Source organism: Sinohyriopsis cumingii, chromosome 6, assembly GCF_028554795.1.
Source record: "Sinohyriopsis cumingii isolate HCF-2022 chromosome 6, ASM2855479v2, whole genome shotgun sequence".
In the NCBI taxonomy this organism is placed as follows: domain Eukaryota; kingdom Metazoa; phylum Mollusca; class Bivalvia; order Unionida; family Unionidae; genus Sinohyriopsis; species Sinohyriopsis cumingii.
Genome location: NC_142966.1, coordinates 135,128,785 through 135,263,002, shown reverse-complemented (window position 1 = coordinate 135,263,002; position 134,218 = coordinate 135,128,785). Strand labels below are relative to the sequence as shown.

Below are 134,218 nucleotides of genomic sequence, written 5' to 3'. Positions count from 1 at the left end.
TTCAAAAATCTCTTTCAACCATGATGGGAGACAAATTGTGACTCTATTATTGTTTTCTGGAGTAACATCTCTCTCTTTTACCTCAAAGTCTCTAAATATGTCAATGTAATCTTCTTTGCTTTCGCTCTGGAAACGCTGAGAAACCAGGTTCCCAACAAGGCTAATGAGTCGCTTGTAGGCCTCATCAACTTTAGTCCCTCCCCAGGCCCCACAAATAGCTTTGTAAAGATCTTGAAGAATTATTTTTATAAGAACTGTCTTTGATTAAGAATCACACATGTATTTTCCAGCTGAAAAAGACTTAAACCTTTTTCAATCCAAGTAATTTGAAATAATTCTAAACAGCACAACATACAACATCTAATGTAACAGTCAATTTCTACTGAGAATAATTCTCCAAAACAAAGGTTATATCGTCTTCTAAAACGTGAACAGGGGTCTGGTGATCATGTTCTGGAAGCTCGTGTAAATTAGGTACTTGTTAAAGATCACGTCAACCCAGTGTGGCCCTGACAAAAACCAATCATTTTACTCTAAGAAATAAAAAGTTAAACAAAATTGTTTACATCTTGAAGCCTAAGTCCCATTATGACCGCGACAACAACCAATCATTTTAAAATGAAAATAGAAATTGTTTACGTGGTTGCTACATATTTTGAATCAAGGTCATGATTTTGATCAACACCTGGTATTTATAAAACAAACAGTCTCGGTCAAACTATTTTCTGAAAAAGTATCATCTCAAGAGAATAAATGTACATTACAATCAATTGCATGTAATATAAATTAAATATTTTTAAAACTGACAGACAATTAAATTGAAATAAATATATATTAATTCAGATATAAGTAAATCTAATATAAATACAAATGTGAAGTAATGTATGTCTCAAAATGCATATTTAAAATGCTGCCATTATGTAAAGATGATGCGATATTTTGGACCAATTTTCCTGTCAGATGTGTCAGTAGTAGTAGTATTGTTATCCTTGTTTAAGTTCACATTTCAAGATTAGATACAGATGATTGCGATCAGCATTCAAAAATTAAACGAATTGCAAACACATATTTTTTGGAGATAAGAAAACAAAACGTTGAATCGTATGACAATGCAACAATCAGGAGTGGTAAAGTAAATGAAACGACACAAAGTTCCAATACTCAGTGTGTGGCACTCTTTGAGGTACTTATATAAACTGTACATTTCGTTACTTACAGATGAATTCCAAAGATAATATCCTTTTCATATTTACTTGTACATTTTCTTTCATTTTGTATGACTGTACGTGAATCTGTATCATTTGGTAGAAGCTTTAATTTGCCACCAAATTTCGATTTCAATTCGTGGTACAAGAATGTGTACTCCAGCAATTTATTGAACTCAGTAAGGTGAAGTTTCCTGATATCGGTTTTACAAGTGTGATATTTTGTTTCATGTTCACAAATACCAATTTCCAAACCAAAACTTGTAAGCCTAATGTGGTATAATCTGGGAATAGTTTGATCCTTGGCTCGATGCGTAGTTTTGAGCACGGTTTCTGGTCGAACGGTTTAGTGGATTTTCTTTATATACATTGTGAATTATGTAGCGTTAATCAGTGTTGGACATACATTTAGGTATTTGTATATTTTATGTGTCGTTTATATAGGAAATGTGCATGATTGCTGTTGAAGGTGATAGCTTACTGTATCGAGAAGTTAACAATTAGGGATGTGTATGCATGCATCAGAATTCTTTCATAGTATTGTTATTGTTATGGCACAATTATTGTAGAACCAATCAAGTATGGAATATTTTGTTTTGAGTGCGTGAATTGATCTGATAATTTATTCGCCATTATTGTGATTAAAGGTCTGTGAGAGAGTGATTAATTCTCCTGATATCAGAGCAAGGAGATCGGATTATTCGTTCCTTCTATTTCCTCAGCAAGCTTTCCAGGTAGGAACGACAGGGGGCACTAGAGGATCGGAGAGAAGAAAGACACGTTGAGAACACGTAAAGTCTATTGTGACCTAAGCAATTTGGGTGGAGGCGTAGTGCCAGAAGGAAGCCTGGAAGAGCGTTTTGAAAGTACAAGGAGACCACGGAGTCGAGGGTACCGGAATTACCAAAAGAGAGAAACGAGAGGCGGACAGATGAGTAACATAATCAACACCGAAGGGAAACATACTCTTTAAAGACTGTAATTTCAGATGAGGATAGTTGCTGGCAACTGTGTACAGGTCATTCTTTACATTTGTCGATTGAAGTACGGTTGTGAAATTGTCGATGAAATAGTTGAATAAGTTGATATTTTATTAAAATGTTATACCTTTTCACTTTGAGTCTTTCATTCACTTAGACCGTAGTAATTTAGTGACTGGGGGCTCAGAGCTATTTGAATTTAATTTGTGCACCTTCTACGCCCGTGACAGTCCTACACTTTCCATTGTGTCCGAATCCTAATAAATTATATGTTAATATAAACTACTTTCAAAGATCAACTCACAGTGAGATTCTTGACATAACTTATCTAGTATTGTTTTGAGAGACTTAACTGTAAAAAAGCATTTTGTGATGGGTAATATATTTCACTTCCGGAGCAGCATCCATGCCTAATTTTTTTTTTGAACTGTCGCTGTACATACAGACAAATATACCATAATGTTAAAACTCTAAACAATAATCAATATGCCTAAATCTAACTCTTGCAACAAGAAAATGAGAGAGGAAAAATGATATAAAATTTGACTGGGACTACATTCGAGGGTACTGACCCGGATATAATAAGTCTTACCCGAGTCCATATGTTCTGTTTGTCTGAATGTAATATGGCGGTGTGCTACAGGGCTTTTGGGTAAATCATATCAAGGTGAATTGGTAAATTTTCCTATTGGGTGACACAGGTTGGCTGCATACCATTATTCATATGGCTGTCTTACTAAAATATGTAAACTGTTTGGCAAACATTTACGCAAAAGTTGAAAGGGCCGTGGGGTCGGGTGTTTGGGTCCATGAAAGTATAAACAGCCTATGTATAATCAACATGTAGGTCACATGCTCTAGCCGTCCAAGTGTCGCTAGAAGATTTAAATGATTACTGCACCCAACCGTAATTTTGCTCTACCAATAATTGTACAATGGACTCAGATAAAAAGCAACATAATCATATGAACATAGGTCACATGTACAAACTTGGGTATGTACACAAAAGTGACTCCTCGTTTTGAAAAGCACTATAAACCGACATTCACAACATGAACGTAACTCATAGGAATCATTCTTAAAATGTAAGATGGTAGCGGCTATTCATACCACCTCGGCTATATAGGAAACAAGGATTCATACAGACATTGGAAATGCATTAAAATATATTGCACTGGCAGCTTCTCGGTCAGTCCAATCAGATATCTAGCTGAGGTGGTCCGAATAAATTCCTTTTTTTCTTTATTTTTTGCGAAGATATTTTCTGAGAACAAAAGCTAAAGATGTTCCTTAAATTACTGTGCCAACGCAATATGAGTCCTTGTTGTTTTCTAGTTTTTTTTTTTTATCACAACCTATTCTCCACCCCCTTCTCAGATTTTGAAATTTCCTATAATACAAGTCAAAAGCGTCATGTATGCTCATTTGCACATGTTACATTAAATACAAATTGTTCTCTTAAAATTTAGCACTAATTTTGATTTAACAAAGTCTATTCCATCTTGATTATTGCATGATATGCACCTTAACTGTCATCAAGAAACTTCCTGACGAAACTGTATCGATCGCTATGGTGACGTCCATTACTGAAATAGACGGTTTTGAATGCCTACCTAACCTGTGTGACTTTTATTATAAATGTGATCAGTCCAGTTTGGACGATGGCATATGAGTTTGGTGATAAGGTAGTTAGTTCAGAATGTTAGGAGATACGAATAACACGTTCATAGTGTTAAATTGCAAAAAATATATTTGCGACTGAATTTAGCTTCAAAGATAAAGATTGTGTATATTATATAAATTAGGCCGATCAGCCCTTTACCCGTGATGATATTGATTTTCGGGTGGGGCTGCTATCACCTATTCATTAAAAGGTGCAATTATCTGCATTCAAATTTATCTGCACACATATTCACTTACCGGCATTTCTCGTGGTTGTGCAGCTACCGTCGGTTGAAGGGTTCTTTTGGTGTCAGGTAGATTATATTTCCTGAGTAAATCATCTGTTTGGTAACTTGGAATAGCACAGCCATCTGTCCTATGGCCATTTTGAATTTCGCGTTTGATATGGCTGTTACAGATTACCGGTATATAGCTAAAGTGTACGCGGTTTGTTCAGGAATGAGTTGCATGCAGCGAAATTGCACATTTTAATGAACAGGTGACATCTTACCTAAAACATCGTCCACTAGTATCAACACAGATTTGTGGGGTTGATTTATCTGACTAAATATAAATTTACGCGCTTTAGTTATAGCCATTAAGGACAAAATATCAAACCTAGCGAAAATCTAAAGTGGGAGCAGTTCGGCATTTTAAGTTTATGTGTTGAGGTAAAAATAAAATCAAGTGTTTGATAAACATGTTCGTATGTTTAATAGCAGAAAGTCATTGAAGATAATATTTCCCATGCTAAAGATGTCTCAGAAACGATAAGGAAAGAGGTAAATATATTGACTATTAATGCTTAGAACCTAGCGAGGCAGCTGTTAGTACCATTTATATAAGGCTTTGGTATGATTCGGCCGAGGATCGAATCCGCAATCTCCAGCATCAAAGGAGGACGCTGTAACCACTAGGCCACCCGAGCGGTTGATTGGCTCTCTGTAACATCAAGCTTATCCACAAAGAAAAGCGACAAGTCATATTCCTCCCAATGTGAAAATAGTTATTCACACTGTCACCAAATATTGGTAAAATATATCACAGCTGCTGACATAATTGATCATTTCATAATGTATGGCAATTTCTTAGCGAAAATGTTACCTTTTCTTCTTTTTGACTAACTAGAACATGTATCAAACTCTATACGAATAAATGTCATTTAATTTTTATTATGAATGATATAACGCATATCAAAGAGATATATCGAATGAGTAGCTGATCTACATACAATTGCAGAGGCGGCAGCGCTAAAAAGATTTGTTTCAATGTTCTATATGTAGGCTTATATATATATATATATATATATATATATATATATATATATATATATATATATATATATATATATATATATATATATATTCTATTTTAGGTACGTCAACGTCGACCTTCAGTCAAGTGTTGACTTGCCTGACAGCAAACAAGTAAATCTTGAAATTGTAATGACCTGTCCCCTTTCTTACAAAGGCGTTGTTGTACATGGATATATGAGCTAAGTTAATGCAGTTATATGCCACAACAATGAACAGGGATGTAAATTATGTTTTCAGAAACGAACGATATCTTATCCATGTTATACTGATATTTTTTAAATTTAAGTTTCCATTAGACCACATAATTTCAAGGCTCCTGGAAATATTGTTTTTGAATAAGAGATTGAAACAACACAACGACGATTGCGGCATTGCATAAAATCATAGAGGTAGTAAAACACTTTAGCACAGAGGCACACAGTATGGAGTGAAAGCTTTTCAATCATTATCTTTAAAAGAGATCTGAATCATACAGACCTCTTCCACCATAGTGCCATTCTGTCGACGGATAAACTGATTGGTCCAGGTATGGTAGTGATTCATAATTCTTACGAACAAGAGCACTATGGAAACCGTAATAGCGGAGTCCAACGCATGGAGCATACGATGTAAGGAACCAAATTATAGTCGGCCGGGAAGATTGGTGTGGGTGGTATATGACTTAAACTACGCACGTAATACAAATAAACACCCATGGCATTTCAACGAGGAAGTAGGCTACTGTACAAAATATTTGTGCTACACATTGATAATACCACTTTTGTTTCTCTAACTTACCATTTGAATCAAAATCTTGCATTAATATTCTCTTCTGTCCAAAGTTTCATTATAGTCGCAATCGTTTATAAACTCTTTTCTTTCCAAAAGAGCATGGTGGGAGCAGTGAATAGCGGAGTGCAACGCAGGGAGTATACGAAACAGGGAACCAGAATATGGCGAGAACGTGTGTGTGTGTGTGTGTGTGTGTGTGTGTGTGTGTATGTTTGTGTGTTTGTGTGTGTGTGTACTTAGTCTTTGTACGTAATGCAAATAAACATCCCTGACATTTCAAACAGGAAGTATAATAGACTAAACAAAATTGCACACTATCTCAATCTTGTTTGCGGTATACCGTGATACAATCTTTATCTTCAAACTTCCCATCGGAATCAAAATCTAGCAATACTATCCCATTCCATCTAGAGTTTCCTTACAGTTACAATCGTATATAAACTCGTATACTTACAATGTCCTCGTTTAATAGATGTTAACAACATAGCATATACGTCATATACCATGTGTCACTCGTGTGGTATTCGGATAAGGATATAAAAACTGGCATGCAAAAAGGAGCAACTTAAACGTCATTAGAAATTAATGTTTTAACGAGTTTCTGTAAACAGAGTCATACATGAGTCTGAAGTTTTAAAATATTTACCTTTCTGACCATGCAGAACGCTTTAACATGATAGCAGAACAAGTTGCCAGTAAACATGCAGTTCCTGGTATTGAATTTAAAAATACCCTTTCTAAGAAAAGCACGGGGGCTAGAGTGCAGGACTTACTGTATAGACCACTTTACCTTAAACAAGCAAAATGGTACATAACCACGAAACTAACGAAAGAAAACTGTTTGGTAAAAAGAGTGTAAAATGAAAAGATGAAATTAGCCTATTAATCATAATTGGGCATAATAAGCATGATTGTTCCTTTTTATGTGTTGCGAATTTCTTTTGTATCGCACATAAGAGTTAGTAAAGGTTTAGATGTTACAGTGTTGTTTAAGACATTTATAATGTTGCTTAATATTTTTAATATATTTGTGAAAGGAGATGGATGAGGCACATTAGACATTTTCTTGTCAGCTAAATGCTTTATTAGTAATGTATTATTATTATTATTATTATTATTAGTAGTAGTAGTAGTAGTAGCAGTATCACATGGCACTGTGCAAGGTATAATCTGGAAACAAGCAGTGTAAAGTTTTTAGCCTATGGACACACTACGGTAGCCGAAACGGGTCACTCTAGCGAGAATACAAACGCATCTTCCTAGTCACAAGCTCTAATTTGAATATTTATTATTTGAACCAAGATGCCTACATTCTCTTATATTGCATTGTGACCAAACATGAATGCTGTATGCTGTAAGAAATCCCCATTTCGTTTAGCTTTAAGTTGTATTTAGTAAATAAAGAAATAAACATTGATTTAAAACCAAACATCGTTTCACTCAAATGTGGCGCATACTAATTTCTATACATACCTGAATCGGAATATTCACCATTGGTTCATTCCAAGCATTTGCACGGAAGATACTGGCCATCCATTTTAACTCATCTATAAAATAGACGGCACATTTTTGCTGACTGATGAGCCGTCATCATCGATTAGTGGTGAAGATGTGCCACGATAACCTTGCTGCCTAGTGGTATTTTTGTCAAAAGATTTTTCATTTGTTTTTAAAGAATACATCTTTCAAATAGTGTATGTCAAACCACGTGCGGAACCGCGAACGTTACATCACCACCAACACAACCGGTTGCTATCGATTTCGTCTCGACAGCAGGCCTCATTGGTGTATCTAAGATTGCTGATGTTGTTGTAATTTCGACAACACCAAGACCTATAGTGTTCGCTGCGGCGATTCAGCTAATGTTATCTGTAATGTTATATATACGCTTGCAATTCATTCACAACGCAGATCTCGTCTAGCAGCTGTTCTGCTTCAGCTAACTTCTCACGACGATAACATTTCGGATCTATCTTTGTTCTCCAATTAATAATGTTATCGTGGCGACTAAATGGCCAACATAATGACCTTGGTGAGATACAAGACCTGTAATTACTTCAAGCCATACAAATTTCTTCACATAACCGTCATACAAACATACAAAATATCTTCAGTGACATCTTTAAGTTGTGGGTTTGGCACTACGTTCATATATCAACACACCGACTATCCATTGATACTTTGTTTGTACCGATTGCTTTCGTTTAAGAACTATTAAGTGAGTATATAGGTTCTTGGTAAATAACAGTTGGGACCGTTCTCTTCTTATTTGAATCAATACTGTTCAGCATATTTCCTGGGAAATTCAACTTATCGCTATAGAAACAATCTTTGGTTGATTTCACGTCTGGCTGTATAATAAGTGATATAGCGTTTGTTGTGCTAAAACGATCATCCCATGCTGGCATCGAGTTGACATTGATATATAAGGGTGGTCCCAACTGTCGATTGCTATTTGGCTCATCACAAGATTATATTTTAGTGGATGTGATGATTTCTTCAAACCAACTCTGGCACAGATATTAATGGAGAAGTGGAATAAAAGTATCATTAATGCTGGCATCTACAGTCAACCGGTCCAAACCCCGCTGGATGACTCCGTAACTGCATCATCGAGGTCACAATCCATCACTTACATGTAATGAAAGTCTAATCGTAAACCCAAACACCAAAGACGGTTAAGTAGCCATGTGGATAGATGTGGAATACTTCAACATGTATTGCAGCTATGGCAATTAATGGTTTTGAAGTTGTATATGTTATGTGAAAGATTCTGCATTTTCTTCGAGATTGTCATATATTATTATTATTATTCATGCGAGAGACTGATTGTTTATCAAGAGTGCTCAAAAGATTTCGAACATATGTTATTATTTTTTTCCTATCGTTCGTTGGTCAGCAGTTTTTGGTATGGTGTAAGTATAGTTACTTCACGTGGTGGCAGGGCCATCTTAACGATTTTTATATCCACTTACAGTGGGCCCTTGCAATAGTTTAATTCGTATTCCGTTCATGATCAGGTATCCGGTCATTCAACGCCACATTGTTTAACAATTCAATACCATTTTTATTTAACTTTGCTATTTGATTTTTGATAGACGCAACTGATGCACCAAAGCCTTTCTCTCTCCAGATTTCACTGATTTCCACGAGGTACTTTTTGATAGTGCCTCACAGCATCAAAACAATATCTTGAATGTCCACGTAAGAAGTTATTCATTTTCATCTTGGAAAATCACAAGATCACTCGGGTCAACGTCAGTAGACACAAGGCTGTTAAACCTAAGTCAAATCTGCCTTGGTTACATATCTGCTCTGGTCCGCTTCGGTGCTGCGCCAGGCGGTTGAGATTCAGCAAATGTTAACAGACATTTCGTATACAATGAAGTGTACGCACTAAATGAGAATGTACAATCAACAAGCGCTTGTGGCGTTTGTGAAACCTTAAGTACGCGCAACATTTTAGCAGCAAGATGTCCACACATTAACAGCTGCAGGTAAACGATGTCAGTATTGCACTCGTGGGTACTCGTTATTCCGCATTAAGACATCGGAAATGTTTAACTGTCTGACATCGCAAGTAAGTCAAAATTTAGCCAATGGGTGCGTGAGAAACTTTGCTTTCATAAACGGCGATACAACAATTGAAGACCACTTCCGCTCTGTAGCCTTTGGTTAAGACGGATGCATAATCAAAAATCTTTGCATAGTTTTTAAACCCTAGTTACAACGGAAGATGGACCTTAAAGGTCCACCTATCCTCGCTTTTTTTAGAACCATCCCGGATTGAGTTATGATACTCCTAACTAAGCAGCATTTGCAACCCCGGGATTCGGATCCGTTAACAGAGCCGGTCTGGCTGATAAGAATGAAAACATTCCACCTGTCCTTTTCATATGTGACAAATTTGACTTAGACAATTTTACTGCCAGTGATGTGTCTTTTTGTTTGGGCACCAGACACAGAGAATGTTGTGTTTGGGTCAACCACAGGTGAATAATTCCAGTTGACTTTGTCGGAGAAAGCCTCACTGTGACCAGCAATTATTTTGTTAAGGACAAACTTAACTTCGTAATATAATATTATAATTGCAAGCAGATGTAATTTCTATGGTATGACTCTACTCATTCTCTACAGGCGCCATGGTCTCTCATTTTACCACTCAGGCCCGGCAACATCAGAGTACGGCGGAGAGGATCAAAGAAATGCATCAATAGTATGGGCCAGCCAGGTTTCTACCTATACGTGATTTAAAATATATGTCCACCACGGACTCCTTAACCAGGTCTCGGTGCTCGAGGTTAAACTAACAAATCTGGTGGAACATACCAAAGTCGTGTTGGGAAATCAACATGCATCTGTCAACATTTTAGTCTTGGTCCAAGTATCTCACAATTTGATGATATACACGAGCGATTAGGTGGATGCCAAAGTGGAGTGAAATGTTTTCTGTGGGTTCTTGATGCCCGCGTATCCACGCCCAGACCTCTGCTCGGTCACTACCAGTTTTGTAATCATCTTTGGATTTCTTCCTGTGTTGTGTTACCGTGATACATATCGTTCCTAGTATAAGAACCTTGAAAGAAAATCTATGTCATTACATTTCAGGTCACCCTTGAACTGCTAATTTTTCCAAGGATGATCTGTATTATCGAGCGCGGGACATAACACGACCTTGAGCTGCCATTCAAGACACCGACTGTCATCATTTATACATGTTTACCACTGCTTACCACAGCAATCTTGCACCTGCGTCGCTCTATAATTTTTCGTATTTCTCACGATCGATAAATGGGTAATAATTATAATATCAAAGGTGTTTCTCTATATAACTTGATCATTAATGGTCTTCACTGTTGTCATCATATTCGCTAATTACATCATTGTCATCATCTAAGCAGTGTCAGCGACGTCAGTTTATCCTGCACAATACCATATAATGACTAATCTTGCTTTTATGAAATGTTTTGCCAAGTATCATTCATTTCTTTTGCAAAGTTAATTTATCAAGATCCCCCGGATATGATTTTGAACAATCATGCTATATATATATGCCTGTATAATGCATCAAAATGAAACAGTGATTTTAATCTTTGCTATACTATTCCATTCCAAATAAGACGGTTTTGATATAAAACCAGATAAGCCCTTAGCGCAGCAAACGATATTCCAGTAGGTTAGACGTTTTACATTCTCAAAGACTTTATATTGACATGGACCTTAGATCATCAAATTTGACTTTCATTTCTCATGTACAACCAATTTGACCTTAATTATTAGTTAAAATGTTATTTTTCCGCCTGTGTGACTCAAACTGGCGGTATTCTGATCAGCATCATGACACTAACTTATTAAACCAGACGATAAAGTAGCTCATATTTAACGTGAATGGGGTTGCTGAAGAACGTTTGTTAGTATCCATAAGTATTAAGCCGATGTGAGAAACTCCGCCATCTTGAATTATTGCTAGCTCTTTTATCAAAATTAGTCCGAGTAGTTTTCCATATTTGCACGAAATGTTTAATTCCGCTTTTGAGATAATGACTTGTCACGTCAGAATTATAGATTTTTTGATTAAGATCTATTTTTCTCAACAAAAACAAAATGACTCGCATGTAAAATCAGAAATGGTATATCCTTATAGAAGAATTGCTATCAGACGAAATGCAAATATTCATCAATTTGCTTGTACAGACATGTACTGGTAATCGCATGTGTTGATCGAATTGCTAGTATGTAATTAACTGATGCTAAATTTATGCACCGAAATACATGATTTCAATGATGCATACCTGCTTTCATGTATAATCGAGAAGATAGATAATAGAAGTTTTTGTTTTCGTTACTGGTCTGGGTTGAAGTTTTATATCACACGTGGATATCCTCTTGTACGAGCGCCTATCGTAATGTTCGCGGTTTGTCACGTAGGTTCGCACAGAGTTTCACGCGCATCATCGCGTGATAAAAGCATAAGCCACGTGGGGTAGAAGGCTGTTAAGATACCAAGTATAACGTTTTATTATAGACTATTTAAAATGTTAATGTCATTGACAGTTTAGTACCAAAACAGGGAATATGTGTTTTTGTCCCTTAAAAAATCCTGTCTAAAACATTTTTGAACATATTTAACGGCCATAGCGTTTGTATTTCATACTTTGTTTTTACATTAATAGTCTGATATAAGCGTGCCAAAATAAAGTTAATTCGTGGCAACTTTCGCCAATTTCTCAGCCAGCAATTGAGAACATTTTGACATTTTTGCAGATAAATTAGAACAGTAACCATGCTCAATAAATACATTATTTTGAGCAAATTAATACAAATTATCTAGTTTTAGTCTCTGCATTTTTCCTGATGGCTATATTATTTAGTTAGTTTTCTTCCATGTTAGCTGTCTGGGGAGCATATTTATTTGTTATAACTATGCCTATTTTTTTTTAGTAAATCCCAGGCAAGGCCACTGCCTTTAGCTGGTATAACGATGCTAATTGTTTTTCCTCATAGCCCTCAGTGCTAACGTTTATTAAAATAAACATACCTTCTTCACTACTTCAGCATGCGTGTCAAACACTCTCATTGTTAACAATCGTAGATTGACAATTTGAGGAGGACAGTACTATGCACCCCAACGCTGAATAAAGATAACTATGTTGGAACTAGATAGTGGTAAGAATTATCATGTCACCAGGGCTACACTTTTCACCGATGTGTATCACATTTCTTTAAAACAAAAATCATAAAAAGTAAAATACATGATCTAAATGTAAATGAACTTAATCTTACATAGCTTATTGAATTCTGAATCCTCTGTTCCCTCATCAAACACACACCATTGCTTGCGTAATTGGAACTGGTATTCATAATAATAGCGCTATATTTGTCAATTATCTTTAATATAGATCTGGACTGGATACATTTCAAGTGTGCTTGGTCTTATTTACTAATATCATTCAGCTGTTTCAACAGCTGTATCGAAACGCGTGCGTTACAACCAAACATCAACATTGTCCGTGAAGTAAATTGTTTAAACTATGACAGCAATTATTGAACTTCACTTTAGTGATATGGGATAAAACTTCATATTATGTAATTACCATGTCAAACGTCAATGTACTAATTTGTATTAACCTCTCTTTCCCTAAAATGATGACCTTTTTTCTTCTAAAAAATAAAGGATTTTAAATTGGCTGAATAGACACAAACATACTATTAGAAACAGGTGATCACGACCTGGTGGTATGGCGCAGTATATATTTTGAACACTTTTCACTGACAAGTGTTACATGAGTAACTAACCTCAGTACGTGTATACCCACCATCCTCACCTAATGTATCTGCACATGACTAAACTGCTTGTCTTTCTTGTGGAAGTAACTACCGTTCAGGAAATGAGTCAGTCGGTCAGCAAATAGAGTAGACAACAGTTTATAAGCAGTTATTTTGGATTCTGTGTAAACTGTTGGGAATAAAATTCAGAAAAATGACGAGGAAAAATATTAGAATAGAAAGTGAAAGGTGGTTAAAACAAGTGGAAACTGCGCTTCCAAAAGAGACACGTGGCTTCTTGTTGTAGTGAGAGTAACGCCATTTTTCAGAACGTGATAGATTAGACATGGCGGCTAATATAACTAGTGGAGGAAAAATCAAGGAAAATTCGGTTAAGAACTCCGACCCACGAGAAGCTACTGGCAAGCTTTATCACACAACTATATTTTCCGTGCCCGAGATTCGAACCCACGCAGTGTGATGGCAGTGATTAGTAAAGGCAAGTTTTTTACGTCACTCAGCCACCCGAGGTCCTGACAAGTAGCATGTAATAAAGGAATCAAATGAGGCAAAGGAAAGACGAAACAATTGAGAAGATAAAGTTTGATTACCTTACCTTAGACAAATATGTGGATGCAGGCCCCATGAGTTTGCCACCACTACCAAATGGAATATATAAATTGTCAGCCTTTACGAGAAACAGTCTGACAAAAGGTCGCAAAAGCGAATAAAGGGTTACACATGGACTTTCACAAATGCCCATGGGAAATACTCACTTATAGAAATTGCTCTTGCCTGACAGTATTCCTGCTTCCTCAGTTAAGTGGATACAAAAACACTCAACATTCTAAACTGTATGAATATATATATATATATATATATATATATATATATATATATATATATATATATATATATATATATATATAATGAATTGTAGTAGATAAAGGTGGAGCGTGGAACGCAGTGGAGCTGTACGCACACGGTATGGCCCCATTATCTGCCGACCTCGCATTTTTCTTTAGACGTTTTACAGGCTGTATTTTAAGCCACTGCTAATGGCAAATGCATGTGTTTGCGTATATAAGTTTCTAGTGACGGGCTGTATTTTCAGCCACTCGAAAGGCTCAGTCAATCACATGTTGATTACAATCCTAGCATTCAGATCCACTGTATTCAAAGACCTCACTTTTCATCTACAACCAGTCAGTGGACAACTATTTCGTGTTTTCAGATTGCGGTTGCTACTTGTTGCTGGTTTAATTCCAGTTTACATAAACATTAAGACTAATTAAAGGCAGACCAATTGTAAAAGCAACGTACCCGAAGGCTATTTTGGAACTATTTGTTAAATCGCAACGCATCAAACAGAAATCGCCGAATGATGAAAAACAAAAAACAAATGGTGGCTCAGAGTTTGATGCTGTCTTAGTGTCTTATGGAACACGTTCTTTCGTTACTGCTAACGACATTGCTCAAAGAAAGCTGCATAAGAAGTCGTCTATGGTGACTTCGCCATGCTTTTGGTGTGTGCTTAACGAGCATTTAGATAATAAAGTTCAGTCAGAGTTTTTCCAGACTCTCTTAAGTACTTAAACATGTTGTAATAAGCTTTAGATGTATGTTGTTCCATTTCTGCGTTATCTTACTGTGGCTGTTGCTTTAATAACAGGATAAAATAAAGCTTGGGTGTAGTAAGTAATATACGCGTTTTGTGTGAAATGTGTCGTGCTCTTCAAATCTTTCTAAACAGTGGTTTGCTTCTTTGTGAGAATCAGCAAAGTTGCCACTATGTAATTTTGTTTCTGGATTGTAACGTCATAATCATGTATTTTCTACCAATAAATCTTGCTTCAAGGTGAGTGATTTCAGCTGCGAGTTTATTACAGATGATGGTATCTAACAATAAAATAATGAACCGCAATTTTCTTTTGCACAGCATGCGCAAACTAGACATATAACTTGATTTTCGAATTCTAAAGAGACTTTCTGAATCTTGTTCAAGGTTTTTCTTAAGTGGTGTTAAGTAAAATAAATTCTATGAAAATATTACCCGTTTGATGTCTGCTGGTGGTGTTTCGTTAAAGGAGCTACCAGGTATTTGTCTGACCCACTCATGGAAAACAGCACATAGGCTAGCTTGTTTTCTTTTGTCGTCTTTCGAACACGTTTAAGAGCAGTTGGAAAAATGCTGTTTTTTTGTACACATTGTAATATGAATATCTCAGGATATGTCAGTACTGCTATTGTTTTACTGCTGTTGTTATCTCATCTTTCGGTGGAATTACAGCCTCACAATCAGCACCAAAATGACTGAAGTCTTTACCAACCCATCTCTGGAAAGCCATATTACGAAACTAACGTTATAGTAATGGGTCAGAAATTACCTGCTGTCGACAGATGCCTCTCACAAGAAGTCAACTTTGACACTATATGATCAACAACATAATTGTCAAAGTCAGCTCAAACATTGGAAAGCTAAATGCGAATGTGTGGGACATCAGAGTAATCAGACTTACCATCACGCTGAAAGTATACCATGCTGCAGTGTACACCATCCACCCATATGCGAGCGATACGTGGACTGTCTTATGCGGATAAGGTGGCAACACACAAATCTTGATAGCATTGCATCCCTCTTCACGTTGCTGCAGAGGGCCAAGTTAGATGGGCAGAACGCATCAGCCGCACGCCTGAGGAGCCGTTTCAAATCGGCTGCTCTATGGCGAACTCTGCGAGTAAACACGCTGTTGGAGGACTAAAGAAACGTTTCAAGGACTCTCTATGGTAGTCCTTGAGAAACATGCATATTAACAGTGCCTCGTGGGAGACCTTTGCCCAAGACCGTTCCTGCTTACATTCGAGCAGCACAACAGCTGAGAATTATTGTGCCACTCATAAGACCAAAACTGCCAACACCTTTACTTCCATACAACTCTTGTGTGTTCCACATGCAGGAGAGACTATTATTACCGGATTGACCATATAAGTGATCTCCCGACACATCGATCGACAACAGAGAATCGAAGCTGTATTCGTTATCGCCACCGCTGGAGAACTCATAGACATACACACAAAAAACTAGCTTTCCTTGATATTATCTGCTTCAGTAAGTCCTACATTGATCAGTCTTAAAAACCCGCCAAGACTCTTTTAGATGCTTGATACTATCATAGTATATTTGTATGCAGCACGTTTTGGTGGATTGTGATACGTTATGACAGACAGGCACTTGCAATGTTCCAGAGCGATACTGACAAGTTCATCGACATTATGTTAGTATTTTACCCAAGATCATCTAGCATAAATATCTGAAGGTAGTTCAGAGATGGTTGTCTGGTATAAAAAGGGGCTATATACAAATGAAGTAGAAACCACAGACTCTTTGGGAGCTTGACAGCAGCGGCGGAATGTGACCAATTTTTACTCGCTTCAAATCTACATATATCATTGCTTTCGGATCTGTGTTATCTGTAGGAACACCTACAATATATATTTGTGCATGGTTTACGTTGAATCTACCGACAGTCACCAAAATCAGCGATTTAATTCACATTGTTGGTGATTCTTAAACCTTCGGGCATTTGTATGTTTTATGGTGCATACGATGTTTTAGAGAACTCCTAAATAAGGATGAATCTCAATTGCGAACTAAAACTAAAAAATGCAAAGGCTTGCCAACAGGAATATCGCCCAATTAAATTGATAATCAAAATTACAACATAGTATTCTTTGAAGTGTGGCCCCACATTTATCTGCTAATATTACCAATGGAAATTTGAACAAATCTAGATATGTAACAATGCTAATTCTCATTAGATTGTACGTGCTGGGCACACCCATTTTCTTATATGATAAGCACTTCTTTATCAGACTGAGAAAGAAAGCCCAGAAAAGGAAGTTCTCCTTTACTTATGGAGATTTTTAAAAAGCTCCAAAATACCCGTATGTAAACGAATCCATCCATTTATAAAGCAGTTTAATACAGAGGACGATCTAGTGTCATATAAAGATTTCAACATATTTATTTGAATCAAGTCCAGCTAAAGGAGGTTCAATAATCGTTCACTTGGCTGTAGTTCACTTGCTTTAATTATTATGTAGCAAAATCGTTAAATATCAGTAGTTAATCTCTAATTTCACGAAAATAAGACAGCTTAACTCGGTGAGATACAGTACACGAAATGTTGATCAAACAACGTCGCTATTATTATGCCAGGTACTTGATTACGTGGTAGATGAGAAACTTTTAAGTATCCCATAATTCTTTAGTGTGTGTGAATATCATCAGAAAGAATATCTAACTGTTGAGCATTTAGATATTGAAATAGAAACACGGTTGTATTTGTTGGCGGCCAGCGACATGCAAATGATAATAAAGCATATGTTCCAGCTATTATTAATGACATGTGGTAAGGATATTGGGAAACTTCAAAATGCTCACTTATAACAAGTTGTTGCCATACAGCCTTTTCAGTTAGCCTACCTATGAAAAGTTGATTAATCAACGAGACAGTGTATAGATGATAAGAAACGTAGTACAGTGGATGATTAAATATTACATGCATTGGAAAGGGAGTGGGGTGATAAATGTCACATATCTAACAATATTCAAGCATGATAGCATGTCATCAAGCATTCTTACGTTGTATGCATTTTTAATACCGAGTCAGCAGCAAAACATTATATCGACGAATTGCAACGTATTGCAATGAATGATTGAAAATTCCTATCCTAAATATTTGTAGCCGCTTGTTGCAATATAAACCGTGGGAAATTAAGAAACATCTCATTATAATCAAGAATGTCATATGCTAATTTATATTATATCTTATGGAAACATTGGGTTGAGTGATAAAAAATAAAATATCTCAGTTTTCTCGAGCATCAGATACTCACAAATTGTGTGATCTTGTAATACAGAATCAGGACACAAAACAAAAACATTGTAACAAAGTCAATGTGTAATTATCTGAATGCAGCCTAAGTATATAGGGACCATACTTTGTATGCTGTGTACAATCATTGGTTGGAACACAAGGGACGAAGTTGAGACCAAGGGTGTAAGATTGTTAATCACTCCTGAGTCCTTACGCCAATGTTTTCACACATAAACTCGTAAGATAGTTATTATAGTATGACAAATATTCCTAATATTTAAATTTATACAGCAACAACCCCTTAAAGGCTTCACCCACTGCAGATTATTGAATTTCTACTACTGATAACATACTTCAGTCACTAGAGTCTAAAATATCCGCTGTTCGGTGACATGCTATGACACACAAGCGACTTGACCTTGTAAGCTTGCTTCCTGATACAGTTACAAAATCTTACATAAAGATTTGGACCAAAACGGAAGGAATTGGTAATGAGGCGAATTAGGGCCAATTAGGTGTGTAATATTAAATATTAATGGAGCAAACCTGCCAAGACATTGTTCCGTAATCCTGTCGCGTTCAAGCATCTGTACCAAAGATTATATAAAGAAAACAAATCCTAACAAGGCATGACTCATCTCGATCAATGTGTCGAAGATTCATCTTTATTTTGTTGCCGCTTGCTAACAGTCAGAAATAAAACCCCTCTTGAACGTTATTATTATCTGAGAAATTTGTGTACCAGGTTGGTGAAGTGCCTTCCTGCAGATCTTTAGGAACTAGAGCTTATTCCAGATTGACTTTTAGACGGATGATACCCCAATATCTCTGACGCTTAAGTGTGAAGATAAATCAATATTGAAATGACGATATCCACTATGAACACGATTATTGAAGGTATGAATAGTCATATAATTCTTCTCTTTTACAGCTTGATAATTTCATAGTGTCACAGGAGTGTATATGGTATGTAGAAGATATCATTTTAAAGAAATTTCGGTAAATGAGCATTACTTCGTACGTTGCAGCAATTGGAACATCAAGGTTTTTATTATGCTAACCGGACCTATTACTGCAAAAAAATGATGTTTCATTTATTGGAGAAATAACAGCGATATTGTGATAAGATATTATCAGTTTACCCTACAAGTACCCTGGTTGACAGTTGTTTTAGTTGAAAATCCTCTCATTGTTTGACATTTTGCTCGAGCTGCATTGGCTAGACCAAACAAAGCAATTAGAAACAGCGAAAGAAGAAAATACACGATAACAGAAAATAACAGCGATATTGTGATAAGATATTATCAGTTTACTCTACAAGTACCCTGGTTGACAGTTGTTTTAGTTGAAAATCCTCTCATTGTTTAACATTTTCTCGAGCTGCATTGGCTAAACCAAACTCAGCATTTTGAAACAGCGAAAGAAGAAAATACACGACTCTCGGATAACGCTGTCAGGGTAACCAAAAAGAGTACAATTTCGTTATATATATATATATATATATATATATATATATATATATATATATATATATATATATATATATATATGTGTGTGTGTATATATATATATATATATATATATATATATATATATATATATATATGTAAATATAAATAATGAACTGATATTAAGTATTCACAGTTCCGCGACATACTCGTGAAATAGGAGCGATGTGAATACACTATTGGCAGTTTGGATACTGCAGAAATAATTATGCATCTATATATATATATGTGTATGTATATATATATATATATATATATATATATATATATATATATATATATATATATATATATATATATATATATATATATCAGTATGAAGGACCATGAACACCCTCAGTTTTTGAATAGTAATGAGTTCCCAGAATGTGACGAGGTGAAAATAGTGCCTAAGAAAAGAAAGGGGTTAAAACATTCACATCATAAATAATTGTTATTGATCTCAACAACAGAGAAAAAGAAAGCATATCACAAAGCATATTAATCAAACATACAAACAGTAAACTTCAAAGAAAGAGCATAGCGAATTTTCGTCCCTGACATGCAACAATGTATTAATGACAGGGCCATTGGAATTTAATCTATGAAATAGCTGATTAATCCGGATATAGGAGAGTTCATTTGCTAGAACGCCCCCACCTCTCTCTCTCTCTCTCTCTCTCTCTCTCTCTCTCTCTTTTACTGTCTAAAATGTGTTTTGTTTCAAGATTACCAGATAGAGGTTATCTAGAACGTTATATTATATGACCGCGTGACTGATCTACTGAAACCAGGCACAAAATAGCGAACTGCTTGTTATAAACAATATACTTCCTTGTTGCATTATACACGGGAATTGTATGTAAATTATCTCCGTATACCTGATAAGACTCCACAAGGTTTTCTTGGAAGGGTATTAAGTAAATATCATACCTGGTGGTCTGTTTTAACATCAGCCGTGATCAGTCTTGGGTGGCACAGGACTTGCGCTGTTCTAACACAAAGGTAGTATTTTCTTGTGAATTTGTAATGGTCTGTCTCTTTATCTCTTGATCACCTTGAAAATGCAGTTTCTAGGTTTACAAACAAAACAAGTTTTCATTTTAACGGGTTTATCTATTATTGTTATAGTTTTGAAGCGTCGTCTGTACGGTCATAAGAAATACGGAATTGTATGGTTAGGTAATTCAAAATCCCTACTTATTCAAAGGGTTAATAGCACTTAGGTGAAACAATCCATGTAGTAGTGAAGGGTATGCGGTTACTGAACCAGTCAACCCAAATTAAACCAGGATATCTCTTTATGAAAATGTTTTAAAAGTACGTTTCTGGACCAATTTGGGTTTGATTACTGTGGTATACATTGATACATTGCTTCTGTCTTATAAATTGATATGAAGAACTACTCATATTTTAAAACATAAGAAACACAATACACCATCGTTTTGCATATAGCTAACAATTGGTGGATAGCACTATTTCATAGGAACACGTATCCATCTCAAACGAAAACAAAATTCAAGATCTATATTATTGTTGTCTTCTTTCTAAGTTTTAAAATTCCATCGAGAAATAAAAGGCTCCTAGGAGACTGCGCAATTAAAGAGCTAATTGAAAATTACTATGTTATTGTATAAGTAAATGCCGTGTTGTCTGGTAATGATATCCAGATGTGTAGTTGCATTAGATTTCTATTTCTGCCAGGACCAACATAAAATCTATTTTCATGAATGTCACCTATGAATGCCAAATTAATTGTCTGTGGTTGCAGCAAAAGTATTATAAAATAAATTATTACTTTACTCTGTAATCGGATCTATAAGGTTATCCAGTAAAATTGTTTATATTATAACGCAATGGCACATAAAGCGCAAAAAATCATTTTATTGTAGACTCTGATCTGACCTATTGGCAAGATTGTACAATTGCTATAGATTCTAATGTAGCTGCACACAGTACATATTTGCGTTTGGTATAAATGTTCTATCTCTACTTTTACAAAATATATTACATTGAGTAGTTAAGAAGCACAAATTATGATGTAATATAGTTACATTGTCTTGCTATAATGTGAGTGCGTACAGTATATTACTACAGCGATGCATACGTGTTGTTTTGCCCATTTGCACAGCTACATTAGAATCTATAGTAATTTTACAATCTTGCCAAAGGTACAGTTAAATCGTATATTGAGACGAAACAGTTCAATTTAGTCAGAGAAACACGATTTTTTTTTTTTTTTTTTAAAGGTGGCTGATAAAAAGCGATGACAGATTTTATTAAACTTTTCAGTGGCATGAACTTATGTATTTTAATCTGAACCCCTATTTGACAGTTGCTACTTAGGAATCTGCTACAACAGAAAGAAATGCTACGAAACAATTCCTTTAGCCAATTACGATATATAGCTACACTTATTACCTTTCAGTTGTTTGACGTGGTGTACACGGGCTGGAGCCGAAACCTTTATATAAAAAACCGCTTTAATCGGTACCGTCGACAGTGTGCCGGTCACGAGATTCGAACTCTGATCCCCAATATGAGAATCAACCGCGCCAAGTTCCAATTTTATAAATATACGTTTCAGAAAGTATTATAAAGTTACCTATGCTGCAGTACTGAGCAAAATTACAGCGTTAATTTTATTTTATATTTTCCAAAACTGTATAAAAAATGATATGTGTGTATATACACATATTTTTTGGATTGACAAAGTCAGGTTTGAAAATTATATATCCATGTGTAATAGATCTAAAAAGAACTTTGTTGTATTTATATGTACCGCGTGATTTATTTTGCAAGTTAGAGACCATAATTATCCATCCATTAATTTGACCTTTAAAACATTGTAGTTAGTTCACTGACATTAATTATCATAAAGATGGTTAATCAATTAACAAGACAAAATAAATTGCGATCTACGGACAATACTTATACCACAAAATTATTTCCCTTGCTTCATAAGGAAAAAGAGTAGTAGTATTTGAATGGGGATTTACACCGTTGGTCTCAGAGTAACAAGATATATGTTGTATCATAATTTACTGAATGATAACAAAAAATAAGTAGTTATTAAATATAATTGAGGTAACTACTTAATTACTCTATCGAAAATAGCTTAGCTTTACAGTGATCTCTCTCAAAAATAATGGAAAATCATTTTTGGTTATATTTCTTAGAGAGAGCAGATTTATATATTTTATCCGCATCACGTTGTACCGAATTCGCTACAATATCGAACTATTTGGCTGCTGCATTCATTGATTGAAATATTATTTCTTCGTCAGTCGCTGTATTTTTAGATTTAACCGATCTTGCAACTTTTTAATATTTGCCAGTGTTACCGAATTTACGGTTGTGGCTTTGTATAACAGCTCAAAAATTGGATAAAGAGTTATTTCGGGGATCTGATTCAACATTATCGATCACAAGACCGTCTTCGAGTACTATTTTTCATGTCCAGTAGTAAATCTTAGATAACCATTATTAGTGACATCGCCGACTGGTTCTTTTAGTCGACAGTGTCTGATTACACCATCACAAATGCGTCATAATTCGTTATAATAGAATGCTTTACAAAATCTTGTGTTGGGGTATTATCAATGTTTTAGCTCATGTATATACAATATCATTTAATTATTTTTTTGGTCCAAATCATTACTCTGAAAAACTAATCAGATAGTCTTCTACGCTTTTTATTACCCTGTCACTGTCATTATATTTTGTATCATAGTATCGTTACAGTTCTCTGTATATTTTACCACCACATTGCACACACAACTGCGTTGTTTCTCTCACTCCGACACCAAATCGTAAACACGGTTTTGGTCCTAAACTTCCATTACGAACGCTTTGCACATGATGTCCGCAGAATACGCTTAGGCAGGTTTTGTTACAAGGAGTCAAAGAACCTATCATTAACCACTTGCATTTGTCGTTTGTTGGAATATATATATATATATATATATATATATATATATATATATATATAGAGAGAGAGAGAGAGAGAGAGAGAGAGAGAGAGAGAGAGAGATAGTATTTCAATTTAAATATTTGTTTTAATTATAAATGGATGAATTAGAGAGATTATCTACGATTAATGCTTCTGATTATAAATTTATTCTTGACGGAATATTCCCTGACTTACCGGTGCGAGGTTTGGTTGATTCGGAGAATAAAAGTTTGATTAATAAAATTCATGTAGCTAAGAAGAATTTCGCAAAGATGGCGCGTCTCATGTATGGTCAACATTCAAAATCATACTCAGTGACAAAAGTGTCTATGCTACGATGAACGACAAACGAGAGGCAATGATCACTAATTATCTAGACAATCGAAAATATCTTTTTTTTAAAGTAAAATTTGTTGTATTAACAGAAACAGACAATTGGATTATCCGTGACAAATATGACCCTGTCGTTCATAATAAAAAAATTGCCATACCGAGTAAAAATTCCAAACCATTAATGTTGACTTGTATCGAGAAACCATATTTTGAAAGAGCGTATCCTATAACATCAGTTTTTTAATGACATTTATCCGATAAATGATAAACTCAGCGTTAATAATCTAAAAGCAACAAAATTTTCACAAATAAATTGTGTAGCCGAACGAGTAACGGAACATTTTACCATCTCGACTCGTGGAAACGGTCTAACAGATAAAACACGTAAAATAATAAACGAGTTGGGAGAAATAGTTAAAAATTACCGGAGCGTCTGTCAAAGATGTCGCTGAGCTAGGGAAGAAACTAAAATTATCAATAATATTAAAACGATAACCGGAGATAGATTTCATACGGATCAAAGTATAAATCAAAAGGAGCTTCGATCGAAATTATTGATCATAATGCGCATGCGTGGACAAATGCACTACAATATTTCCACGGAATCGAACTGTTAAATTTTAACACGGTGATATGTTTGATTTTATGAATGAAGTGAGTAAATTCGATCCTGTATCCGTGTGGTTGTATCAAATGTCCCATGATGAAATTATGATCAATTTGGAAGACAAAATGGCGTTATTTATCGCACATACTCTCTCCACGAAGAAATGAAAAGTCTTGCGTTAAAGTATACCGAACATGCTGAACAATTGATTGGCAATTGTTTTACTGTTTCGTCAGTTGTCGCTCATGTGATATCTTTGTTGATAACGGCTCTGCTTCCTTGAATATACTTGCAACGTCAACGACAGTTAGCGCGTATTTACATGTTGATCGACGTCTCCCAATTTTAAAAGTAACGTGTGGTAAAAATAATATATCCGCTTGATGAACTTTATTTGGCACGCTGACATCAAAATGTGGATACTCGATTCGTTTAGGCGGTGGGTGATAAATGTGCCATATTGCCTGTCGTGCTAACCATTTTACAGCAGCAACACGTGTAACATTTGCTGCCTCAGCGAGTTTACCCCTCCAGTGTCATCTTGGGCTTTAATAATTCGATTCCATCATTTTAATAATTAGCTGATTTATTATCAGCTGCTAATGCTAGCTTACGTTTCATCGCAGATCTCACCAACCAATTAGCTAATGATTTTTTGAAAGATTTATTTTGATGGAATTTAGCGCATGAATTAATTTTGCATCTGTAATATGTATATCTTGTAGGTTTTTACTTTTATAAGCTACATCATGAGAATGACACGCTCGATCAATCGCGTTTACTGGATACTCTCTGGGTTTTGGCTGATCTTGATTTTCAAGCCTGGAATCAAGTCTAGTACCAGGACCACAATAATTATATCCTGGGATACTTTCTTCTCCTGGGTATTTTCCCCATGGAGTTCCTGGTAACTTTGTTAAAGAAAGCGGCATTATCACCTTCTTTTATTTTTTAACTCTGCCTGTTGATTTACCCGTTGGTTTGTTAGTGGAAATAAACTTAATTGTTTTTGTACCACATCGTTCACACTTGCCCGTAAGTGCTTGTCGTTTGTTTGTCGTAGCTATAGTTGTTAATTCACTTGTGATGGTACGCGCCCTGCATTTTACACACTAAAGATTAATATTCATTTATCTTTTGTGTAATATGGATGTAATTGATTTTTCGGCAACAACAAAACGAGAACCGGTTAAACATCATCCAGCGCTACCAATTCTGCCCGAATGATTATAATAGGTCAATCTGGAACGGGTAAGACAGAACTGTTACTTAATCTGATAACGATGTGGTTGAAATGGGATAAACTGTATTTAGTTGCACCATCTGTAGATGACCAGCGATGTTATGAAGTGCTTAAAGATTTTAACGAAAATGTAAAATTGTTAAATGAAGACGTTATTGAATTTATTACTGATATCAGTGAAGCGCCTTCTGTAGACGACCTCGATGGGTTTATTAACAATTTAGTTATATACGATGATGTGATGCTGGAATAACAGTCAAATATAGCTAGAATATTCTCGCGTGGAGGACATACAAATACTGATGTGATTTATGTTACTCAGCGGTATACACAAATACCAAATGTGATCATAGACATCTATACTATTTAAGTTGTATTTAAGGGAGTTTATACGCATTTCGTTACGAAATATTCACCAGACTTGGTGTAACAGTGATGTGGATATAATTAAATTTAAAAAATTCTTTTCACGGGCACAGTCAATCCCGCATGGATTTATAAAAATAAATGTACATGTCCCGCGGTCGAGATATCGAATCGGACTTGATAAAATGTTTTGATAGCAGCAGCGGGTGCGACCTCAATGAGCAGAAAACGCGCGCGTATATTCACTTGAAAACGACAACGCGAAAAATAATAACCCCCGGAGCTTCACTCTGGAGAAACTGTCGAAAAGTTAGAAACTTTTGTTTCACGTTATTGACCTTATGTTTTCATTTTTGTAGGAAGCCTTAGTTTTCAAAATGGGACGTCCTACAAAAAGGGCTGCTCATCCTCTCTGCTGCTGTAATTTTATGTTATGTTATACATCATATAACAAACCTCTTTAGTGGTAAATTGGCGATATTGAAATAGACGAGACCATTTTTCCCCAATTCCCTTTCGTAAATAGGTTCTCCATTTTATTATTATTATTATTATTATTATTATTATTATTATTATTATCAGTAGTAGTAGTAGTAGTAGTAGTAGTAGAGGAAATGCGGGTTTATCATGGTTCTGTCTAAACTTGTAAAAGAAAAATCAAATTATTGCTCAAGTTTTCTAATAATAATAAAAAACAATTCAGAAATTCTGAGCGGGAGAGATCGCAGGTCGGATGGATAGATCTTTGGGTGAGCCACTTATCGTTTCGAGAGCAAGATACGACGAGTTTCAGTAATCTATTATTAGTAACACAGGGGAATTCAATGACTGAATATTCTATAGGATTAACGATATATGATCTACCAGTATATTTTATGCTTACACGACAGACAACTAAGTATTTTATGAGCTATGAAACCAGTGTATGTGGTGTGCTGTATTTAATGCTGAATTTTAAAGATAAAAAGTCGCTTACTGGCTGAAAAAAATACCAGGCACAAATCATGTATTTTTCAGAGGAAGCATGCATATGGGGAAATTGTAGGCATTGATAAATTTGAACCTAAAAAATGGCTGTATTGCTGAGCACCTACAAAGGAATTTATGTCAGCATCAAATAGCACAACATATCATTTTCTGTGATTTTAAAGTTTCCTCTTGAACAGAACATTCATATGATGTAAGCGTAATTTGCCGATCTTACTATTAATGATGAATAGTGTTCGAGTTTGTGTAATCCAGGACGATTATTCTTGTCTGCTATGTATTTTATTGTTATATGACATGCAAATTCCTTAAAAGTTCTCATAACGACCTTACTGAAAATGCTTTTCGTGTGAGGACGTAAGAGCTTTAATCAAATCGGTTATCATTGTAAGAAAATTTGCCAAGTCATGGCCATCTGGCACTTGAGGTAGGCTGTATGGTATTATTGCAAATGATACAACAAAGTGTGAACTGCTTATGCATTAGGAAGAAAAAGTTTCCAATTATTTGCTAACTCTTTGAATTGAAACAAATAGCGATTACTCTACTGTTTTCAGTCTTTTATTTTCGAATACCATCGATTTGTTTACATAAAATGACCATTTTAGCTTTTAAAATGATAGCATAAAGGAAATAATACATTTCTGATTCCATTGTACAGTAAAACACTAAAAAAAAAACAATCGTAGAAAATCTAGAAACGTAATTGTATAGCTAAAGTTAGCTCGTTTGACCCTGCACATACTAAGTGTTATTAACGATTTTTTGAAAAGTCTTTGAACAGAGTCAACACTTTATACTTACGTTCTGAATAGAATAGAGAGAAGGGAGAGAGTCTCGGATATTATTCGCCCTGGCCAAAAGTTGTCTTTCTTATGTATTCATTCGAAACAGATATTTTTGAAATAGACCCATAAATGAAGATTTCCTTTTTTTTTTTTACTGCCGTTTTCAATCTCACACAACACGCAAATTTCTGTCTTCCTCTCTCTTTTACGTCTGCCCGCTCTCTCTCTCTCTCTCTCTCTCTCTCTCTCCATTTAATCGAGACCAATGCGATATCGTGTTATTATTGTTCTTATTCTTTTTCTTCTTCTTCTTCTTCTTCTTCTTATTATTATTATTATTATTATTATTATTATTATTATTATTATTATTGATATGATGTTGCTGCTTGTGATGATAATGGTAATGGTGATGATGGGGATGATGATAACATCTATGATGATGAAGATAAATGGTGTTTCTTGTGTCGAATAACTTCCTGCAAATCATACACATCTCTACTATCCTTTGTTATACAAAATCAAAGCCCAAGAACAAACCAACATACCGCCTAAACGCAGTTGGCTGTCCGTACCCATCTAGCGTAAGCGGTGGTGTGTGACAAAGTTCATTAATCTCACATAGGTAATTGACCTATCGCCAGTTGTCAATCATTCTGCTCCATTGACCAATCAGCGAGCGCTGTTATACACACCTCCAGGCACTGTTTATGTCCGCCATTTTCCTCCGACAATCTGGTTCTGTCGAGATCGACTCGGCCATTGTATATCAATATTTTTTTAAGTTCTTCAGTTGAATGCTTCCAGATCATAAATATGTCATCTAAAAATCTGAACCAAAGAGATGGATTAAACTTTTCGTTTTGAATAAAATCCTTTTCTAATTCACCCATGAAAGGCAAGATTGAAGGAACCATATTATTACCCATTGCCGTACCCATTATTTGTATGTAATTCATATTATTAAATTGAAAATAATTATTTTCCAAGATAAGTTTTTATTATTTTACAAAATTTTCGCTAGATAGTGTGCTATTATTAGGATTGTTATCAATAAAATATTTGCACGCTTCAATATCATCTGCATGCGGAATGTTGGTATATAGTGATGTTACATCTAATGATACCAGGATTGAAATTATCAGATAGATATGGAATAGACATCGACTTTTTAATGAAAGTAGTTGTTTCTTTATGTATGAAGGAAGTGATTTTATTAAAGGTTGTAAAACACTATCAATAAATTTGGATAGGTTTTCAGTATATGAATTACAACCTGATATAATGGGTCGTCCTGGAAAATTTAAAGGTAAATTATGGTCAGGATTTGTATGAGTTTTGGGTAATATGTAGAATTGAGGTGTACGTATGTTAAGAGGAAAAGTATCAAATTCCTCATATACGGAATTATTTCTTTTGAGGTGTACGTATGTTTAGAGGGAAAGTATCAAATTCTTCACATACGGAATTATTATTTTTATTGATCTCATTAATGCATGTTGAAATTTTTTATTTAATTTCTAATTGACGTTCATCCTCTTTAACATAATGGTCTTGATTCACAATAATAATAATGTTTGACTTATAATCATTTTAATCACTATACTGTCGTCATGCATTAGATTATACACAGACTTAATTTCGTTTTTATACATATTACTATGATAGTGCTTTAATTTAAGTTAATATCTCTTTTGTCATCGCGTGTATATATATATATATATATATATATATATATATATATATATATATATATATATATATATATGAATCACGTAAAAGATAACGTAATTCTGTTATAAAAAGGTTATTTCACGTAAAAGATAACGTAATTCTGTTATAAAAAGGTTATTTGAGTGACAAGTTTTGGGATGACTTCTCCAACCAATTGGGGCGCCTTCTCCAGCCACTCTGGGGTGACCTCTCCAGATACGTTGGGGCGAGTTCTCCACATACCGACGTAACTTTGAGAAGTGCAAGCGATGGATAAATGCTCTCGCTTTCTGTCTCTGTCTCAATATTGTTTCATATGGCAAATATTGCTCACCAATATCGTCTGGTATATATTTTAATGTTATCACGCCCGCCATTTTCACATAATGTTTGTCAGAGGTTAAGAGGTTGTCAAGTCACGTGCTCGGTAGGCGGAGCGTAAGGTCAATTTCGGGATCAGTGTCGTATCAGTTACATATAATCGCACATGTCTGTTTATCAGTTGTTGTTGTTGTGGGGTTGAACGCCATTTTTCAGCACACGACAGGCTGTACAGGTGGCCAGTATTAATAGTGGAGGAAGAACCCGGGAAGACCCGGAAAGAACCACCGACCCACGAGAAGCTACTGGCAAGCTTTCTCACGAAAGTAAATCAGATCAGACTTTGTACTGGGTGTTTTTATGTATCAGGATATCATGACATGTCAGTTCTACACGATCGGGGCAAGTAGTTGCAGATGACAAACTGAACTACATTTTTCAGGAAAATAGTGTGGTGAGTAGTAGGTACATTTGTTTATTTATCTATTTATGTTTCTGTTTTGTATGCGCACAACGTAATCAACACGTAGTAGCTTGCTACCATTATTATGGTCATGTTCTTCGATCTATATCAAAATATTGTAGGTCGCACCTATTATTATATATCTGTCAGATAATACATTTAATCGCTCCATACGTTGCTTATTCATTAAAGACATAATACAGTTCATAATACAGTTGCCGCATGTGGCTAAGTAGCCTAAAGCGCTCGCCTTTATCAATCACTGCCATTTCCCTTCTGTCCGCTTGGGTTCGAGTCTGTTACTCGGCAACTGTTGCATTAGCGTCCATGGAACAGATATTCCAGACTCTTTCTCCACCATGTATACTGCAGACATGCATAACCTATCGTGTTTGCACTGAGAAATGACATTAAATCGATAACAACAATAACAACAACAGTAACAACCAGTCATAATAATCTCATGTGCAGAAAGTCTATCTACGTAATCTGCATGAACTTAAGCTCTTTAACTGTATAATTCTTAGTGTTAAAGCAGCAAAGGGGGTGGGTGGCGGGATGTTATCAACATCTACTGACAATTGCTGCTAGTTTCGTCATCAATACGTGCTGTTATTTAAGGACGGGCGAAGTCTGCCTGATTGTTTCTCGTGCATTTTATGATCGGAGTATAAATTTATCATAATTAATGATTGCAACTTTTTACGTCCACAATTGTATGTCACGAATAGATGCGTACATTAATCCGTCTTTATCAGTTATGATTCTCGTTTCCAGGTCTTAAACCGTGATAGTAATTTCCTTACGCCATTGGGGATATATATATATATATATATATATATATATATATATATATATATATATATATATATATAGATATATATATATATTACTGAAACCAATAATTCTTGATGTTTGACAGTACTTTTTATTCAGGTCAAACCGTAGGCTCTGAATTTTTGTCATGTAGATAAGAATCCATTGTCAAGAGTTTATTGCATGATCTTGATATAAAAACTGCACTTTTCGGTTCTAGCATTTGTCTAAAAATCCACACGTCATGCATGCCTTACCTTTCATGATTTTATGACGTAAAGTCAAGTGTTTCTTGCAGGCGCTCTTGATATGTTCTTCCGTCATTGTCAAGCTGGATGCTTTGATAAACTTCGTATATATATTCACCATTATTATTATTATTATTATTATTAGTAGTAGTAGTAGTAGTAGAGTAGGTGAGTGTTTCTCAAGGCTCTGCTTAAACTAGTATAAGTATATTCAAATTTCGCTCAAGGTTTCTAAGCCTAATAATAAAAAACGTTAGCGGTAGAGGTCGCACGCCAGATTGATAGATCTTTGGGTGAGCCACTTATAGTTTCGAGAGCAATATACGACGAGTTTCAGTAATCGATTATTAGTAACATAGGGGAATTCAATGACTGAACATTCTATAGGATTAACGATATGATATACCAGTATATTTTATGTTTACCCGACATACATCTAAGTATTTTATGAGCTATGAAACCAGCGTATGTGTTACAGTGTATTTAATGCTGAATTTTAAAGATAAAAAGTCGCTTATTAGCTGAAAATAAGTACCAAGCAAAAATCATGTATTTTTCAGAGGAAGCATGCTTATGGGTAAATTATAGGCATTGATAAATTTGAACCTAAAAATGGCAGTATTGCTTGGCACCTACAACCGAATTTATGACAACATCGAAGAGCACAGCATATCATTTTCGTTGATTTTAAAGTTTCCTCTTGAACAGAACATTCATATGATGTAAGCGTAATTTGCCGATCTTACGATAAATGATGAATAGTGTTCGAGTTTGTGTAATCCAGGACGATTATTCTTGTCTGCTAAGTATTTTGTTATTATATGTGAAGTGTGGAATTTTGAATTACAGTGAGCGTTAAAGTTGAATTCACTGAGCATTAACATTTTATCTCATTCTAGCCAGAAACGTCTTTGTGAAGAGTCACTTCGACATTTCTTCGTTCATCTCCCCACCCCCCGCCCCCCCCCCCCCCCCCATGGCAGTGTAAAATTTAAAGGGGCAGCATTTGAACTCATTGAAATTGACCGGGGTATCTTAACACGGTCTATAGAAAGTAAACATTTAAGCTACCAACCCTAACCGCTTGGTAGGAACCTATGTCAATGTGTCATATTTTCAAGGGGAATTGTTACGCACCGTCGTTCACAGATTCTGAGCTGTCTAAATCTGATGAAAGGAATTATTTCTTTGGGAAACATTAGGGACCGCTGCCTACGGATGGGAAGAATAAATTAAGGCGTGCACGTTAGAAACAATCAGAATTCAAAGTGTCGAACTTATCGAGATTCTTAAGTCTGAAATGTCCTGAAAGAAGAAGAGAGTCTTGATTCCGTGGAAGCCTAAAGAGAATAGTACTATCCTCGCTAAACAAGATGGGGACCAGGTAGCCGTCATGTAAAAAAGAAAGACAGGTTTCAGTGCTAGGACGCACAAGTTCTGAAAGAGAACAGCAATAAGGAACAGGTTCTTGGAGACAGACGGGACAGTCTGAAGACAGACGTACGATGAAAAGGGAGGACGAGGTCAGAATAAAAGGACCAGGAAGTCCATGAAGGAGGAAAGCATAGAGCTTAGGCAGACGATGAACTAGGAAGACGTTGATACACGGTCAAGAGCAGAAGGTGATGCAAACTGGTCGTGGACATTGCACTCTTTTCACCCCTCTCGTTATGACGATGAAATAAATCCAAACTGGACATTCCTGTTAAATTCTATTAACATAATCTAACTTGAATTGGAATTGTCGTTATTAATTTGTTCTGTTTAAAATTGTTATTTTCTTGTCAAAGGGGACTTGTATTGCTTTATTTCTTCCCAGTATTCTAGCTCAGTTCTCTGTTGAAATTATATTCTTCTTTCACTCCAGCCGAGGAAGGTCAACCTCTAGATAACGCCAGCCAAATCCAATTAATCACCCTTCTTAGATAGATGAAGACGTTACATTATATGCCATGCAGAATTCCTTAAAAGTTCTTCTAACGACCTTACTGAAAATGCTTTCAGTGTGATGACGCAAGCGCTATAATTAAATGGGTTATCATTGTAAGAAAATGTGCCAAGTCATAGCCATCTGGCACTTGAGGTAGGCTGTATGGTATGTTTGCAAAAAGTATAACAAAGTAAGAACTGCTTATGCATTAGGAAGAAAAAGTTTCCTATTATTTGCTAGCTCTTTAAATTGAAACAAATAGCGATTACTCTACTGTTTCAGTCTTTTATTTTCGAATACCATCATTTTGTTTACAGAAAATGACCATTTTAGCTTTTAAAATGATCGCATAAAGGAAACAATACATTTCAGACTCCATTGCTCGTTTGACAATGCACATACTAAGTGTTATTAAAGATTATTTTAAAAGTTTTGCAGGGTCAACTCTGTGTACTTACGTTCTGAATAGAGAGTAAAATAAGGGAAGTTAAAACCCTTGACAATGCGTGCAGCCATTCCCATTCCATTCCCAAGATGCATCACTCACATAAAATAACTATATAAGCATGTCTAGCATAACACATAGAAGTTTAACTGAATAATATATCAGCAGGCTCGATTCTAAATCTACGTCAATACACCATATTCCTTGACTGCGACCTTGACCCTAAGTGAAAGGGGTAAGCAGGTGTTTTGCAGAATAAATCTCTTTCCTTTGTAAATGACTCGTTTGTAGGAAAGAACCAGGACTGAAAGCACTTTGTATTTCAAACTGTAAAACTGTGAATTGCATCACTCATCTTGTTACACCCATTTATCACTTCAAAGACATGCCGGTTCGTCAAGACCATGAAACCAGATAAGATTGTATACCGCATGCGGTGATATTTCTCTTTTTGTTTCCTTCTTGTTATAGATTGTAGCAAATCTCTCTCTCTCTCTCTCTCTCTCTCTCTCTCTCTGTGCATACTTTGTTTCAACACACTCGTTAAGATCATTTAATCGCCCTGCTGTATTAACGTATTCTGAGGTTGTACACAACTTAAAAATACATAACAAAACTAAAAAGATGTACCGAATCATGAAATATTCACAACAGTTGAAGATGAATATCATTCCCACTGGCCGAGAGTTGTCATTCTAATGTATTCATTCCAAACACATATTTTTTAAATAGTCCCTAGTATCAAGTTTTTCTTTGTTTTTAACTGCCATGTTCAATCACACACACACACACACACACACACACACACACACATTTCTGTCTCTCTCTCTCTTTTACGTCCACCTTCTCTTCCTCTCTCTCTCTCTTCATTTAATCGAGACCAATGCGATATCGTGTCGCTGGATCGTGTAAATTGATAGCAATGATTCCATGTGGAGTTTTATTAGTATATGCAAAAACTTTTTATAAACTCAGTGTCGCCGGGACACCAAGGTTGATTAATTTTTCGCGTTTTATATATTGTGTATCAACCAAGATAACCAACAAATTACAATAATCTCAAATCATTTTGGGGATCTGAGAGTACCGATGTGTAGGAAAAATGACATCTGTATTTTTGTCTGCCTAGTGAACATAATCTGGCTCAATTTGTTAGTTTGTCAAGTATGACACAAACGTGAACCACATGATTATTAATAGTACCATCAAGATCTTCGACCGACAGTGCATCATTTATATCTGTGATAAATTCAGCAACACCTGTACCGGACGACAGGGAATCATTCTGAACTGTATTTAATTCCTTGACGATATTATAACATTGCTGGTTTGTAATATTTGTGCCACCTCATTATCTTGCTGAGGCGCTGGGGTTAATACCAGAAACTCCATGGGGTAAATACCTGGGTGAAAAACATCTTACGGGAGATAATTACTATGGTCCTGGAACTCTTCCGTCACTCTCTTCTAACGCACACAAAGCGCATACACTTAGGCTGCAATTATGGAAATGCACAAAATCAGTTAGTAACCCTTGGAATGGACACTACTCATAAGGTGATAATGCACAATATGGCGCTAATATATATGCTGTATGTTATATCGAAACACAGGTAGAGCCATGGGGACGACAGCTTTCTCACTCGACGGCTATGTCTAGCTCGTCCCCGACATACCATGAGATATTTCAAAAACGGACGAACAAACACTGAGATGGTATAGTGGTCTAGTTCCCTGCTTTCCTCAATCACTATCTCCCTTCATCGACATAACCTTCACTTTGCAGTAAAATGTCCTTAAGTTCCACTGATTTGATATTTTGCTCCTTGCAAAAATCATTACACCAACCATAAGCAAGGCTGACAGGGTCAAAGGCACCAAAAGTACGAATGCATCCGGGAAACATTTTACCTAATGGGCATCCTATTGTATCTCTGAATAAGCGCATGCAAACGAAAATGGATGCTCAAATATCAGAATCGAATTAGGCACAATGGCATATGCTAGTCCTTCTCTGTCGGCCAATAGCAAAGTCCTCCTATGAATAATTCACACAGACTCAGATATCTTGGAAAATTTAAGTTCAATGCCCGTTGGATTTCGCAGGGAGAAACGATTTGCTTTAAATCCCTCATGTTTCTTTATCTGAACATAAATGTTCCCCACTCAGAGTATTAAGTGCATGCAGTCACTTTCGATTCGTGGCTGTTATCACAAGCAACTTTCATACAAGAGAATGCATTAGCAAGAACTCAGATGTACCTCAGCTTAAATAAAAGAAGACTTCAATCAGGTTGTAGGCTCGACCTCAAAGTGTATATTGTTAGATTTACGATAAGCTACCATGGCAAACAAATCACTTAATATTAACGTGTATTATTTGTTGAGAAAAATTGATATGTCTATATCATTCGACAGGCCCATTGTTCAGCTATTCTAATGTTAAAATTAATGCTCTACATGCCAATGAAATGGCTAATTTTCTGTATATTATCTTTTCAATTAAATTTAGCCAGCTCTCTCTAAGCATTTCAGGATTTGACTAAAATGTATGTGAAACCACAGTCTTAAACCAACACAATCAAGAGGACGGTATAACTGTGGCGTTAAATACCTTATAAATTGATTATATTGCGCAGTTACGTTTACATAGATCAGCCGAAATGTATGAGCCAAGTGATTTCATAAAGGTTATTTAAATACTTCCAAGTTTGTTTAAATTTTGGCATATTTACACGTTTAAATATTTACTGAGGATCTTTTATTACATATTATACAATCCAATTTGTCCACTGTTGTAATAGTATATAATTGTGGACCGGCCTATATGTCTAATCACTGTGTCGCTATTTATGGTGAACCCGTTTGTCTTTACTAATCAATAGCGAGAGATATGATGGGATGAATGGTTCAGATAAACTTTTTAAATCCCAGTCATGGTGATTTATGCATCAGACAATGGGGGCATGGCTGTTATAAAACAACAGTATTTGGGACCACTAATTAAGGGCTGATTCTATTTGCTTTCTTATATACACATTGGGTGAGGACAATGTGCACGAAGCAAGATGTCCACTCTTCACAGTATGAAACACACACACAAACGCACACACACACACACACACACACACACACACACACACACACACATATATATATATATATATATATATATATATATATATATATATATGTGTGTGTGTGTGTGTGTGTGTGTGTGTGTGTGTGTGTGTGTGTGCGCACGCGTGTGTGTGTTTACAACAAATCCATTCACACATTTGTGTGTGAGTTTGTGTGAGTGGTTTCTTGACGGTGTCGAGCAGAGTTAACTTTGGATGCATGTACAGAACATAAAATGACCGTAGTGAGATCCGGAATATGTTACCAAGTTTAATAATTTGTACATCTCGTCATTTCAGGGAAACAATGGCTGCAGAGGAGGAAGCAACTTCATGTACAGTGTGTACGAATATTTACAATGATCCACGAGTTCTTTTTTGTGGCCATTCCTTCTGTTTGAAATGCATTAAAGGGGTAGCAGACAACAGGCAGCAGTTTTCTTGTCCAATTTGTAGAGGTAGTGTCGATCTCAGAAATGGAAATGTTGATCAACTACCAAAGAATTACGTCCTGTCTGAAGTCTTACTTGCTAAAGAAGTCACACAACGTTCAATGATATGTGTGGAACATAAAAAGTTACTTTCTTTATTTTGCGAGGGATGTGATTTGACAATATGTCCTGGATGTCTTTCAATGCAACACAAAGGTCACGTCATAGAAGATATAGACGTCATTTTAAGTCAACGAAAAGTAAGTACTTAAGTAGCCGTATTCGTTAAACGAATGTGCCTTTAAACTTACAAATGAAAGTATATCAATCAAGGAAGCAGCATATCCATTATCGGACAAATGCATAGAAATAATTTGAGAACTTTACTGCATTCAGACTCACGTACCAGCTTGAGCTTTAGATGGATCATTTTTTATGATTGCGATGATGATGATGATGATGATGATGATGATGATGATGATACGATGATGATGTAATGATAAAGAGAAGAAATGGTTCTGATGATCATATTTATCATCGACTAAAACAGTATCAGTAGCGATATCCTAACTTGTAATATTACCTGTGAAGTGTGCATGATATTAAATACTGGTTTTGACACGATGAAACCATGTCTTTAGGCTCTGATTTCTACTTGAGTCATTATCTTTATTATTTTTATGATTAGTTCTGTACATTACTCCAGCCATTCCAATCAATTTACCTTTCAATTTTTAATGCTGTAAAAAAAGGAGAGATCGATTTTCTTTACAATTGTTTTCATAAACTAGAGGCATGCATTTTCAGTTACATTCGTTTATGAACTTATATGATAAACTTCCACTTACAACGGTATTAAAATAAACAAATGTTAATTGGTACACAAGAGCAATACAACTGGTAAGTTAATGGAAACTGTAAAATCACTATACTGTTTTCCATTATAAACCTTCAAAAAATAAATTATATTTAGCAAGAGAAACACAATTGAACATGATATAATTCGTTGCTGCAATACTTAATGATTTCAATTCATTTTATGCAGGAAAAATTATCAGCTTTTCTAGTCACCACAACGCAGTGGGTGTCAATGCTTCAGGAAAAGAAAGAAGTCGTAGAACAGTCAAGACATTCCATGGAGGTAATCATTGTTGCATTATTTCTATAGAAAATTATTACCAAGCCATATGCATTCGATTACCAACGATTAAACTTTATGAGCAATGCTTCTTCAGACTGCGGTGCGCAACAGAGCGAGACAGAAATTGTTACAATTATATGCATATTAAACATATAAATTAAGCAACTATCTAATGCTTTAACAGCAAGAGGTATTCAGTGGCATACATGTATTCAACTTTGTCTTTCTTCTTAATACTGCCAATGACAAACATTGTAAATGAAATATTTCATCTTTTTAATTCATTTCAAAAGAAAATCTTCTTCGTTAATAGGTCCTCCATAGCTGATATTATATTTTATTTACGATACCATAACAAAGTTTCGTGATATTTCTTATGCAAAACATTTTCTCATCCGGCTCCCTCTTCTTCACTGCTAGTCAATTATAAAATCCGCTAGAGTTTAACTTCGTTTGCAAGCTTTCGGATATCCAACTAAATGCTTTCTGATGTAAAATGAAAGAAATTCATCATCGATGACAACACATCAATCATTTATAAATAAGGTCTGTTAAAAATATCAATTTTTGCAAAGAAAACCTTAAGTGTTACTTATTATTTAAATATCACGTCACGTTGTAATCGTATTTGTTTATACATATATGCAATATTTGTTAAAAGACGTTATCAAAGCGCCAGCTTGAAAAAGCTAGCCGTAATGCAGAACGTTGAATTCCAAAATGTATGCTATTTAAGATTTTCATTTCGACACTAGAATATTAATATATATTGCAGGCTAATACATACATCTTAAAGTGATCTTATCGACCTTTTCAGAAGAATGTTGATTCCATCAAAACAACAGTGGAGCACACTTTTAAGAAATGGCATGATCATCTGCATACGCAGCAAAATACAATTTTGAGTTATTTAAATCAGGAAAGAAATAAGAAGATGCAAGTTTATGATGAAGCTGAACGTTTTCTCAAGAGCTACATGGAAAACATGAAGGGACTGGAAACTGAAATAAACAAAATCTGTAGTAAGGACAAGGTATCTGTTGTACAGGTATGTTCCGTGGATAACAGTTGCAGTAATAAGTTACAGTCCAAAATCATGAAAATACCCATGCGTATTTGTAAAAATAGCCGATTTTATTTAAATTATTAAGGAACACATATGCTAGAAAAGTGCTAGTAATTGAGTATACTGTGTGCTACAGTAGGATTTAATATCATGTATGATAATATAATCCATCGATACTGAACGCCATGTTTGTAATGGATGAATGATATGCAAGAAATTGTCAGTATGTGTTTGTATTTGTTTATGTTTCAATCAACCAATTTCTCTATCATTGTAAGGATGATTTTGAATTTTTACAACATATGACCGCTTTAGATTTAGAACGGCAAGCAAAAACGACACGGTTAACAGTAACGGGAAACACAGTTTATATAGCTATATCCCTCTCTCACTCTCCTAAAACAATACAAATAAAATCAATTTTCCAATTACGTTTCAGCAATACGGCTCCATTAAGACAAGGTATGGAAATTTAAAGTGTACAGTTATTGATTTTCACCGATCTGACATAACTTACGTTAATTTTAATGCGTGTGAATATATATATATATATATATATATATATATATATATATATATATATATATATATATATATGTCCTATTGCTAATAAGTTAAAATTGTCTCTTTCAGAGAAAGCTACTTAAATGTACTATTTTATTCAGCCATGAGCATTTGCAATAATTAATCAATTTTTAAACTAATTCTCTATCTGAAAAATAGAATAGAAAGGAACTGAGGTTTAGAAGTTGCTTTCATTACAACTGTGGTTCGTAAGAAAAGGCAGTTATAATGCTTTTCAGTGTTTCTTATTTTCTGTATTCCATTTGTGTGGAAATGTTTCATAATTTTGATTTCAATCTTGAAGACAAGAAGAGGCTGGACGTAAAATCCTGCTGGACATTAAGACTTGCTTTACGCCGCCCGAAAATATAAAAATGGAAATGTGTGCACCATGGATTGACGAAGCTATTGACAACATTAAACTTATCGATATGGCGCAAGAAAAGGTAAATAAACTGAAACATGCTTTACAAATTCAATTAAACTAACCAAAATATCAGGACAGATTTGCGCTTATCAGAAAAGCATGCTTACGCTGTCATATTATTATGACAGGGTTATATTTCTCAGATATTTCGAAACTTGAAACACAAAAATAAATTATATGTACCAGGTTATTTTGGAGTATGATCCAAACACCGTTTATGTTATATATTATTTTTTATAGGCAAGACCGAGGCCGCAGAAGATTGCTGAGATCCTAAGCGAAAATGTCATTCTGAGCAGGTTGTAATGCATTATTCGTTACATTGCACCATATGAAATATTTAAAACTGTTTGCTTTATAATTACAATTCCACCAGCACATTCCCCCGCCCAATGAACAAATCTTCACAATTTTCTGCAATGACATATGTCTGACATAAGTCATGAAAAGTACTCACACCCTTTGATCACATATTTCGAATAGCACACATACACACTGCATAGATAGATAGATAGATAGATAGATAGATAGATAGATAGATAGATAGATAGATAGGTAGGTAGACAGATAGATAGGTAGGTAGGTAGGTAGACAGACAGATAGATAGATATATTGATTGATTGATATATATAAAGATAGACAGATATATAGATAGAGACAGATATATATAGATAGGTAGATAGATAGACAGATATATATATATATATATATATATATATATATATATATATATATATATATATATATATATATATATATAAATGATATATAGATATATAAATAAATAGATAGATATATTGATTGATTGATATATATAAAGATAGATAGATATATAGATAGATAGATAATGTCAAGGACAATATCATGGTGCACGTTGTCGTTGTATTAACTTCAAATTTAGTACGAATTTATAAGCCTTAAAATGATAAAATGTGTCACACGAATATTTTAAATCTAGAATAAAACAATCACACTGTTGCGTTGTAAATGTTCAGTCACGAATATATTTCGTGTTTTTTATGTTAAAAATTATTTGAAAATTAATGAGTTCCTTTACCACCGATATAATTTGCTCTTGAATGAAGCGAGAGAGAGAGAGAGAGAGAGAGAGAGAGAGAGAGAGAGATAGAGAGACAAGCAGACAGACACATATCGAGACTGAGGCTGAAATCACTGTACCGTGGAAATTATTGTTAATTCTTTTTACACTTTCCATCCAATGATTTAATAGTAAAGCTTGGATTTTTTTAGGACGACATTGTTTTCATTCGCATTATATTACTTTACTCCAACGTTATTTCCTTCTACGCGTGTGGCTGTTTCATAATTTAAAATGACCAGAAACTATGCTTTTCTGTCATTGTATATATTGGTATGGGTTTTAAAAAAATCTAACTATCGCTTTTTCCATATGTTTGTCTGTATTCCTAACGAACTATCTGCTCTTCTGTTTGTACATAAATTAATAACTATATACATGAACAGCTTTATATTGTTGAAAACGAGTTTGCCGAATATTATCATCATCAGCATCATCACTGCCATCCTCGTACGCATCACTATCGATGGTGCAACCACATACTTCATTTTTGTTTATTGCATCATGCTATTGCATGTCATAGCAGTTGGGTGTTTGTAATGTTTATCCAGTTTGTCAGCTTCTTAATTGGTCAGTACGTCCATTGTTATGTGGTCCATAGCCTAATATCAGAGTGATTGACTGTAATACGTTCCTTTGTTTTTCGATTATCTAGTAGACTGAACGTGTATTCACGACAGCACTCGAATATTGACCAATCTCGAATTATTGGACGAGCCTAAATGACGAGAAAGCAGTACATTTATAATTATTTCCTTTTTAAATTATTATAATTCATGCAAATGAAACAACTTAAATTCGTAAAGCATTCCTGCTTTGAGTGACTGTTTGATGGTTGGCCTATATTAATTTTTGTATATGTCATTTGCACATCATGTTCAGTTAGTGAATAACTGCATCAGTTTCATTTTCCCAGTGTTGTATTATTTGTTATTGTGCCTATGTTTAGAATTGAAATTGGTACTGTTATATTTTCTGGCAGAGAGAGAGTAAGAGAGAGAGAAAGGGTGGAATAGTTGAGGAAGGCGGCTCCCTCAATTTCATTGACAGCGATGGGCTAAAAAAAACCCACAGAACAATTAATAACACTGGAAACACATTTCCCATATTAAAAACAAAGGCAAAAGGCGATACTAATATGCCATGAACTTCACCATGCTGACTAACCTTTACGGTTAGTCAAACACAGATAGTTATGACTTGCTTCTTTTACAAGAAGAAAGAACGTAGATATCGGGATCTAAAGATCGTGTATGCAATTTTTCGGACTTTTGATCTACAAGCATGTTCTATACTTCATCACCAGTTATGAGCGTTGTGTTACTTGCATAGATGCAAATTATTTTTAGCCAGTTTTTGTGTTAAGAAGATAACACAAATTGAAGGTATTTGTGTCCCGGGTTAGGTCTAATGTACATGTAGTTTGGCGCGAGCAGCTGTGGTGGCTCATTGATTAGTTGGTGTGGGTTAGCTACCGTTATGTGTCACTGGGCATAGCACCAATTGCTTCGATCTATCTGTATCTCCCTTTTATTGCAATATAGATTACTTTGTTTACTTTATTGCACCACCCAGTTATGTAAAGTAAAGTACGATTCCTTACGACGGTTCGATTTCACACTCCTATTATCTACTGTATCTACTTTGGTCTTTACTATTTACTATCGTTATCCATATATTTATAAGTCTCGTGTTCCTTTGTTCTAAATCAAAATTTTTACTTGATCTCACAAAATGAATATTGATGGCGGTGTTCCCCCATGGATGACCACGTATATCCAGCGATTGTTCCCCGTAGGTTGATCCAAAATTTGGTGCTAGCTCATACATCATTTCACTGTACTATAACATGCTGATAAAGGCAACATTCATGCCTTCAGAATATTGTATAAGGAAGGTGCTGAAAGTAAATGAATAGCTCTATAAGTGTTGAATGGACAATGTCGCTTCACGGCTGTTCCACGTATAAATACAAACGCTTAACCTGTAAATCATGGGTATGCATATGAATCTGAAAAATGAGACAATCATCATTAGCGCATGAAACGTAAACCATGTTCTCATCTTCTTCACGTTAATAAGCAACCTTTCTAATTTAAAACCTTACACTGGGTCATTAATACCAACGATATTCTAGTCCTAAAATAATTTATTTGACCTATTCCTTCGGTCCCTGATAATGTTTACTATTATTTCTTTTTTAAATGTATTTATTTCATAACCGAACAATACATTAAATACAGCGGTGCAGCTATTTGGAAAGCTGTTGTTTCACAGCTTTAGGGAGTTTCATAACTCTCACTTCTATGACCAATTTTGTAGTACTCGGTGTTTTAGCCTATTACGGACCTCATATTGTCAGGTCTATGTGGTCCATTTTTGTCAAAGGTCGGGGATGGTATGTACTACATAATACGGACCAAATAAATCGGAAAGTGATATAGTTAGGCTCAACGTAGAATGGAAACCTCCTTTTATAATAAATAAACATGTAAATCTGAAATTTCGTTACTGATTTGATATTCGCTTGCTATTATGGCAGAATGCATATTCCTCTGTTCAATTTCTGATAGAAAATAACTATATTGATGGCTATTTGCCAATATCAAAGCCAAACATTCCTTCTCGATTGTTAAGTAAATTGTTTGATGCTTATTTAATTTCTTAGAAAAATAGCCCACTTTATGATCAGTACAATTTTTATCTTGAATCAAAACTGCTCCAATCGCAACATCACTTGCATCAACAGACAATTTAAATGACTGGCTGAAATTTGGAGCTGTTAGAACTGGCGCGCTTTTAAATATGGCTTTTAATTTGTCAAAAGCCTCCTGACATTGTTCAGTCCAAAGGAACTTGTTTTTCTTACTCAATACATTTGTCAGGGGTTCAGCAGTTATAGAAAAATTGAACAAAAATTTCCGATAGTGTCCAACCATGCCTAAAAATCACATCAGATGTTCTTTATTAACAGGGACGGGAAATCCAGAGATAGCATTGACCTTAACATATATAGGTTTAACTTATCCATGTCCCACAATATGTCCTAGAATAGTTACACTAGTACGGCAAAACTCACTTTGGGATAAATTAATTGTCAAACTTGCACCAGTGAGTCTGTCAAAGAATTTCCGAATTGTTGCTGAATGCTTTTTCCAAGTTTCCTTGTAGATGATGTCATCATCGATATAAGAATTACAATTGTCTAGACCAGAGGTGATAATATTCACGAGACTTTGGAATGTACTTGGCGACCCTTTCATCCCAAACGGCATTACTTTTTATTGGTAAAGTCCATTTGGAGTCACGAATGCCTAAATTCCCTCTGATCTTCCCTTTAGTTGGAAGATCGCAAAATCTTTTCACAAGGTCAAATTTGGTGACATACTTGGCATTTCCGATCTTATCAATACATTCATCAATTCTTGGTAATGGAAATGAATCTGTTTTTGTCACACTGTTCACGTTACTAAAATCAGTAACCATATGGAAACTTTTATCTGCTTTTGGAAGAAGTATGCATGTTGAACTCCAGTCACCTTTATTGGGCTCTATGAAATAATTCTCCAGCAAGTATTCAAGTTTGAGAGGGTTCATCCTGTACGGGTGACGGTTCACAGGAATTTCAACGTCATGGACAATTATGTATGTTCTTGTAGCAACATATGGAAATAAGTGCTCATATTCAATTAATAAATGTTTGAGTTCATTTCTATATTGCTCTTACAAATGTGAAAGTTGCTGGTCCAGATCTTTCATAATTTCTGAATTCCGAAAATTTGTCACTCCAATATCAGTAGAATCCAATGATATTCTTTCACTTAAATCTTCACTGAGTGAAACAGGTGCAACTAAATTAACTGCATGTTTAAACTGGCTATCTCTTTCAATACACTGGTACTCCTACAATGTATTTAGATCACAGGAGCACTAATAATATAATTAAACTCATTCATTTTCTTCTTAACTTTGTAAGGGCCGTAATATCTAATCTGGGGAAAATGTTGAAGAATGAGCAAGAATGGCAGAACTCTATTGCCAGACTCAAAAGTTCTCTCCATTGTAGTTCTGTCAAACCGTAATTTCATTTTTGACTAGAACTGCTGAATGTCAAATTCAAGCATAATAGGATGGGAAGTTCCAGACCTAACATTTGACCTTTGACCCGGTTGGACAGGTTTATGAAGGCCCAGTTGAGTAGAAAACTTTATAAAAGTTTTAATATTCCTCAAAGGAATTGCCTCTAGAAACCTTATTGACGCAACATAATGGTCAACAAGTATTGGTTACCTGACTTGGTCTTAGGTAAGGGACCAACACCGCCTACCATAATTCTTCTAAATGGTTCGTCAAATGCAGGAATAGGTTGGAGATGAGCCTTAGGTATTTTTTGATTGGTTTTCCTATCATTTGACAAGTATGACAACCTCTATATTATTTAGCAGTATCACTTTTGACTTTTGGCCAATAGAAGTGAGTCAAGATCTTGTGATAAGTCTTAATAATCCCTAACTGACCAGATAAATGAGTTTCATAAGCCAGACTAAATATTGCCTGTCTGTAAGATTTTGGAACTACTATTTGATAGTTAACTGACCACTCATCACCACACATCGGGAGGTGTCCATTTTCTCATAAGAGTTCCATTTTAAATGAAATAATAGACAAGAACTTCAGAGACTTCAGTTTCACTAAAACAAATATGAGATCTCAGCATATTTTTCCTGTTCGACGACAAGTGATTGTCGTTTATCACCCTGATTAGAATAAAGAGAAGGAGTTCTTAAAAGAGGATCACTGTGATCAATACCTTCTAATTGATCCGAACAAGGAGTAAATGTGACCTCATCCAAAAGTCTCATTAATACATGTGTCAGCTAAAGGAATACTTTCCTTATCATAATCATTCACAAGAGCTTTCTTTGAAATAGAGTTGTTAACTGCACAAATTGGGAATGAATCAGGAAATCCTTTCTCAATTGGATAGACGTTCTGATCCAAACAAGACTTGCGAGTTACAAGTGGCTTAACCACAACCTTGTCTCCAGCTAGGTCGTTGCGTAGGAAAACATGAATGTCTTCAACGGGTAAAACAGAGTCTGTTCCGACTGAGACTAAGTCTGATGACAAACTTTACATGGCACGAGCATCATTTTCCAAGGTTTCAATCTTATGCTCATCAAGGTAAATCCTAATGTCACTATGGACACAGCTTTTGAACTCTTCAAGTAATACAAGTTGTTTGAGACTTTCATAAGCTCGTTCAACTTTCTTGGCTAAACACCAACTATCAAATAACTGCTCTTTCTCACTAGCAAATTCGACATGAGTTTGTCTAGCTTCGTTTGTATAGTTTCTGAATTTTTGCCGAAAATATTCTGGGACTAGCTCATAACCCCTTAAGAGGCATTCCTTAACCGCATCATATTCACCACTTTGGTGAACTGACAGTGAATTGTAAATATCACTAGCCTTACCAATGAGTACACATTGCAATAATTTAGTCGAATACTTCCTTGGCCATTTCAAATATTCAGCAGCTTTTTCAAAACGAATCAAATATTTGTCTAATTCTCTCTCTCTCTCTCTCTCTCTCTCTCTGAAAGGTTGCACTAACCTATTGCTATTTGCAAGATCTAAACTTAAATTTGTATTTGAAGTATGAATGTGCGTTTCACTTGCCAGTTCCATTTATTTTATTCTACATTGATATTCCCTCTCTACCTTCTCTCTCTCCGATTGTAAATACATTTGCTCTTTCTGTAACTGTTTTTGTTCTTTTGTACTTTTATTTTCATTTGTTCTTTCTCTTTCTCCATTTTCCTTTGTTTTTTCTTCCTCAAATTGCATTTGTCTTTCTTTCTCTTTTTGCTGTCTCTGTCTCATCTTTCACAAATTGTAACTGCATTTGCTTTTCTTCTTTCCAAAGCTCCAGCTTCCTTAATTCCAATTCCATCTTGTATTGCAAGTCTAATTCCTTTACTTTAATGTCATAGTACGATGCAGACTTACTGAATCAAACCAAAGTACTTTTATCAAAAAATTCTCTTCTACCAAATACTGGACCAACATATTTTGTATGTCTTATTTCGTTAAAGAAGCTTTTGCCTCGGAAAGATCATATTTTCTGCCAAGTTGAATTAATTCATCTTTCTGAAAATATCTAATTGTTCCTGGGTAGGATTTGAAAGAACGATTTCCACTTTTGGTGCCATTTTAGAAAAAGGTTGCCGACTTCACTAAGGACTTCAAAACCTAGTGGAATTAAAATATAAAAAAGCAAAGTTTTCTGAAATATTTTAGCCAAACTTCAAATATCCCAGACGAGCCACCAATTTCATTTGTTACGTGTTTTGGCTGGAATAAACAGTAACAAAAGTAAGAGTGAAAACAACAAGCTTTGAAAAAAAAATAACAAATAATTTATTTCCCTGGAAAAACAATGTAAAAGTGAAAAAAATAAGAACATACGGTTTTAAGAATCAAATCCAAAAATAATCTAAGAATAATCCACGAATTAAATTTCAGAATTCGTAGTAATGAAATGTTCTAATTAATTCAAGTCTGAGTGCCGTTGAAAATCCAAGATGGAAGGCGATGACGTATAATGTATCCTGTATGGTAATGTTGCGTCTACCGTCCCTTGTAGAACCACAAGTAATAACACTCCGGTGATTGAAAAATTCAAATAAAATTTCACTAAATGTCTTTGTCTGAGAATTCTGTATGAGCACACAAATATTTCCAGAGAAACGAATTAGTCTTTTAGAATCCAAATAATCCGAAGATAATTTAAAATATAACTCGAAAACTCGGAAACTGGTCACATACACGTTCAAGTGTAACGTAAAAGCCCAAAACTGAGATTATTTCCCTAAAACAATGGTTATACAGTAGTTTTGAGACGCAGACTAGGTACTTGTGTGAGTGTCACGTGATCATGTTTACATCACATACTCTCAACATGGACCTGACAAAACCAATCAGTTTACTCTATGAATAAAATAAAAAAAGGTGTTTGCTTCACTAAAACTATTTACAAGTCTAGGTTCACGTATCCAATACAGCCTCGATCTCACTCTTATTAATCCCACAATAAAAATGTATAGAAGATCTTGTTTACGTGATTGTTACTAATTTTGAATTAAAGTCAGAAACTAGGTCAGCCTTAGATGTTTACAACTGAAGAGTCAAGGTCAAGCTATTTTCTGAAAAAATATCGAGCTCCTAGTAAACAAAACGACATGATTTTGACATGTAATGAAATTAAAAATAAAAGAAATTCTTTAAATTTGCAAACAATTAAATTAAATCAAATATACGTAACACTATTAAATAACTGTTTAACGTCACAACCAAAACTGTCTAAAATGTAAATATTCCACGCAAACTGTGAACAAAATTACCTGTAGTCCAGTTAACAATTTATCGCAAAGATCGAAAAAATGAATGTCTGACACACAACATACTAAGTCAATAACTCTCTGTAAAACAAAATAAATCAATTGGAAACAATTAAACCAAGAGAAAAAAAATAAGATGCGAAACAACTCTTTTGCTGTTAGCGTCTGATTTGTACATGTGAGAAAGTAGATATATCAAAATACGTTTCAAAAGGTAACATTTGATCAGATTAAATACTTCTTTGTGCCCTAGGTACAGAACTAGATTGCCGGCCAATTGGATTAAATACAACATAGCGCACTTATATATAATGTTTACTTTTTGCAGAACAAACACAGCGTAACACTTATATTTCTTAATAATCTGTCTGCCGGACCTGCAGCCAGTTTCCGACGCTGATGTAGATCAATTTGGTAAGAAGGTTAAGAAACCAGACAGACAATCAACCTGTCTGCAATGGTGCTGACTGACTATATCTGGCAATCTTGCAATACTTTGTGAAATCCATCCCATGCGCACATGCTTGTGTGTATGTATGCTTTTATGTATTTTGTGTATGTATATGTACTTACCTTCATTTATGAACAAGGTAATTTGATGGAACCATCTCTTCGTATAATCACACAAATAAAAGTTATGATATTATTTTTTTCATTTAAGAAGAAAATCTAACAAAGAAACTGATTTTGTTTTATATTGTTTGTTTATATAGGGAATTGTTATACAATTAAAGGCATTGATATCCCAGACTACACTACATTTGCAATGTTCAGTCACTCTTGTGTTGTCATTGTGTTGTCACTCTCTGAGTACAGTTATTCCTCTAATTTTGTATTAACTTTCAAATACAATCAGCGAATCAACTGATGATTAGATCTGAGTTAAAATATTTGTCATGGACAATCATGTTAAATTCATGAGTATGACATGTGCATCCTTCGCATTTGTTATAGAAAAAAGGGTTTGGAAGCTCTTCTACGTTGTCTTCACAAATATGTCACCACTCCCACTGAGGGCACCGCCACTTCGGTTAAACTACCAAGTGAAATAAAACTTGACTCAGCAAACAGCAGCAGCTACAAAGCCGCCAAGGACATATCTAAGCAATTCATGGAAACAAAAAGGTATCGGAACTAGCTTGAAATATGACTCATTGTATACTTTAATATGAACAATTGATATGATTACTGCCAGTTTGTAAGAGAATCAAATTTCTTTACATCGTTTTATGATTATTTTAATTGATATATGCGGAATGGTTACATGCTATAAACATTTCATTGTATTAACAACATGACTGTAATTAGCTTCCATTGTCTCTGCATGATATGTGGTAAACGTGTCCTTACTAATATTAAAAATAATGCATAATAAACATATAAAACAAATGAAAATGGTTGAGTTTAGTATCAACAAGTATGATGTCATAACTTTGTCAGAATAATTAGACAAACGTCGTCCTTTGACCCGATATCAAATTAAATGGAGTTGGGATGGTGCATAACGTGACGCCCGGGGACAGGGATGGGAGGGACGGAGTGGTGATGTGCGGTTATTAGACGCCGATGCCGCCAGCCCTGACATGTTCACTCAGGAAATGACCTCTGGTTGCGAAATTTGGATCTGAAGACTTGGGTGCGCCAGAAAAACGAGCCGCGGCTCGTAGTCCGATTTCGCGTAAATACCCTCCACTTACAAAATAAAGGGACAAGAGGACTCCATACACCTCAACCCACTCTGTCCAAATGTACACACCTATCCCCAACGCGGGTATCTATAGCTATAAGACCAGGTAAGATATATTACCTTGACTTTCTTTCAGGATCACCAGCACAGTATGTATGTGTGAGTGTACATGTAAGTTTCACTTCACCACTCGCACTAGAACGTTGTGTCAAAGATACAGAGCTGCCCTATCTACAATGTTCTTGTATGAGTACACACAGTGGCGATGCTAATTATCCGAACACCACGCTATTAAAAAGATAATTCAAGAACGTTAAATTTATGTATGATAATTATAAGACCTATATTTATAAGTGCAGACACATCCGTGATGACATCCATGAGTTTAACTATTTCCAATTGTGTTTGGCTATTGAATAATGATAGAACAGAGTTGAACAGTAGGAAAACAATGCCAAATGCGTAAATGATTGGTCGCCACATTTTCGTTCTTGAGGCTGCTCCTGTGGCTTAAGAGGTTAGAGGGTCCGCCTCGGATGCTGGATTTGTGGGCTCGGACCACGGCCGAGTCATACCAAATGCTTATAAATACCTTGTAAATGCAACTATATGAGACGAGGTAATTTCTGGATCTGCATATGTTTGAACATGTGTGAGCCATATATCCACCTTTGCTCTACCTAAAAACTTATATATGGTAGTACAAAGTGCTTGTCAAAGATTTCGTAGGTGAAAATTAGGTTATATTTCAAGTTCATGCATACCAACAATAGTAGTAGTGCATTCAGGCATCATTTAAGCCTTTAAGTTTTATTTGATAAACGCAGGCAAAATATTAAAATAAAGCTGTCTCGCCAAACATTAGCTTGTTCGCCATCACCCCATTCTCTCTCTCTCTCTCTCTCTCTCTCTCTCCCAATTTAATATTAAAATGATTTATCTACTTGACGTGATTATGTATATCTTTTGTGTGTTCAAGACGGTAAATTGTGATGATTTGCATATAGCTAAATATTTTATTTGCTGTAAATACTTTTTGTGCGGGACATAGAATCCAGTCTACGATTTTGAGAGTACCTGTGAATTCTATAGTATATATAAATATATGTGGTCACAATAAACAAGCTTACTTCGTTTTGCGTCATAGATACAGTCTAGATTCTTACTTTCGAAGGTTCGAGAAAGAATTGTTTCATATGATGATCAGAGCATTTCCAGAAAAAAGTAATTGCAACCGGGGTGAAGTGGAGGGGGTATATAAAGCTGTTCACCTTATTATTACTCATTATTGCTAAGTGTTGTGTTCATTTTTTAAACTTAGATATATTTGAGTTTTCAAATTAGTATTCATTGGAATGGTTATCACAATGTGCTCAGTAATTTTCTTGGACTAACACATTAATTTGGAATTATAATGATTGCAGAGAAGGCCATTTCGGATTATATTATTGTGGTGCATCAAAAGACTGTTATCCCATCGCCGCATGTTAGGCCACTGGCACATTAGCACATTCGAGACTACAGACACATCAACATATTCAGTGGTCGAGCTTATTTGGGACACAACCTAAATTTAAATAAGCAATATTTATTTGGAATAGTGATACAATGTTAGGACTAGTTTGGATTTAAGTCACAATAATATAAGTTCTTTTCAATTTATCACTCGGTAAACCTTGAGTTAAAACTCTCTGTTGAAGTTTACAAAACCTGATTTATTTTCCATTTGATAGCTTCATGCCGTCGGCGTAGTCAGGGATCGGGAATTTTCTCGTTCCAATGCGCTGACTCAATGTTTACCTCAACTTGGTATTGCTATACCAGGGTGGTTCCATCATTCAATTTCTATCCGGCCCTCGTCGAAATTATATGTTATTGTACACGAGTGTCTGATTACCCTTCTTTCATGTATACATGTGCCGCAAAGCATTACCAAATTACGGTCGATTTTGCATAAGGCTAATATTAACTACTTTTGTTTTGTACTGTTCAATAACTTGTCTGTGAAAAGTTATTACAAGTTTGTGATAAATATAAGTTTCCCACAGACGTGTAAGTGAATCTTATTCGGCCTCCGAGCCCTGCAATAATCAAACATTGTCCTACAATATCACGGCAGTTCAGCTGAAATCGTCTGCGGGAACATCAGCTACACATGATTTACAGTAAATGTGAACCTCGGACTGCTAAACGAAAAGTAATAAACCGGTTACAGTGTTGTTAAGGCTTTTTAGACATCACCAGACACGTGTCGTTCATTTAATGCGGATGCACGTACGACAACAGCTTGAGATAAGAACTTAGTTGATTAAGAAGTAAAGCTAAATTTCTCGCAAGAGTTCCCGATTAAACGTAGAGAAACTTCAGACACTCCTGAAAGTAAAATAGCATCCTACTAGTGTTATGTCTGCCATTTGCCCGGTCCATATTTTGAAACTCCATAAACGCGTGTTTTGGTGAGCTGATACATTGTTGGGTACTAATTTGCCATGAAAACTTCTGAACAGTTTGTTGTTTCGGGTATGTGCTGAGCATTTGAAACGACATCGCTGACGTGATTCCAGACCGAATAAACGACAATAAACGGATTATGTGATCAACACATTGATTATCAAAGGCAGTCAACAATGTCGGTTTTGAAAAGCCAATTTTATCAACAGCTACTTCGTCACCATACTGGATTTTGTTGCCTTTTCGGTGTAATACGACACTTTGTTTTGGCCCCGAAGGTATCCCAGCGAACATCTCCAAAAACCCAAATATGACTAAAAGGAGTCGGACAGAAAAAAAAAAAAACCAATGAACGACGACCAAGTCGAGCCTAACGCGGCGCGAATCCCAGTTTGTAATTTTTACTGATGGTGACGCTGCTAACTTCTGGTTAGTCAGGCATACCAACGAGGTGTGACTCAACGAAGTCAGCGTGGGTAGGTTCTAGAAATGTCTGTTGGCTGTCAGCTACATAACTGTTTACATCCTTGTTGAACATCATAAACGAGCCAACTGATCTTGCATAATGTTCGTGGCATCCAGTTAATCCGATAACAATCATTGTTGCAATGTCAACATTATCGTTGTCGTTACGTAAAATACTTATTGTGAATTCCATGAGGGCCTCACAAGGAAGAAAGTAACGAAATTTGTCCTGCACTTGCAATTATGCTCGGCCTTTTTCTTATGCTCACAAGTCGGGTACGTATTATACGTACAATCAAGGACGTTTCTTTCTTCCAACACATGGATATCAATGCCGAACACAATACCGGATGCAGCTGTGAATCGGACATGTTGAAACTCTATTGATTATCATTTTCGTCTAATTCATTTAGCACAATCGTAATCCGCTTCCGATCCCTTGATTTACAAGCATTGAATCAGCACTGGCGTGTGCCAAAGGTCGTTAGTAGCTTTATTGGCGATGTTATAGACCTGCTTGGGCATTATTTCCGTAGATGCAAGTGGAGCTTCTGTTGGAACCTTTAACTGCAGAGTCACTAATTGCCATAGTCGATCCCTCATCTGTTAACAATCCCAGGAAAATGCCATTTAAGCGGTTTCCATAATATTTCCACTACAGTAAGAACACGAAAGAGTTATTCACGTTGAGACCCCCAAACGACAATAATCAGACATTAGGCCAACTGCAATAATCTTCCACGTACTCTATGGATTCTTACGCAAGGATACATCGGTACAACCTCGGGTAATTCTGGTTTCGCTGACGTTAATGCGATCATTGAGGTCATGTTCATAATTGTATTTGGAATTAAACGCTGCAGCAAAGCACTGCTTTCACGTAAGCCACAACATGTTTAAACATCAGAGGTTTGAAAAAATCATCATCGGTGTTGTATGCATTTTTGGATGACAGGGCCCATCTACATGGAATGAATCGCCTCTTGAACTTAAACACAATCAATATGTCTCTGTAAACGCAAATATTTTAACCCCAAGAACAGCTTGAAGACTTAACAATGATTTGTTACTTAATTATTTTCAGCAAGTCTTTGTTCGCTATTTCACGATATTCCATTTTTGGAATCTTGTTTAAGCATTTTTATTGACGTGTTAACTATTATTGTAAAGCGCTTAGAGCTTCTAAATATTAAGCGCTAAACTATATTCTTCTTCTTCTTCTTCTTCTTCTTCTTCTTATTATTATTATTATTATTATTATTAGTAGTAGTAGTAGTTGTAGTAGTAGTAGTCGTAGTGTTAGTAGTAGTATTAGTAGTAGAGTAGGTAGTAGTAGTAGTAGTAAAAGCAAAACCTTAAGATATCTAAAGCAGTTCAGATTAAAACGCACAGTTGAAGCCATTGAACATTATATATTCTTTAAACAAATGTATAAATCTCTTCCAAGAAGCATTCAATAGCAATACGACTTAAAACCAAAAAAAAAAAAAGCTTTTCATCTGTATTATACTCAACCAATACACAACTGTTTGGAGCCTTGTAAAGAATCCGAGCGCTGGTGCACAGCGCAATAACTTGGTATGAATATTTTCCGGAAATGTTTAGTTTTACAGACCGGAAATGTTTGAAGACTATAAGTATCCTAGATAATTATACGATGATTGTCTTTGCCTTTGTTTGGTCATAGTACCACTTGTAAACTTTGAGAAAGCTACATTCCTGAAAACTGTATTATCCCAACCGCTGAAGGCTATCCATGCTTTTAAGCAAAGTCTTTTAAAAATTGGCAAGTTACCCGTAACTGTATTGCTTCGTCTCTTTGACTCGCAGATATACTCCATCCTTAAAAATCGTGCTGAGGTTTTGTGTGGTCTACTAATGGAGTAAATGATGAAATTACATGTATTGGAGTGTTCAACCAGAGATATGAAGATATTATAGGCAAAGCTGCAGGATGAGATTAAACACTATTACTTATTATTATTATTATTATTATTATTATTATTTACTTATATTATTGTTATTTTTATTATTATTGTTATTATTATTATTATTATTATTATTGCATACACAAATATAAAAGTAAGGAATCAGAAAAAAGCAAATCCTTTAATAATGTAAGTCTGTGTTTGAGATTTGGATTTTTAACGTAACTTTTACAATTTATCAGCCATATCGATTCGACGTTTGCAGTGTGGCAGTTTGTAGCAATGTCTAGCACTGGGGCATCATGCCTTAGACATGTAGCATGATATCCAAAACAGTCACATTACCTTGAAACCAGGCCGACCAGTCCTAACACTAACCTTTTAATTCTGAGCGCCAAGCGATTCAGTTGTTAGTACCATTTATATAAGCATTTGGTATGACTCGGCCGGGGTTCTAGCCCACAAATCCAGCATCCGAGGCGGACCCTTTAACCTCTTAAGCCACAGGAGCAGCCTCAAGAACGAAATTGTGGCGACCAATCATTTACGCATTTGGCATTGTTTTCCTACTGTTCAACTCTGTTCTATCATTATTCAATAGTCAAACACAATTGGGAATAGTTAAATTCATGGCATTTTCAATACTGTAATTATAAATATATATTTCGCCGCTGACATAAAAATATATAGCCAGAAACATTGCAATTAACGGGGATAATAAAAGTTTTTTGCCTAAATAGAGTTCTAGCGCCAAACATCCATATATATATATATATATATATATATATATATATATATATATATATATCTGGCGCGCGAAACACTGTTACAAATATCATGACTATCTGCATTGGGTGTTTAACTTTTGGTCCACGATATTGCATTCAGTTTGTAAAGAATGTGCTATAAGTCGGTTGTTTATCAGGGTTTCAGTTGTATTAAATGAATCTATGTACAGTTTGGGTAAATTTTCCATTAGATGATTAAGTCAGGTGGCTGGTGTTGCGACATAAGCTACGTGGGTGCTAAAGTGCCTTAGAATCGTGGGGCTGTTTATAATGGAAAAGATGGGAACAGTTGATTCATTCTTATTTCCTTTTACAGTGCTGTGCTAATATCAGTGCGCAGGTGTATTTAATGTTGTGTTAAGATGTAATTTAAGAAGAATCAATTATTTATTGGAGCTATAAACTGCTCATATGACGGTCTGTGCAAACACAACCTGTTTGGATTATTGTGAATTCAATGAATGATATTCTGGACCCTGCCGCTATGGTACGTCACGACTGTTGGTACTTTAGCACATTTGATGATATTGGTACAACCGCACTTTCAGGACCCGGAATTCGTTTGCTACATTCTAAGCGTTTGGAATTGTGAGAGAACCTTTAGGGCTACTTTGGATTTAATTAATGTTCGTTTCTTTACAATTTTCATTTGATAACGTAGATAATTTATTTGTTAAGGTATTGAAAAGCTGAATGGTTTTGCATCTATCTGTTACTCAAGTTTAGACCATAGTCTTAACATATTTTGGGGAATTGTACCGGATAATAATTTCTGAAATATATTAAGAGAAATGAAATTTGTGTTTGAAATTTAAATTTATCTGTTTCTACAATATATTAGTTCCTACTATTTTCATTTAATATAGTTGAGAAATCTCTATTGAAACCAATAAGGTTTCACAATGTCACCAATAATGGAGAACTTTGGTTCTAATGCGACCTGAGCTCTTTAGAAAAAGCATGGGTTTCTGGCGCTTGCCTGCCTATATTCTACTTCGGATGTACAATCATCTTTGGTAAAAAAGAAATTAAAAAAATGTTTTGAAACCATATTTTTGGTGGAAACCCAAATATTTATATAAGATTATTTGTTTTTGTTTAGTAAGTGTCTAACTGACTATCATAATATATTAAAATAATTGAAATTGAAACAAAAACAAATCGAGGTATAGTTAAACAAACATTTCAGCTTCATGTAGCAATGATGGAAGCCTAATATCAGAAAGATTAATACATCCAAACAAAGCAAGTAGAACGGGAACGGGACGACAGGGAAATGCAAAATCAAATAGAGAAAGATGAAATAGGAATGAACATGCAAATGCAGAAAGAAGAAAGAGAAATACAAATGCAAAAAGAGGAATGGGAAATACAATTGGAATTAAAATAAATAGAACTGACAAGCACAAAGCCCCATCCCATAACGTTCAGTTGTTGATGTTTTGAAGAAATATTAGTTTATTACCGCCTTTTAAAGAAAAATTCTTGTTGACCATAATGTGCGCATCCACAAAATTTCTACAGGCAATTTCATTGAGGAATATTAAAACAAAAACTATACTAAAATCTGATAAAATTCCTTTTGCTCCTTTTGGCCTCCCAGTTATGTTCAATCTAACCATGTGTAAAATATTAGGTCTGTACGTTTCCAACAGGTTATGCAAACTTTAGGCATCCACCAATTTAAATCATCTGCCTATCACATGTAAGTCACAGACCGTTGGAAAGATTTCAGCAGACTTTGAAGAAAATGAATCGGTCACATTACTTTGATCCAGGACCAGATTCGGACGAGGGTGTTCCTTAGGTGTTTTTTGCTGTTAGGTAATCAGTCAAAGACTCGTTAGGTTTTAGGTTTCAAGCACTAGCTTGCAGTTGTTAAAAGGAAACTTATTTCAACAGATGATTCAGGGGTTAGTCTTCCTGATTAATAAGAACAAGTTATCAAAGGCTAGTGAAGTATCAAGAACTAATCTTCAGTATACACAATGAAAGATGAAGTTAAGTTATTACAGAAATATCAAAGATAGGATTGTTCAGCCTTGTGATAGAGTGCTGGCTCTCTGGCCCATGCAACAAAGTCCTCTTAAGGCTAGGTATTATGGTCCCTAGAAAGTTGAAACGAAAAACGTGACTTAAATTATATCAGCTATACTCTAGTGAAGCAGAAACGAAAATTATTGTCACATATATATTTGAAGAGTATATTGATATCGACAGCCATTTGAATTATGTAATCAATTTAGTTTTAATTATCACAGACAGTGAATATTAAAGCGATGTACTGCAGTGACTTTGATTTAGCCAATCTTCGAATGTTTGAAATATTATACAATCTGGTCCAGAAACCTTCACATTTGAAGCCACAAGAAAAGAGTGAATTAAACCTGTTGCTACCTTAATATGAGTACCTGTTTAAACATGTTACAACACGAACACATACAATCTACAATGCTGTTTATATCGTAAATTCTACACATGTGATACAGCATCCTCAGAGGACGAATTGTCACAAATATGATTGTTCTAAAACACCTTAATAAGTTTTGCAAGAGAATGATAGTATTGAACCAAGTCAATGTAACTAGAGGTCAACTGTGACAAAACAAGATAATACTATAGAAAAGTGGCCAGTGTCACCAAAACAGAATCATTTCCAAGACCAGGAAACGATGACTGTAATGACAAATTGGAAATGCAAGCAATGCCACAAGGATCAAACCCTTGAAATGATTTTAACAAATTGTGGTCTGTGGTATGCATCCAAGTTAACCATAATGTAGATGAGTGCGTCTGTATGTATGTATGTATGTATGTATGTATGTATGTATGTGTGTGTGTGTGTGTGTGCGTGCGTGCTTGCGTGCGTGCGTGCGTGCGTGGGTGGATCGGAAGATGGATGGATGGATGCTGTATGTATGTATGCATGTGTCTACTTTGGGGATTTAATTCACTATAATGTTATTTCATCTTACATTTTCAATTTACTTTATGTTTTAAAAATGATAATGGTTTTGCTTCTAGCGATTACTTTAAGACCGTAGAGTTGTAACAGGTAAAACCGTTGACTATAAACGAATTGCAATGGAACATAGTGGTATTGAAGAGGCTATTTAAATCTCCGAACTACCAAAGCAAATTACTTATAACACAAACATGATTGTATATGCAAATCAACTGTTCAGACAACAGTTTAGCAATTTATTCAATATTAAGCAAACATAACCATATCGAGAAGATAGTGCAGCTGGCATCCAAAAAACAACAAAAAGCATCCAATCAAGGAAGGAATAAGCATTGAGGCTTTGGGAAACGTTTTAAAACATCTCCAGAAAACTATGATTATTTGCAATCTCAACCAGAACATTTACTAAACTGTTTGAAGCATGCCATCCAACAGAAACGATGAAGAAATTAAAATGATAATTACAAGTTTGGCACAAAGATTAATTACTGACCAGAACGGCAATATAGAGTTGGATATTAATGTAAAATGTAATGTAAAAACAAAATTAATTTAAATGAAGAAATAAAAATGCATAAACTACATCTTGATCAAGAAATGTACACAAACGTCGGTATGATGGAAATGTACCGATGACAATATGCACAAAATTATGAAGATAATGCCAATAGCCTTTACGAAAAGTACAGATTAATTCAAAACTGAAATAGCTACGAAAGCTAACGTATTAAGGTATTTTAGACCGTCATGATATAGAGACATTAGACATTTAATTCAAAACGGAAGAATAAGTCCTATTGCACTGGTTGATAGAATTAGAACACTGTAAAAGGATATATAGAAAAACAAAAAAAAAAATATTGTATGAACGTGTATCTAATCATCGGATGTCTATTACTGTACTTTTTTCAGATTATATCTAGGCAGGCCATACGCATTCTAGAATGTATTAATTTAGATGTGTATTTACAGAATGTACTTTCACATTCTTACAAATTAGAATCACATACCGGAAGAAGTGGATATTATTATAACTGACATAACACCAAAACTTTTAGTTGACAATAACAAATAAAACATTAGTTAACAATTACAGGTGTAGCTATGCTAGTACACGTTTTTGCTGAATACAAGTTTCTCACATAGATGAAAAGGCCAATATGTTGTTTAAATCTGGAAATCTACTTTAAATAAAAAAATAATTACATTAATATGGAAACAAGATTTACAGTATATTCTTGTTTCACGCTTTTCAATACTTTGCTTAGTTTTAGCAATGGTTGAAGGGATAAACAATGAACAAACATTACAAAGAATATGTGTCTGAACTTTAAAAACGAAAAGCAACATGTGCCTACTATTAGGATATGTTATTGACTGGACTAAAACACACAGAAAGACCTCTTTCGTCAGGGTGAAAAATAAAAATTGGCAACAACATTAAAAATGTTAATCATAAATACAAGAACTTGCGCTTGCAAAAGCATAGATTCTATTTTGCAGTTTCTAGAACAATAAATTGGTTTAACAGTAGCTATGATCAGGTGAATAATAGATAATGGGATCAAATGTACAGGGAGTAACACTTTGTTCATTGTATCTAATTCTAAACAATATGATGATAAAACATTAGCAATGACAAAATTAATTGAAACGTACAAGGGAACACTGACAAATGAAAACAAAATGGAACAATTCTTGACTGCGTGTATGTAATAATATCGAGAATTATGTTTGCTGACAACGTGCTTTAAATAACATTGACGACGAGCTTCCTCTACTAATGGCGCATATTACAGAAATGGTTTAAATCAGGGTCTCAAACTCAAACCAACCTGAGGGCTTTCAAAATCACAATAATTAGTTTACTGAACTTTATTTTGGTGCCAGTTAGTTCTAACTTTTACAACCCTCTTCCCGTATTATCTCTATCAAATCTGTAATATATACCTTTGTGTCCTTATAACGTTGCCAGGTTTATTTCACAAAATTAAAACATCGTTTCTGAACTATTTGCTTCCATTACACACACACACACATAGTATTTTCTCATAAACTCTAGTCAGTGTATACACCATAATTCGTATTCAAATGTTAACACACGCAAATTTGTTTGTTTGTATAAATTCAAAAATGAATCATTTTACTTAATGTGCAGATGTAATTTTGAAATTTAATTTATGTAAAAGGATACATTATTATTAATAATTATTAAATAGGTTGGCTGAGTGTCATGCCATGTTCTGCAGTCTACGGATGAATAGATCTTACGAAGTTTGTTCGGCTTGCAGCAGCGAGAATATTACAGGTACGAAACAATGTAGACATGACAGAGAATGCGATTTGATTTTACATATGTTAATTAAACTTATACAGCATAGATTTTGTGTCATAATAAGGATATATGTATCATTTTAATTAATCAAGTAGGTCGAATGTTAAGGGAATTGTTTTAGTACTTCGAAACTTTGGGTCACATATATTCTTTCGAGAAAAAAATTCCTGGCTTACGGAGCATGCATGCTTATAAGGGAGAAAAGGAACAATAAGAAACATGTGTATCTTAGTATCATATATATATATATTTTCCATTGTTATGTCACTATTGCATTTAAATACTATATTCGCTACATTAATGTTCCAAACTATTGTTAATATAACATAAGTATTACGTACATATATTGTAAAATTGTATACGCAATCGCATGATTCTTGTATATTTATTCCAAATAATTCGACTGCATTTCTAAGAACGTAACAAATTATGTTTCAAACAAGGTATAACATATAAACACTATCTGTCTGTATTCAATGATTGGATTAGCCATACAAATTTCAGTACCATTGATATTTTTCTTGCTCCTCTAAGTCTTACGCGTATAAGCTGTGTTGTCAAGTACAGGGTCGATAATACAATGCATTGAATATATTTATGAAAATAACACTTTGTTTCCATATATAATTTCATAATGAAACATGAATTACTTGTTACATGGTTTGTTACTTATATGAAGAAGTAAATAATGTTTTTACATAATTTCTGTATAGTGCAGCTTAGATTGGTCATACAGTATGAACAGTACCTGAATCGAACCACTTTACTTTTATACAAATTTCAAAATTTATGAGAAACATTCACGACAATCAAGACAATGGGTTTCTAAGAGAGTAGTGTCTATCCACAGTAGCTGAACGAGGAAGGCTTTGCTGTTAGTTAAACTGTAGGAAATAGCAGGTCAAAAGTGTTGGTAGTATATTGGTTTTGGCAGTGTGAGCGCCCAAAGTTATTGGTACTTTTGGTACGGAAAACAATATTAACAGCAACTCAAGGCATTCACACGCTGATAACGAACGAAGAACCATCATCAAAATGGTTCAATCATTATATATGATAGCAATTTTGCTAGTCAACGAGAGCATTAATATTGTCAAATAAACGTGATTTATAATCCGTTAGTTAAATCGGAGATGTCTGGCGACTGATTGCATTGATTTAGCTAAATGCCTACAATGTGCTGCTAAGGCATATGCAAACAAGTATTTGGAATACTATCACGTCTAAACACCAATAAATATTTTACACATCTGCAGGTAGATGTAAAAGCCCTATTTGTGAATTCCTACACGAACGTGTTCGGGACTTTCTCACGATTTACACGAGACTGTTATTGCATAGACAAACGTAACTACACAAGTGTACCTTTTGGAGTGAATAGTTTTGCCAAAGCTCACATTTTACAGGCTTCCAATCTCATTTCATTTCTGATTCACCTTTGTTTGCTAAAATAAATTTCAACAAATGAAATAAAAATCACTAGTTCCCTACAATGACGAATCGATGCCCACAAAAGTAATTATATAAAAATACACAGATTATATAATACAGAACATAAACCCTTGTTTTCGAGAACACAAAAACATGGAATTCGGAAATAAACATGAACAAATAACGATGTTATTGAACTAAGAGAAAAACAGAAAAATAAATATAAGGTACATACCTGAGATGCTAATGTCTCCATCGCCATCAGAAAAGTAAAGCTAATTTTGTACCTTGATAACAAAGATAAAACCTAAAACGGCACTCTCACCCAGAAAGTCTTAATCTGCTTTTAATTTATCACATTTATGGATTGCATGAAAATGTATCTGATAAAGTTTCGTAAAATCTTAAGAGCTCCCTGCGATTTGTGTCACCTCTGCTTTATTTGCGCTGATAAATGATATATTGATACCTAAAAGGGGTCATCATAGTCTTGAATCAGACACAAAATCATATTTCCAAATTTGGTCTGATGCGAAGTCTATATAGTGATATGTGGCGACGTGCAGAACTAGTAGATTGATTGTTTAAACCCCTATCACATTTCAAGAAATTGTAGGTAAACAGTGGAGTCATTACCTTTGACTCGCGGTATCATATACATGTCCACAATCATGAATTTTACTTGTATTTATTTAAAGTTGATATCTGAGTATACCCGCCCTCCAACAAGTCATTGTTTGTTGAACAATTGATCAAACTTAACATTCTTGACTGTGGTAGAAGTGATCGCACTTAACTGATGGTATGAGTATAGGAAGAATAAGTTTCAACAGGTTCTGGTGGGCTTAAAACTATTCTTCAATATTATGACTTCTTTATGGTCCTCTTCCCGTAAGAGATGAAATTTGCATACTTTTCCTTAATTTATTCCCTCAAGAACTGCCTCAAATATTTATACATAAATGATGAACTTGAAATATAAATTAATTATTTTAGGCTCACCGTTCTAACCTGATTGCATCACTACCTATCAAAATATATTGGTTTCTGTTTAATTTACTTTCCGCAGCGGCGAGTGTATTTGGTATTTTTCTTCCATTAATAAAGCATTACACCACATAGTGCGCTTTAATGACCCAAATTCTCCACTTGGGAATAGTAATTGCTTACCACAAAGGTCCTGTTTATTTGCAGTCTGTTAGAAGTGTGTTAGTGGAGAGTACGTTTATAATTTACATCATATTACATGTTCTTTCATTTCCTCTTTATAAAAGTCATTTTCAAAATCTGTTAATTTTTGTGTTGTTTATTCGACACGATGTTGTACGATACCCCTCTGTTTATAAGTCTCACCGCTGAATAGTAATATTGAATTTGATTTGTATATTTATACTGTGCGCTTCACATTTATCCATGATTGTAATTTCTACTTTAAGCTAATGGCCATTTTAAACAATATGTTTAGACAGCTATCTTTTGTCTATTTGTAAGTTATAGAGTGTTATTTACTGATATATTATTTCAATGTCTTCTTTCAATGGCGTGCATGTGTGGTTTTGAAAGGGGGAAGGAAATATTGACAATTTTGTACACAAAATATGGACTGTGGATGGGAGAGATTGTGGTCAAAAACGTCACTTCGGGTTGGCGAATTCCATTTTGTATTGTTGATATTCATATTATACTAACTATGGGTGACGGTCATGTTTTAAGTTTATTGTGAATATAAAACTACGTTAAACTATAAAATAATATTAATACTATTTAATTATTAACATACATTGTTTTCTTAAATCTTCCTTACAAACTATACAAAGATTTTAAATCTATAGCAGTAGCAGCAGCAGTATGGATAATGATAATCAAAAGCAAATTAGTTATCAGTTTATTAAGAATTGATGAATGGATATTTATAATGTATGAAAGTTTTATCTTTTAATTGTCATTCTGTATTACCTAAACCGAAATCCCAATCTCTTGGTGCAAGCGTGCGACAACTATGTGCAAATCTGCACTGAATAAACTATCAAGCTTGCATGGTTCTTTATTACAAGCGAGCGCAAAGCACACACAAAATATAGTGCTAGCTTACAGAAAATTATCGCAAGCTGGCACTAGCCTAAAAATGTAAAAACTTCAAAAAGCCATAATAAAGTACAAAATAAGCTTGAAGAAGGTACTATATTTAGTGCCAGCTGGCTCATTGCTGAGAAAACGACCATCCAAAAATACTTGTTTTTGTTACATTAGAGCTAATATAGTAAAGCTATAATACATGGAACAAAGTTCAACTACGACATACATTTGTTTACAAAAATACCCATCTTATGAAATAGCCTTCTTTCAAGTAAAATATTTTGAAACTGTCTTAAGAAAGATAAGAACTTCTTATAAAATTATGTTGCTTTTTCTTTTTGCATTTACAAACATAAATGGTAAACTGATAAAACTTTTTCATGGAACGTACAATCAAGCTGTGCAGATTGCAAAGGTGGTTTAAACTTTGCTTAAAATATCAGATTTGTCAAACAGATTAAAAAGATAGTACCCTAAGTACTTTTACAGTAACCTTACAAATACTAAATACCAATTCACAATCACAGCTCTCACACGAAAATCGACTACATTTGTGCATACAAGATTCTTACGTGAGATCTAATTCATGGTAGTAACATGCAAATTTGGTAGAACACACAAAACTGAAAATCACATGAGCAGGATCATATCCAATGTAAATGTTAAGGGAAGATCTAGAAATTCAGGCCGCTACACAGAAAAGCATGCTTTTCAGTCTAAGGATTCTCTTACAGTGATTTGCTTCAATATGAGGGAACAATCTTCACATTTGGTCTGTATGGCTTTTGAAACTTGTTACATCACTTCTGTATAGAAACCCATTTTGGGTAGGATGGTATCAAATGGCTAGGCTCCGCCTCCATATGCTAAATGCGTACACTAATATATAAAACAACATTGTTAACTATTTTAATAAACTGAAGCAGCTCTTCTAAAAAAATCTTCTCAGAATAAAATCCCACATCCTCACAAGTCGCAGAAATAGTCTCTAAATGTTTGAGAAAGAGGCCGCCACTGTAGTTCCGTGTTCTAGTATATGTTCCAATATGGTATGTGCATATTTGGAGGTTCGTAAACCAGTGTAAAAACTGTAAACAAATAAACGCCGTTAAGGTATCGATACCAAATTTGGTTACAATCACGGAAAACCATATTTCATCTTCGTGATTGTCCCATTTGATTACCATTTGTTTTAGAAAGTAAAATTCATGAAGCTTAATTTTTGAGAGATGCTTGCAAAAATGGAAAGCCGCTCTCTCTCTCTCTCTCTCTCTCTCTCTTAGAAAACACTAATTCTATACATTGAACGTTTGTATATAGTATGAATGAACTGCCAATTATTTATTTATTCATGTAGCAGATACTAATACTAATACTAATAATAATAATAATGATAACTATTATTATCATCATCGGCAACATGATGCTATTTGACACTATTCACAACAACACCAACAAGTTACAGGGAGAAAAAAACATGAACATGAATAATGATGATAAGAAGCAAAAGATTAAGGACCATGGAATTTTATAAATAATGTTACCTCTCTGCACGCACGCAAAACAATAAATACTACCATTATTAATTAATTTATTAACACTTGAAATGTATGCATAGTGCCTTACTGCACATACAGTGTGATCACATTCATACCTACAACACCCAAATTCAAATCACAGTGAAGCAAAGTATTCTACAATTATAGGTTACTGCATTTGTATGGGAAAATATGAACGAGTTTTTTGGATGGAATACTGCACGACCTTGGGAGTGCAGTATATCCATCCGACAAAACGAGTTCATATTTTCCTTTACAAAAGCAGTAATCTTTTTATTATATGCTCATTTTTTATTCTATTTGAGGCTTAATTATATAAACAAGATAAACTAGAAGAAACAATGTAAATTAATGTATGCCGTATTCCAAACTAAATACATAAGCGCATATTTATTATTACACAACATCAACATTATTACTGAACACATAACTCCGCCCAGATAAATTTGAACATAGTCGCGCGCTCGACATAACATTCGAAAGGAAATAGCGTGTCTAGTTAGAATTGAAATGTGGAGTAATATTGTGAATGAATGTGCATTGCAACAACTTTTCCATTTGATCTGGAATGAATAGATTTTTATATTTGTCTCGATTTTACGAAATTTCGTGATTATGGACTGGATTTGGACGTGACAATTCCACCTGAAATACATGGGATTGAAGAAGCTACGGAGAAGCGTGTCGACATCTGCAGATGTGTTTCTGTTTCTGTCTTTGAATGTTTGAAATCATAATGTGGGGAAAATATGAAGTCTTTGAATTGCAATTATCAAAAAGAAGCTATGGAATTTAATGCTTGTTTTATTTTGAGTGCAGTAAGGAGGATGTAATTGCATTTATCATCGAAATTACAGTACGATTTAAGAAATGTGTAGTCCAGATTGAGAACCTATGACATGGCTCATGTAATTTGGATTTGCAGAAATAAGAAAGTACATTTTGAGGAAATTCAGGATGTAAAACTGCAAGTATATTTTGTTTTGTCATTCTTACCAGCTAAAGAAGACATTATATGACTTGTCACTTGTATGTTATTTATAAGGACATTATCTTGCGTCTGTTATATACTGTAGCTAGCCTAAATTTGAAATATTGTATCAACACGGAATGTGCAAAAGCAGTGGAAGTCCACGAAACATCTGTTTTAGTTTATTCAGAAACAAATTTAAACAACCACAACGTAAAGCGCCTTTTACGCGAGTGTACATGATTTGCTTACAAATCAAAAGTGCTGGCGTCTGAATCCATTGTGTGTTTACAATAGAAAGTAGTTCCATTATGCACGTGAATGCTATATGTGTATTCGCGCGCGGGTTCAATATCGGGTAATACTGCACAATTCTGACCATGTAAAGTTAACGGGGAAAAATGATCATATAATAATTTGTTATAATAGATAACAGATTATATAATACTTTGCTTGACTGTGATATGTAAATATATTTGTTTTACATGTGTAGAGCCAGAGTTAATATGTAGTGTCTGCGAATAGAAAATAATACATCAAATATACATTTGGCAATTTGAAAATCACCCAGAAAACCACCAGTAGTAGGCATCTGATATATATTATTATATATTAGAGATCCAGTCCCAAGCTAATATTTCAATTATTTGCGAAACGTAGTTAGTTTATTATTGCCAGTAATTTAATTATTGAAACACTATATTCAGGTCAGACAATTATATAATCTGATTACTTGTTAATAGCCTGTAGTCATTTGACATAATTAATTTACATTGATTTAAAGTAGGTGTGCAAAAATGTTATGTTAAAACTAGTTATGACATAATACAATTGTCACTAGTATCAAGTCAAATATGAAGTAATGCATTTTTTGTTTCAAGTCTTCCATCTTTTAAAGTACAACATTGAAATAATTAATGTTTTAAAACTAAGTAATGAAGAAGTGACATCATTTCTTGTAAAAGTCTTGATTAATGTAATTTATTAGAAAAAAATATTCTCTACAGTTAAGCAAGTTATAATGAGTATTGACAAGTTAACAGGTAGTAAAACGTTTACAGAAATCAGAGGAAAGTAAATTCATAAATATTGTTTGAGTTTGCAATTTAATTTCTTATTCTGGAGTAGTGAAAATGATTTCTAAGGTACAATATAGTTTAACCATCTCTGATTTTTGCATATATCAATACAAAGCCTTAGACAACAATAGAGTCATCTTCAAGAAGTATATGAAGTGCGATATCCAGTTTTGTTCTTTTCACACGAACTTGCTATTTGCGTTAAAATTTGTATCATGCTCTTTTGCCATTTCTCTGCTTTGATATTATAAATTCCTTTCAATGTTTTCTAAATTGTTTATCCAATTCATCTCTAAGTGGCTCTTTCATGTTTTGTGACGTTGCCAATCTGAACAGTTTTGTGTTGGTTATCTTCAATTTACTTGCGACACGTTGGATGCAAACATGATTTCAATGTTATCTGATAAATGTTCAAAAACATTATTTAGCATAAATAAATATGTGTGTGTGTGATTTTGATTTTTAACATAGCTTTAACAATTTTTCATTCATATCGCTACGATGTCTGCAGTGTGACAGCAGATAGTGATGTCTAGCACAAGGGCATCATGCCACAGACATGAAGCATGATGTCCCACCCAATCAACTTATCCTGACTCCAGGCCGACCAGTCCTAACACTAACCTCTTAATGCTGAGCACCAAGCGAGGTAGCTGTTAGTACCATTTTTGTAAGTCTTCGGTATCACTCGGCCGGGGATCGAACCCGCGTTGTACCGCATCCAAGGCGGATGCACTAACCTTAAGGCTACCGGAGCGGTCCCATATCTATATACTATCCTATAATTATGATGAAGCTAGAAGTGATTAGAATTTGAGTAGTAGCAAATTCATTGAAATAAAATAATTAGATGCAAATGAATAATGCCATGACATGTTTCATAGGCGACGAATACAAAAGGAAATGAGAGAGAGAGAGAGGAAATGAAAGAGGGAGTAATAAGAAGTACAGCACAAACTGGAGACGACAAAGCATGCAATGCTACAGTTAGCAATACAAATATCTGACTCAATTCATCAATGAACACTAATTAATCTAATATTAATATTTTGTAAATAAATGACACTGTTACAAACGTGGGATACCCAAGTTGACAGGGACTGGAGTTTTAAGTGCATCGAATCAAAGCAGCAAATCAAATACTATTTCAAAAATACTTGAAGGTCCATCTGTTGATGTTTATCATAGATATCTGGTCCTACACAACCTCGAAAACGTTGATCTTGATCACATTTAAGTATGTGTTTAAATGTTATCAGGCTAGTTTCAACGCAGATAGGGGTAATGATAAATGCTATAAATCAAGTAAAATATATACAGGCATTTGAAGTAATTATATCAGCTTTTAAATCTGAAATTCATTCAAAGTTACTCATCAGAGGTGTAATTGCTACCATGGTAACTTTTACTTTGTTTTTTTCTCCCTTATATTTTTAAATCCAAGACGGTTCAACTGTTTTCCTTTTGTTATTTTCTTGTATCTCTCATTTACTCGGAGTAATTTCTGTAACTTCTTCCATGCTACGCATTCTCTTTTCTCTCACTGCTATTAGTGCCGTCTGAGACCTATCTTTATCGAGCTGCCTTGGAATATTTAAGCGGTTAGAAAGGCCCAGAAAGTGGAAAAGAATTTAATCTAATTTTAATGACTCTTCTGACGATATAGATAATTAATCTGAGGATACAAACATGATTCATTAAAGAACATAAAGCAACGCATAGAGTCAAATAACATTGGGGTTTATTATGAAAATGCTTTACAAATGTACTTAGTCGATACAAAATATGAGTTTAAGTATTGTAATAGGAAGATTTTGGAGGAAATTTGCTGATCGAATGATGTTTCCAAGTTAAATTTAACAATAAAAGCATACAGGAATGACGCGAATTGTTATCGTTTAATTTGTAAAAGAAATATGACAATCCACACATACTCAATCAAAGTAAGAAACAAGACTGAATTATGCAATAGTAACAATCTTTTACCAAAAGCAGCCAATATACATTCCAATGAGTACATATGTCCAAGCAACTGTCACAAATGAAACATTTAATGCTCATGCAGATGAAGAGAAACAATAATAGATGCATACAACAAAATAATACTCGAAGATTGTAGATTATATATTGTGAGTGGCGAAAAAGGAAAAAGAGATAAGCGACAAGGGGACAGAGATACAATTGAAAAGGTTAAATGAACGCTGAAAAACTAGTCAGTTCTCAAACAGAACACCTGAAGTTAGCTGATGCCACTAATGAAAATTAGATAAGGCTATAACAGCAAATGAGAAGCTAAATGAGGTACATTAAATGAACAGATAATGTATAGCAAATGGATAAGGTAAATATACGTTTTGACATTTAAAAAATATCGTAAATGTTTAACAAACACATCAACAACGTATATTTAATCGTTAGAGAAGCGTTTAAAGTGAGAATTGCTAAGATCAGTTCAATCTTAGGAATCAGTAACAAATTTACCAAAACATGTTTCGGAAAAATGAACAATTATTAATGGTGATGGAAAAGGTAACACACAGAACCATCCGTTGGCAAAACATTATAAAGTTATAGGCATCGCGCCAACTGTTTGATCAGTTTTGCCTGACGATATTAAGGTTGGATTTTTAAATTTGCTAGACATGTTTTGTTTTTCTTTTTCATTTTAGCTGATCGTGTAATTTTCCATCTATTAAATCTTTTGTCTGCCCGGCTTCTCTTGCAAAAGATAAATACATTGTTCTTATTTGCCTATGCTAAAATCGTCGTCAGTTTTCGTCCGTCTTCGAGAGATGATGGTGTAGCTTCCGGTTGGGTGTCTTATCTGCACCTTCGCGAGTGGCTGAAGAGTCCGACCCTAGAGTGATAGTCTTTGTTGCACTTGCTGCAGGTGAACGTCGATGTTTGTTGAGGCTGTCATTGTTTTGCCTTCCTCCTGGCTCTCTTGGCAACGAGGTTTGTGTTTCTCGCTTCATCGGCTTTCTGAGCGCCCTATCTGACAGCAAGACGGCAGGCGGAGCGGTCATCAGCACAGCTCTCCCAGTCGTTAACGTTAATGTTGACCGTCTTCATGTCCTTTTTGAAGACTTCTTTCTAACGCAGACGTGGCGTGCAGTTAGTCGTGTGCCTTCCTCTAGCTCGCCGTATAGCAGGTCCTTAAGAATTCGGCCTGGGTCCATTCTATTGACATGGCCGAGCCAGCGAAGGCGCCTCTCGTTGAGAATAGAGGACATGCTGTTCATGCTTGCGCGTTCCAGAACCTCTGTGTTGGGTACTTTGTCCTGCCAGTAGATGCGCAGAATGCGTAGCAGGCATCTCAGGTGGAAGATGTTGAGTTTTCTCTTGTGGCTCGCGTAGATGGTCCATGCCTTGCTGCTGAGCACGGAGGACTGGTAGACGCGCAGTTTGGTCTTAGTGATGATGAGATTGTTCGAGACCCTCTGGTTCAGTCTGGCCATAACTGCTTCTGCCTTGGCAATCCAGCCGTTCACCTCAGCATAAATGGAGAGCGAGTTGAAGATGGTGGATCCAAGGTATGTGAAGTTATCAACAACATCATGGTTATACCCATCGAAGGCAATGGTGGGAGGGGAGTCTGCGTCATGTGCTATGACTTTCGTCTTATTCAGACAATACAAACAGGCGAGGGAGAAGCGACATACCAGCTGCTGCAGTCCATCTTCAGTGTATGATGTCAAGGCTGCGTCGTCGTCAACGAGCGATTCATGGATGAGAAACTCTGAGACTTTATTCGTAGCACGCAATCAGGTGATATTGAATAGCTTGCCGTCAGGCCTGGTGTGGATGTACACTCCATCACTGCCGTCCTTGAAGGCATGCTGTAGGAGCATGGAAAAAAAATGGCAAAGAGCTTCAGGCGCATCGATGCAGCTTTGTTTCACTCCGCTGCTGACTGGGAAGGTCTCCGATGTTGAGCCGTTGAATCACATGTGCTGTTTATGTTCTCGTGGAATGACGTGACGACAGCGAGCAGATTGCAGGGCAATCGATCTTCTACAGGAGCCTGAAGAGTCTGCTCCGGTTGACCATGTCAAACGTCTTCGTCAGGTCTATGAAGGCGATGTAGAGGGGCATCTGTTGCTAAAAAAACATTGCCTGCAGCTGACCTAGTGAGAAGATCATGTCCACAGTTGACCGGCCAGCTCTGAAATCACAATGGGACTCTGGGTAAACGCGACAGGCTAGGGTCTGCAAGCGCGCCAAGGCGACATGAGCGAAAGCCTTTCCGACGATGCCGAGGAAAAACATACCCAGGTAGTTGTTACAGTCGCTACGGTCTCTTTTGTTCTTGTAGAAAGTGACGATGTTGGTGTCTCGCATTCCCTGGGGAAAGTGTCACTGTCATCAGCAGAGGATGAGGAGTTCGTGCAGGGGCTGAAGCAATGGTGGTTTCCCGATGTTGAGGTCTTCAGGCTGGATACCGTCTCTCCCAGTGGCCTTCCCATAGGCCAGTCAGTCGATGGAATTTTTGAGCTCTTCCAGGGTGGGACGTGTGTCTTGTTCCTCCATGACTGGTAGGTCTGGGATAGCGTCCAGTGCGGTGTCGGTGAAGGCGTGTTTGGTTGCATACAGCTCGAGATTGGTGCTTAACCCAGCGCTGGAGCTGTTTCCCCTGGTCTGTGATGACTTCGCCAGACTTGGACTATTGACGGGGGCGATCTTGGAGGTGTGGGAGGCCTGTCGCCTACTTGATACCCTCATCCATGCCTCTTGCATCCCTTGTGTCGGCGGCCCTATGTATACTGGTGAAGACGTTTAGCCAGTAGGTGTTGACGCAGTGGCGGGCGGTCTGCTGAGAGTTGCTGTTAGTAGTCACGAAGGCTTGTATTGTAATAGGGTTAGGCGCAGCCTTGTAGGTCAGGATGGCTTTCTTCTTCGCCTTAGTTATGGGCTCCATCTCCTACCAGTCATACCAGCCGGGTTTATGCGCTCCTTCTTCCCGTAGGCAGGAATGACTGAATTGTACACAGCGTCTCGAAGATTGGACCACATGGAGTCGATTTGTCATCAGGTGTCTCTTTGGTAAGAGGTTCCTGCCGCTCGCTGAAGGATTGCTGTGTCTTCCCTGGGTTGCTTGTACAGCATGTGTTGATGCTTGGGTGACCCTTCTTGGCGTGGTTCAGCTTCTTGGGTATTATTCGCACCTTACTGGCCACGAGGGAGTGGCCGTGTCGCAGTCGGCGTTGTGGTATCTGCGGGTCATGAGATTACTGGCCAGTTCCACACGCCTTGGTGAGCACGAGGTCTGGCTGGTGCCAGTGGCGGGAACGTCGGTGTCCCCTCGATACCTGGTGAATATCCTTGCATTTGAAGAAGGCGTTGTTCTTAGATAGGCTGTGGGAGCAACACAACTTCAGCAATCACTGACAGTTCTCGTTGACCTTGCTTCTTCCGGTAGAGCCGAGACAGTAGACCCGCCCTAGTAGGCAGCTCCCATTATAGCACTGAAGACTCCTAATAGGCAGAGGCCCTCCATGATGGGGATACTGGATATTGCTTGATTCAGAGCCTATATAACTGGTGCTTCTCCTCTGAGGTGGAGCAGAATGTTGGGTCGTACACGCTAAAGGTATTGGATTGACCTGAGGATCTTGACAGCCGGAGGGCAAGGATCCTCTCAGTGCCCGATGAAGAGGCTATATGAAGGCGACAAAATTGTTATTTACTGCGAAGCCAGCACCGTGCTGCCTAGGCTCGTACGAGGGTTTTCCTTGTTAAAAGAAGGTGTAGTTGGCTTCACTGATGGTGCAGCTGTTAGCCAGTCGGGCCTCCTGAAGGCAGGCAATGTCGAGGTTCAGTCGGGAGAGTTGCTTGTCAATTGCGGCAGTCTACCAGAGGTGAGTCCAGATCAGATGGTCCAGACGTTCCAGCTTGCGAAACAAAGAGCTGTAGTCTTATTCTTTCTTCTTTTAATCTTGCCTGGTGCGGAGTATGTGGCCCGCTTGTCGAGATGGTTCTCTAAGCTCCATGCATCCAGTGAAGCAGACAGGCCATGGCGGGACAACACCTTACTGTCTGGGGGCGGACCAGCTTGAGGCGGGCGGTAGCTGTCCATTGAGACATGGCGGTCTCTCCCACAGTTGGAAACAATCCCTGACACCAAGCTCTACGCCAATCTAGCTGTGGCTTAGAACCGGTAGATTGCTGATTCTCGTGTTGTGCCGATGCCTTACAATGCCACAGGAGTGTCCTCTCCAGTGGAGCTACGAAGCCTGGGTAGTATGGAAAATAAGCTGTTGTCCATGAAGCATATTCCCCTCTCCACGCAGCCAGTAGACCCATTGGAACGACGAATGCCGATACAACTTGCCACCAACGGCGTCGCAGGAGTTGCCCGAATGACGTTGAAGTCAATGTCAGAACGTCTTAGGGACTTCGTCTATGGATTTTCTGTCGGAGTTTACTCACTTAGCCTTCCCTCTGAGTGGGTATATCCGGAAGGCAGCGTAGGCTTGGGATCGGAGTTTACCTTCTCCCAGATGATCTACCATCCAAGGTTTACGAGTCGCATCAACCCGAAGCGACTGGTTTTAAGGCGTCAGTGCCCAGCTTTCACCCCTTCTCCTGTTTTTGGAAGCATGGTCCACCGGGCTTAGAAACTAAGCCAATCGCGAAGACCAGGAGCTGGATTTTAGTTGACAGAGGCGATTAGAGAAAAGCAAGCCTTATGTGGCATTTCTTGAGGAGTGGGGCGCTTGTCTCCCTCTCACACCCTGGCAATGTCAACCTCGGTTTCTCTTACAATAAATAAATACATACTTATTTACACATGCTAAAATACTTTACTTGTTATAAGATAATTTAATCAGGGGACAGATTTACCCAATATTCAGTAATACCCTGTACCGTAATTGTAAGCTTTTTTCAACATTTTTTCCTCGGGTTATTTATCAATCAAGTATTTATTTTCTCCATTAACGGATTTCACGTCATGATTTGGAGGTATGTTAAACTTGTTGCATACTATATTATATTATTTTCCACCTTTACGTTGTTGTTGGTTGAATTAAATGCGTGTTGGTAAGGTAATGAAACGTTACATACGGAAGACACGTTCTTATTTGAAATTAAATGTGAAAGCTGCATATCGCTTTTATTACTTACTCCCTACAAACGCATGTTTTAAACAATAAACTATATTGGGGTGTCCAGCTCTGAATAATGAATTTAACTATTGGAAAACATAAATCACATTATTATTGGTTCAAATCTTGCTGGTGTCTTCTAACAACCTTCATACATTCTTTTTGCCTACATACTATCGGAGAATGCTATTAAACAATACGGTGAAATTAAAGAGATCGTTTATGACATGTACGAGCATTTTTCGAAAGAGGACTTGTAATTATTACAGGAATGCACGTTTGATAGACTGTTCTACAGTTAAGGCCGTAAATGTAAAACAGTTAAAAGATTTCTTGATTCGAAACTGGATAAAAGTGATAAACTGTATCGGTCCAAAATATTCATATGATCATTTTCAGACTATGCTCCATTACATATTGGCTAACAACATCATTATTTCCAGTATAAAATGTTGTGAAATATTCCTGGAGCTAACATTTTTGCAAAATCGGACTACTTACTTCTATTTTATTCAGCTCAAATGTAGATTAATATAATCTGACATTTACCGAAACTACATGGTCTTCCGCTCGGCACAAAGTCAATCATCCTGCTATCGGTCATTATGAAAAATCATTGGCGCGTAAGGTTAACGAAAGTTTTCCAAGAGACATTAATAGTCGGCACGAAATGAACTGACTGGCTTTAAAGAAATCGGAATAGTTCCCACAAGTTGCACGTGTCACACCGCCTGTTAAGCACTTTAATCCACAAATATAGCCGTACATGAATGAAACGTAAAAATGTCACAAAATAGAACGTTAACCTCGCATAATCTGGTTCAAATACGGCAACCCAAGAGATTTTAAGCACGAACATATGACCAGTAGTAAATGCAAAGCGTGAATTTATGAACTCTCAGCGGGTAGCTAGTAAACCCATTCCGTGAATAAAATTATAGAACCGATTGAATGCGATTGACGCCTTTTATAGTATCTAATTAAAATACGCAAACCAAACAAACACAAACCGCGTGTTGAAATTTTTTATTCTGATAAAACATAATCCGACTCAATTGTGGGAGCTGGTGGTTATACAGATGTATTTGCTCACTTGTACACCCGGAAAGATCAAGATTTGTGTGATAAAGACTTTTAAATCTCAACAGAGAGAACTGTTATTGGTCTTAAACATTATTCTAAGGTTAACATAGACAAACAATAAGCACTAAAATATTCCGAGAAACAATTATACAACGCACTTTGAACGATGAAGAAGTGACAAGCGCCTCATCATGATTTCTGTTAAAATTAACATCTTATATATGGTGGTCCTAATCTGACTATAACTATTTTAAAATTGTTCAACTCGATATTAAAATATGAGTATATACCATATACATGCAATAAAAAAACAAGAACCGATACCAATAGTTATCGACGAATACCATTATTGCCACTGCTGTACAACTATCGGAGACGAATACGTGAGCACAAATGAATTAACTCTTGATGATGAGACGAACTGAAACACCGTTCCCTATACCAAAACATCAAGGCTGTCAAAGTTCATAAACTACCTCACGCTTTCTTTTATTCTTCCAGAGAGCATTAAGTTCATGCGTCCTTCGAGGTCATTAAATTATACACTTTGGCCATACGATTTGCAATGAGCACGAAAGAAACAGTACGCGATAATTAATGCTAATCTAATAGAGTTCCCAGATTACATTATGACTATTATAAATAGCTAAAATATTTGGTTAATTGCCACTTAAACAAACTATCTAATCTTCGTAGTTTCTAAAACTTGAAAGGGGCTTCGGGTGTCCGAGCGGTCTAACGTGCTCGCCTTTACAAATCACTGATCCACGGTGTTTGTTCCGGATTCCCCCTGCACCAAATATAGTGACCACCAAGAATAGTCTATCATGTACTGAAAAATGACGTAAAACCCACAAAACCACAAACTATAAAATCTCAAACCTCATGAGAAAATGACAGTGAAAAGTATATCACAACCCCTATAAATGTACATGAGAACAAGCAGAAGATTAAGCTCAGCATTACAACTATATATTTAGATGGGTTAATAAAAGAAGAAAAAACATTTGGATAACCTTTCCAATTTTTGTTAAGTTTTAACTAATTATATAAATGTTTGTTGTTGTTCTTGTTGTTTTGGGTTTAACGCCATTTCTCAGCACAATATAAGTTACAATTGCCGGATTGCATTACTGGTAGAGGGGGGGGGGGGATATAGTCCCGGTTAGATATATAGATTCAGGGGAAGCTTCTGGCAAGCACTTTCACATACCCAGACTGGCCGAGCCCGAGGCTAGAACGCACACAGGGACAGATGTAAAATAGCAGTGATAGGTAAAGGCGAGCGCTTTAGACAAATCTGCAATCCTCGGTCCAATTATTTTTTGTAATTAAAATACTAGGTATTTTTATTTCTTAAATTTAATTTCAAGTCATAGTTTCGGATGTGCTCGTTGGAAGTCGATGCTAACAATACACGGTGTAATAACCAATAATGGCATATGAACCTTAACTGCAATTCGGACTACCACAGTCGTTCCGATGTTGCCTTTCTCAACATGAAAGGCCTTTGACACTGTTTGGCACGATGCGCTAAGTTTGAAGTGATATTAATCTGGGGTATAATGAAGTATACATAATAAATTGTACAGATTGCAGTCGTGGTTAGCTTATGCCGATCTTGATGTTTCAATATCAGGCAGGGAGTTATACGTGGTTATATAGGGATGTAGTTGTGTTCTCTTTCTTGTATCTGGTATTACCAGAGTTACGATAATATGTCGTAAACTATGTAGAAGAAAGTAAAACCAGCAATTGAAGTAAAATATAAAAAAAAACAATTATTTATCTACAATATAAATTGAAATTTCAAGAGACATTTATTATAATGTGGATCAAATCAACGCAGTATAAGAAAGCATCAACTCGGCTTCGTGTAGCAAATGTTTGGATTGGCATCTCAAACCTAAAGAAAATAACAGCATCCAGCGCATTTAAGACAATTATGATTCCAACCTTACTAAACGAATGAAAAGAATGGGCTTCAAAAAGGAGAACTTTATTTTAGCTCAGTTAGAAGTTGCAACACCTTTTAGCTAAACAATTCAGGCATTCCATTAACAAACTGGGGCATGATAACTGAAAGATTTTTAAATTTTCCTAGTTAAACTGAACACCCTTCCGAATAATACATTTTCACATGAACTTTAATAGACACAATGTGTACAAACCGGTTGTATTCTGCATATTTCTAATTTTCTTTAGATATCCGAACTTTTAGATTTCCTCTTAAAGAAAATTGATGAATTGGTGTTTCCTAACAAATGTCAGTGGAAACAATTTGGCAGCATCAGAGGACGAGAACGCTTGGTGCAGACGAATCAATAAATACTATAATTTTGTACGATTTTGATATTCAGAAGCGGATCCCGTTTTGGCGGAGTGGCTTAAACCCCTCGCCTTTACCGATCACTCTGATCTCATCACTCTCCGCGCAGCTTTGTCTCGGGCTCGGCCAATCCGGTATGTGAAAAAGCTGCCAGTAGTTGCCCTTGGGATGGTGGTTCCTACATGAGTTTTCCCGCGTCCATCCTCCAGCAGTTATACTGGCCGCCATGTATAGCCTATTTTGTGCTTAGAAATGTCGTTGAACCAAACAGCAACAACACGAACAACATTTTCAAGCATAAACTACAAAACTGAATTATCCAGTTTTGTTGCAAAATTGCGGTTACTAAAACCAGTGCTTGATGTGTTTTCAATGTCAAAGATGTGGTCATCAATATACCTACCTCCTTCAGTATATGGTCACATTATATATAATATTAACACGAAAACTTTGCCAGCAAATTTAACTATTATGTTCTTGACAGGTTTGGATCTGAGTTTCATATTAAACTCAACCAAATTAACCACATGTCACATATACTAAATCTTGCAGTGACTAACCTAAAACGGGACCACATACATGACGTTTACATGTTTTGTCAAGAGCAAAACTTCCCAGATCAGTTGGTAATTGTTAAACCTTCTATTTTAATGGACCCAGACTGTAATGACAAACTTCGATGAGATTTGTGTCTGCTGAGAATATGTCACTGTGCATGATTGCATATACTTTCTAATTGTTAATATTCCACCTATACTTTCAGATCATACTTATAAATATCTATGCATAAAGTTAAAGGGTACCCTGCACTTATCAAGATTTTATTTACATATTATAGGATGCAAAGTTATAACTTTTCGTATGATTTATTATCGTTTCTTTGACCCGATTTTCAAGGCTTGTGGAAAACCAAAAGCCCATATAAAGATTTTGGGGAAATCAAAAAGTAAACACTACCAGTAATGAGTACCCTGGACGTGCCACGGAACGGCGAATCGATTAATTTAAGTCATCTTTTGGAAATGAATTAGGCACAAATCGTGCATCATATGCATGATGACTTGATTTTGTTCTTAATTTGAAACAGTATTCAGGTGGAGTAAATCACGCAAGAATTTATATTATCTATATTCCCCCACCCCTTAAGAAGGATTACTCTAATCCATAAAGATGTGTTCATGCATGAATAGGAGAATAAAAAGCAAACTATTATTTGTTTCTCGGCATGGAAAATATAGTTTCCATTGGGTTATTGTATATATTATATAAATTAGATAATGGCTAAGTTAAATTTACAAATGTTCTTAAGGGGAACGTTAGTAATGCGTACGCCTATAATAACGTTTTATGCAGATATATATATATATATATATATATATATATATATATATATATATATATATATATATATATTTATAGTGAGCGTGAAACTGCACAGGTTACATTGCATTTCTGTATATGACAAAATCCATATTTTCCAAACACTTTTGAGCAGAGAAAGGAAACAATCTGTCAACAAGCATACATTTGACCAGTAAACAGCAGTCAGTATCAATAGCAGTAATATTGCTCCTCTGTCTCTTCTTCATACTGCTAACTAAATGTTAAAATTAGACAATACCATGAATTTAACTTCTTCATAAATGTTTTATTTTGGTACAATAGTAAATTTACACATAGGAAATATACAAGAATTGATTAAAATAAATCTTTATTGACTCGCATGAAAAACTAAATAAACAGAACAGTTATATTTATAGAAGTTTAGATCTCGCAGCCTTCAATGAGAATTAGGTCAGGAACTGCGTTTTCTAAATATCTAAATTTTGTTAAATAACACTAATACTTCCATATGCTATACATGAGTTACTGGTGAGACCAAGATGATCTTGCTTTAACCGAGTTACAGTTGCATATCCTTACAAATTAACGAGTAACATTAACGATGTTGCTGATGGCGGACGTAATTGCATGAAAAGCACTCGATCCAAGGACAAATGAATAGCTCAAACATTTGGTGGAGGACGTCTTTCAAAACCCTGATTATTGTTATGTTAATGAATGTTTGAATAGTTTTATTAAAATATGTTCATGATATTAATTGCTTACAGTGAATTTTAAACATATTTTATGATTAGAATAAATTCATAGCGTTTCTTTTAAATTCGCAGCATCGAACAGGTTTTTGGGGATTTCGCATAAAATATAACACTTAGGCTTTGTTCATATTTAACAAAAGTGATACAATTAACGCATTTTCACATAAAATAAGTATTAAAGAAATCATATATGTACCAAGCAGTGCATAATTTAGATCTGAGAATATTATTTTCGAGTATTGGCAATCAATTAGTGTTGTATCTAATTTTATGACATGTTTCACTTTGGAAAATCTGAATACAAGTACCACCTGTAAATTCAGAGAAAAAATGCACAAAACCCGGTACAATAAGAGCTAGTCATTCATTTTTTCCTCAAACAGAATACATATATGATCAAGTGGGTATTATAAAAATGTAAAAAGTGACACTGCCATTCCCCTAAATTGAACACCCCTAAAGTATAGCGAAAGAAGACGTACACGAGCATATAATATATAACGCAAATCATGTTTATTGACTCGATACGAACAATATAGATCACACACAAGGTTTCGTGCACTGTCAGTTTATTGTCAAATGGGTATGATAAGTAGGAAAATCATATATGACTTGAATACAAAATATGATAAGTCTAGACAAAAACATACAATGATCTAAAACTCCACAAATCAGATCTCGCATCTGAACCCCCAACTCCCTATTACTCCGTTATAATATTAAATTAAGAGATTCAACATGCACATAAGTTAATTCATGTTTACAATTTAGAGAGCAGAATGAGCTTCCAAGAAGCTGGCCCCCTATATTCACATTAAAAGCAGGAAGATAATTAAAATCAATAATATATATTTCCTCAGAAGTGATATGAATGAATAAGTACAAACAGATACACAAGTCTTATTAGTTTCCTGGCATCTCCAATATTTCTTTCGTCTTTACAGTAATATGTTATCCAAATCAGTCATTTATACAACTGTACATTTTAGTGATACATACACTTTTACAGAAAGTGTATTGTGTAACATTTTACTAATAAAAAATAATAAACAATAAACACAAAAAACAACAACAAAAATATTAATATCAGCATATGCAAGCAAGGAAAGATTTGGCAGCACACATATGTCAGTACCATTTGAATGTATATTGCTCCATGACCTCTTCACCACTATGGCTAACTACATTGTTAGTTAAATATTAGATAATACCATGACTTTAAATTACTGATAAATGCATACCTAGAAAACAGAGGCAAATTCCAATTTTCTTTTACCTCACGATATACAAGCGTACCGAACGATATCTTTATATTAATTTAAATCTCATATTCTTCAATGACGGTTGAAACAAAAAACGCGTTTTCTAATGATTATTTTCATATGAAGTTCAAAATGTTGTGGAACAAAACGAATACTTTAATATATTCACCTAGTGCCATAAAGATCTGTCTTAAAATGTTCGCATGTAAAACGATATTTCGGGTGTGTTATTAAAATATAGTATATGTCTACAACAGATGGGTCAAGAAGGCTTGATGTCAATAACTGAAGTAACATTAATGTCAAAGGCTACAGTTGTTGTATCATTTGTAGCTGATCGCCAGTAAGTATCGGTATAAATGAAAACAGTAAGGTTACACGGGGTATGTACACACTGAAAACGATACATAAATTACTGTATAGTATTTACGCTGAATCAATGATATACCACGCTATGTATAAATTTTACTTTAAAAGGAAACGAGGTTTAATGAACTATTTATACAACGAGTGGTATATCATTGATACCGCGTACATACTGTACATACATTTTATTTATATCACATACAAATACATATATTTGCTCTTTGAACGGAGTTAAGATTTACTAGAGGCAGCTGTATATTGACCGAGTGAATGAACTCCTCACATCCCCGAGTATATCCGTTATAAAATGTAGTTATATGCCCTTTGTGGCTATTCACAATTACATATTGATAAGTTGATTTTCTTTTTTAGTTTTAATTTTCTTTACATTCATTAAATCAATATCATACACACTTATGAGTTAAACATGAAAGATGGTTTTAATAACAAAAGTAAAGCACTACGAACACTTGGTTAGCTATGCCATTCGCACGAACGATAAGCCATTCACCTACCGGCACATGGAAATTAATGTGGAATATAACCTATGCGAAATGTCAAACCAACAAGAGGTAATTAAAATAATTTAATATATTTACAATTGATCTAAGCCATTTCTTAGGAACAGTACCACCGATCATTGACGTATCTTTTTCAATCATTTATAAGTCTCGTCGCAGATCAAACAAGAATCTATAAATGGATACAAATAATAAAGTTTTAAATGAATTTAGACAATTTGGTATGTTTACTCTGTGTGTGTGTGTGTCAGAGACTTTATACCAAAGTGTATAAGAATATTGTTATTGCTGCCTTCAATTGATGTATAGTTATATAAGCTCTGCGAAGTATGGATCAAAACCGAATCTAATAATGGATATCCAGAACAAAGTTTTCAATGAATTTTTATAATCTGGGTACCCTTTTTTATGATGTTTATCAATGAATATAGGCGGTCGATGCATCCTCAGTTTCAAGAAAAAGAGGCATTTTCTGCTGCGAGAAACATAAGAATTCATATACTACCTGTTTACTAATCAAATTGAAAGTATTGGGAGGCTGAATGGAATATAAGTGCATTTTTAGCCATAAATTAGCAATAATACTCGCGGTTCCAATATGTTTAAAAAAAATTGTTGAAATTTTCACTAAAGCAGAAATGCCAAGGTAGATAATGTCTTTTTTCGATTTATCAGTCGACGTACAATGATTTACGTTAGTGAAATTCCAGTCATAATGATGGAAATGATGACGTCCTGACAAGAATGTTATTCGGTACACGAATCGTGACTCGTATAACCTTTTTGATATATACTCCATGGCCCGAACAGTCACAATGGGACTAGCTATTAATCTCTGAGGACATGTTCATCACTTGTATAGGCTTATATATTATTCGTGTTTATAAGCCGGATAATTCAGAAATAATACTAATATTCTCTATACTGCATTACCTGGAAGTTATAGGCACTGTAAATTCAACTCAAGTTATAAAATCAAAATGAACTGTATTTCGTACAACGTTTTTACACAGTAGAAGAATACTATTTTGAACTTAAAACACCCCACTTCAGATGAAACTATTTTGCAATTATCAACTATGTTTTGAAATTTTTAACATAATTATTAGATCAGACCAAAGAGTAAGCTCAGGAGAAACAAAATTTTAGAAACATTGAGGCCAAGATTGCTCTCAGAGTATTTTTTCCAAAGATGAAAACCAGCACAAATATGTTTGTGGAAATGTTTTATATACCATTTTATGCTGTAATTACTCATATATAGATGTGATAAATCTGCTCTTCATTTGTCTTACAGGGCGTCGGATGAACAGAGAAATGGTAAAAAAAATTATATAGATTTTAATATTTTAAGGCATATAAACTAGCATGGACTTATTGAAAATATTTAATTCTTCAAAACGATTGTTTCATGAATAAATTGTGAATTTGATATAATGTTTACTCAAGATCTAGTATGAGATACACATAAGTAATAAATATGTTTTCATATTTATTGTTTAATAAGATAACTTGTTATATGTTTTGAAACTGGAATACACAATCGCCTTTTCTCTATCCCTAGGCATCCAAAAATTGTTTCTTAGTTGCTGCCATACATTTCGGAAATTCAATTTTCGACTGGGCGTGGTCGCTGCGACTCGAGTACGATGCAAATCCTATGAAGATCACGTCAAAGATATTTTATAATAAAGGCATGCCAAGGTTTGAACCCCCATGTCAGTCTTGATAAAACCGGATGGAAAAACGTTTGATTCCATTGGTTATGAAGCTGAAGATAAATATCTTGATCTATCATTCACAAAGGAACATAAGAAATGGTATTACTTTCGGCGCCTCAACATGGAGCAGCACGGGAAAATGGTAAGGTGACACCACTAACTCTAGCACAACGTCACCATAACAACTTCAATAAAGGAAGCAACGACAAAAATATTATCCCACGGCGGGTGGTAATAATACTAATACTAATACTACTACTACTACTAATAATAATAATAATAATAGTAATAATATCATGTTGAATATGACAAAAATGATGATGATGGTGATGATAATGATGAAGATCATGATGATGATGACAAAACATCGAACATTATTAGGAAACTCGTTTAGTCAAAGGTCAGATCGTTTCATAAATATCATTAGGTGTCGCTCATCATTTATATGTCCGGCAAATTTGGATTATAAACAAACATTCACGTACCACTTGAAATTTGCTGAGGATCAGCAGTTGTTGACAGACGCACGCAGGTGGACACTCAGTGGATGCAGGATTGTGCCATCTGCTTAAACGTCTGTGACATTGGAAACAAACAATAATAATAATAACAACAATAACATACGGTTGCTGTAAAAACAAAAAGGCAATAATGGATATATTCATACGTAGGTAAGTAGATAGACAACATACACGTTGACGAACATATATAATTTGGTGAATATATCGTCCAGATATCGGTATTATGGGTAAGAAATATAATAATTTACTTGCAGACTACAGAAGCATTTTGTATCAATCAAAGCATTAAAATTACTATCTCAAACTCCATGTACATTAGATATGTGCCCCATTTTACTAACACTGAATTCCCTGCTTGAAATGAAGCCCCAATTAGAGTTGTTGAAGACAAATACATTTGAAATCAGTAAATAGTTTTTGAGACATTTCTGGATAATTTTGAATTAAAGCCAATTTTAAAATTATAGAATTATCTTTATAACATAAATTCTATATTTCTATTTTACTTATGACATTGTAAACAATTTTACACATTTTACTTAGTGTCTGGACACAGAGACACAATTACATTTACATAATGTATAACGGAATCCCTTCTAGACTGAAATACGTTTCGGAGTCCATGCTTTTTCCTTGTTAAGTATCATCTTTTGTCTGTAACACTGAAACCCATCGACTAAGAATTTCGATAGAGAATTTAATTTTAGGCAAAAATAAACCCATAAAGCAAAAGCTCTCTTCTCTTAGCTGCTATATTCCTAGCATACACTAGAACATATTTATTACTATTATATTTCTGTATGTCTATCTCTCGCCACGTGTGCGCTTATAAAACTACATATTTTTACATCTGCAATAATCAACATTGAATAAATAGATACATACTTTGACAAGTAAACAAAAAGCAAATAACTAGTACCACATGTAACTATTTTCCATTTCGACCGTTGCATGGCCAGGGTCTTAAGGTTTTGGCATCTAGATGCACGGACGTCTATTTTTTCCACTTTAGTTCATGTCTGCGCTAGCTAGAAGACAATATTCTTCCAAGCTGTATTTCTGCTATTTCATTAAATAACTGTACTAATATGTCTTTACACAGGCTTTCGATGGAAATATATATCTAGAAGACGAGACTCACAAAACACTGCCAGCAAAAACCGTCTTCTCTGTTACAATTCTTTACCTGAAAAATGAGCTGATGAGATGCTTTAACAGTGGATGTTCGATGTTAAGCGAAGATGATATAATGTGGGTCCTGGCTGTGCCCGTCTGCTGGTCCGATGCTTGTATACAAATCATGAGAGAGTCTGCAAATAAGGTTGGTCTAATAAACACCTATCAATCTCAACTACTACCAATCTGTTACTTGTAATTGAATGTTTTTATTATTTGATGTTTCTAATACATGTTTTAATGTAAAGGTCTCATTAAGTTTCCTTAATTCATTCAAATCGATTACCCTTGGAATTTAAAGACAAATCATGCTTAATGAAATACGTCTTCCTGATACCTGAATGTACGTCTATTGTCAGGTGTGGTTTGAAAAACTTGGAACTGATGATATAAGAGCAGAACTTTTGAAGTCCATATCACATTTTGATTTGGACTGAACATTTACTATTAATTTGTGAATGTCAAGGAATCTTATTGCCATGGACGTTAGTTGTTATTTGCTTAAAAGTGGAGAAGATTATGTCTCCTGAGGTTTCGAAATTGTTATGTATATTTAATATAATTATTTGTTTGTTAGCTTTTAATGTTTTTTAAAATTCTATTACATGCTATTGTAATGTTACTATGTTTACTTCATTTGATAGTGTCTGGAATAAAGTTCAGTTCTGACTAACTTTTTGTTGACATAAACAACTAATAATAGAGACATTGTATCTAATGCTGAAGTAGTTCCTGACCTTGTTTCAGAAACAGTGGCAGTTCTGGTAAACAACTGTTTTTTAATTATTTTTTCCCAGAGTAAGAACCATTGATTTCAGTAAAGGCCATACTGGCAGTACATCAAAATTTTCATGTAAGAAACTTCCATTTCTTCTGGAAGGTTGAACTCTTGACCTCCTTCCAGGAATCTGCTTTGCGTCTTAAGTTAGCCTTATACCTAATGCTTTGTATAGAAGTAGTGAGTGGACTTTAAACATTTGACGCGTTAAATTGTGTTGTTGTGAACAGTTTGGGCTGAGATTTTATTTCCTTCAAATTACTGGATTTGAAGTGATTATTTTACATGGAAATACTAGTGCTCAAAATTAATTCTCGGACAAGGACATGCATCGAACTTTATACAGAATTCAAACTTGGAATAATATATTCTGTGATTCAACAAGAAACTGTTGACACGTCTACACCTTGCAGGTTACAACAGACGTCATCGTCTTCCGTTTTCGATTTTATCGGAATTTGAACTCGTTTTCATTCAGGACTTTGTATTACTAGGACTTCTACTTTAAGTTCTCGGATTATTTTTGGATTTGATTCGTAAAACCGTAAGTTCTTTTTTCTCATTTTTCTCTTTATATTGTAGGGAAATAAATTATTTGTTACATTTTACAAAGGTTGTGTTTTTCACTCTTTTATGTTGCGTTTCTGTAAGAGTCTAGACTAGTACCATAATATACTGGTGAGATAGATCTTTTATGTAAATACTCATTCTTAAGTGATATTAAATTGCCCATTTGGAGGAGTGATGACCTGAATAGTGGTCTTCTTGGAAAATTATCTCATGAAAAGTATAGGCAGTACAATCGCAGATCTTTCATCAGATCCTCCCCCTTCCACACATTCCGTCCCCTCTCCCCAAATGGATATTATCAAGAGTTGTAAGGAAGGAAAGTTTAGTTTACATGAAGCAGTTTTATCGTAAAGAAAGAATATATCTTTCATTACACCTCACTAGGATTAATGATGCATATTCAGATAACCAAGTTTGTTGTTATCAGCTACAGAATGATCAGAATGATTCAGATGCAATAGTATTTCGATATGTTGTCTACTACAGTGGCTAATTGATTGGCTATTGATAATAATCTTCAATTAATTATAAAAACACGATAATAATACATTTTAGGTTTGCTGATTTCTATCTTTTCTTCTTTGAATACAATAATGAATATAATCGTAGGCTGGGATTACCGACCAGAATCTGCAGATAACGCTAGAACCAGAAGCAGCGTCCAAACTTTTTACGCTTTCAACCGCTGAAGAAGACATTCAAAGAAAAAACAGCAGCTTTATATAAGCCGTTCTCAAGATACATAGTGCTAGATGCAGGTGGTTATTACTTATATCACATTTGAGTATATTTAATCAATATTTGTTGAAAATTTGTTTATTTTTTTATTTTGCTGTTGGAGGTGTCCATTGTAGTCTATATTAGCCATAGCAATTACAATTTCAAACCAAAACAGGAAACAAAGCATTTATAGAAAGGTCTGTGATCAATATCGTTCTGTGTTTAGTCATCAAATCATCCACGGAAGCTCATTCGTGGTGCGGGTAGAAACAATTGACGAAACGTTTGTTTAGACAACCATCCCCGAGCAATATCATGGCTGACTTTTATAGTGTTCGCTACCTTTTCAACGGCATCTTCACCTTTATTTGACGTCACTTGGTGTTATGATAAAATGTGCTTATCGTTTGATCCTTCATCGGACGTGCGTCATCCACATTTATATATACAACTTATTCTTAACGTCTACTAGATCCATTAACACTAATTTTGGTAGGAATGTTCTTTAAGATACATACTGGGAAAATTATGTGGATTCCATGTCAAGGTAAATAAAAAACATTTGCACCTTCTTGTCTAGAACTGCTCATGTAAGTCTAAACTCGGTTGTTAGGAATGCTGTTTATAATATGCTGTATCAAATTTATATCCTGAATGGATACCCCACGACAGTGTGACTTCCTTATAATCTATATTGATAACCTATTGTAACTACTTTGAATCGGTTAGCTAAGTTTGATTAAACTTGGAAGGAATGATTTCAATGCTGTATCAAAATTAACTTTTGGGTTGACTATCTTATGACCAGTGTGCCTTCCGAAGAAAAAAAAAACATTTGAAAACGAAATTTCGACTAATTGTTTATAATGGTTAAAGCAAATGGGATCAGACTTACAAGAAATCTTGCTGCTACGTGGTTTATGAGACTTTCATTCGAAGGGTGTGTTTATCCTAGAAACAATGCGGCGACTGCTTGGAACACCTTTCAAGAAGGGTGCCACTAAATTCAACTGATCTTTGCGGAAACATTTCTTGTGTGCGTGTGCGTGATTATGATTTTTTAACGTAGCTTTAACAATTTATCAGTCATATCGCTACGACATCTGCAGTGTAGCAGTTTATAGTGACATCTAGCACTAGGGCACCCAGTCACATTATCCTGACACCAGGCCGACCAGTCCAAACACTAACTTCTTAATGCTGAGCGCCTAGCGAGGACTGTTAGTACCATATGGCAATGCGTGCTTTATTTCATTAGCAACGATGCTGCATATATAGCAAACATTTCGAAAATATAATTTTATTATTTTCATCCAAACAGTTAAACCAACTTTTACTAACCGTCTTAGCAGTTTTTAAAAAAGATATGTTCTGTGAAAATTGTGCTCCGGATGGGCTCACAAATGACATAATCGTTTCCTAATCAAATGGATGGAAAACTTATGTTGAGCTTAATTATAGAATGGCCGAGCCACTTTCAGTCCACCTACTTGGATATTTTCCTAGAACATATTCATTCAACTATTTTTCGAATTGGCTACATTAGCGTTGCCGTAACTTCCATAATAAACATGTGAAAAGATTTTTCACAACTTCCTCAGAATACCCGGCCTATACAATGTTAGGACATACTTTCGCAAACATGCGTTCAAAGTGGAGCCACCACCAACATCGTGGCTGCCACAGCTGGTGGAGAAACTAAGATTAACACGTCCCTTCAAAGTAGATAGGTCAAACGTGTATATATATATATATATATATATATATATATATATATATATATATATATATATATATATATATATATATATATATATATATATATATATATATATATATATGACCAGCACTTAAAAATCCAGGTACCCAATATATATAGATAGATACATAGATAGATAGATAGATAGATAGATAGATAGATAGATAGATAGATAGATAGATAGATAGATAGATAGATAGATAGATAAGACCTACGCGCATAAATACAAATACAGATTTCTAGAATTTAGCCTTCTTTGACATATCAGAAAAATATACTTTTGATACTACAATAATTAAAGTTATATAGGAAGATATGTTATAAATGACACCAAATATATACAAACAAGAAAAATAGCGTATTATTATACACGTGCCATCTAGAGTAATGACGTATTTGTATACGTGTGCCTATGCATCTGCAATCAAATTTTCCTTTGTTGTATGTAATGTAATACTGCATTACTGCTGCAACAAACTTCTAATAACCAATCTCTGATCTTTTGGTTTGCATTTTGTTAATGAGAGCTCATGGATTGTGACCAATAAATAAAATCAATCTGGGAAGAAGCTAAATGAATGTATACTTCAAAATGTTGTACAGCTAATATTAGAGCCAACAATTCCATCGTGGTTGTAAAATAATTTATCATGTGCTTGTTTAATGTTTTAGAAAAATAGCATACTGGATGATCTTTCACCAACGCTTATGTTAATTAATTGGCAAAAGATTGTAACTGAAATGACATGTGAACCTTCGAATATGGCCTTAATTTTGTCTAAAGATTAAGGTAATTGGTATACAAATAAAGCTTGGATATCTTACCCAACCAAATTTTCAGAACCTAGGCAATTATAGAGGAATTTGATAAGATATTCCGAAAATATAGAGCCATACCAAACAAATCTCAACAGTTGCTTTGTATTCATAGATACTTGGAAATCAGAGATTACCTTCACCTTAGTTTCAATGGGTTAATGTTTAACTTATTCCACAAGATATCCTCAAAATACAAACTCGGCAAAATTGACCTTTACCTAAATTAATCGTCTGATTTGCGTTTTTGAGCCGATCAACGAATTTCCGAATGGTTTCCAAGAGGTCGTTCCAGGTATCGTTGTAGATGATAACGTCTTTGATGTACGCGTCGCAATTATCTAGAGTGGATATGTTATGTTTATTAACTGCTGCAGTGTTCCGGGAGAATATTTCATAATAAATCGCATCACTTTATAATAATAAAGAACATCTGGATTTGTATATGACGAAATTTATTTTGTTCTTTCCGTGATTGATATTTGCCAGAGTGGTTTTTTAATTTTGCCATTGCAATCATCTATTCCTTTGGTTTCGGCAGAAGAAATACATGGCGAACTCTAGTTGGTTTTACTTGGTTCTGTAAAGCATTCACCATTTTTACATTGAATGTGTTTTTTTTTTTGCAAACATTCCTGCTTGAGAAGATTTATAGTGTAAGATTGATGTTTCACAGGTCTATAATCTATAGTTTCATCAACATGATATATACTCTGTTTCTGCGTATTCTAACATGAGGAAACAAGTGCTCATAAATCACTTAAATAGCTGTTTTAGTTCACACTTTTCTTGTGGTTGCAGATGTAATAGTTTCTGGTCCAGATTGTTTATTATCGCTGAATTTCGACGATAAACCAAAGTCACTATAGCCATATTGCATTTCATAGTTTGTGCATTAACATTATCGACCAGCTAAGTTGAATGAATCATTAATTGAATTATCTCCACCAAAATACTCAATTAACACATTTGTTTATGTCCCCTTCCACCGTTTACTAATTATAACATTTAAGTTATTTACTTTCATTTCAATTGTAGCAGAATCCAATAATTAGCCCGGAGAGGTTAATTTAATTATGAGGAAGAAAGGTAGAATTTGTAGCGTGAAGATTAGTTCTTGCTACTGTACAAGCATTGATAAATTATTTTTGAAATCAGAGACATAGTCAAGAAGATTAATCTTGTAGTCGTTATTTGAAAGAAGCTTGGATCTTTTTTATAATATTAGTGATCCATGGTAATAATATGCAGAAACTAGTTTAAAGGACCAAGACCGAATGATTTCTGGACTGGTCCCTAACAACTAACAACAGCGAATGAACACTTTCTTCCCATTCTTTTAGTCTATTGAAACGGTATGACCGAAGCAAGTTCTTCAAAGTTTGATGAAATCTTTCTAACGGCGGTATGTAGAAGATTTAAACTGAAGGATGCATATTTCATGCATACCTTGTTGGAAAATATGAGACCTAAATTTTTACCATTGTTCAGTCGGGGCATATTTGGAAATGTCATCAAGTGCAAAAACCAATTTATCAAAGCATTTAGCATGGTTTTAGTTGTCATAGGAAAAGCCTCTGGAAATCTTCTGGAAGCACACAATTACTGGTTGTCTGACTTGGTCTTAAGTAGGAGACTGACACACTCTGCCATTATTCTAGTATATAGGTTTGTCAAATGCAGGAATATGTTGCAGATGACACATAGGTATTTTCTGTTTGGGTTTCCACATTTTGTGAAGTGTGACAAAATTAGTACTTAGAAAGATGAATTTTAAGTTTCGACTTATGAAATTTATTCAATATCTTGTGATCGGTTGTATTGACTCCTAAATGATCTGACAAAGAGGTTTCAATAGCAAGACTAAGAATTCCCTGTTGTTTTGACCTCGGAAAGGCACCTAGATAGCCCACTGACCACTCTTCACCAGTGGTTGCCTCAGGTGGTCTTTAGTTTCTCACAATGACCCCATTATTCACAATGGAACGAAGTGGGACCTATGTGGTTCCGTTATCACTAGTTGCCGTCCTCTGAATCAAACATAATATCTCGTGATCTTTTCTTCTGTTTGTCAACGAGTGATTGTCGTTTGTCGCCCTGATTAGAATGGAGAGAATGAGTAGTAAAATAAAGTGACCACAAAGTGGCTGACCAATAAATGTGTCAGCTAAGGATATAATTGTCCAAAACATTATCGGACTGTGATTTGCGTGTACTAACCCAGTGTAATGCATTCAATACAAAATAGTCTTGACTTTGGAATATCTCTTTCTTATTCTGCTGCTTTGTTCATCCTGTAGGAATCACAAAAATGTGTGCGATTTTCTTTTAATGAGTGCACACAGAAAGAGATCCGAGTATTGATCAGTTATATCATTTGTTCGATTGTTAAACGTATTGCCAGATTGAGATTTGGAAATACTTGTATACAACTTAAATCATTGTTGTAATACAAGAAAACGGCTGAGAGGAAGATTTAATGACTAATGAAGCTTTCCGAGTCAAGAAATAATCACCAGCTGTGCGAATAGTATTTTCAAAAATGTCAACATTTTGCCCATCAAGATAGGCCTTGGCCTAACTGTTGATGCAAGTTTTGAACTCTTCAAATATTAGAAGCTGTCTGAGGTTAATGTAATCTTTATCAACCTTCTTGTATTAACAACATCTATAAACTAGCTGTTATTTTCCCTTGCAAATTCGACATGGGTTTGTCTGTAGTTTGTATAAAATTCCTACACCGTAGTCAATATGCCTCAGGTAAAAGCTCATAACCCTTCAAGATTCATCCATTTACCACATTATAATCAGCACTCTTTTGTACCGATATTAAAGCTTCGACTTCTCGGGCTTTTGAAATAAGAACACTTTGTCATAACAAACTCAAATGCTATCTTGGCCTTTTCATGTTTTCAGCAACTTACTCAGGTATTTATCTTATTTGAGTTGAATTGGTGGTTCTAACCAACTGTTTTTGGTAGCATAAAAATTGTTAATCAACGGGGTGAGATCAAGCTCTACTTATCAGTTCTGATTCTTTGTATCTACATTACAGTTGTCTTTCTTCTCTCTGCATCTGCATTTGTATTTTTCCCTTTCTTTTTTTCTCTTCTTTGTATTTTCTTCTCATCTTTTTTTATTTGTATGTACCACCCCTCTCTTGTAAATTTCTTTATTCTCTCCTCTCGCTCTGCATTTTAATTACTATCTTCCTTTGCTCATTTTGAATTTACATGTCCATCATTGCTTTCAGAAGCTGACGTTTTGTTAATTCCAATTCTATTTTTCTATTTACACACGTAATTCACTGAATTTCCTTTCAAAAGCAAAGCCTAATTTACTAATCAACCCATTCAGCACATTCGTTTTCCTCAAATAATAAAGACAACTATTATTGAATTCTTCCTTTGCTAATGTATTTCCCACCATGGATAACTTGAAACAAATTTACTACATTAGATCCATTGTGAATATTTGCTGGTTTGACAAAACAGTTCTTAAACGTCTGAAATGAAAATCTTTAAAATACCAAAACAACGTCAATTTAAATTGAGAAGACAATTTTTAATATTTCTGAAACGTTCTTTTAAACAACCTAATTCAGGTCAGGGACGAGCCCATAATTTCTATTACGAATATAGGACTTAAACATGTTAACTAACAGTTGAAGTACATTCAGTAAACAATGTATTTCAATTGCATAGTATGTGAAACTTATAGTATTTGGAATTAGATCCTAACTAATTGCAAATGTCTTATTACAAGTTGAAAAGTATATAATGTTCCGTGCACATTTCACTTAAATCTCATGATGTACCACACCTATGTAATCCATAATGTTATTGAATGAGTCCTTGATAATTCCTTTGTAATGTTCTAGTTCAAAACGTTAATGGACACGTTGTAATTTGAATGAATAATTTAAAACAAAAAATTATCTTAGATCATATCTGAATACAGCTATAAATGATTCCAAAACTGATTTTAAAACAGGAATGAATATATATTACAAAGTCGCCTTGTTATGCATATTTTTCAGTTTACCTGCTACACAATAGTATTTTCTGAATAACCTAATGGAAAATTCTACTCTGCCTTAAGCATGGTTAGGCTTTGAACCTAAATTGTACTAAACATCTTGTCTATCACTTAAAATGACTAACGTCAGGTATGCGAACTCCACAACCATACATCACGAATACGGCAAAATTCATGCGTGCATAAAAATAAATTAAATATCAGTAACAATATATATATATATATATATATATATATATATATATATATATATATATATATATATATAGTCTAATCACATAAAGCTCCTATTAATTATAACGCCTCTGACATCTTTAAACCATCGACACAATAGTTATTCATATATTTTCATTCTCAATCAATGTATGCGATGTTGAACGACGTCATACCCACGTTCGAATATTAGTTTTTTGTAGTTTTGTGTATATGTCATGTCTGAAGACGATTGTATTTGTCAAACGTTCATTTCTTTGAGAAACCGTTTCACAAGTAATGATGTGATGAACTAGTAACAATCATGCCTCATTGTGAATAAGTAAATGAAGGCTTTTCAATGACAATTATTAATGCATCTTCCATAGGTGTAACTGTAAATGGTACTGTCTACGAGGCTTTGACTGATGGAAGACTGAAAGAACTTCACAAAATTTGTTGTGGAGCATGTGGAGGAACTCTAGTAGACGATGCCTTCAGGCAATTCCTAATTAGTCTTTTTGGAAATCAAGTCGTCCAGCGCATCCAGTATGAGCACAAAGGGGAATATGATTGCACGTTTGAAGAATTCGAGATACGCATGATAAATGTTGCTCCTGACAATGAACAAAAGGTTCAACTTCGCATGCCAATCTGTTGGAGAGAAATCGTCGAAGATGAATCTGATAAAGATATTAGTACAATTATCAAGGAGAGCAAATATTCCAACGAATTGTCCTGGAGATTAGACATTCTTGTTTTATATGCCCCATTAGTGAAACGTTTCTTCTCTAATGCCATTCCAAGGATCATATCCCATGTAAAGGAGATGACTGAAGGCAGTGATGTCCATGACATATCAAGCATTCTAATGGTAGGAAAGTTTTCTGAATCTAGGATGCTGCAAGATGCAATTCGATCAAGTTTCCCGAACGTTAAAGTCCTTATACCAGACGAGCCCGATAAAATTGTCTTGCAAGGGGCCATATTTATTGGTCATAACATTGCTGACCTTTCAAACGGACATCTTTAAAGCTGAATATGCACGCGTGTAGCCCAAAGACACACAAATATTACGTACAGCTATCTTAAAATATAAATAATACGAGTATTTCAAATTCCATGGCAAAGCTCTTTAAATCATAGAAAAGGTAATCAAACATGTACACACTTAAAATATTATAGCACATGCTGCACTTGTTTGTATGGCACGAGACTAGGGTTAATGGGCACATAGTAATAAACAGTACAAAATATAAGGTTATCCATGATTGTTAGGATTCAAACTTTGGTTCCATGAGGACATTAGGTGTTCCGACTTAAAATGGTCTTAATCTAAGTAACATAAAGAAACGAAAGCAACAAGTTTGGTACAATTAACAAGTAATGTATTTCTTTACAAAGTGAAACTTTAAGAAGAAAATACAATATTTAAATGATATTAATAACAAGGATGAGGATCACACGATTCAGTCCAGAATATTTTACGTCTTGCAAACGAAGTTAGACCCTGAATTTAAATATCACAAATGTCAGGAAACAACTTATTTATCACAAACATCACAAAAATCAGAAAGACACAAAACTGTCTTGAATTATGAAAAAAGATCAAGCACAAAATATAAACTAACTATACATAACTAAGGATATGTGATATATTATCTTTAAAAAAACATATATAATGAAACACACACATTAGCTATGGAATATGTTGTTTACAAAATGATCAATGCAACTTCAACTCATGGACAAATATTAAACACACACTCATGTGTTAATGTAAATATTAAACGCACTCATGTGTTAATGCAATTTCGGCTCATGGACAAATATTAAACTCACACTCATGTGCAAATATTAAACACACACTATGATTATACTGGACACTTTTCGTTAGCTTGCATGAATCACAACATAAACTATTTTCGCTCGTAGGTACTCCTTTTCGGATATTAATGTGTCAGTGAACTGCTTGTTTTAAAATGGCAAATGAGTCAATTACAAAACTGTACATAGTTTATGATTCTGTTACCAACGTTGATACAAATATGGTATTTCTAAATCACTAGTAACGATCAATGGCCCACAGAAGGATATATTGATATATATTTGATTTTTCCTCATACAGTGATACCGATTAGATTGATGTCATTTTTCACTTTAATAATGATATTCAACAATTATCAATGGAATATATCTTGTGACGTCCACCTGATTAACACAAAGCTTTTTAGGTCACAACGCTCTCATCGGATGATCAAGGAGCCAACAAACATGGCCCGCTACTCCCTGTCTGTCGAATAATCCCTCAGGATCCCTCTTATTCTCTGCGAACCCATTAGTCCCAAAGCGCTGGTCCCTCACCACTAGAAAATCACTATGCTCCTGCGAGCCAACGTCACCACCGACAGCAACACACATGTTTTGTTTAACCCCACTGAGTATTACGACTCCGCATCCAAAAATATCAGCTCTACCACCGAAATAACAGCTCTGTATCCAAACTCTGGTAAAAATATAATGTGAATAGCCAGATATATATGCAATGACATACGTTACGCATTACGCAAGTGATGTTTCTTGTTACATATTAAATCACTTTATCAGAAATAAATTCTTACCATAATAATCAAGTTCATACAAGCATCTGTATACGACAATACTAATCTCAAATATTTACAGTACTACCTCACCATAATGCTGTTAATATACCTTATTTAACATGTAATACTGTACTAACTCAATATATGTTGTTAATGGCCCGATAAAAATGGGTCAGCATATAAATTATATTATATATAAGTATGTATTACTACTAAATAGTCCTCTTTCATTGAGGAATCTATTACTGTAAAATAATGAAATGGAATCCATATCCATATATAGGGAATGTTGTATACTGGTTATGTTCTTTTGCCATTGAATGACTTTTATAGTGGATTTTGAGATAAATGTAGTAGATAGCTTGATACTAATTAGGCCATGGCTGAATTTAGTTGTGAGTACATGTTCACTGTGCATTACATACCGTTAAGCAGATTTATGGTCTTATAATGTAATAATCAAAGCTTTCTACCACTCCCGTAGCCTAAGTGGTTTGGACAGTTTGCAATAGTTTATTACATGCAACATTTCAATTACTCCAATTCATCAGTTCAGTTATAAACCTGAAAACACACTATATTCTAACAGCATGCGTTATATGACATTAGTTTTGAATGACTGTATAATTTAGAATACTGAACATTAGGCATATTAAACACTCTATAACATACCACGAATGGCGAAATATAAGACAATTTCATATTTCACATATCTTTGCAGCTGAAGAATTTTCCCCCGCAAATTGTATTTATGTATTGGTTCTGTTGGATAGAACCCGCTGTAAGATAGTTTGCAAGAAAGGCTTTTTGTATGGCAGGAAGCCATCTGTAAAATAGGAAAGTTGTCTGACTTGGTTCTATAAGTACGCTGGTTATGGTGCAATCCACGACGAGAAAGCTTAAAGGAACACTACTGATTACAATTTTAAGAAAAGTTTACTATGCTTCCGTTTCTTTTGTAAGATTAGGAATGTCGAAAAAAATAATTTAAGCTTGTGTCCGGTCTAAAAAGGCTGACAATTGCGTTTAAAGACGGTTAAACCTCAGCGTGCGTAGGCCTTTCTACGTCTAAGAACAGAGCTTGTCGATGCGCAATGTGATCAATCAAAATGGTGATCCAAGGCGCAGACGCTGCTAGTGAATCTTTATCATTTCACGTTAGTTTAGGTGATAATAAAAGATCGCATGATGTCGTCATTGGAATGAAATATCTTTAATACATAATCATGTATCTTTCTTGTATACGCGCGCAGTTTGAGAGCAGTAGATAAAGCAAAATATTTATTGTGTAATGCGTGGGGGTCATTTCAAAGTGTTATCGATTAGAAGTGAATACAGTATCTCTCTCTCTTTCTCTCTCTCTCTCTCTCTCTCTCTCTCTCTCTCTCTCTCTCTCTCCTATAATGAAATAATACAAGGAAGAGGCCTACGTCTGTTTATCTATAGGGCAAAGACATACTAATCGCAAGTGCCCTCATGGTGAATGTTTAATATTTATAAGTGCATCTGTATAAACGTTTCAGCATACAGATGGACGCTGTACATCCCATATATCGCCAGCTTATCGATAAAGAAAGCATAACAGGAAATAGTTTGAACAAGTCACAACTGTTGACTCATTTTAAAGAAATGAAGTAAATGTTATTGGAGCTAAGGGAACATGCTTGGAAAGAATCAAATGTTGCCTACTAGGATAACATTGAAATTAAAATAAATCTAAAAACGACCAGATTTTTATCTTTATTGCCTTATACTCAGGGTAAAATGTAATTTAATTTCCATACGAGGGTTAGGGACCAGAATGTATTACAGCCAAAATAACAAATTTCCAGTCTTCAAGTGGTTTGAGAAAATTTTCACTTTGAGTTGTGGACAAAAAACTTTTTATATCCATTACATTAGTTGAAAAGTATTAACTTTCTTGCGCTAACAGAAAACTAATTCTGCATTGAAAGAAAATCTCCCTCTGCCAAAATAAGTGCCTGGTCCCTTTGCAAGTCCTAGTTATCCAAAGATACAGCTATTGCGGAATATATGATAATCTTGTAAAGTTTCTTACACTTTATAAGCTCATGCAAGATAGATGATAAATTAATGATGCATGATAATTGTACATGTCATCTCGCACTTTCTATAAAGCTCATAGCAGTTGGAATATTCACTAGACTCATAGTATATTTCACAAATATATTCATGCGAAAAAATTATTTGAAACCAACATATGTATTATATTGTACTTATTGATAATTAATTTCGAAACAAATTCTTCAGAAAAAGACCATTTCTGCATGCATTTCCCTTTTATGCATTATTTACTGATACTACTAGCTGCATGCACATAAAATTGATGAGACTTTCAGTATAAAAGATGGATATGATGCATATAGTCAAAACACCCAAAGTTTTATATCAGTGTCACATGGGTTGATGGTTAAAGCATATAAAATAACACTCCCAAAGTGTACAGTTAATTGTGAAGATGACAGAAAAATAGTGATATGCGACAAAACCTCCAGTCCTTACGCAACAAGAGCACATCATACGCCCATGTCGTGTCATTTTCCTTACCAACTGCCTTGATCTTAGAGCTACAAACCGGTCATCTGCATGATAAGGCGAGAAGATGGAAAAATGTTCATTAAAATATATTCAGTGGTTAAACATCGACAGCCAAGATAAAGAAACAAGCCAGTGACTTCCCCTTGTTGTGACCTTATCCTTGTGGGCAGCAGGTATGACTATGAATACATGAGATGTTGCCAAGTCCAGATATATAGCAGGCAAACGTTAAATGAAAACACCTTCATTGGTCTAAATGTTATACATGCACATGGAAAGAGATCACTGATTTTATATATTCCATATCAATGACCTTAATCTTGAGATTGATGTTATGGCTATGGTATCTCTAATTATGATCTATAACTGATTAAAGTGTCATTGCACTACCTTATAGTTTAAAATGTATCTTCCAGAAAATGTAAACAATTAAAGAATTACATTTTGCCACGCCTTTATGTGATTGTAATGGTCTGAAGGCCTGACTTGCACGTGATTCACTGTTTAGTCATGATGCATTTAGTCGCCTGAAATGCGAGTAGGAAAAGCATTTTGGGGGTATTTCTGAAAACACCCTATTAATTCCACTTCCAATAGATTTTCCATTAGCCTAATGCCTAGCTGTATTACAAGCATCGTTTTGCATTGGTTATCTTGCACGCGCATTAGCAGAAGGGTAAAAGTGGGAGTTCTTTTTTTATTTTATATTTTATTTTGCTTAATGGAGCCATCATTTTCGTGTCAAGACCACTTTTTATTTCAAATGCCCACCATATCCTACTTTTTGCAAAGATTAACCTGTCTGTTAGCAGTTCAGACCGGTCTGTCTTAGATCTGAGGCCAAAAGGTCTAAAATCCGAACGCAAAATCGGATTCCGACCACGAGCGAATTTTGGGGGAATAAAAAACGGGTACAAACAATTCGGTTTTTTCCTCTGTTTTTCGTTGTGCAACTAGAACTTTCCAAATTATTTGGTATCATTGTAGAGTTATATCTGTCTGCTTTTTTGTAATACCAACCACTTTGGTGTATCGTAAAAGACCTTGAATTTGCGGAGATCGGAAGTAGGGTAGAGCCTCATCACGCCTACAGACGGGATTGGGGCTGAATGAGTTAATGCATATGTTATTGTGCAAGCTCAAGACAAAAGAGAGTTACCGTTGCCAAGAGAGCAATATAAACGTATGCATTGAATTAGGTATCACGAAAAACCAAGAAGCCTACGGTCGTATTATTAGACCAATAAATGTGATCAGAAACCGACATTAAATTGATTTCCTTGCTAACATAAAATGCAAAACATAGTTAATAACTTTGAGAAATGGAATAGTTTTGTGTTCGGTAAGCATATGAACAATGTATACAAGAAAACTAATCTAAATATATGCCTATAAAATGAAATTGTACCGATACCAGAAATATTTGTGATTTTAATGGAGAACATTCATTAATAAAGACCTGGTGCCGGTTAGGTTAACATGATTATCTTTAAACCAAACCATACATCCAAAAGAGTTGAAGTTAATTAGAGTTTGTCATAATGGGATAATACAACATGCAGGTATATAAGATTATATTATATTGTTATAGTGAGGGGCGTCATTTAGCTGCAAACAGTAGCCGGCTTTCATATTGCTATTCTAGAAGTGAATAATTAAATTGGTAATCACAGCTCAATAAATGTTTATCTATGTTGTTTTGATCTGATAACTACAAGCATGGCATTCTTTTCCTCGAATAGATTCTCCGTACACTTCTTAGTTTTAGGGTAAAGGATAACAAGAATCCTACACAACATTATGACAAAATTTTACACCTACACTTGTAGATACCCGTATATTCTTTAATATCTACTAATTGAATACTAACTTCTTTATCTTGGTTGCCTTCTTGTTTGTACAATAATCTAATGGACACAAAGAATTACTGACCTGGTAAACACTCATGAGTAATATCATCCCTTTCTTTTAATTTGCCATCATAATCGATCATATTCATATCGTCCTCTTGACAAAGTGGTTTTCTTTTGTGACTCTGTAATACAAAAATTTCAAGAACGTCAGCAAGCACAAGTTGAATTTGCTACGGGCACAGAACAGTTATTTAAACCCGTCACTGCAGAAACTGGGAAGGTCTCGACTGCTATCGGGGGACCTGAGAAGGAGGGAGAAAAGGAAGAGAGTCTTCTTCAAGTATTAAATCATACTGCTGAATGAATAGCTCCTTCACAACCACAACTTGAAGACAAAGAAACGCTTGAAAGTACTGTTGGTGAACAACCAATAACAGGACATAGAGGAATCCATTTTAGGGAGAAATTTACTGAAGAGGGTATACCAAAAATTCAACAACATACATTGAAAATTAGACATGATGTAGCCAAGTTGGGTGAGTTTGCTGCCGAACAATTTACTTCCAGAGATCAATTTTTAAAACCCGAATACGTTACAAAAATAGATAGTGATACATGGAATAAAGGGTGTTTAAAATAAATCGAAATATTGATTTTATAAACAAAGAAGATATTAATTATAGAATTTATTTAGCAGGGATAGAAAGTTATAACACGGATCTAAAATAACAAATAGAGCGAGAAAAATAACAAAATCAAAAAGAAATAGAACAACGACGACAATAAAGGGAACAAAAACAACAAGAACAAGAGCGAGGACTATGACCAAAGGCAATGGAACAAAAACGAGAACAGAAACAAAAAGAAAAGAAAAAAAAAAAAACAACAACAAAGCAGGAAAAAACATCAGGAAGACTCTCCTATCAACTTCCTCCACCTCTGCAACAAATAGAACAACAAAAACCTCAACCCAAACCACCCAAGGTCAAAAGGGTACCATATAAACCTAAAGAAATATTTACCAATGAAGCTCTCAGAACGTTTACTGGCCGAAGTAAATTAATCAATATTGCTGCACATGAATATGATTATCGAAAAAATTATATGAAATCCGGATATGAAGACGTAGCCCCCTACTTTTGGCCCACTGTATTATATTTTGCTTCTAAAAGTTCGTATATTAATGCAAAAGACCCCGAGTTCATAAAATTTAAGAAAGATGTAGATGAAGCGAAACAATAGTCTCCAGGGGGGATGTTCTAGAAGAACTCGGTTTTACTGGTAGCGGTTTTGGATGTGGTTTCATTGCCTGTCATAATAATATTCTCGATGATGTGCAACGGTTAGGAGTTCTCATAGGAGGAAAACGAGCTGGAAATAACTCACCAGAAATAATTAATGAAGCCGCTGATATATGTCGACGATTATTTCATGGACATTAATGTTTATCCGGGGCTCATTGATGAAATCGTTGATGACTATCATACTGACTAGCTGTTGGATAAATGAATAACAAATAAGATGATTATACACAATGGACCCGTTGCGGTTAGGGTGATAAACTCGCGATTACCAACTTATAAAGCAACTTACGGAGATGGACTGGGTGATGTTGTACAGCGTTTATTCAAAAAGGATATCTCCCAAAGCAGTAACGGTCGCAAAACAATTATCAATGAAAGCTATTGATGTAGTTAGTGATAAAACACCTGGTGCTATTGGTAACATTGCCGGTAAAGCGTTCTTGGCAAACAAAGACAGACTAGCATGATGAATACACAGACCGCCACAGCCTGTCCAATTACCAAGCACTGAAGTGATGCCTATAGATGTCAGTCAAGTAATAAATCAAGCCGCAAATCAAAAACTAGCAGCGCTGATAAATCAAGGAGCTGAGCAAATAAAGTTTTATATCAGGAAGTGGTCTTCGTTTTAGAAGATAATAAATTATAATAAAATGTTTAAACGTACATCTGACCCAGCGTTTGACATGGATGCACCAGTACTCAAGGATGAGTCTGTGCGTGATTATCAATATTATTCTTATGAAGCATTATCACCAAATCAACGAGGACGAATTTAATCACGAGTTCAGGATAGAAGTAGGTATTTCTTGCCCGCTGAAGCATTTATTGAAGTCACAGGTGAAATTGTAACAAACTTCGTCGCTAATACAGCATACGGAGCTAATGTCAGAGCTGGCTTTGATAATAATGGCATCATGGCGTTATTCAAAAGTGCTATATACATGATCGATGGAAAAGAAATTGAGACAATCCAAGATAAAGTTGACGTTGCTACAACGATTATAGGCCTAGCAAGATATTCAGATGATTATACTAGATCATCTTGTATGACTACGATGTTCGCCACGGATGATTCTGACCATCCCGATGGGAGGATTAATATTTCAAGACGACCAAGAAACTTTGCCGACAACGCTGACCCTGATGTATGGCCGGTGCCTCATAAGAATCCAAATTACAATTTAGGCTTTCGAATACGTTAATCTATGTTAAAGGGTGAACGTAAAAGATTGTCATATACAATTCCACTATTTAACATCTTTTGATTTTGCATAAATGTCAGAAAGGTTATTTTTGGAGCCAAACACAGTTGTTCTTCATCGAAAAGAAGATAATGAGGCTATATGGCGATAAAATGGCGAAGCTGATGGTAAAGTAACATTATTTAAACTCTCATTGTGGATGCCGGTAATGACTCCATCACTCTCTGAAGAACAGCTGCTACTTTCTTTTATGGATCAAGGCGGTAAATCAATATTATCGTGGTTAACAACAACTACCGATAGCAATCAAAATCCCGTCGATGGTTTATTTACTTGTCATATATCATCACAGCAAGGTGTTTCTGCGCCAAGACATATCTTTGTTGCTCTTCAAGATGCTGCACGATTAAGCAATCAAGAAAGAAATCCAATGGCATTTGACAACCTTGGTGTCTCTGAAGTATATTTAAGACTAAACGGACATCAAGAACCATCCGAGGATATATTATTGGATTTTGAAAATAATTATGTGCCACGTGCATATCATCGTTTGATGACATTTATGGGACGTGATCAAAATATAGACACTGGTTTACAAATATCGCAGTTAGATTTTACAACGCTGTATCCGATTTATTACTTTCCGCTGGAAGATCTTGATTTATTTAAGCAATCTGTCCTTGATATACATTTTCGAGCTCGCGTAAACTCAGGTGGTGTTAATAACAGAGCAATTGCTGTTATACTCAGCGACAAATCAATGTTACTTGAAGGCGGTGGTGGACGAATGAGAGTCATTGATACCCCAGTGGAAAACATGTAGACAATTAGACCAACCGCGTTAATTATAAAAATGTCATATAGTCACGTTAATGTCACTCTGACTCCTGGTCAGGCGAGAAAATTACAATTAAGAAACGCGAGCTCATGCGGGACAAAATTAACATTGAAGCGAGATCAAATTGCTAGTGGTGGTCCAAACAAGTTAACGTTGACTAAACCTCAACTAAAACATTTATATAAAGCTCAGCAAGCAAAAACCGGAGTTCAACTTGATTTCGCTCCAAAAGCCATCAGCCACATGACTAAAACCGGTGGTATGTTTCCACTTCTCGCAGGAATACCAGCGCTGATAGCTGCTGCTGCACCGGCTGTCGCAAAAGCATCCGCGTTAGGTGCTGTTGGAACCGCTGCTTGAATGGCATAAAGAAAGCCATCGGAAAGGGAATTTTATACAAGGAAAGCTTAAAAAAATTCATCACGGACCCAAAACCAGCAAGGCGCTCAAAAAAGTCAAATATGCCTCAGCCGTATGGTCTAAGATTACCAGTAGAATAATACGGGACGAGTCTGAGACTTCCAGGAACTCCGCCTTCGTGGTGCCCCAAAAGGTTTTAGACACACTGATGTCAAATTTTGATTTGATCGATGCTGCTAAACAATTGTTGTTGTTGTTGTGGGGTTTAACGCCATTTTTCAGCACGATAGGCTATGCATGACGGCCAGTATTAATGGTGGAGGAAGAACCCGGAAAACCCCGGAAAGAACCACCGACCCACGAGAAGCTACTGGCAGGCTTTCTCACATGCCCACATTGGCTGAATCTTAGACTCGATCCGCCGCAGACAGAGGTGAGATGGCAGTGATCCGTAACGAAGAGCGCTTTAGACCACTCGGCCACTCGGGGCCCCCTGCTAAACAATTAAACATACAAAAATTCAGAGGTGTTTTTATGCGAGATAAGTTACCGAACCAACCAAATAATCCGAAAACAGGAATTATTAATCTCGATAACAGCGATTGTCCAGAAACTAATTGGGTTGTGTACTCGATACGAGTCGAATTTCTTAAATACGTACAAAGAGCTTTCGCTCAGATTCCAGTCTGGTATTCGACGCTAAGACTAACTGATCCATCAATATGTGCCCGTGAAGTAATTAATGTACTTGACGCGTTATCAAAATAAACCAAACCACCTCACAAAGTCGTGCACGATTATACCGCGGAACGATCTAACATTTTAAACAATTCCTAAAGAATAATGGTTGATATTTACGAAAGATTTCTCAGAACGAGTAAAGGTAAAAAACACGGGACGATGTGGATTTATCAAAATATGTGACTAAGGATGAAATCGATAATCTTTTAACCCTCTCCGGAATATACCCAGATGAGGTTGGTTTTCTTTCAAGGCCGTTATGGCAAGCTAAAAACCAGCGATATCAAATGGTATGACATAGTTCGCAGGGTTCCTGGAGCTACCCCCCAGGTAACATTCCTGTGTTCACTGACAGCGGAAAAATCAGAGACTCAAGTATGTCAATTGCCGGCATCAAAGATGAAATTGAAAAAAGTGTTGCTAATCGCTTAAAAAATACCGGTGACACAATGACAGGTGAACTCAACATGAATGAAAACAAGACAGTGGTTTTAAGAAATCCAACATCCAAGTATGTTGACGTTAACTACAGCACCGTAGATAATAAATTATCCACGTTGCGGGCAGAGTATGATATTCACATAAACGCGTTTACAAAAGTCTCCGTAGAAATTTTAGAATAATTAATGAAACCGCAGAGGGATTTTTTGGTACCCCATTGCTCGTTGATGCAAAATTCTCTGATATGAAAACAAACATTGACACAACCAAAAAACACTCGAAGATGTCGTAAGCAGGATTCCTGACATCGTTAATAAAATTAGTCTGATTAAAATCCACCTGGAGTTACTCCCGGGCATATTAGCAACATAGTATACACATTATCATCTGCATTCGCAACATGGTCAAGCCAAAATAATACTATCAAATATACCGCAACAGTCACTGGAGTCTATAGACTGTCTGTGTTCAGTGCTGCAAAATTTGAGATATTTACAAGGTATCCCTGGCTACATTTCACCGACACGTTTTCGGGGGTTGTGTCTATCATATTAGATAGTGGATGCGAAGAAACATTTATACAGGAAACAACTAATAAGAAATTAACCGCAACATCTTACTGGCGGTGTCTAGAATTTGTAGCTGAAAACCTCAATTGGATAATGCGTGAAACAATAATGGCATTGACAAAAACGGAGTCAACGACAACATTAAATGTCCAGCAATATAGATATAATCAAGTAAGCGAATGTCAATCAGAGTAAAAAACCATCATCGACAAATACACAATAAAAGTAGAGAAATACAAGCGAAGAGCAATTATTCATGACATTGCAGTATACTAGGTATCCGCTGTAGTTGCATCCACCGGAGTAATATTATCAGCGCTGACCCCGGTAACAACCGCAATCGCAGTAAAAATATGCGTTTCATCATCGGCTGAGTTCGCTGGTGTTTTTAATATTATCGCGAGAAAAATATCAACGTGCACGAGTACAAAATACCATGACGCGGTTACACGATTAAACACAGCAACACCAGCATATTCAAAAGTATCTTCGCTGATATCATCAAGCCTCAATGATGAAAAAATATCAGATTCCGAATCCGCGTCAATGATTAAGACATACCAGACTACAAGCTGTCCGAGTCCCACAATTTGAAAACAAAGAAAATGAATAATGACATGATTACGTCAGCAGATAGCCGCATACACAACTCCAGCAAGGACTATAATGATAACAGTGTTCTCAACCAAGCCTGAATTCAGTATTTATTTTCAAAGTGCGATTCCGGTAAGCGAGTATATCACTGTTGGCCCAATATCAGATCAAAATCATTTGGCGAATTACCAGCGAATAATTCGTTTGTGTTTGCAAATAAAAATAAACAAGATGATTCACCCGACTTGAACCGGGAGCTATCAAATCGAAGAAATCAATGAGGAATTACAACGTTGAATAAAAAATATCACAGTAAAAGAATCCAAAATGCCAATAACCTCTCATGAACCAACTCTGTCTTCTGCAATTGAGATAAACACTTCCGAATACGCCATGGATATATATCAGAGTTCGATCAGAACAGTGTTAGGATGGCCTGAAATTCCACATGAACCCAAAAAGTCTGACTATGTCACGAACAGGCAATCATACCACGTTGTTACCCTGTCATGCAAACAACAATCACTTGATATAAAAAATGCAACTTTGGGTACTAATTTTAGCTTCTATAGTAAAGACAATATATGGCCGGGGTTTATTTAAGAACAAACCCCTAAATCTATTGTTGTTCCCCTACGTCAAATTTTTGAACATTTTAAAATCATTAATCAAGGTGATAAAACACAACTACAGCGACTACAGCAAAGTTTCCAAGAACACCTTTTTGATATAACAAGTTCACGCAGCGAAATCATCAGGCGAATATAAATATTAAATCAACTCGTATCCAACATGGACTATTTTCACCAGCGAGTAATCCAGGCAACAACTGATTACACTGACAATATATATAATCGCTATCAAGAAAGATGTTTAAAGCATACTTGATAAAGGAAGCTGATCTACCAAATTTTAAATTTCCCTGGTATAACGCAGACGAACTAAAAAAATCCACCACAAAAATCATCGATGATTTCTTATCTGATATACGTACGCAGTGGAGAAAAACACTATCACCGGCTACTATTCTCCGGCACAACAAAGATCCACAGGGGCAAGGACGACATTTTTCTCCGGAAATCGTAAATATAACTTCTGTGGTCGCGGTTATTCTTGTGTGTGATGTAATTGATAACAGCTACAGCACGGACACAACAATGTCAAATCAAGCGCAGCAAGGATTCATTCTTTACTCATTCATACCAAAAGAACCGCCTGGATTTATGATTGTGCAACAGCCGATCAATCCGGTCTATCTACAATGTCATAATCAACTGTTAGCAAGAATAAATTTCAAACTAACAGACCAATTAGGCCACTTGCTGGATTTGAAAAAAGAAACGGCATGTGTGAATTTACTTTTAAATCTACGATTCAAGAAAACAGAAGAAGAAAAATATTAAGTCTCCTGACAGTCAAGGTGGATATTTTTTTACTGACTGTCGCTCAGAATTATAAGAAATTTATTTTTTACTGAAAATCTGTCAAATTTCTTAATTCTGAAGGGTATTTAGGTAGTCAAAGTCGTGTAAATCAGCTGATTTGTTAATTCTGAAGGATATTTAGGTAGTCAAAATTGTGTGCATCGACTGATATCACAAGCAAGTATAATAATTTTATTTTTGTGCACGTTCAACACTAAAAATATTTTATTTATATATATATATTTTGTGCACATCTACTGATTTTCTAATTCTGATAAGGTATTTACTAGTAAAAATCATGGAAATCATTCGATTAGCCAATTCCGATAGGGTATTCACTAGTTAAAATCATGAAAATCCAACAATTTTCAGTAAAAAACAAAAAATATATAATATTGTCAGTGAAAAACAATATATATATATATATATATATATATATATATATATATATATATATATATATATATATATATATATTACTGAAATCTATAAGTAATCAGAAATTTATTTTTTACTTTCGATTTCATTTCCACGTATTTGATTTCCACGTACTTACTTGATGGAAATCAAGTCTAACTTTCGTTTTTGATCGCTTCACGATCTGACATAATTTTTCTTAATTGCCTCAAACGATTAATTATCTTCTTTGTTTGATATTCAAGAGATAATTGTGATCTATTTTTTTCAATAACACGAGACAACGAAACAAATTCCTTTATCCGCGTTTCTTCTACTGTGGCTAGTGATTGACACATAGCCGTCTGAATTTTCTTTATAAATCTACTGGGATGGCAAAATATATCTTCCTTCCTGTTTCGCCTCCTGCAGTGTTTTAAAATCAGAGATATTTTTTTCAGGATTAAGTTCATCCGATATATTTATGCCGTCATGTTCAAATTTTTAAAAGCAACAATTACATCATTGATATTTTCGTAATTCATTATATTATATACCACATATTTTATATTTAAAGAAAAATATTTTACACGAGACGACACAACTCCACGAACACCTAGATTACCATATGATATGCTAGCAGGTTCAGGAGCACGGAGACACAATCCCCGTGTGAACCCTTAACCTGTCAAACAACGGTCTAGAAGGTCCAAGTTAGCGTGTTTGCGAAGACGAGACATTCTCCATATTGAACTTCTAGCTTACCATATGATATGGTAGCAGGCTCAGAGGAATACATATAAGGACAGTACAACCTGATGTGGTCCCCAAGATTGTCTTATAATATTCTAGCACAATCAGCAGGCATATATAACATATCCTAAGGACAATACAACCTGATGTGGTCTCCACGATTGTCGTAAAAGATTCTAGCAGGATCAGCAGGAACATAAGGACAGTAAAACATGTATTTTTTAACTATAACTTATACTAAGGACAGCACAGACAGATATGGGGTTATATTCTACACTCAGCAGATTTGCACATCTTCCCAAGCCAATCCCGTGAGTTGCAAAATATCACCGCCACGTGGTGATATGGCGGAAGGTGTGTTTTTTTTTCTGTTGAGTTTCGACAACCCCAGTATATAAAACGGACCCTATAGTATATATGCTGACTGATACCTGGAAATTCAAGAGTAGCTCACGCGATGTACGTATCTTATTTGCCGTTTTGTATTTCTTTTTCTTAAATATAATCGTAGAAAAAATATAGATAAACCAGAAAACCAAACGAATTCAGCAAAACAAGTATATTGTCTGTGAAAAAATTATTTACGATAAATAAACGATTACACCTGCCTGTGTGACAGTCCTTGATAAAATATACGGGAAGTAATTGGATATTTTTTACTTCCGTGTTAACCTTACATGTAACACAGAAAATTGTTTACCTTCTTCACACTGTGGCTTGTAGTGTGTATACAACAGACGGTTCGCCACGGAACCATATATTTCAGACAGTTACTTTTAGATTGCGAAAAAAAAAAAGAATTTAGTTCTACTCGAAATTTATTTATTTTCTGGATAATATATTACCTGTAAAAGGGTAACGACGTGTATTGCGCAATCTTCTGAAATCAAGAGAGGTAACTTCATCATTAACTTTTACACAATCGATGCAGAGTTATCTCCGTTATCTGTGCCTAACACCAATGGAATATAATAGAAAGAAATTCAGTTTCCAAACCGGTATAAAAATAATGATTTGATTATTTTATCTGCAACTCGTTGGACCGAACGTGAGTGAATACGAAAATATTTGCCAACCGCGGTCATTGACTGAAATATCATCTCTTCGCCGGTATTTGTATTAAAAGATTTAATCTCTCGAGGAATCTTTATGAATTTTCCAGTCCTTCCACTTGCAGAATGTTCGCTAAATGTGATAGCCTGTAAATTTGGAAGAGAATGATCGAGTTTGTCGTTGTTGATATGATCTATCACAAGACCGTCTTTGATCTCTCCAAAGAAACATTCGAATAAAAACATGTGATTGTAATAATTTGTTTTCCTCCCCACGGTAAATCTAAGATAACCAGAATTATTAACAAGACCAATTGGCTTTTTCAGCTTTCCGTGTACGATGTTACCATCACGAGACGCTTCATAATCCTTGATGATAGGACGTCTGACAAATTCTTTTTGCTTCATTATATATATATATTATTTGTCTATATCATAATTTGTCTGAGAACTTATTTAAATAATCCTCTAACGTTTTATAACTCTGTCACTGTCATTATTTTTTTATCATAATATCGTTTAAGTCCCTGTATTGCTTACCACTACAACGCGCACATAACTGTGTCTTTCTCCGGACTCCGACACCACATCGCAGACATGGTATTGGTCCTAAGCTTCTATTTCGAACGCACTGCAAATGGTTATCCAGGATTTGTTACAATGAGTCTATGAACCTACCATATGCCATTTACACTGATTATATATGGACGGGTTTAAGAGATTATCCAGAATCAACTCCTGGAAAGCTTCTAGATTCGATCTTGACAGACTAACCCCTACTCGCGGAGACGAGCTCTGACTGATCTGATGATATTATCAGAGGTGCCAAAAAAGAATTTCGAGATGATGGAGTATCTCAAGTGTGGTCGACATTCAAAAGTATACGCGACGACTCTGTCATTGATGATACAATGAACGATACACGAGCGAAAACGATTATCTATTACCCTCATCAGAAACACCTTCTCAGAATAAAGTGAATTGTTCAAGCAGATTCCGATACGTGGATTATCCGTGACAAACATAATCCTGTCCTTGCTAATGGAAAAACTTCTGTATTAAGTAAAGATTCCAAACCAAGAATGTTGACTGGGATTGACAGACGCTCCATCGTATCCTATGACCACGGTTGTTTATGGAATTTATTAACTAAATGGTAGACCTAACATTAATGATCTTGCCCCGATGAAATTTTCGAAACTGAATTGTGCAGCCGAGCGGGTAACATAACATTTTACAAATGCTATGCGTGGAAACGGTTTAACCGATCTGCGACGTGAAAAAATAATTAAAAAAATATGCTGAACGGGTCAAGGATACAAGAGCTACAATAAACGATGTTGCTGAGTTAGAAAAATATATTAAGATTCCCTATAACCGTAAAAACAATAACAGGAAAAGTATTGCACGAATCGAAATATAATCGGAACGGAGATCCAATAAATGTCCTTGATCGTAACGCTCACGCGTGGACCAGCGCAGTAACAGTGTTTCCACGAGATCGAACTGTAAGACTTTACAAGGAAAGTATGTCTGATTTTATAACCAGATAAGTAAAAACGATCCTGTGTCAATGTGGTTATTTAAAAGTTCAGATGATGAAGAATACGATCAATTTGTACGACCTAACGGTGAAATATACATAAAGAATCTTTGTATGATACTATGAAAAAACTTGCGCTAATGTTTTGTGGAGAAAGTATTGACCGATTACTAAATAATTGTTTCACTGTTCAGTCAGTTGCAGCCCACGCCGCCAGAAAAAAAATTCGCGGAAATCAACACGATTTGAATTTCTCGAAGATGTTCGATTGAGTGTGCCGACACGGCGGATTGTGGAATACCAATTATAATTACAAGGAAATGATATCAGTTGATATGGTTGCTTGTTGTCCGGGAAGTTTTCTTGGCCGCGGAGAGTGTTCTGGATACTGAAGTTTGCTTACCAATACCTGAACTGGTTGATTGCGACAGCGATGATTACGATTCATTAATCGCCAATCTCGAAAATAAAAGAACCGCAAAAGATCTCGGTAGAAGAATAATTGGTAAGTTTACTCAAGCAGGTGCATATGATCATAAACGACATTATGCACGCTTAAGTATAGACAATGCTGAAAACGATTTTATAATCGCTGATGCAACAGCAAGAAAAGCAAGAAATATATTTGTAAGTCGAGAAAATGCTTATTTATCCGACAAAACTCGGCTGGGTACTATTGTAAGTTATATTGACGACGAGTCACCTCAGTATGCTCATTTAAGATCTTCACTGCTCGCTTATGTTTCTATGAACTTACTATCAATGATAAATAGATTCCCTGACACAGCGTTAGAGTTGCAACGGATTCGTTTTACATAGACAAGAAATACTCGAGATCACTGACTCATTTTACAGCCACTGATGCATCATGGGGTTCGTGCAGAATAAAAGAAGAAATGTTACATAATTATTGTGAATCCGCAGATGTTACGATTAAATATATTTATTACGAGAGTAATCAGATATCGGAAATGTCGAGTGCGCCATCTGTGGATGATCCATTATCCATACACAAGACCGTTTATTTGAACGGGCCGAGGGTTCTGGTAAGACGACTTGAGTGATTGAATTATTTCGAAATTCAGATATGATCGTGCTAACACCTACACACAAACTTGCCAGGGAGATGAAACAACGAGGAGTAAATTCTTGTACTTATCACAGTTTTGTTCCATATAAGGATGATGGATGGACTCCTGATCGATTCGGAGAGAAATATATTCCAAAGATCATCATTTGGGATGAAGTGTGCACGTGTCGTTGGAAATATTACAAAATATTTCTCGATTGGTTGTTATTGAAAAATACAGCTGTGATAAAGTGCGGCGATCACGACTAAAAACACCACCGTTTGTTGGGCCATCTCCACAGACTGGCTAAAGAATTGTGTTGATTATTACTCGGAGATAACTGATGATCACAGATCTCTTGATGCAGAATTAAAGAATTAAAAAAATGAATCAGACTACAACCAAACAAACTTCAATGTGAAATAGCACGTAAAATAATTTCAGAAACTTCTATGACCGAATTTCTACAAACGTGGAGATCAAACGATTTAATAGTGGCAAGTAGAAAGATAGTCAGAGGCATACTTCAACAACGGTTGTTTCAGTTACATAAAGAAAAAATTCCAACGTTGCCAGTACCGCTGTGTTATCGACCATCTGATACGTGATGGCAGAATATTGACGTTGATATACCAGGACAGACCGAATCAAGGAAACATAATCTCGTATTAAATGATATTGTCGCAGCTGATGTCAGTGTTGTTGAGGATGCTCTACACGCTGACCAATCTCCGTGGACACGAGGATACGCAATGACGATTCACTCATCTCAGGGATTAACTGTCACTGATACAGTTGTTTGGATCGTTGATGATCGTATCGAATAGTCGAACATAGTTTCTCTTGAATTGTCTCGAGTTAGGCTAATATCTCAACTGTGGAGAATCGTCATGGACTGGTCAGAAACCATTAATGATGATACTGACAACGATAAATTAAGAAAACAATTGCTTGGTTATAAACAAAGTGACCACACAAGAAAACGCGACTTTGATCTCGACGTTAAATTTATTAACGCGCTAAAGCAGAATAATCACTGTGCGAGCTGTAATTGTATAATGTTATGGCAGTACTCGAGAAATATCCAAGACAATTTACCGTTGATAGGAAAGATAACAGTCGCGGTCATACACGAGAAAATACGATGTTGAACTGTCTTGAATGTAATCGACGTCGGGGTGCTAGTTAAGTGGTCTGGGCATTAATTGTGTGTCTTCGGGAATTACTTGTAATTGTTCACGTGTAAATCCACGTTGAGGAGCAGTTGAATCCAGTTTGTGGATTGCTGGTCTACCCGTGGATCTTGTTATGTTAGATATATTGTGTGTCGTGGTGCTCCAGATAGGATCAGTCGCTCTTTCTTTACCACCTTCAAGTTCCCAGGGCTCATATAAATATCTCACAGTGTCATTACCCAGCACTGGCTGTGTTGAAAAATCACGTCGTTGTACGGGCATATGTTTTTTTTTTGTGATTGCATTAATTGGTTTCAACGCAGTTGTTCGAGTAATCTCATTATTTAGCGCCGTTATCACACTTGGTAATTTTGCAACCCATTCGAGCGATATCTTGTCTTGAATGAATCCGTTCGCGTATTGATATCCAAATAACCGCTCAGCAAGTGTTCGATTAAATCGTTCAACAATTGCCTGATCACGATGAATTGCAGTATGTCCTCGTCTGATGGTGACGTTATGTTGCTTCATCAGCGATGATACTGCACCCTGAAATCCTTTGCCAGGATCAACTTGTAACAGCTTTGGCCAACGTAGACCACCACGTTGATAAATTTGTTTAAACGCAGAATTAACTTCAGCAGCTGTCTTTGTTGATAACGGCTCTGCTTCTTTATATCTACATGCAACATCAACGACAGTTAACACGTATTTGTATGTACGCGATTGACGTCTACCAATTTTAATAGTATCATGTGGATAAAATAAAATATCAGCCTGATGAACTTCATTATGAACTCCAACATCAAAATGTGCAAAGTGAATTTGTTTAGGCGGCGGTAGATAAATTTACCATATTGCCTGTCGGGTAACCATTTTTAGCAGTAACACGTGTACATTTTGCTGCTTCGGCAGGTTTACTAATCGCTGCATTACCCTTACAGTATCCTCTTGGGGAATAATAAATCGATTCCATTTATAATTAATTATCGGCACCTAGCACTAATTTGCCTTTAATCGCGGATCTTACTAACCAATTAGCCAATGAATCCTTGAAAGATTCATTCGTAAAGGAATTTAGTGCATGGATTAATTTCACATCTGCTATTTGTCTGTGCTGCAGATCTGTACTTTTAATAAGCTACATCATGAGCATGACACGCTTTCTCAATAGCGTTTATTGGATGCTGAGCTAGTTTTGGCTGGTCTTGGTTGTCAAGTCTGATATCAATTCGGGTTCCAGGACCACAGTAACTATATCCTGCAAAATGTTTTCCTCCGGAGTATTTAGCCCTCGGAGTCCCTGTTAATTTTTGATAATTTTGCTGCAATGTCACCTCCTCGTTTTTTTTAAAACCCGACTGTGCGGGAATAAATTTAATTCTTTTTGTACCGCATAGTTCACACTTACCCGTAACCGCTGATTTGTTATTTTTTGTTGCAATGGTTGTTAGATCACCTGTTGGGGTACGTGTCCTGCATTTCACACAATATAAATCCATATTCTTTTTATATATTTCTATAACATGGAAATCACTGACTTTTCTGCAACAAGAAAACGAGAACCAGTCAAGCATCATGCTGCGCTAGCAAATTCTGTCCGTATGATTATCATAGGTCCATCTGGAAGTGGTAAGGCACAACTGCTACTCAATTTTATAATGAAGTGGATGAAGTGGGTTAAGTTGTATTTCGTTGCACCATCATTTGATGATCAACGATGTTACGATGTACTTAAAGATTTCAACGAAAACGCAAGATCGTTAAATGAGCGCGGTGATGATGTTGTTGAATTTATCACTCATATCGATGAAACGCCAAGTATTGATGATATTGATGGGTTTATTAACAATTTAGTCGTGTATGATGATGTAATGCTGGATAAACAATCAAACCCTGCTCGGATACTTTCCAGAAGCAGATATAAAAACACTGATGTGATTTATGTAACCCAGCGGTATACACAAATACCAAACGTGATCAGGGATAATTGTAATATTCTTGCTGTGTTTAATGGAGTTCATACACATACGCTACGCAATATTCATCAGACCTGGTATAGCGGTGATATGGACATAATTAGGTTTAGAAATTTCTTTTCACGAGCGCAAGTTCCTCCACACGGATTTATAACGAGAAATCTGCATGATCCTCGAGCACGATACCGAGTCGGTCTTGATACGATTTTTCGATAATAGCAGCAGAACGGGCGCGACAACAAGTTGGTTCATTGTTTTTAATCCAACGCCGTTGATGAGTTTTTCAAGCAGAAATAGCGTGGACTAGCTTTTGAGGATTACTTCCTCGATGGTTAGTCTTTGCTGATTTAGGTCATTAAACCCCTTTTTTACGGAAGGGCTATTTCGGCATTTGGAACCTTCTAAAGTTTGTAGGGTTCGCCCTCTCTGCTGATGGTGTTTATGTCTACAAAAGGTAATCCGCCATTTCTTTCCTCTTCGATGTTGAATTTAAAAGCCAGATCAATGCCATTAATGATATTTTAATATTTCAATGCAGAACTTGGTCTTACCTTGTTTTGTACTGGATTGATCCGTTAATCTGTATTATCAATTCAAATTTAAGTAAAAACGAAGACAACGAAAACTGTTATGATTTAATAAAACATGATTAAATTCTAGTTAACATTAGTGTTCTTTATTTCTGAATTTTGTTGTTCTATGTATTTATAACCAAACCTCTCCATATCTCTCTCTCTCTCTATCCAAGTCTGAGATAGTTGCAAATCCTTTTCCAAAAAAACCATATATTTATATAATAGGATAGGTGAGTGTTGTTAGATGGCTTGTACGTTATTGAATTCTCTGACTTTGCCCAGAAAGTATGTGTGATTTGGATGTTTAACGACGTTTTTACAATTTTAGTAATGTAGCTAATTTGTCTACAATGTGGCAGTTTATAATGATGTCTAACACTAGGGCGTCGTGTCGCAGACATGTTGCATCATGTCCCATCCAGTAACATTATCCTAACACTAGACTGAACAAATCTAGCACTAACTTCCTAATGCAGAGCGCCAAGCAAGGCAATTGCTGGTACAATTTTGTATAAGTCTTTGGTATGACTCGGCTGCGGCTGAAACCTGAGTCCGCCCACATCCGAGGAGGACCCTCTAACGAATTAAGTCACCGGAGCTATCTGAAATGCCTGTAATATGTATATATCTGAGAAAAAACATTTAACTATTATTTATTTTAGCTCTGTATCGTGTAAGGGAGGCTAAATGACTCCGTGTTTAGAGTGCAGTACTTGCAGACAAAAGGGTGCGGGTTGAAATCTTATCAACATAACAGTCATGGCCAGCTATCATTACGCACCCATGTATAATGCACTTTACTCCATTTGCCTCAACATGAAATAATCTACTTGTGTTATCTTGCTGTAAAACACCAAACAAACAACTGGGTTATGTAAATATGTAAAGAAGGGATTCTCTGATAACCCTTTCGCTTGGCATGTTTAGTAGCAGAAATGACTGCATGTAAGAGTTGCTCCTGAAATTAAATTTCACGCAATATGGCAACAAAGTTGTCAAAAAGATGTATATATAATGTATATACCTGATTAATACAGTCAAATGTAAAATGCTAATGGAAGCTGTTATAGGGACAAATTCCTTTCGGTGTGTAATTCATATGTAGAACACCGACAGGATTAGTAGCTTTAATGAACTGACATAATCCTTTTTAGACAATATCTCTCTGTATCTCTGTAAGCGTGTGTAATCTCCAGCTTACGTTGTCTTTAAACGGGAAACTATATAGGGAGAATTAACAATATTAATGATTGAGAATCGCAGTATACCAAATCGCTACATTTGTAAGGTTGAGCAAAGCCAGAGAGGGAGAGAGAGAATGAAGTATAATTCATTGTGTAAAAGCGAATACAGATAAAAGGCTTAATACAGAGGTTCTGGCCTCCCTCAAATGTGCATTATGTACCATCAATTACTGTTATTCTTACACTACATTTTACTGCGCCTCTCTCTAGCGAAGTTTTACTTTCGGTGGTTGACGGCTAATAGGATCCAGTAGGGTGGGTGTGCTAAGTACAATTCAGATCCATAACACCAGACGACGACGACATAACCGGAAGGAAATTTCAAAATGTATATAGTCAAACTTACCATAATTGTATATTGCTAAGGCAATTTGGTTCTACATTTCCCGGTCAGCATATGGCTTCATGCGAACAGCATAGACTATCATCATCTGTCTCATTGTTTTGACTGGATGTATGCTAGTTGCATTTGAATAATCATTATACATATGGGAATATGGTATACCACACTATGTATGATTTAAAGTAGCTCCTTTGCGATTTACCGTCACGTGTGCTATTGCAGTTTAGTAATTGTTTCTAAGAATTATCTTTGTAAATCGTGAGAATAAGAAATAATAATTCAAATAAGAGAACTTGATTCTTACAATAATTGATATGGTTGCCATATTTAACTTATTGATGATATTGTCAGCAAAAGTATATAATTTTCTCGGAGCTTGTGTTTAATGTTTATGTACAAATATCTGAAGTTCTGTTTTGCATGTTGTTTTAATGATAAAGTGCACATTTTAATATGTTTCTAATTTGTATATTTAGCATTAATCAATTCATTTTGACTGTATTGAAACTCGTCAATGTTCATAAAATCTTTTAGCCTTTTTGTTACTTGTTCGGTTTCGTTAAGTTGAGTTGTTTCTTTTTATGAAGTAGACCTTGATTATCTCCACGCGTTCGGAAATGTTTTGTAACTGCGTTGTTATCTGTGTTGACATGTTTAAATAGGTGGCAACACACAGAGGTGGAGTTAACATTAAAACGGCATGATTGGGACCAAACTATATAATAAAATCATATAGGTACGTGGGTTACAATAGAAGGGCAGGTTTCAGGAAATATGTAAGCTATTACGACCCCATCAGAATAAGCAATTTGACAAATGAAATACACCAGTGTGGCTGCTTCGCATAACAATTATCGTATGATAAGTTGTGTGCTACGATTAAAGTAAAGCCGTTATGCGTAATGTATCAATTCCCACGACAAGTAAGAAAGCTGGCAGAGGTAGGGGACCATACCTAATATTCCTAGTTCCTTACCTACATATTAAGAGATAAAGAAGACACTAACATTTGTCAGTTATTTGTAAAGTTCTGGGATGATTATTGCACCACAATATCATGCAGAAAATTCGAAAATAGGCCTAGATTTCATAGTGTACAGTTTGTAATAGTGAAATTATTAGAAAATATTGAGATATGAAATATGAACATAATGAAGTGGAGAAATTTTCTTAAGTTCTATGTTGTACTATTGTTTATTAAAAAATGTATAGCCTATCCGTTAAAACTCTTTTCAGTTTTGAGTTATATCATTTAATTGTCATTGTTCACCTCTCTGGCATTTTAAGCAATGCTGGACATTACTCAGATGAGACAGCAGTTAAAGCAGTCATTTGTTTTTCATTTATTCAAAACATTTAAACATATTAATCATTATTGTGGGTAAATTGTTATGGAAATTATCTTTCTTTTCAATTTATATCTAGCAACTATCATACGATCATATACATGGACTTTAATTTTGTTTATTTTGCAAATTAATTTCATGTTTAATCTTATATATCCTGTCTTAAACTTTTATATTTGTATGTGCACTTTGTTTATGATTTTCATTTTTTTGTATATACGCTTGAAATATTAAAGTCAGATGTACTCATATTTATATTAAACTGTATTGTTTGTTTTAAACATAGATTCATTTTTATGTTTTATTTTGCAACAGTGTGACTTATGAGTATATCTACGTTTGATATATTCATTTATTCTGGCTAGTTTTTGATCTGTTGATGGTTTTATAATAGTAAACACTTTGTATCTTTTATATATCGATAATCATAATATGTATTAACAGGATCTTCGTTGCCCTATTTAGTTCGTATCACTTGCAATTTATGTTAGTCAGGGTGAAATAAAATCAGTTTAGAACTATAAGTCACTCAAAGTTAAATATTCATTGCAGGTCGTAAATAGTTTCAAGATCAGGTTAGTTATGAAAAGGTAACGCTCTTTGCTTGATCTTACCTGGTCCATAGTTTGTTTGGGGTTTATTTTTACGCAAAAACTCCTAGATGCAGATACAGTTTCCAGGTATTTAAAGGGTGTCACTTACTGCATACTTCGATGCCAAAGTAATGAGGCTCAACCTTTGTTACTTTTGTTATGTTTCGAATCTTATTATATAAAAAATGTATATTATTTGTGTAGGCACAATCAAACTCCTCACGACAGAAACATCTCTCTAAATCTCCCGTCCCTATCTCATGACACGTTAGCGAGTAAAAAGTAAAAAGTACAATTTTCCCATCTGCGAAAACATCAGTAAACAGGAAAACTCTCACAACCGAAATTTGTTTTAGGTCCTAAGGGTATCAATTTATTGATCAAATTGGTCTTACTTAATTATAAATTTATCATTATTTTTTCTGATACGATTTCTGATCGTTGACATTGTCTCCTTTTTGCACTGTTACATTGACTTGAAGCTCTGCGTTCATCGTTTATGTAGTATCAACTAGGGCTGAACATTATGTAAAATTTAATCCACGGTCAACTATGGCTCCGATGGAAGTTAGTGAGGAAAATTTGTAACATATACTATAACACGTGAAATCTGAAAGCACTGTGAAGATTTTAATTTCTAAGGCCAAGTACACATTTCAAGGTCTAATGAAACACCCCATAATCTGCATACAACGAGAGTAGTGAATGGGGATACCCTAGCGTCAATGGGAATTAGCATTACAGAGACCCCTGGGACACTCTAGCGTCAATGGAAAATTAACATGGAGAGAAATCGTGGGACAATCTAGCGTCAAGGGGAATTTAACATGGGAATAAATCGTGGGACTGTCTAGCGTCAAGGGGAATTGAACATGGAGGAAAATCGTGGGACTGTCTAGCGTCAAGGGAAATTGAATATGGGATTTTATTTTTATTTATTTTTTTTAAAAAAAAATTTTAAAATAAAATTTTTTTTAGAAAAAAGGGGTAGGCAATTGAAAGTCATTCTCTTTTCGAGAAATATGGGTGGCCCTGAAAAGGGCCTTTGGGTTTATGTTAATGTATCCATTAACATCAAGGGCATCTGCGGCATCTTCTTGTCCTCAAGCTGCGTCTTACTCGAGGGCCATAAATCAGTGTCCTCTTGAGGCAACCTTGTCTTTCTACGTACACTCTTCGTATCCACAGACTGGTGTCTGACTTGTCGACAACGGTCCACTTGGACCGGACATACATGAGCATGTCCGTCCTAAACATCATTGAAGACACAAGGGTGGATGATTCGACTGTGGTCCACATCTTGAAGCGACGAGAACAGGTGAATCAATGCAGTGAACTGCGCTTATTTATAGGTAGAGGAAGGATTGAAACGGATTGAGTTCATTCACCAATCCGAACACGCGTTACAAAATTCAGTCAGCCCGCATCCAATCCGAATAGAGCAGTCTGTGACGTCACGTGGTCTATATAGATTCGCTAGCGCTTGTGTGCAGTCAATCTATGCGACAGTCATTCAACATGACGGAAGCTCAGAAAACGATCCATTGGTGTGCACCAGCAGGGGAGACTGCCCAAGGGAACCCGGACTTACTTTCAGAAGAGGTGAATTGGGATTTTGTGGATTTTCTTACCTCGCAAGAATTTGTTCCGGAACCTTCATTACCTTCTTCATTACCGCAAGTGGAGAATTTTAGACAGAGACAGAAAGAAGAATTGGAGAAATTTATACAACGACAAAAGGAAGCGGAACAAGCTTTTCTCTTACAGCAGCAGCAGCAGCAAGAAGAAGAGGTAAGAAAAAAACAACAGCAACAACAGCAAGAAGAAGTAGCAGCAAAGAAACAAGAGGGTGAAAATCAAACGGTCACGGTACTGTTGGACATTTTAGCGGAGTTAAGAAGTCTGAAACAAATGTATCAGACTTCTTTATTACGACCGAAGAGAATACGACCTTCCCGAGCTAAACACGTTAACCCTGTGACTAAGCCTACCGCACCACCCTTAGTGATTTCAACCCAATCATCATCAACATTACGCAGTCCAGAAGTAGGCCTTGGCCGTGGCAAAGGCTTAAGGCAGTTAAAGTTGATTGCTTGAACTCACCCCTGCACCAAAAAAGGGCCCTTTTCAGGGCCACCCACATTTCTCGAAAAGAGATAGCCTTTAAATTTGCCAATAACTCAAAAAAAAAAAAAAAAAACCAACCCATTTTACCCCCTATACTACGTGTGTTTGTATGAGTGCGTGAGTGTACGTTATTATTTTATAATCAAAACTCAAAGACACTTACCTTGTATAATTAATTTATTCTTTTATCCATTGTTACAATCCAATTCACAATTCACAACACAACATTTTAATAAAAAGTTCATTTACTTCTTCTTTCTCCTTGTTTAGTCTCTCTGTTTTTTGAATTTCTTCACCGTCTTTTCCTCATTTTCTTCCCTTCTTCTTTTCTTCTCCTGTTTCTTTGCCTCTTGTAAATAGAATTGTCTTCTTTCTTCCTCTTCTTCCTCTGAAGAATCCCTTTCTTCCTCTGAAGAATCCCTCTCTTCTTCTGAAGAATTCCTCTTTTCTTCTGACTCCTCTTGTTTCTTTTTTGGGCAATCTGGAGACCAATGTCCTTTTTCTTTACAATAATAACAGGTATCTTTACTTTTGTCTTTTTTAGCCCCTTTTTTTCTTTTTTGACGGTCTGGACACTCTGAAGACCAATGCCCTTTCTTCTGACAGATATAGCAAGTATCTTGACTTTTATCTCGAAAGGAAGGAGAGTAGTCCGTGGGCTGGTCTGAAGAGAATTTTCTAATGACCCCTCGCAAAGCTCTGACGAAACGTTCGATTTGGCTAGTCTCTTCCATCGTTGTGCTCGGCTTGAGAGTGAAATGAATAGTGAAAGGACAAGACACACACCCTTTTATATACGCTGGTCTGCCATGACTATAAATTAGTCTATGGTGTTTAAACTTGAGTCATTTGACGTTTTTCACTCAAGATGAAACGATCCTATTTATTCGAGAAGAAAGAAGAAGAAAGTAAGAGGCAGAAACGTGATCTATCGCCTCGTACCAGGGCTGAAATCTTGGCACAAATTCATGCCAGTGATTTTGAAGAGGACATGAGTGAACCAGAATCCGAACCCTCCAAACCAAGTTCACCACCCTTAGTCAACCCTGAAAAGTACTATTCCATTCGAGAGACGGAAAAGCGCTCCTCTAGAAAATTTAGAACCACGGCTTACAAATACACGGTGAAGTTTAAAGATTTCAAGGCTGAAGTGCCGTTAGAGAAAGCAGAAGTGTTTATCACTGGGGTGTGGGATTCTTTGCTCACCACACTCAAGCGACAATGTCAACCCAAAGAAGACGATCGCTTGAGACTTTCCATACAACACGACGGTTTGAAATCCCCTGTTTGGATCGAGTTTAGCACCCCTGCAGAATTGACCGCTTCCAAAGTCATGGACAAGATTCAACACGTACAACAATCTAATGACCAGTTTGACATCACCGATGGAAAAGCCACACTGGACATGACCCACGTCTCTCCTCCTCAAGGGACTGGACGCAAAAAGATGTTATTGGTGGACGACCTTCGCAACACCAAAACAAGTCTCGTCCGAATTAACAACCCTCAAGACCAGATGTGTTTAGCCCGTGCCATCGTGGTGGGACGAACCTATGCCAACAAGAACGACACGGTAGAATGGAAAAGAACCTGGAAAACTATTCAACAATCCGACCGAGCCAAACAACGAAACGAAGCAGAACTCCTGTTACAACAAGCCTGACTGTCCAAAGACACACCCTGTGGCATTCCTGAGATGCAAAAATTGCAAGATGCCCTAGCTCCACGATACACCTTGAAAGTGCACCCTCAAGAAATGCGCGGGCCTCTGTTGTTTCGAGGCCAAGACTTTAAGGACGGAAAATACATTCATGTCTATTATCACGATGACCATTTCGATACCATTACCAGTATCACTGGATTCCTGGGATACGGTTATTACTGTGAGAAACGTGACCATGGTTATAATAATCGAGAGCAACACAAACTTTGCGGATTGAAATGCTCAGGATGTTTGGCCTCTCCACCCTGTCTGAGCGAAGGACCAGTGCCTTGTTCAACTTGTCTGCGCACATTTGTCAGCCCTACCTGTTACCAACAACATCTGAAGACGCAAGGTTGACAACAGAAGTGTGCTTGTCAACTCTTGAGATTGTGCCCTACGTGTAGACAAGGCATACGTACCAATAGTACCAAGGCACACGTATGTCGAGGAAAGAAAAAATATCACATTTGTCACCACATCGTGGACTTGGAACACGAATGCTACGTGCAAAAATACCAACCTCCACCAGAGAAAGAGGACGGTCACAAGAAGAAAGGCAATTTCATCTTTTTTGATTTCGAATGCATGCAAGAGACCGGTATTCACATTCCTAATTTCTGCGTGGCTCATCGAGCGTGCGAGAAGTGCATTCAAGAATCTATCTTCAGTCATTACCCTCACTGCAGCAAGATTCCTGGAGGACGTGAAAAAATCTTTCGGGGACCGAACACGTTAGCCGATTTTGCCCAATGGGTCTTAGAGCCTATCGACAAGACGTGGAGCCAAGAGGACATCGAACGTTACGGAGATTGTCATCGTCATGCCACGGTGATGGCTCACAATTTCTCCGGATACGATGGACAGTTTCTTCTCAGATACTATACGGAACATGGCACCGAGCGTCCTAAAGTGACTTTGAACGGAGCCAAAATCATTTTCATGCAAGTGGGACAAGTACAGTTTAAAGATTCGATGAGTTACTTAGCCATGTCTTTGAGCCGAATGCCTAAAACATTTGGAATGACAGAAATGGCTAAAGGGTACTTTCCACACTTTTTCAATACGGAAGCCAATCAACACGCCGTTCTACCCCATTTACTTGAGGCTCACTATTACGACCCCGACGACATGCGTACCGAACAACGAGAATCTTTCTACGCTTGGTACCAGGCTCACGCCTCGGACCCTTTCGACTTTCAGGAAGAAATGTTAAAGTATTGTCGTTCCGACGTGGACATTTTACGGCGTTGCTGTGGAAAATTTCGAGAACTGTTCATGGAACACGGAGGGGTCGATCCTTTGAAACAAGCTTGCACCATTGCCAAAGCGTGTTCCTTAGTGTACAGACAACGATTCATGCCTGAAAATACCGTGGCTGTCATCAGTCCTCAAACGACTCACTATGTCAAACGTCAATACTCGGTCAAAGCCCTACGTTGGTTACATTACTTGTGCGACAAGGAAGACAAGTGGATTCAGCATGCTCGCAACGGAGGGGGTGAAAAGACCATCGGAACGTATTCGGTCGATGGCTGGGACTTAGAAAACCCCAAGATCGTGTACGAGTTTAACGGTTGCTTATTTCACGGATGTCCCGTCTGTTACCCTGACCGTGGCACTAAAAATCAGTTTTTGCAACGAACTATGGAAGACTTGTACCAGGACACTTGTCAGCGACGCCTAAAGTTAGAACAGGAAGGATACCAAGTGGAGGAAATGTGGGAACACAAATACAATCACCGTTTGAACACCGATCCCGAGTTTAAACGCCTCATGGAAAGTTACCAGTTCATGGACCCCCTGAACCCAAGTGATAGTTTGTACGGAGGAAGGACCAATGCCACCTGTTTGCTGTACCAAGCTGACGAAGAGAAAGGAGAAGAAATCAAATACTTGGACGTGTGTTCGCTGTATCCCTACGTGTGCAAATATTGTCGCTTTCCTGTAGGGCACCCGCAATTGTTAACGGAACACATCGACCTGAAAAACATTCGACAATACGAAGGCTTGATCAAGTGTAAAGTTTTGCCTCCCGCGAACCTATACCATCCCGTCTTACCTCACCATTGTCAAGGCAAACTGATGTTTCCTTTGTGCCGTACTTGTGCCGAAACGTGCAACCAAGACCAACCTCGTCAGAACACCCAGGAAGAACGTGCCTTGACGGGAACGTGGGTCAGCGTAGAATTGTTCAAAGCTCTGGACATGGGATACCAACTGTTAGAAGTGTACGAAATTTGCCACTTTCCCAAGACAGAACAATACCACAAGGGTGATCCCAGTCAGAAAGGCATTTTCGCTGACTACGCGGATGCCTTTTTGAAACTGAAGCAAGAAGCCAGCGGCTATCCTTCCTGGTGTCACACTCCCGAAGACCAAATACAATTCAAATAGAAATACTATGAACAAGAAGGCATCACTTTAGACCACATCGAGAAAAACGAAGGCAGGCGATCGTTTGCCAAAGTGATGTTAAATTGCTTGTGGGGTAAAATGGCACAACGACCGTGTTTACCCAAGACGGAATATTTGACAGAACCTTCCCGCTACTTCCAGATGATTCACGACAGAACCAAATACATGAAACACGTGGACGTCGTTCGCGAGGATTTGATCTTGGTCAATAACGAAGAAGATCTGGACTTTGTACAAGACGACCCTTTTGGAAATGTCATCATTGCGGCTTACGTGACAGCTCATGCTCGCTTAAAATTGTAAGAAGCTTTAGAACTGTTAGGAGAACGCGTCCTGTACTTTGACACGGACAGTTGCATTTACATCCATCACCCGAGTCAACATCACCCTGACATCGAAGGAGACCGTTTAGGAGCCTGGACAGACGAGCATCCCGACGACAAGATTCTAAGTTTCGTCAGTGGCGGTCCCAAAAATTACGGCTACGAATACCGTGACAAACAAGAAGAAGTGCACAGGACGTGCAAAGTGAAAGGACTGACTCTGAATTATCGTACCAGTCGTGTGGTCAACTTTGGGGTATTGAAAGAAGCCTTGCAATCGGGAGAGGATGAACACTTTAAAGTGACCACCTATCAACCGACCAAGATTGTACGTTTACCCTCTCATCACATCGTCAGTCGGCCCTTGGAAAAAGTCTATCAAATCGTGTACCAGAAGCGAGTGCGACTTCCCAATCATTTCACCTTACCGTATGGACAAGTCGGTATTGGTCTGTATATAAAAAAGGAACCCTAGGCAAGATCGATAGTTCATTGTGACTACCAAGACCGAGCGAACAAGATGAATACTTTCAGAGAAACACAAAACAAGTTGTTTAGAAAGGCACAATTCAAGTGTGAGGCTTCTGAAGTGGAATGCGATTGTGAGCCTTGCGATGGGTACGATGCTGTACGTTGTGACCTTAGCGATGCCGTAAAGCATCATGGGAACTTTAGTGTCACTACCCCTATCATGGAAAGTGATGCTGTGCGTGCAAACCTGAGGGATGCGAAAGTATGCCGCTCGTCCTCTTGGACATTTTACTGGGTTTCGTTTTAAAGGGGAATGTTCACCTTCACGTCTACCCGACTACGGACGTCATCCAGCCCTGAGCAAACTCCTGTTCATGTCACCCAACCCTCATCGAAACGAACCTGTGAAAGACGAATATTCGTTCCCTGTGCGTTTGTCGGAATACTGCGACTTTGAAAATCGTCTTCAATCGTTCAAAGGAAAATGGCCTAAGTATCTGGGAGGACCGACCCCTGAAGAATTAGCCAGAGCCGGATTTTTCTACTTGGGCGAAGGAGATAAAGTCAAGTGCTTCAGTTGCGGTGTGTCACTTCACCACTGGGAACCGCAAGATTCGGCCTACGTAGAACATGCTCGATGGTCACCGAATTGTCATTACTTACCCTTAGTGGGACCGAGACATTGAAGTAACTTACCATAATCTGTTCATGGATACTTTGCACGAGAACATTCGTGCTTGGCCTGTGGAGTTGAGAGAACGCATTTACCGAGAGCTGGTCAAAATACAAGTGAAACGTAAAGAACAATTGCATCCGTTACGTCACCGGTGTTTGAACCACTGGTACCTGAATGCTATACAAGGACTGATTGAGTTGAAAGTGTTCCATTGGACAGACATTGATCAACGACCCCCTAGTTTTAAAAAGGAATGGTTTGGTATTGACGATTACATCTACTACATTGTAAACGTACTGCATCGAATTCCAGAGGAAGAGTTAACGAATTACCAACATCTTGTACACAATGTCAACTTGGTGAAAGAGGAAACTTCTGAACGAATTGTAACGTGTAAATTAGTAACTAAACGATTTAGATTCGACAATGAATTAAAACCATGTCTGTGCAAACAGTACATGTCTTGTGTCAGACAAAAGAGGATTTAGTATGACCTATTCATGGATACTTTGCTAGAGAACATTCGTGCTTTGCCTGTGGAGTTCAGAGAACGCATTTATCGAGAACTGATTAAAATACAAGTGAAACGCAAACGCAAAATTATTCAACCGTTTTTAAATTATGTTCTGTTCCAAAGTATAAGAAGACTGATTATGAGTGGATATTACATCAGGCACAAAGGTCAACGAGGCTATTGGCCACCACCCAAGGATTCCAAAAACAGTGTATATACTTATGGATACTTTACAAGAGAACATTTTGGGCTTGCCTGTGCAGTTGAGAGAAAGGATTTACCGAGAGCTGGTCAAAATACAAGTCAAACGTAAAGAACAATTGCATCCGTTACGTCACCAGATCTTTAACCACTGGTACCTGAATGGTATAAAAGAACTGATTCGTCAGAAATTGTTTCAGTGGTCAGACATTGTTCAAAACTTTGAGATCGCCAATCACCGACATGTTCATAATTTTGGTTACTTCGAGATTCACCTAGTGTAACGCATTGAGGAAGACAAGGTAAAGGATTACCAACATATGTTACGTGGAATCTACTTAGCGGAAGAGGAAACTTCTAAACGAAGTCTGACGTTTAGGTTACAGTATGCAAGATTTAGATCCCCTACTGAAGAACGAAGATCTCTGGCTAGAAAGTACGTGTATTGCATCCGAGAAAAAGAGAATATAAAAACAGGCTGCCATGCCACGACTTATGTCATATGTAATTGAACAGATTCCGTGGAAGGAACTCAATGACCATATTCAAACCGTGGATCATTACCATCGATTATTACAAGAACTGTATCCATTCAATTTGGGTCGACAAGTGGTGTGTGTCTTAGTGACTTGTTTTCTGGGATTTCGTTTACCAGCCGATTCTCTGTGGACTCTTTACGAACAGTACTTACCACATCCCCATGGCCTTAAATGGTCACGAAAAACTCATTTTGCTCAAAGCCTTGCGTTTTCATCTGGATACTTCTCGACCTCTACGGGAAAAAAAGATTCGTCAACTTTTTGCTACCCAAGACGTGTATGACGATGTGTGTGTAGCTTGTGACTTACATCCCCATTGGACAGATGTCCGTGCCTGGAAAGAATGGGATTTTGAGGCTTGGACCCAAGAAGTGGCCCAGTATGCACGAGAGTTGTTCAAGGAAAAAAGTTACTTTTCAACCCGTGTTAGTGACGGTGCCAGAAGAACCCGTCACCCAGGACTGGACTGTCGTGGACAGGCCTGAAAGACCCTTTCGGGAGGACACTTGTGTGACCTTACCCCCTACTATAGAACTGGTTAGAACATTACCCAAAACATGTTGTTGTACAGACACTTGCTTTTATTCCACGTTAATGGTTATCATGTGCCTTTTATCCTTGTACTTAAGCCTTTGGCTTTTATGTATTTTTGTCTTTCGTATTCATGTTTGAAACATTCAATAAACGTGTTCTGAAAAAAGTATATAAACTCTTGTCTTGTTTGTTTTCGTGTCACAAGTGACATTTCTCACACCATGGCTACCTCTGCTGTCTCTGCTCCATCTTCCTCTACTGTCAAAGTCATCGACGAACACTTAGATCGTGCCAGTTGGGAGGCTTTGTATCTTCGCCATCCCTTTAACATGCTCATTGCTGGACCTAGCGGTTCAGGCAAAACCGAATTCGTCAAACGTTTGATCGAACATAAACATCATTTGATCGATCGGCCACCTCAACGGATCGTGTGGTGTTACAAAGAGTGGCAATCGGCGTACAGCCTCTTGCAAGAAAGTCAAGTCGATTCCATCGTGTTTGTGGAAGGCATTCCTAAAGAAGACGACGGCATCGTCTCTGACTCCCGTCAAACCCATTTGGTCATTTTTGACGACATGTTAGGAGAAGACGAAGAAGAAATTAAACTGTGGTTCACGCGCAAAGGGCATCACCGTAATGCCAGTGTCGTTTACATCACCCAAAATTTGTTTCAACAAAGTAAAGCCCATCGCACCATCAGTCTCAATGCGCATTACGTGGTCTTGTTTAAAAGCCCTCGAGATAAATCGCAAGTGCAAGTCTTAGCCAAACAGTTAGGAACGCCTTGGCTGACTCAGGCGTACGAAGATGCCACTCAAACGCCACACGCCTATTTCCTCGTCGATTTGAAACCTACAACCCCCGAGGATTTGCGATTTCGTACCCACTTGTTTCACCACTGGTGCCAAGACGGAGGGCCTGTCCTGTACACGTCTCCGTCCTCGACTTAATTTCACTTCACATAAAAAATCTATAAAAACCTCAGACCCTTTTCGTCTGTCTCACACAGTGTGAACATGACGTCCCTTCAGTCGCATCTTCCCGTCAAATTGATTCGTGCCTTGTATGGCATCAGTCGAGAAAAAAATCCACAAAGACGAGCTCGTGTCTTAGAAGCTAGTCTCAAAGAAGTCTTACGATGGTTCACGGTGACGGCACGTCAAATACTTCAAGGAATCATTCAGATTCCTCATCAAACCAAACGCTTTTTAGATCGAAACAAAGTCGCTTTGGTTCAACTGGCCGATCCCCGCATCGACACTCAAATCAAAAAACAAATCATTTTGAAACCTGGAGGGAGCGGTACTCTAGGAGGGGTCATCATTCGCTTTCTCTTAAGATGGGATCCTAATGCCCCCAAAGTTATCCCCAAGAAAAAGTCCAACGAAGCCCCAAGAAGAAAAAGAAAAAGACCACGTCCCCAAGGAGAACTTCTCCAGTGGCAGGACCCTCCTCTTACCAGACACCACCCCGAAAAAAGAAAAGAAGCCCCCAGAAAAAGAAACAGAGAAAAAGTCCCCAGAAAAAGAAAATCCCACAGAAGAAAACTAGTCGCAAGAGAGGCACTTCAGCCAGGACGCAACCTTACACTCGCAAACTACGACCTGCCACGGCGGTGACTGCGTCTCCGGCAGCCTCACGTTCATCCACTTCTCCGTTGATGACACCAAGAACTGAAGAGTACATGGAGACGTTGATCACACCAAGAACTTCTCCGTTGATGACCCCAAAAAGAACTTCCCCAGTGGCAGGACCCTCCAATTTAGTGGCAGTGGCTGCTGCTCACAAAGTACCTTCTCCCAAAATCAAAGTCCAAGAAAGATAGGGCATGTTACAAAGTTTACTGGATTTGTCCAAGCAAGAACTGGCTCGATTTAGTCCGTTGCGTACCCCTCCACGACGTGTCATGCCTGTCCTCAAACTGATACGACGTAAAGACAATCAGTGGCGACGCGTTCCAGTATAAAAAAGACCTGTGACCAAGTCGGGGGTATCAATGCTTTTTGGTGCTCCTGAAGACTCAAAGATGTCACCATCCAGAAAACCCCAAGGAAAGAAAAGAAAAGGACTACCACCACGTTTAGTCAAACATGGGGACATGTTATCTGTCCTGTCCAAAGCTTCTCCACCTCTACGAGAAAAACTGATTCAATCGGCCTCCAAAGAGGTCATCGATACCGTGTGCGAATGTTGTTTGAACGTCTTGAAAGGCACGATCCCTTTGTCCAAACACCAGAAACAATGCTTAAGCAAACATCGTCACGTTCTTCGCCAAATGGTTCAAAAGAAAATTCCCATTCGTCAAAAGAAGAAGATGTTGGTCCAAAGTGGAGGCA

General features: G+C 36.1%; 2 protein-coding genes across 2 annotated transcripts; both read left to right on the top strand.

Annotated features, from left to right (window-relative positions):
• Window positions 1–20,531: 20,531 nt before the first annotated feature.
• LOC149798049 (tripartite motif-containing protein 6-like) lies at window positions 20,532–96,345 on the top strand. The gene is made up of 13 exons (XM_089963138.1): window positions 20,532–20,572; window positions 37,196–37,586; window positions 38,372–38,467; window positions 39,285–39,515; window positions 39,973–39,995; window positions 40,402–40,543; window positions 40,765–40,823; window positions 49,981–50,151; window positions 61,530–61,618; window positions 84,824–84,846; window positions 86,871–87,089; window positions 88,902–89,050; window positions 96,207–96,345. Exons 2-12 carry the CDS (start codon window positions 37,203–37,205, stop codon window positions 89,016–89,018), a joined length of 1,554 nt encoding a protein of 517 aa, XP_089819264.1. The 5' UTR covers window positions 20,532–20,572; window positions 37,196–37,202; the 3' UTR covers window positions 89,019–89,050; window positions 96,207–96,345.
• LOC149798048 (heat shock 70 kDa protein 12A-like) lies at window positions 96,179–96,850 on the top strand. The gene has a single exon (XM_089960831.1). It carries the CDS (start codon window positions 96,179–96,181, stop codon window positions 96,848–96,850), a length of 672 nt encoding a protein of 223 aa, XP_089816957.1.
• Window positions 96,851–134,218: the final 37,368 nt, after the last annotated feature.

Coding starts and splice junctions, on each gene's coding strand:
- LOC149798049 (XM_089963138.1), top strand. CDS start 37,203: ATGGCTGCAGAGGAGGAAGCAACTTCATGTACAGTGTGTACGAATATT. Junction 39,996..40,401: donor TACGGCTCCATTAAGACAAG/GTATGGAAATTT, acceptor TCAATCTTGAAG/ACAAGAAGAGGCTGGACGTA. Junction 40,824..49,980: donor GAAAATGTCATTCTGAGCAG/GTTGTAATGCAT, acceptor CATTTGTTATAG/AAAAAAGGGTTTGGAAGCTC.
- LOC149798048 (XM_089960831.1), top strand. CDS start 96,179: ATGACAATTATTAATGCATCTTCCATAGGTGTAACTGTAAATGGTACT.